At 45.6% G+C, this 144,179-nt stretch overlaps 1 protein-coding gene across 3 annotated transcripts; it reads left to right on the top strand.

Moving 5' to 3' along the window:
• Positions 1–37,145: 37,145 nt before the first annotated feature.
• On the top strand, positions 37,146–121,000 carry LOC137518872 (ankyrin repeat domain-containing protein 29-like). 3 transcript variants are annotated; one of them, XM_068237265.1, is made up of 10 exons: positions 37,146–37,285; positions 51,715–51,825; positions 55,792–55,890; positions 62,144–62,242; positions 71,520–71,618; positions 83,606–83,704; positions 95,002–95,100; positions 97,540–97,635; positions 113,816–113,914; positions 115,238–121,000. In XM_068237265.1, the coding sequence occupies exons 1-10, from the start codon at positions 37,265–37,267 to the stop codon at positions 115,322–115,324; spliced, it is 909 nt and encodes a 302-aa protein (XP_068093366.1). In that variant the 5' UTR covers positions 37,146–37,264; the 3' UTR covers positions 115,325–121,000. The 3 variants fall into 3 exon arrangements, with proteins under 3 accessions (XP_068093366.1, XP_068093365.1, XP_068093367.1); XM_068237264.1 differs by lacking the exons at positions 37,146–37,285; positions 51,715–51,825 and having other exon boundaries at positions 55,606–55,890; XM_068237266.1 differs by lacking the exons at positions 37,146–37,285; positions 51,715–51,825 and having other exon boundaries at positions 55,606–55,890; positions 97,540–97,624; positions 115,238–115,325.
• The last annotated feature ends 23,179 nt before the right edge of the window (positions 121,001–144,179 follow it).

Here is a 144,179-nt window from a genome sequence, read left to right as displayed (position 1 = left end):
CCACAGCAGTCTCATAAAGTTCAGTCCTTTCCTGCAGATGATACAGTCTGTAGTATAAGCCAGGTAGTTGTCAATTACTCATCAGGGCCCACACGTCATATGCAAAGAGAGAAAAAAAACACACATATAGTGTATATCTGCGATACAAAGTTACTCCAACACCACCTGTGACACTCGCCGTCACCTCACAGCAATAGCACCAGTGCCAGGGACACCCCCCTTTGTGCCCGCACTCACCCTAGAGGCCTCCCAAATATCCGGAGGTAGGAATGACAGCTTAGGGGGTTAGATAGCGCAAGCCACCGGCTGTTCCACTTACTCCAACGGACTCTAAAAGTTTTAAAAACGCCACAATAGTGTAAAACCAACGTTTTAATATACGACAGGGGGTTAAAGCACTTACAAGCGTAGAAGAATCACAAGCATATCAGTACAGATCAAGTCCCCGGGTGACTGCTCCGCAAGATGCCGTCTAGGATCCAATTCTTACGCTCGCGTCCCTCCTCACACTTCCTACTTCCTACTTCCTTGCCAGTCACGAGTGCCGTAGCTCCGCCCTATGCATTTCGTCATCTAGTGACTCATCAGGGGCTGACGGTACTCCGTAGACCGGCTGGTTAAATACAAAACTAACTCCTCCCCCCGTAGCGCACTGTATTTTCTTTATTAAAAGATGTATAAAAACCATAAAAAACTTTTAAAACCATAGCGGCATTCCTTCAAAGCCGTCGCCCTCACATACAAAGGCCTAAGCTAATACATCTCTTCACTCCTAACCTAGATCATATCGCTGAACCTACTCATATATATTCTCAATTACTGTAACAGCGCAATACAATCAAACGCATACCTACCCTAATATTCAGATCACTCGACTTATTATATAACCGTAATTATATATGGTTATACCTATCTCTACTACCCCATTTACTAAACCCACCACACAGAAAAAATTGGACCACCCCAAACGATTCCCCCATACACATACACAACTTATGCTGTATTAATGAAACAATTTATATCGAGATCCACATTTAATCCCTTTGGGGCCATCGTGTCTAGCTCGTATATCCACCGTGTCTCCTTTTTAGATATCTCGCGAACTTTATTACACCCCCTCCATGCTGGTGTCAGTTTATCCACACCGCAGAATGACATATGTACAGGGTTACATTGATGTACTTTTTTAAAATGTAAGGACACACTATGCTGCTCAAAACCTTTCCGTATGTTCGTGATATGCTCACCAATCCTGTCCTTCAGTGGCCTGGTGGTGCGGCCCACATATTGTAGGCCACAAGTACACCAGACCACATAAACGACATAGGAGGTAGAGCAAGTAATAAAATTCCTTAATTTAAACGGCCGTCCATTCACATTAGAAATTATTTCTTTTAATTTAATCCCCTTTGCCTCTCTGCAACATCTACACCCCTTACATGGGAAAAAACCTTCCGATTGCCAACCTGTAAAGCGTGATTGTATAGGAGGTGAAATACAACTTGGAGCCAACTGATTGTGAGGGTGACGGCTTTGAAGGAATGCCGCTATGGTTTTAAAAGTTTTTTATGGTTTTTATACATTTTTTAATAAAGAAAATACAGTGCGCTACGGGGGGAGGAGTTAGTTTTGTATTTAACCAGCCGGTCTACGGAGTACCGTCAGCCCCTGATGAGTCACTAGATGACGAAATGCATACGGCGGAGCTACGGCACTCGTGACTGGCAAGGAAGTAGGAAGTAGGAAGTGTGAGGAGGGACGCGAGCGTAAGAATTGGATCCTAGACGGCATCTTGCGGAGCAGTCACCCGGGGACTTGATCTGTACTGATATGCTTGTGATTCTTCTACGCTTGTAAGTGCTTTAACCCCCTGTCGTATATTAAAACGTTGGTTTTACACTATTGTGGCGTTTTTAAAACTTTTAGAGTCCGTTGGAGTAAGTGGAACAGCCGGTGGCTTGCGCTATCTAACCCCCTAAGCTGTCATTCCTACCTCCGGATATTTGGGAGGCCTCTAGGGTGAGTGCGGGCACAAAGGGGGGTGTCCCTGGCACTGGTGCTATTGCTGTGAGGTGACGGCGAGTGTCACAGGTGGTGTTGGAGTAACTTTGTATCGCAGATATACACTATATGTGTGTTTTTTTCTCTCTTTGCATATGACGTGTGGGCCCTGATGAGTAATTGACAACTACCTGGCTTATACTACAGACTGTATCATCTGCAGGAAAGGACTGAACTTTATGAGACTGCTGTGGTAAACTGCATGTATAGTGTCATTACGTCTTGGCTTCTGAGCGCATTCTCTTCCACAGGATTCCATTATTGTTTACACTACAATCTGGGAAAGCGATCCACGTTAGCAATTTTTGAGTATCCTGAGCGCAATTTTATTGTTATATTTATATTTGTGTTAGTGTTTTAATTTTGCAGCTATGGATCTTTTTGATAATTCTAGGCGGAGAGCCATTAATCTGGATGAGATTTTTAAAGAAACAGCACCTGGGTCAGTCGATATAGAAAGTGATTTTAGGTTATTACACACCACATTAGGTAGAGAGCAGCAGACCTGGTGGGACATAGCGGCTCTAAAGAAATACCTTAAAGAGGGCATTGTGCCTAAAAAACTGAGATGGGACCTTACACCAGATGATGGCGAGGATACTGAGGAGAACAATGAGGAATGGGAATCATATTTTACAAAGAGTGGGTTGGGATTAATGGAAATATTGATTAAACGGAAAACAGCCAGATTGGAGAGATTAGGGGGTGAGATAGACTTAATGAAAACAAAGTTAGAACCACATAAAAATACAGAGCACTATATAGCTAGGAGTAAGAAAATACAAGAACAATTAGCTGTGAGTGAGAAAAATATTATTATTGATAAACAGAGGAAATTTGCAAGGGATTTTGATGCCCATAAACGAAAAATAGCTGATAAGTGGCAACCAATTGTGGAGAAACGGATTAAGGATAAAAAGGAGAAATTGCAAGGTACTCAGGGTAACGCTGGGGTTGAAAGTCAAATTGTAACACAGGGGGCTCTACCCCCACCTCCCCCACCTCCCCCTTCAATGATGTCTCAGAATCAACCTGATAACCATGGACCAAGGTCTTTTGGTCCAGGTGAGTATGGGAGAGGTAGAGGGAATAGCAGGGGTGGAAATAGAGGGCATTTACAATGGAACAGTAATAGAAGGAATGATCAATTTCAATATAATCAGCCAATTCAAACATATAACCGGTTTCAGCCATTAAGAGATGGTGAATATGAGCAACCGGCTTTTTTGGCCCCACGCCCGAGATATTGGAAGGAGGAATGGAGAGGAGGGGAGTATGGGGAAGATCAATATCCAAGCCCAAGGAAAAGAGGGGTAGAAGGGGTTGTAGAGCTGGGAGGAGGGAACAAGCGAAGAAAGCAGTGGTAGGGGCTGGTATTTTCAATCTGAGTGGGGTAGAATTGGATAGAAAAGAATTGAAATTGCTTGATCACGGTTTAAAATTTGCTCCAAAGAGAAGTTTGAATAAATTTGATGTTTTTATTGATGTGCAGAAATATACCAGACAACTTAATGTGAAGAAATACTTTTTACAAAAAGAGGGACCAACTACTAGATTGAATAGGGGTGGAGTAGTAACTAAGTTTAAAAATGCATCTACATTTAACCCTCCAGATCTGTCCAATCGAAATACGGTGGAAATTTTTAAGGATAAAGTTCTGAATGATGTAAGAAAACTAAGATTGGGAACTTATGATAATATTCATGAGACTGTGGAGGGATTGTTACAGGGAAAGGATTTAGTAGTGAGGTCTGCGGATAAGGGGGGAGGGGTAGTAATTTTGAGAAAGGATCAGTACTTTCAGGAACTTGACAAATTGGTTTATGATGAGTTAACATACGAGAAGCTCCCTGGTAACCCCACAGTGCAATACAAAAGAGAGCTGGCGCTCCTGTTGGATGAGGGCATGATGGCGGGCCTCTTGGAGAAGAGGGAATGCGATTTTTTGGTCCCTTCGGCTCCAAGGGTGCCCGTCATCTATCAGTTGCCTAAAGTCCATAAGGACCCGGTTAATCCCCCTGGCCGTCCCATCTTGAGTGGGGTGGGGTCCCTGACCCACAGATTGGGACAATTTATAGACAGTTACTTACAGCCAATAGTCCAGGCCCTACCTAGGGTATTGAGAGATACGAAGCATGTTCTGCAAACCTTGGACTCCTTGTGTATAGAGGGTGAGATATTGATGGCCACTGCGGATGTTGGCTCATTATATACCAACATTCCGCATGAAGGAGGGGTTGAAGCAGTGAGAGATCTCTTATCACAGGGGAGTGACATCTCTACCACTCAGATTAATTTCATCATTGAACTTCTGGACTTTGCCCTGAAGAAGAACTTCTTTTGGCATAAGGGAGATTTCTTTAGACAGGTGTATGGATGCGCCATGGGGGCATCGTTTGCCCCCTCCCTGGCAAATCTATACATGGCTCTTTGGGAGGAGGAGGCCATTAGACTGGGAGGGGATCAGATTTTATTATGGAAAAGGTACATAGACGACCTCCTCATCTTCTGGAGAGGGGATGAGGAGGGTTTTTTACAGTTTATGGCGGATGTGAATGGGCTGAGGCCCAATATCCAACTTACCTCTGAGCACAGTAAGGTGAGTATCCATTTTTTAGATTTGGAAATTTTTAGAGTGGGAACTGGATTCAACACTAAATGTCATTTTAAACCAACAGACAGGAATGGTTATATTGAGACAACCAGTTGTCACCATCCAAGTTGGCTACGGGGGGTCCCTAAGGGTCAGTTCACCCGCGTTAGGAGGAACTGCACAGAGGTGGGAGATTATTTTTTGCAGTCAAATATTCTAAAGGAGAGGTTTATTGAAAAGGGTTATAACGATGAGTGGTTAGGAGAAATACAACAGGAAGTTGCTAATATAGATCGAAGGGAATTAATATACTCACAAAGAGAGGTGAGTATGAACGAGTTGGATCGTTTCCCATTTTTTTCTAATTTTTCTTCACAACATAGACAGGTGGAATCTATTTTTAAGAAACATTGGGGCATATTACAGGGGGACCATGTCCTTAGGGAGGTGTTAACTTCTAAACCCTCGTTTATTTATAGAAGGGCCCCTAATTTAAAAAATCAGTTGGCTCCAAGTTGTATTTCACCTCCTATACAATCACGCTTTACAGGTTGGCAATCGGAAGGTTTTTTCCCATGTAAGGGGTGTAGATGTTGCAGAGAGGCAAAGGGGATTAAATTAAAAGAAATAATTTCTAATGTGAATGGACGGCCCTTTAAATTAAGGAATTGTATTACTTGCTCTACCTCCTATGTCGTTTATGTGGTCTGGTGTACTTGTGGCCTACAATATGTGGGCCGCACCACCAGGCCACTGAAGGACAGGATTGGTGAGCATATCACGAACATACGGAAAGGTTTTGAGCAGCATAGTGTGTCCTTACATTTTAAAAAAGTACATCAATGTAACCCTGTACATATGTCATTCTGCGGTGTGGATAAACTGACACCAGCATGGAGGGGGTGTAATAAAGTTCGCGAGATATCTAAAAAGGAGACACGGTGGATATACGAGCTAGACACGATGGCCCCAAAGGGATTAAATGTGGATCTCGATATAAATTGTTTCATTAATACAGCATAAGTTGTGTATGTGTATGGGGGAATCGTTTGAGTGGTCCAATTTTTTCTGTGTGGCGGGTTTAGTAAATGGGGTAGTAGAGATAGGTATAACCATATATAATTACGGTTATATAATAAGTCGAGTGATCTGAATATTAGGGTAGGTATGCGTTTGATTGTATTGCGCTGTTACAGTAATTGAGAATATATATGAGTAGGTTCAGCGATATGATCTAGGTTAGGAGTGAAGAGATGTATTAGCTTAGGCCTTTGTATGTGAGGGTGACGGCTTTGAAGGAATGCCGCTATGGTTTTAAAAGTTTTTTATGGTTTTTATACATTTTTTAATAAAGAAAATACAGTGCGCTACGGGGGGAGGAGTTAGTTTTGTATTTAACCAGCCGGTCTACGGAGTACCGTCAGCCCCTGATGAGTCACTAGATGACGAAATGCATAGGGCGGAGCTACGGCACTCGTGACTGGCAAGGAAGTAGGAAGTAGGAAGTGTGAGGAGGGACACGAGCGTAAGAATTGGATCCTAGACGGCATCTTGCGGAGCAGTCACCCGGGGACTTGATCTGTACTGATATGCTTGTGATTCTTCTACGCTTGTAAGTGCTTTAACCCCCTGTCGTATATTAAAACGTTGGTTTTACACTATTGTGGCGTTTTTAAAACTTTTAGAGTCCGTTGGAGTAAGTGGAACAGCCGGTGGCTTGCGCTATCTAACCCCCTAAGCTGTCATTCCTACCTCCGGATATTTGGGAGGCCTCTAGGGTGAGTGCGGGCACAAAGGGGGGTGTCCCTGGCACTGGTGCTATTGCTGTGAGGTGACGGCGAGTGTCACAGGTGGTGTTGGAGTAACTTTGTATCGCAGATATACACTATATGTGTGTTTTTTTCTCTCTTTGCATATGACGTGTGGGCCCTGATGAGTAATTGACAACTACCTGGCTTATACTAAAGACTGTATCATCTGCAGGAAAGGACTGAACTTTATGAGACTGCTGTGGTAAACTGCATGTATAGTGTCATTACGTCTTGGCTTCTGAGCGCATTCTCTTCCACAGCTTTTCATTCTAACTCTATGCGCACTTGGATAGTGGACATTGCACACCAGGACCCTCGCCTGCTCGCTGAGCTTCAGGCTGGGAACTTGGGTAGCTCTGCTAAGGGCAGCAGAGTTTTATAAAGGGATATAGTCTCAAAGCAGCGAGTACTCACTGTGCATGCGCAGGACTAGAGGGAAACATATTTTCTATGGTAGCGGAAAATCCATATAACCTGTGGTATGTGAATTCAGCTACCTATAGGTTTTTTGCTACCTATGAAAAACACATATACACTCATCTATTGAAAAACTGCTACCTACGCATTTGTAGTACCTGGAATCGATGTCCCCTAGCCTGCTCACTTTCAGCCGCAAGTACTCACTGCGCATGCCCAGAACTACAGAGAAGCAATTTTTTTATGATAGCTGAAAATCTTATTCTATGTAAATTCAGCTACCTAAAGATTTTTTGCTACTTATTTAAAATATATATATACTTATCTATTGAAAAACTGCTACCTATAATTTTTTGTACAGTTGGATTAATATGGCTCTGTACAAGCTGATACATCATTGCATTCCAGCAATTCTGGAGGTGTATTTTACTTTCTGGGACAACAAAGGGATGATTTGTATATTCAGCAGTGATGCATTTCGGGAGACCTCATATGCTCACTCCAACCTGAATACTGGCAAATACCTCCTGTTTTAAGAAGGCAAACCTCTGTGGTGCATAGTGTTTTAGTTAGGGTCTGACACAGTTGTGTCCGCTTCTGTCTGCTTTTCAGCATCTGTAACATTGATGTGTAACTGAAAAGCGGACACAACTGCGTCGGTGGGCTCAGGCCCTCAGCAGGCTTTTAGGATCTTTTTAGCTCCTTACACACTCCAACGAGTTCTGGTTTACCATGAGCTTGCTGTGCAATCTGTAAATGCAATTATAGTGATGTCATACTTACTTTTTGAAGATATCTGTAAGAACATCAGACATTTGTGGTACTGTGTGTTATTGCACTTCTGTTCATATTTTTGTCCACTGCCCCTTGAGTCGATTAAATGAGGTCAGCGATATGACAGAGCAGTGCAGGTGGTGTGCATTCAGTGCTAGACACTGCGACATGCAATGAGTATTGCAAATGTTGCCTTTTGTTTCTTTCACATTAGGCAAATTGTGTTTTGATGCAATGCTATGTAATTACTATGCGACGTAGCTGAAAAGTCACATCACACAGGATGACCATACAGTGAGGCATACAGTACAATTAAAGTATGCCTAAATCAGAGAAAATGGGGGGGGGGGGGGGGAGTGAGAGAAAGTAAAAGTGTGTGAAAGACTGAAGGTGAAAGAGGGGGAGAGAAAAGAGTGAGCATAACAAGAGAAAGGGCTCATTCACACTGGATGCATTGCCAAGTGGAATGCTGCCTCTGGCCATATGTCCAATATGCTGCTGCCAGCTCCAAAAGTAAGAGGGAGGGAAAGGGGGCAGCAAGAAGGAGAGAGAAATTGAGGTGAGACCGTAGAGAAGGAGGGGATGGTGAAGGAAAGACAGTGAGCAGGGAACACAGAGGACAGAGAGAAGAGGAGAAGCGGATCAATACAAAGTTATGGTGTGTACACACGTGAAAGATTAAAGATCTTAGACCAATTTTACCCCCTTCCATGTAGTATGAGAGCCATATTCAACACAGACTATTCTATTGAGCTGAACTCCCCATCAGATAAAAATCTTTGCAAGACGCTGCACACAAAGATGCTGCACACACAGATGCTGTACACATTCAAAAGATCAGTATCTGCAAAAGATCTGTGCCTGTAAAAGATCCTTTCCTGCAAAATGCATTTATAGTCTATGATATCTGCAGATCCTCATGCACACCTTGTTTAACACCTTTGCGCCAAATCCAGATTTTTCCCCGGGACTTTTGGCGTCTATCCCACTCATCCATGCCCCCCTTTAGGTGTTAGACCCCTTGTAACTTCTTTTCCATCACTTTTGTGGCCAGCATAAATGTTTCTAGTTTTCAAACTTCACATCCCCATTGAAGTCTATTGCGGTTTGCGAAAGTTCGCGCAAACCGAACCTTTTACGGAAGTTCGCGAACCGAAAATCTGAGGTTCGGGCCATCTCTACTGTAATGTGAACAAGGCCTCATAGCAGTATTGTGCCAGTAGCCCAATTGTGGTTTCAGTCATCTCACGTGTCCTGCTCAGCACTCTCTCCACAACACCCTGTGTACTTGGCCCACAGCAAGAAATTACACTTGGACTACACTTGTCCATGCAAAAAATGTGCATGTTTTCCTGCACTAAAGTTTTTGCACAGGTTGTGTGTTTCTGTGCATTTACAGGCGTTTTTCCCCAGCAGCTGAATATTTGTGTAATATTTTGAAACAAAAAGCCAGTTGAAATTGCATTCAACTTGAAACATCCCATTAAAAATGGGATTTTGTATGCAAAAAAAGCACACTTTGATAAAGCTTTGCTAAAGCACACATGCAATAATCGCCATCTGAAACGGCTGATAACAACCATTTCAGCTGACGATCATAATGCATGTACAGCAGCCGCTGATCGATATTGCTCGGGCATTGTTAAAGATCCGTCTTGTCGGATTCCTAATGATGGCTAAGCATGACCGCTCACAATGCTTATTACAAGCCCTGCCGACCGATTGATTCCGCTCCGTTGTCCGCTGATCATCATCCCTCCAACCCCTTCCACAGCAATAGAACACATTGCTAGCCACAAGGCTAGGGATGTGTCTGTACAATATCATTCTGCGAATTGTTGTCTGAGGGATTGTTGCTTGATCCCTAATGGGTGAAATTTCCTGCACGTGTGTACTTAGCTTAAAGTGGCACTTAAGTCAAATAAAAAAAATGAGTTTTACTCACCTGGGGCAAGGAAGGCCGCAATAGCAGTATAGGGGGTGCTATTGTGGCTGGGAACGTGAAGAATCACTTGCGTTCCCAGCCTGTCGGCGGCTGACGGCGGAACCTGAAGTGGCCGCCGGCGGGTCCAGGAGGATCGGAGCGACTCTACGCGGGCAACGATCAGCTACAGGAGGCTGAGGGAAGCCCCAGGTGAGTAAAATTCATTTTTTTTATTTGATTTAAGTGCCACTTTAAGTGTGGTCCCAGCCTTAAAAGACAACTGAAGCAAGAGGGATATGGAAGCTGCCATCCAATACCAGTTGCTTGGCTATCCTGCTGATCCTCTGCCTCTAATACCTTCAGGCTGGGTGCACACTTAGCAGAAACGCAAGCGTTGCATAAAACACTGCGCTTTTGCCGCTAATGGAAGTCTATGGGCCCCAGGAAAATATGAAGATCAAAAACGCATATGCGTTTTGATGCGTGCATTTTCAAAAACGCTGGTTTTGTTGCATAATCTTCAAAAACGCTGCAAAATCGCACATAATGGAAGTCAATGGAAACGCAATGGTATGCCTTTTACATGCGTTTTCCATGTGTTTCTATGTGTTTTTTGTTAAAAATTGTTTTCTGATGTATTTCCGCTTCCTGTTGTTTCCTAGTGATGTGCATTAAATGCAAAGGAAAAACGCATGAAATACGCATATAAAACGCATATGCCTTTTGTGTATGCGAACCGCAAACGCATTCAAATGCACGTAAAACGCTTGAAAAGCACATCTGTGGTAAAAAAAAACGCTAATGCAAACGTACCAAAAATGCAGCAAAAATGCACAAAAAACGCACATAAAATGAAACATGACATAAAACGCAGTATTTCATGTTATGTTATGTGTGCACCCAGCCTTAGCTATAGACCCTGAACATGCATGCAACAGATCAGCCGTTTCTGACATAATTGTCGGATCTGACAAGATTAGCTGTATGCTTGTTTCTGGTGTCTGATTCAGACACTACTGCAGCCAAATAGATCAGCATGGCTGACAGGCAACTGGCATTTTTTTAAAGGAAATAAACATGGCAGCCTCCATATTCTTCTCACTTCAGTTGTACTCTATGGTGCCTACACACATCCAGTTTTGATTGGCCTATTACTGACCAATTGTACCACCTCCATTTAGTAGGAGAGCCAACAGACTGAATAATATTTGCAGATTATTTGGTAAGCTCTCAAACGACATGGAAGTGGAAAAATTGGATGTGCGTTCCAGGCTTTATTTTTCCTTCTCTCACAGAGTTTCATAGTGTACTGGTAATAGCCCTTATTGGTTGTATGCAGTGTGCATGTATGTATTGGTTGTGTGTTTGTGAATGTATTTAAGTAGCATGTTACGCTGTGTACTATGAAGAAAGGTTGGTGCTCACTGATGGGCTCCATAGAGGCATAATCATACATGACTACGTTTCATTCATCAAACAGAGAGGCTTTTTGCTTTTAGAAACATAAAACAAACTGTACCCAGTGGAGGAGGATGGGGATGAGGGTGGCAGTCACTGATTAACTGAACAAGACTGTTTTATTTTAGCCAAGGAAAATAGGAGATAACATGCCTCAGCCCACATTCCCTGCGCTGCCTTGGCTTCAGAGCAGATCCGGTGACAGGATGATCCCATCTCTTGCCAGGCAGCTTCCCTTTATCTCCATCAGCTCTTTCCTGTTATAGGATCAGAAATGTCATTAGAACTGCTTCATTGCCCTATCAAGGTCTACAAAGAAGTTTATAGAAATGGTGGAATTCTGGGTATAAAGGTTACTATGCTTGCTCCGGGATCCAGCTGTAAAAATAAATAAATAAATAGAAAAGTAGAACTGTTGATGAATCCATTTCTCTAGCAATACTTTTCTTGTTCATTGAATTATATACCGTACATGTTCTTTTAGCTTTATATATTCCTTAATAAAAAGGGAAATACGGTTGTAAGTCAGGTTATGTAAAATATTGCTTATATATAGTTCCTATTTACCAGTTGGAGGCAGCAGGTTGCTCACTCCAGACAACATAGTCTGTACCATGTGAGCCCATGCAACTGTTGCTGCACACAAAAGCTAGATGTTCATTGCTAGAGCTACAGGCCAATTGGACTTTATCCCATCCATGAAAGCAGGGCCGGTTTAAGCAACAATGGGGCCCCAGGGCAAAATAAACCTGGGGGGCCCCCCCAACATATACCCCGGAACAAAAATCGGCATTAGGGGACCTTTTTTGCAGCTGGTATAACAGGGTGTGTGTAACGCTCGGTGAAGCACAGAGAGATCTGATTACCGGTGACCTGCAGCGTCACGGGGAATACAGACGTATACCAGATTATATGTGATCTGCAGTATCACCGATAATCCAATATACCAGCTAACCTCTGTTCACCGGAGTAGAGTGTAGTGTTTAGGTGTAACAGTAACACTTAGAGGACTAGGCCTCAGTACAGTAAGACGTACTGTACAGATTACTTCCGCAACCCTGAGCTCTCCAAGACGGGAGGAGTCAGACTGCAAGCAGGAAGTATCTTCTGAAAGTCACCCTCAGGCGGAAGGGTTACCAACAGAACGAAGAACCTCCTCCAATGATGAGGTCGGTTCTCGAGGTCGGACAAGCCAGGTCGTACACACACAGACAGATAAAGTACAAGATCGAGAGGCAGAGGCGGAGTCAAAGTACAGGCAGGGTTCGGCAACGGGGTATCAGATATATCGGGGTACAGAATCAGGAGGCAGAAACAGAGTCTAGGAGCGAGCCGGGGTTCGGCAACGGTGTATCAGAAATAACGAGGTACAAGATCAAAGTTCAGAAGAGTAGTCAAGGCAGGCAAGAAGTCATAACAAATAATCACAATCAAACTAGTACTTTAAGCTATCAACAAATCTAGCTTTAGTGTAGGATTACAGCTCCAGCTGGTCCCGGCACACTAACGGATCTGACTAACGGATCTGGGTGCTCCCACGTATGTGAACGCAACGCCAGACACCAGAGAAGTGAACTGCCGGCAGTATATATACTCAATCGTGACCCCCAGCACCTCCCTGATTGCTGGACCAATGGGGAGCGGAATCAGGGTCAGCTGACCAGCCTGGTCAGCTGACTCCCCTCAGACTATCATAAATCTTCCTTGAGTGCGCGCGCGCGCGTCACTCTAAACACTGAGGGACTACGAGTCCCAGCCCTGCTCTGTGGTGCAGCGGAGAGATGTGCACCAGCCGCCGCGTCTAACGCGGCGGCTTCTTCGCGTTCCGTCCGCCTCTCCACGGGGACAGCCGCCTCACGCTGGGAGGAGGCGGCTGCCTCCCCGTGTGAGCGGGCACTGCACGCGGGAAGAGCCGCCGACCGCTGGCTCATGGCGGCGGCTCTTCCACGCTTCCTCACAGTACCCCCCCCCCAAGGAGTGGACTCCGGACAGCTCCCACCAGGTTTCTCGGGATGTAAGGCATGAAACTCCCTCCTTAACTCGTCCGCATGCATGCGGTTCCCAGGTACCCATTGCCTCTCCTCAATGCCATACCCTTTCCAGTGTACGAGATACTGTACCGAGTTCTGTACAGTACGTGAATCAATTATCTTCTCCACCTCGTATTCAGGTTGGGCATCTACCAACACAGGAGGGGGAGGAGTGGGACCCACCTGGACCGCTGGTTTAAGAAGGGAAACATGGAAAGACCTTACCCCCCGCATGCTAGTGGGAAGTTCGACAGTATAAGTGACATTGTTGATCTTTTTGGTTATTGGGAATGGACCCACAAACCTGGGACCAAGCTTACTAGAAGGTTGTTTTAGGGCCAAGTGACGTGTGGACACCCAGACCGGGTCTCCTGGTCGGAATCTCCACTCCACCGACCGTCTCTTGTCGGCTTGACCCTTCTGACTCAAAAAAGCCTTCTCCAGGTTATTTCTTACTGTCCCCCACAGGTCCTTGAATGACCTTTGCCAGACCTCCAGGGCTGGGAATGGAGTGGAAGCTATAGGCAATGGGGAAAATTTGGGTGATCTTCCCGTCACTACTTGAAAAGGAGAAAAACCGGAGGACGAGTTTTTTAAATTATTTTGGGCAAATTCTGCAAACGGCAGAAATCTGACCCAATCGTCCTGTGCTTCAGCTACATAACACCTTAAGAACTGTTCTAACGATTGATTTATTCTCTCAGTCTGGCCGTTGGTCTGTGGGTGATAGCCAGACGAGAAAGACAATTTTATGTCCATGAGCTGGCAAAAAGCTTTCCAAAAACGTGAGACGAATTGGACTCCCCTGTCTGAGACTATGTCTTCGGGAATACCGTGCAAACGAAAAACATGCGTGATAAACAACTCGGCCAGTTCTCGAGCGGAGGGGAGTCCTTTCAAAGGTACAAAATGGGCCATCTTGCTAAATCGGTCGACCACGACCCAAATGACCGTCATCCCCTCAGATCTGGGAAGCTCGCCCACAAAATCCATGGACAGGTGGGTCCACGGTTCAGTCGGGGTGGGCAATGACTGCAAGGTACCGACAGGTGCCAGTCGGGAGGGTTTACTCCTGGCACATGTCACACACTCCTTCACATATTCCTTGCAATCTGCTGCCAAGGAAGGCCACCAGGCGCATCTGGCTACTAAATCCTGTGTTCTGGATGCCCCAGGATGTCCCGCATTCTTATGTGTATGGAACATCTCTAGAACCTGAAGGCGAAACGGCAGAGGAACGAACAGAACCCCTGCGGGCTTCCCTTCCGGGATGTCCTGTTGAAAGGGAATCAGCGTCTCCGCCCAATCCTCCCAGGTTCCAGTGGCTGCCAGTATCAACCTCTGAGGAATAATGGTCTCTGGAACGGAGGGCTGTGCTGTCTCTGACTCAAAGCATCTGGACAAGGCATCTGCCTTAACATTCTTGCTTCCCGGGGTGTATGTAATGATAAACGTGAACCTGGAGAAGAATAGCGACCATCGAGCCTGACGAGGGCTCAATCTCTTAGCCCCCTCGATGTATTCTAAGTTCTTATGATCGGTGTAAACCGTGATGGTATGCTCAGCTCCTTCTAACCAGTGTCGCCATTCCTCGAAAGCTAATTTGATGGCTAGGAGCTCCCTATTACCAATATCATAATTCCTCTCTGCAGGGGAAAACCTGCGAGAGAAGTAAGCGCATGGGTGCATTCTACCCTGCAAGCCTGACCGCTGAGACAGCACAGCCCCCACCCCTACCTCCGAAGCATCCACCTCCACAATGAACGGGAAGGATGTATCCACATGTCTGAGGATGGGTGCTGAACAGAATAGGCCCTTCAGAGTGGAAAAAGCATGTAAAGCCTCAGGAGACCAGTGAGTTGTATCTGCCCCTTTCTTGGTGAGACTCGTAAGGGGAGAAATGACCGTGGAGTACCCCTTTATAAATCGTCTATAATAATTGGCAAAGCCAAGAAAGCGCTGAAGAGATTTCAACCCCACCGGCTGTGGCCACTCCAGCACAGCCGAGACCTTGGCAGGATCCATCGACAGGCCTGTGGTGGAAATTATATACCCCAAGAAGGCGACAGATGTTACTTCAAAGATGCATTTTTCAAGTTTTGCATATAAAGAGTTCTGCCTTAACAGATTCAAAACAAACCTCACATGGTCTCTATGTTCAGAGAGGTTGTTGGAGAAGATGAGAATATCATCAAGATAGACCAAAACAAACTTCCCCAACACCTCTCTGAATACCTCGTTAATGAGTTCCTGAAAGACGGCCGGGGCATTACACAGCCCGAAGGGCATCACCAGGTACTCATAATGCCCGTCTGGTGTATTAAAGGCCGTCTTCCACTCATCGCCCTTTCTTATGCGTATCAGGTTATACGCGCCCCGCAAATCTAATTTAGAAAAGATTTTAGCGTCTGTAATTTGTGTGAATAAATCGTCTATCAGTGGCAAGGGATAGCGATTTTTGACTGTAATCTTGTTAAGGCCGCGATAATCGATGCAGGGTCGCAGGCCTCCGTCTTTTTTCTTAACAAAAAAGAAACCAGCTCCAGCAGGTGACCGGGACGGCCGAATGAAACCTTTGGCCAAGTTTTCACGGATATAATCCTGCATGGCTACCTTTTCGGGTCCCGACAGATTGTACAAATGACCCCGGGGAGGTACACATCCCGAACGGAGGTCAATGGGACAATCGAAAGGGCGATGTGGGGGCAACTTGTCTGCTGCTTTGGGACAGAACACGTCGGAATACTCGGAGTACTGGTCGGGTACCCCTTCTACCTGAACTTTGGTTTGTCCCAGGGTCAATTTTCCCAAACACTGTTGAAAACAACGAGGTGACCAAGTGGTTAGCTGACCTGTGGCCCAGTCTATTTGAGGTGAGTGGAGTTGCAACCATGGCATGCCTAGGATGATAGTGGAGGTTGACATGTGCAATACAAAAAATGATAATTGTTCCCCATGTAGTACCCCGATGGTGACCTTCACCTCCGGAGTCTGAGACAGTGCATGATTCCGTTGTAGCGGGGAATCGTCTACTGCCGTGACCTGAATGGGGGGACTCACAGGAGTGAGGGGAATACCCAACTCTTGTGCGAACTCAAAATTCATAAAATTGGCCGCTGAGCCTGAGTCAATAAATGCCTCAGTGGCCATAGACTTATTTTCCCATGTAACCGTACAAGGGAGCAAAAATTTCTTTTCCTTAAGGGGTGCAATTTGTGTACCTAGGGTGTCACCCCCCACTACTCCTAGGCAAACTCGTTTCCCGACCTGTTAGGGCAGTTTCGTACCCTATGCCCTGCTGCTGCACAGTACAGGCACAGCTGTTCTGTCATTCTCCGCCTTCGCTCCACCTGGGTCAGTCTCGACCGACCAATCTGCATTGGTTCGGGCGGCGGTAAAGCCGGGGAGGGTGAGACAGGCGGAGAAGGTGTTACTAGAGGTGTAGCGGACGGTGCCGCGTACGATGTCACCCTGACACGGTGACTGCCTCTAGCCTGCCTCTGATGGCGCAACCTGCGGTCCACTCGAATGGCCGATGATATGGCCTCATCAACTGTCTTGGGCTCGGGTACCGTCAACATTAGATCGGAAACCTCTTCCGACAACCCAGACAGGAAGTAGTCCATGAGGGCAAAATTATCAAATCTTGAGGTGACTGACCACCTACGGAACTCTGCCGCATAATCCTCGACTGACCCTCTGCCTTGCCGTAAGAGTTTGAGCTTCCGCTCTGAGGATGCGGCAAGGTCAGGGTCGTCGTAGATTATGGCCATGGCCTTAAAAAATTCCTCCACTGAGGTCAAAGCAATATCGGTAGTGGGCAGGTTGTAAGCCCACGACTGGGAGTCTCCAGTCAACAAAGTTTTAATGAAAATGACCCGTTGGGTCTCAGTCCCCGAGGATCGGGGCCTTAATTCAAAATATGACAACACTCTACTCCTGAAATTCCGGAAGTCAGACTTGTGGCCGGAAAATTTATCAGGGACAGGCATGCGGATGTCGTCACTAGGAGGGGATCGCACTGAATCAACTGATGTCTGGAGGGTTCTCACAGAGCCTGATAAAGCATCAATTAAGGCTTTGTGCTGGCCTAATGCTTGATGAATGCTATCCACCGAAGTGGCAAGCACAGTCAGAGGATCAGTGCGTTCCATCAGTATTTTTGGTCTGGCGTTCTGTAACGCTCGGTGAAGCACAGAGAGATCTGATTACCGGTGACCTGCAGCGTCACGGGGAATACAGACGTATACCAGATTATATGTGATCTGCAGTATCACCGATAATCCAATATACCAGCTAACCTCTGTTCACCGGAGTAGAGTGTAGTGTTTAGGTGTAACAGTAACACTTAGAGGACTAGGCCTCAGTACAGTAAGACGTACTGTACAGATTACTTCCGCAACCCTGAGCTCTCCAAGACGGGAGGAGTCAGACTGCAAGCAGGAAGTATCTTCTGAAAGTCACCCTCAGGCGGAAGGGTTACCAACAGAACGAAGAACCTCCTCCAATGATGAGGTCGGTTCTCGAGGTCGGACAAGCCAGGTCGTACACACACAGACAGATAAAGTACAAGATCGAGAGGCAGAGGCGGAGTCAAAGTACAGGCAGGGTTCGGCAACGGGGTATCAGATATATCGGGGTACAGAATCAGGAGGCAGAAACAGAGTCTAGGAGCGAGCCGGGGTTCGGCAACGGTGTATCAGAAATAACGAGGTACAAGATCAAAGTTCAGAAGAGTAGTCAAGGCAGGCAAGAAGTCATAACAAATAATCACAATCAAACTAGTACTTTAAGCTATCAACAAATCTAGCTTTAGTGTAGGATTACAGCTCCAGCTGGTCCCGGCACACTAACGGATCTGACTAACGGATCTGGGTGCTCCCACGTATGTGAACGCAACGCCAGACACCAGAGAAGTGAACTGCCGGCAGTATATATACTCAATCGTGACCCCCAGCACCTCCCTGATTGCTGGACCAATGGGGAGCGGAATCAGGGTCAGCTGACCAGCCTGGTCAGCTGACTCCCCTCAGACTATCATAAATCTTCCTTGAGTGCGCGCGCGCGCGTCACTCTAAACACTGAGGGACTACGAGTCCCAGCCCTGCTCTGTGGTGCAGCGGAGAGATGTGCACCAGCCGCCGCGTCTAACGCGGCGGCTTCTTCGCGTTCCGTCCGCCTCTCCACGGGGACAGCCGCCTCACGCTGGGAGGAGGCGGCTGCCTCCCCGTGTGAGCGGGCACTGCACGCGGGAAGAGCCGCCGACCGCTGGCTCATGGCGGCGGCTCTTCCACGCTTCCTCACAGTGTGAAGTCCCAATCGGTCGGAGCTCCACATTCTGGCTATCCCAGCCTCCATGGGGGACAAGGGGTTAAAAAGTTTCAGGAGGGGGGACCCCACATAATTTTTTTACAAAAAAAATTCCCACACTCTAAACATAAAAATTTTTTGGGGGGAAAATAGGAAAAAATGCCAGGGATCTTCATACAGCCATATTGCGGCTGTATAGCGATCCCTGGCCAAAGGGCTGCGGCTGCGTATAGACCCCCTGGAAACCCCGTCAGGAAATTTATTGCGCTTTCGTTTGATGCATGTAAAATTACACTACCATTAGGTTTGCTACTAAAAGTGACATTTACCGCATTTAAAAGTATACTTTTTTCCTTCGAAACTTTAAAATCGATTTTCTCAAAAACTATAATGTCTTTTTGAAAAATTGTTTTTTCGTCTTATTCCTAATGATCTCCTTAACATATCCTGCAAATTTAGGGTTTCTAGCATTTAAGGTGGATTTGCTATTAACCATTAAAGTCGGCAGCTTTTTAAATGTGTATTTTTTTTTCCTTTGAAACTTTAAAATCGATTTTCTCAAAAACTATAAGGCCGATTTGAAAAAAATTTTTTTCCTCTTGTAGCCACTGGGGGCCCCTACAAGCTCTGGGGCCCTGGGGCAGCTGCCTTCTTTGCCTTAATGGTAGCGCCGGCCCTGCATGAAAGTCATTTGCTGTCTGCATGCCTGTCCATCATGCTCTGAGCCTGGAAACCTTCAAACGTAGTTTCTAAACACACCTGTTCAGACAAACCTATAATTTGCTAAAGGTGGTATTGGAGGTTCACTGTCTTATCCATTAACCCCTATGTCTCTTTCTCGAATGTCTCCAACCCACCACCCTCAAGATCAGAGGAGGGCAATCTTTTCTTGGACCAGGCCTCTAGAATGCAGCCCGCAGCTTCAGTGTCTCCCTCCCTCCCTCTCTTCGGAAAATGAGCACACGGTGAAAGATTGGGTGGTAACTCACCCAATCGCATTTTCCAGCAGCGAACTCCATTGCGACGGCGTTGTTATGTGACACACTGGTACTTACTGACGGTAGGTCACATGAAGCCGCCATTGCCTTGAAGACCCGCGTTGGAGAGTGTGATTGGGTAAGTTGCTCCTCTTGTATGTGGGCTGCACGTGTTTTTGAAAGGACAGTGGGAGGGAGAAGGGGAGGGGAGCAGAATCCCCCCCCCCCCCCCCCCCCAATTGCCAGGCCAGCTTCAGAGCAGCCCGATACGCTTGTAAGGACAGGGATTTCCTTTTAGGGTTTCCTATTCTGCTATATTATATGTATATGTGTCATGTATATATAAAGTACTGTATATGAACATGTATCAGTACTGGTGATGTCTAACACCACACATCTATGTATGCACTGTATTTATATTTGTATTGCTGGATGTCTTGATTGTACAGAGTTTTGAATGTCTCATGTATTTATGCTCCCCACTATTTTGTACTATGTTCAATGCTACAGAAGATGTTGGTGCTATATACCATATTTTTCAGATTATAAGATGCTCCTGACCATAAGACGCACCTAGGTTTAGAGACAAAGATCAGGGGAAAAAATATATATGCCAAACCTGGTGCATCCATGGTGAAGGGGCATCTTGTGGATTATGCCCGTCCTGTACCTCATGCCTCCTTGTACCTCTTGTGTCCTCCTGTGTCCCCCATACGTCCACTTCTGTCCTCCTTGTGTCCTCCGCTCTGCCCCTTTGTGTCCCCCTGTGTCCTCCAGTTGTCCCCCTGTGTCCTCCTTGGCATGGGAACAGTACAGGGAGTCCCAGACATTGCGGCAGTTTGGAGGTTTATATTGGCAGGCATTCACAAGTCATGAACTCCCTGCATTTGGACTATAAGACGCAGTGACTTTTTTACCCAGTTTTGTCGTAGAAAAAGTGAGTCTTATAGTCCAAAAATACAGTAATAAAAATAATAATACCTCTACTTCCACATTACTATTGATTTATAAAGGACCAACACATTAGACAGCCTTGAACAATAACTAGGGGATACAGATGGCAAACCTGCATACATGACATGTTAGAATGACAGAGCCCTGCCCAATAGGCCTCACAATGTGCATGGGGACATAGCAAACAATGCATTGGAGAAATGGTATTCTATTAAGACACAATAGAAGACAGGTAAGTTTGAAGAGGCTGGATTTGAGAGATTCTTTTAAATGAGTTAAACGTAGGAACAAGCCTAATGGGCTCATGAAAGAAGGGAATCCATGATTTTGGGGACAGCTCTAGAGAAGACTTGGAACCATGCATGGTAAGAGGTTATTCGTTAGGAAATCATCAGAAGGTCACTGAAGGGTGGAGATGATGGTTAGGTGAAATCCTTCATCATTTCTGTAAGTGAATCTGGATCACCTTTCTGTTTCAGTGCCTAAATCAGGACTAAATCTTCACTTTGTGATCTCCTCTAATTAAAGTTATATACTTGTTTTTGACAGACAATCATATTCTCATTTTTGCCTGCTAAATGTAAGAGGATCCTCCCAATAGGAAATAACTATCTTAAAAAGCTTCACCTTAGTTCACCTGCGATAGTTGCTCTCCCAACCAACACATACAGACATGCTCTCATTTATGGTAATTAGTGCTGTAGAGTAAATTGACATATAAAACAGTCCTCCTGTATCTACACTTCTGAACCTCTGCTATAAAATATTTCTGTTTCTGGACACATTCCTGTCATACAATGGAACCCAAAACGACATATTCCTTACTAGCTGATACAAAAATGGGAAAGATCCACATTTATAACAAGTTATCTGAACCTGTCTATTATTAACTGTCTATTATTAACTACCGACCACCACTGACCACCACCGCCGATAGGCGGTTGCAGAGTGGCTCCCCCAGGACCGCCTAATGCCGATTGGCGTCAAGAGCGGTGGGCGGAGATTAGTTCCGTAAACAGCCTGCCAACCGCAATTGGAGCTGGCAGGCTGTTAGGGGGGGAAAAAGTTTTTTTTCCATTTGTACAGCACTGCGATCTAGCGCAGAGCTGTACAGAGGACAGCTTTGTCACTTAGATGTCCACTGGAGTGGCTCAAAATCTGATCCCTCTCCTAGGCTGATAGAGGTGATCATAATGGTGGATCTCGGGGGAAGGAAGGAAGGTGGTAGGGCTAAAATAAAAAAAATTAGCAATTTTTATTTACAAAGAAAAAAAAAACACAGCAGCAATCAGATCATACCAACAGAAATCTCTGCTGGTGGGCAGAAAAGCAAGTAAAATAAATCTGGCTGCTAAGTTGTATGGCTGAGTAATAAGCTGTTAAAGGTGCAGAGTGCAGAACTGTAAAAAATGGCCTGGTCACTAGGGGGGTGTAAACCTGTGGTACTCAAGAGGTTAAACTGCCTCTCCTAAATGTGTAGATGGGATAATTTGACGTTGCACTGCCTGCATTGTGAATATTATGCTTGGAGGGTATACTTTCTGAGTCAGCGTGTATGCTCAAGACTATGTAGCTGGGTAATGGAAGAAGCTACACAGGTGGCCAAAGGAGTAATGAACAAGGGAGCAAGATTGCCCAAAGCAACTGCAGCTCTGGGCTTCCGATACCGCTATCACGCTAGATGCCATGTGATATAATACACAACAGACGTAGTCGGTAACAGGCTAGGGTCATACACGTTAGATCAGATGGCTGCGGTACAAAGGACTAAGCGAGAGAATGGTCAGTAAAGCTAAGGTCGTATCTTAGTCAGTCTGGCAGTCGCATTGAAATACATTAATTTGAATAATGAAAGTCGCATTAAGATACAATGGCTGCTTAGTGCGACACCGCACTAATCCTCAGGCTGAGTAACAAGACAAGCAACAGTCAGACAGATGGAATGCTTTGACAATCTAGTCGCTGTCCCAGCAATGGCAAACATTTACACTGACATAGACAAGACAAACAGGTAGAAGCGTAACTAATGGCAACTGCTGCTTTAGTTACGTCCTCAGGAACAAGGCAAGAAGGATAACTACCAGTCACAAGTGTGGTGAAGGCAGTCTCCAATTAGGATAGTGGACTTCACTGAACCCCAGTGAAGTCAGCAAACATCCAGCATGCATGGAAATACAAAGCAAGGCAATACACAATAGTACTTTCACAGCATGGACCCAGCAACAACTCAGGGAGCTGTACACTATGTCGGGCTGAGTCTAAAATGGGAGGCAGACTTTTATGTTGCCATCAGCCAATGGATGCAGGCATGCAAATTGCCACACACAGCTGAGTGGTAATTACTCAATCCTGAGCTGGCTTGATTACAAGCTGATAGCTGACTGTGAAAAAGGACTTTCATAACAAATACATGCAATATTATGCAACAACATACATGTAGGAAATCCAGGGCTATCTGGCTGCAGTTCGACTGCAGCAAGCAATAGGAGGAATCATGACAGCATCCTGAGCTGCTCTGAACTGCAGAGTGATTGCAAACGACAATGAGACTTATTGCGAATGCGCAACCGAATGCAAGCAGATAAGTCAGAACTGCCCGGTTGCAGTTCCACTGCAACCAACAGAACATGCTACAGGAGAGATCCTGACAATTATATTTACACTCTGTTTAGCAGTTAGTATTGTACAGTATTGAAAAGATAGTGAGAGATGGACCTCAATGACAATGTCATTCATATATGGCAATCTTTTCTCAATGAATTTGATTCTAGCAAAGCCTATAAAAATCCTACATCAACACATTTGTGCAGTTGATGACTTCCTCCAGGTAATCTAGTTTCCATCGACATTACAAACTGGTACTGCGAGATGAGATGGTGAGTGGCATCCAATCTGCTAATCAATTTACCTCATCAAAGTTCAACAAATTCAATCTCACTTGTCATGACAGACATGGCACAGATTGGCTCCAGACAGACCTTACCTAGTTTTTGCCTCCCTGCAGGTCCCAGGGATGTAACTAGAGGGGAGCAGCTGCTGTTTTGAGGCCCCAACTACTAACCTTTCATTCCCCCGATACAGGGGACTCTCCTTCAGATCAGGTGTTTTTGTGGCCACACATGATATGGGTGTGAAAATCATGATGGCCACACTTGTTTTATGACTCTATGGCTATCATTCATGAACAGGCTGTCGGTAAGGGGAACCCGTGCGGGAGAATACCGCCGTCGGTAGTTGTGCCTTCTGGGTGGTCATTCATAAACTTTGTGCCTGGGGCGGTAGCAGTGCGGAGGTTTTCTGAAGAATGGTGTCGGCAGGCGGGCGGTAGGCATGCGGAAACAGAAAAGCTGGCCGAGTCCCTCCATGCGGTGTTCTCTCTGCTGCTGTGTGGGAGGTCCGTCCCATTCACTTACAAGGACTCCGCAAGCTTCCCGCTACAGCCAGGGGATCGGTAATCCCCTTCCGCATACCGCTATGCGGAAATGTTTATGAATGAGCATTTTGCAACTTTTTCTGGATACCTGCGTATCCACACTGCACAAGGCGGTACATTGTCACTCTGCACGGGAATGTCAGCTCCGCATACGGAAAGAGGCTTTATGAATACACAACTTGCTCGGTGGTCGGTAAAGTCAGCGGTATTACGCATTTCCGCATGCGGGAATGCTTTATGAATGATAGCCTATGTGAGATGGGCCCCAAGGCTGTGAAGTACACTGGAGGGGGAGGCAAATGAAGGCAAGGGAAGGGGTGTGAACAAGGAGGGGTCAGGTCCTCTTGTCTCATAACAGTTTTCTTACCGGGATATGCCATGGGTGATCTGGCTTTGGCTCATGGTGACTGTCTCAGTTTCATGCTCTGGTAGACACCTGCGGGATCTGCATCTATGCTTTTACTGCAATAAAACACAACAGGTTCAAATAGAGAATAACAGATCCCATCATGCAGGCATTAAAATCCTGCTGTATCGACAAAAAATATACAAAATGTAGATTTCACAAGAGTAAGCACCCAAAAGGCATTAACAATGTAAAGGTAAATAAGAATTCAGTTAAACATCGTCTTCCATTGAGAATCACGAGAAACATATCAGAAATATTTCCATTCCAAGCCAGTGTATCCAGCTCGCGCTGTAGTGAACATTTGTCTATTGGACCAGTCTTCCTAGTCTGTATGAAATGTAATCGTAGTATTTTGTACAGTGCGGTGAAGAAAATCCATTCAACTCTATTTAAAACTTGGTCAAAAGAGATGTTAGCTGATTTCCAGTTCCTGGCAATAGCCTATAAAATAGAACATACAAAAACATAATGTACTCTTTTCCGTTTCTTGGGAACATTGGGATTAGGCATTAATACTAAAGCTTGTGGGGCATTCATTTCTATGCGTAGGTATTATTATGTTGCCGGTGAGCTGGGCGCAGGGTGAGCCGAATGACAGTTCACCCTACTGCCACTCTAATTCCCAGTGTCGTTAAATACTATCCCCCCCTGAGATGTAGCAACTCAGAGGGAGAAGAAATTTAGGGTCTGGCAATTGCCGGATCCCCAAATTACCTTTATGTGAGGCGCACACTATAGCGTTAGTGCTATAGCGGCGCCCAGGTTCGGCGCGGAAATGACCTGGCATGCAGTACATCACAAGAGGGTATTGCTTTACTACTGCAGTAAACAACTCTGACAGCACAAAATGATCCTCCTCCCTCATGGTACTCTTGGAAGCTATTTTAGGTATTTTCATTTGTAATATTTAATATTTTACTGGATACCTATAATAATACTTTCCGAGCCATACATTTTAGTAACATAATAAATAAATAATATTTTTTTTTTTATTATTATTAGCTTTTACCCATGTTCAAAATGGAATAGTGATTTAGCTTTCAGCATGATAATCAGATGCGCTTTTTAATGGCTTCTTTATTTACCATCAGCTAAAATTAGCATCTGGGGAAGCAAAAATAATTGAAGGGCTTAATGGGTCCATCAGGCGTTTTACTGACATGTGCCTAAATCTGATCCAAATGCTCCTCCCTATACATAGTAACAACAGACTGACAAGAAAACAAGAATACTGCATCACCTGCAGGGGATCCTTGTATTTGGGAGAGGGATATGCTGTCCACACTTTTTTTTGGGGGGGGGGGATGGGTATGCTGGTTACACTTATTATGGGGAAGAGGGGAGGGATGTGCTCGTCATACATGATATAGTGAGGGTTTATATGCTGGCCATGCTTATTATCTGGAGGCAGGGGAGATATGCTGGCTACACTTGTTACGGGGAAGAGGGGAAGGATATGCTGGTCACACATGTTACAGGGAGGGGACATACACTGGCCATGCTTAGGTAGGCAGGGGGGAGATAAGCTGGCTACACTGGTTATGGGAGTAGGGGGAGAGAAATGCTGTCCACACTTGTTATAAGGGTGAGTTAATGGTGGCTTCACATGTTATTGGGCATGGGTGGTGGCTACACTTGACATGGGTAAAAAATGAGTTTCATGTGGCCACGCTTGTTGTTTTGTGGGGGAAGGGTTTTTACGGTGGCTCCACTTATCATGGGAGGGGGGTGCAGTTATGCTGCCCACACTTATGATGTGGGGGGATATACAGTGGGTTGCAAAAGTATTCGGCCCCCTTGAAGTTTTCCACATTTTGTCATATTACTGCCACAAACATGAATCAATTTTATTGGAATTCCACATGAAAGACCAACACAAAGTGGTGTACACATGAGAAGTGGAACGAAAATCATACATGATTCCAAACATTTTTCACAAATAAATAACTGCAAAGTAGGGTGTGCATAATTATTCGGCCCCCTTTGATCTGAGTGCAGTCAGTTGCCTATAGACATTGCCTGATGAGTGCTAATGACTAAATAGAGTGCACCTGTGTGTAATTTAATGTCAGTACAAATACAGCTGCTCTGCGAGGGCCTCAGAGGTTGTCTAAGAGAATATTGGGAGCAACAACACCGTGAAGTCCAAAGAACACACAAGACAGGTCAGGGATCAAGTTATTGAGAAATTTAAAGCAGGCTTAGGCTACAAAAAGATTTCCAAAGCCTTGAACATCCCATGGAGCACTGTTCAAGCAATCATTCAGCAATGGAAGAAGTATGGCACAACTGTAAACCTACCAAGACAAGGCCATCCACCTAAACTCACAGGCCGAACAAGGAGAGCGCTGATCAGAAATGCAGTCAAGAGGCCCATGGTGACTCTGGACAAGCTGCAGAGATCTACAGCTCAGGTGGGAGACTCTGTCCATAGGACAACTATTAGTCATGCACTGTACAAAGTTGGCCTTTATGGAAGAGTGGAAGAAGAAAGGCATTGTTAACAGAAAACCTAAGAAGTCCCTTTTGCAGTTTGCCACAAGCCATGTGGGGGGACAGCAACCACGTGGAAGAAGGTGCTCTGGTCAGATGAGACCAAAATGGAACTTTTTGGCCAAAATGCAAAACGCTATGTGTGGCGGAAAACTAACACTGCACATCACTCTGAACACACCATCCCCACTGTCAAATATGGTGGTGGCAGCATCATGCTCGGGGAGTGCATCTCTTCAGCAGGGACAGGGAAGCTGGTCAGAGTTGATGGGAAGATGGATGGAGCCAAATACAGGGCAATCTTGGAAGAAAACCTGTTGGAGACTGCAAAAGACTTGAGACTGCGGCGGAGGTTTACCTTCCAGCAGGACAATGACCCTAAACATAAAGCCAGGGCAACAATGGAATGGTTTAAAACAAAACATATCTATGTGTAAGAATGGCCCAGTCAAAGCACAGATCTAAATCCAATCGAGAATCTGTGGCAAGATCTGAAAACTGCTGTTCACAAACGCTGTCCATCTAATCTGACTGAGCTGGACCTGTTTTGCAAAGAAGAATGGGCAAGGATTTCAGTCTCTGGATGTGCAAAGCTGGTAGAGACATACCCTAAAAGACTGGCAGCTGTAATTGCAGCAAAAGGTGGTTCTACAAAGTATTGACTCAGAGGGCCGAATAATTACGCACACCCCACTTAGCGGTTATTTATTTGTAAAAAATGTTTGGAATGATGTATGATTTTCGATCCACTTCTCACATGTACACCACTTTGTATTGGTCTTTCACATGGAATTCCAATAAAAGTGATGCATGTTTGTGGCAGTAATGTGGCAAAATGTGGAAAACTTCAAGGGGGCCGAATACTTTTGCAACCCACTGTACTGGCCAAATGTGTTTGGGGGAAAAACATATGCCGGCCATATATGTTATGAGGGGAGATATGCTTGCCACAGTTGGTATGAGGGTAGGGTAGAAGTATCTCCACTATTTATGGGAGGGGTATAGTGAAGGCTGCAGTTGTTAAAGGTAGGAATCTCAACAAGGGTTCCATAGAATCCCAGGGTTCCTTGGCAGGGCCAGATTTACCATTAGGCACTGTAGGCACGTGCCTACAGGCGCCTAGTACTTACATAGGCGGCCCTGCGCATACTTAATGTCATCATGAGTCAGTCACCCATGACAGCGCTGCCGCTGATGTAGCTGACTGCCGCCTGCGGTGCGTCCCGCCCCCCCACCGCTTCTTCACTGCAGGCTCATACATGCATAAGTGATACTTCATGTCATGAGTCACTGACCACGAACAGCGCTGCCGCTGATTTTGGTGACTGCCACCTGCAGAGCGTCAAAGTTTTCAGCTCTGCGGGTGGCCACTTTAATTTGAAGTCCCGCCCCCGTTCCCCGTCACTGCCCGCGACGCTGGCATTGTAGGCAGAGTGCACGGCATGCTGAACTTTATGCAGCCAGATGCTTCCCTACTGATTGGCTGCGTGCCCACTCCCGACCTGAGACTGCAGCAGTGACATCTAACGCAAGCGAGGGACAGACAACGCTGCACTGAAATGACGGATGCCCACTGTCCAGCCCCAGAGATGGAGTCACCGCTAAGGTTGGATCTGGCTACGGAGAGAGAGGGGGGCCGATGAGTGTGTGTGCCTGTGTTGGTTGTATATATGTGTGAACTGCATGCAGTGTGTGTGTGTGTGTGTGTGTGTGTGTGTGTGTGTGTGTGTGTGTGTGTGTGTGTGTGTGTGTGTGTTGTACTGTATCTAGTACTGTATGTAGTGTGTGTGTGTGTGTGTTGCTTGCATGTGTGCACTGTATGTAGTGCGTGTGTGTCTGTGTGTGTGTTGCTTGTATGTATGTGTGTACTGTATGTAGTGTGTGTGTGTGTTGCTTGTATGTGTGTACTGTATGTAGTGCGTGTATGCGTGTTTGTGTTGCTTGTAGTGTGTGTGTCTCTTTGTGTTGGTTGAATGCATGTAGTGTATGTTTGTGTTTTTATGTTGGTTGAATGTATGTAGTGTGTGTGTGTGTGTGTGTGTGTGTGTGTGTGTGTGTGTGTGTGTGTGTGTGTGTGTGTGTGTGTGTGTGTGTGTTGGTTGTATATATGTATGTGTGTTGGTTGTATGTATGTAGTGTATGTGTGTGTTGGTTGTATGTAGTTTATGTGTGTTTTAAAAGAAAATTTAACCCTCGACGTATTCTTGATTAAAGTTGGTTGAGGCGGCCGGAGAACATCCGCCTCAGCCAATAAACAAGCATGTGTAGTGAGGCTCACAACCCACACCACACCAGTGATCCGCCCTGTGGTTCACCTCACCCCCAGCAACGGGCAATCCTTTTGTCCACGCCGCTCCTCTGGCCACCACCTGATGTGACACACACGCTGCTCCTCTGTCCCTTCACGTAGAAGTAGAACACGTTGTCAGCTGCACAGCTGACTCGCGTCTGTGCAGGCCAGCCCAGCGATGTCACCCAAGGGGATCGGGTCCCGATCCCCGACGGGCGGCACTCATCAAAGGTGTGTATAAATGTGATTTTATTAGCATATGTGTTATTAGAATTAAAACAGGTGATGTGGCCTGGGGGTGTGGTCTGTGCTGAGGGGCGGAGCTTAGGGCGCTACAGCTTCTGTGCCTATAGGCTCCTGAGCTGTAAATCCGGCCCTGTTCCTTGGCATTGAGAGGACTCAGGAGGTGGTATTGGCTCAGTTGGCGGTTGATAAAGTTTCATATTTACCTCCTTGGCTACTCTGTGTCCTCTTTACATGTTGTTTGCCCATCCTGAGTTCCACTCCCTTTACTTGCTCACCACTGGCACAATGGTCATTTTCCTGTTTTTTTACATGACACATATCCATCATGCAGCAACGAGAACAAAAAGATAAGAGTCCGAGGTACGTGTAGAGTGGATGAAAAGGAAATTAATGAGCGGCATTAAAATTATGAACACTATGTACGCAGATGACATGGTACTATATTTGGAAAATCCAAATGATTCCACTAAAGGGGCACTTGAAATATTTAATTCTTTCTTTAATTCTTTCTCCCATTTAAGCTTCCAATCCCCGGCGTCTTTTTAGCACCTTCAACTCCCTGCTTAAACCCACCCCCCCACCTTCTGTTTCCTCCCTCTCTGCCACAGATTTAGCCACCCACTTCACCAACAAAATAGTCTCCATCCGTCAGGAAATATCCAATCTTCAATCCAGGGGCGTAACTAGGCCCCACCGGGCCCCCCTGCAGATTTTCTGAGCGGGCCCCCCCCCCCCCCCCGGGCCTGCTCGCGGCCGTTTTGTGGGTGCTGGAGGGGTGGCAGCATGAGGGGAAAGCCTTGCCCACAGTCGGCGGGGAGAGGGGTAGTTCCCCCCTCTCCCTCACCTCGGGGCTCTCCCCTCTGCGCTCCCCTCCAGCTCGTAAGTGTCTGTGGGGCTGTGGTGGGCAGCGAGCGGCGGGCAGATACATACCTGCTTCCGTGCGTTCCATCGGAGACTTCTCCCTCTAGCGGCTGACGTCACTTCCGGAAGTGACGTCAGCCGCTAGAGGGAGAAGTCTCCGATGGAACGCACGGAAGCAGGTATGTATCTGCCCGCCGCTCGCTGCCCACCACAGCCCCACAGACACTTACGAGCTGGAGGGGAGCGCAGAGGGGAGAGCCCCGAGGTGAGGGAGAGGGGGGAACTACCCCTCTCCCCGCCGACTGTGGGCAAGGCTTTCCCCTCATGCTGCCACCCCTCCAGCACCCACAAAACGGCCCCGAGCGGGCCCCAGGGGGGGGGCTGGGCCCCCCCGCGGGCGCAGGGGCTGCAGGGCCTATTCCTACGCCCCTGCTTCAATCTTCACCTCCCACCTGCTCACAACCTACTCCTTCTCCACCCTATCCTCCCCTCACCTCCTTCACTCCTACTACCACTGAGGAGGTCAACCACCTACTGCAGACTTCCCATACCACTACCTCCCCCCTTGACCCTATCCCTTCTGATCTACTTCAGCCTCACTTCACGGATCTGGCCCCAGTCCTCACTACCATGTTTAACCTCTCCCTATCCACAGGCACCTTCCCCTCAGACTTCAAGCAGGCCACTGTACTGCCTCTGCTCAAGAAACCCTCCCTCGACCCCTCGCTACCCTCCAACTACCGCCCGATCTCCCTCCTCCCCTTCGCCTCAAAACTCCTTGAGCGTCTGGTTCACAAACGCCTGACCCAGTACCTCAATGCCAACTCACTACTAGACCCACTGCAATCTGGATTTCGGCCTGCCCACTCAACCGAAACGGCTCTCACCAAAGTGGTCAATGACCTTGCCTTAGCTAAAGCTGAAGGTAAATACACCATTCTCCTCCTCCTTGACCTTTCAGCAGCTTTTGATACAGTAGATCATCCCCTACTCCTCCAGTCCCTCCAATCCATGGGCATTCACGATCTCGCCCTGACCTGGCTTTCATCCTACCTCTCCAACCGCTCCTTCACGACCTCCTTCAATGAGTCCTCGTCCACCCCCAACCACCTCTCAGTGGGAGTCCCCCAAGGCTCGGTCCTTGGCCCCCTACTGTTCTCCCTATACACATCCTCCATTGGCAAGGTTATCTCCTCCATGGGTTTTAACTATCATCTGTATGCAGATGACACCCAAATCTATCTCCACACCCCTGACATATCCACCACTACCATGGACAAGGTCTCCTCCTGCCTATCTGCCATCTCCTCCTGGATGTCCGCTAGGTTCCTAAAACTAAATCTAGACAAAACGGAATTTATGATCTTCCCACCCCGGTCATCCCTGGACCTCCCAGATGTGCAGGTCACTGTTAACCACACTACTATTCACCCTACCTCTCAAGCCCGCTGTCTGGGTGTCACCCTGGACTCCGCACTCTCCTTCACTCCCCACATCCAAAACCTCACAAAGTCCTGCAACTTCCACCTTCGTAACATCTGTAAGATTCGCCCTTTCCTGACCCCTGCCACCACCAAACTCCTCATCCATGCCCTCATAATTTCCCGCCTCGACTACTGCAATGCCCTTCTGTCTGGACTCCCTAAGACCCGAATAGCCCCACTGCAGTCCATCATGAATGCGGCTGCCAGAATTATCCACTCTTCCCATCGCTCCACCAGGGCGGCTCCCCTCCGTGAATCCCTCCACTGGCTTCCTATCCAGTCCAGAATCAGATTCAAGATATTGTGTCTGACCTACAAATCCATCCACAAAACCTGTCCAACCTACATTTCTGATCTTACTCAGAGATACACACCAAGCCGCTCACTCCGCTCCTCCAATGAACTTTGCCTGACCGTCCCCCGCATCACCCAGTCCCATGCACGCCTCCAAGACTTCTCAAGAGCCGCTCCGACACTATGGAACTCCCTACCTCCACCCATTAGGGCAGCCTCCTCCTTCAACACCTTCAAGAAGGCCCTCAAAACTCACCTTTTCACTCTTGCCTACCACCCCTCACAATTGCTCTAAACCTACAGCCGAACTCTGGTCCCCTACCTCTCGTGTCCCTACCTCTCCCTCTAGATTGTAAGCCTTTGGGCAGGGTCCTCACTCCTTTTGTGTCCTACCTGATCATGCACCTCTATTACTGTGCACCCATGCTATGCATTTGAGTGAACCTAACTTGCCTAACTCCATGCTCCCATCCAGTGACTGACTAAGCATTACCTTGTACTCATACTGTGCTGTGTGATCTGGTTTTTCTTGTATTCCTGTATTGTCATATTGCTGTATGTCACCCTTAATATTGTCTGTAACCTAAATTAATGTCCAGCGCTGCGTAATATGTTGGCGCTTTATAAATACAACAAATAAATAAAAATAAATAATCAGGACTTTCTGTTAATTGGGGTAAATCAAAGTTGCTTCCCCTCAATCATAATAACTCAATTCACTACTACTAGACTCGGTTGGTAAAGTCAAATATCTAGGGGTTTGGATATCCCACCACACTATCAATTTCTACCAAGACAACCTCCTCCCTCTGCTCCAAGAAACTAAGTGCAAATTAACTAGTTGGAAATGTCTTCCATTATCCCTCATAGGCAGGATCAATTTAATCAAAATGAAAATATTACCAAAGTATACATACCTATTCAGGAACTCCCCCTTGAGGCTCAATAAAAGCTTTTTCGCACAGGTAAATTCAATAATGACCAGCTTTATTTGGGACAATAAAACTCCTCGTATCAGCCTTAGAAAGCTACAGAGGCCATGTACAGAAGGGGGACTCGCATTCCCCAACTTTTACAAATACTATTTAGCTAGTCAGTTGGTGACCGCTCACTGGTGGCTCGTTCAAGATCAGTCTAATTCGTCCACGGTATTAGATGCAGCGAGACTTGGGTCGTTCGAGGCTTTATCCCAGGTTTTATATAGAGGAATGAAAGCACCTTATCCACTTACCGCAAACATGAAAGTTGTATTGGAGGCCTGTAATGTGGTACACTCCTGGTATAGAACCCCACCAAATAGATTATCCCCCAATACCCCAATCTGGAACAACCCAGAATTGGAACAATTTTACACTATCCCAGATCCGATTGTCTGGCTAAAAAAAGGCATCTCAAAGCTGACACACATCATCTCCAGTGGTACTTTAAACCTCCTGGCGGTTTGCTAAAAATCCGCCAGGGGGCAGCAAATGCGTTTTTTTAAAAAAAAAATTCCTTTTTCATGTAGCGAGACAAAGTTTCGCTACATGATAGCCGCTGCCCAGCGGCATCCCTCCAGCCCCTCCGATCGTGGAGGGCCATGGCGACGGGGCGGGATGACGTCACCGACGTCATCGACGTCGTGACGTCAAGGGGGACTCCGATCCACCCCACAGCGCTGCCTGGCACTGATTGGCCAGGCAGCGCACGGGGTCTGGGGGGGGGGCGGCGCGACGGATAGCGGCGGATCGGCGGGTAGCGGCGGCGATCGGGCACTGCACGCAGCTAGCAAAGTGCTAGCTGCGTGCAGCAAAAAAAAATTTTGCAAATCGGCCCAGCGAGGCCTGAGCGGTGCCTCCCGGCGGCATAGCCCGTGCTCAGCACGGGCTTACCGCCAGGGAGGTTAATATGCTTTGACACTCTTAAGGAAACTTTTTCGCTATCAAACATATATTTCTTTCGTTACTTGCAACTGAGACATTCATTTCATACGCAATTCAACGAAGGTCGAGTTAGTATACAAAGTTCTGAATTAGAGGACGCTCTTCGTAGGAATGGCCTTAAAAAAGCTCTCTCTGCTTTATATCAGCATATAATATTACTCACAGAACCCCACTCTACGGTCTATAAACAACCATGGTCTGCCATAGTTCCTACCATTGATGATGAAGACTGGGAAAACGTTCTCATAAAGCCGTTTGAATATCTAATTGCCTCAGAAGACAAGTTAATTCAATTTAAAATAATCCACAGGGCTTATATGACACCCACTAAACTCGCAAAATTTCAGCCCTCGGACCCTGCCAAGTGTTGGAGATGTGGTGAGGAATCTGCAAATTTTGATCACATTTTTTGGCTGTGTCCTAGGATTGCATCACAATGGGAGGAAGTATGTGCATACATTTCTAGATTAACTAAAATAAGAGTCCCTCCCGAACCATTCTACTGTCTTCTCGGGGAAGTGTCGGCCTTAGCTCCAACTAGAGCACAGAGAGCGTTACTAGGGTTATTATTATTTTATTACAGGAAATGCATTTTATTGCAATGGAAATAACAAGATCCCCCAACAATCACATACTGGAAAAATCGAATTAATTCCTCGTTACATTTATATAAAGCGGCATATATAGCCAGGGGATGTGCTGCTAAATTTCAGAAGGTTTGGGGTATATGGACTAAAAACCATGATACATTGTCTTCAGAGTGAATGATAACTTAAGGCTAACATGGTTTACCAAGTTCTCTCTACATGGATACAACACTAAGTAATATGCATAGTTTCCACTAAAGAAGTGCATCCAAAATTAAATAATTATAGGGGGCTTTTATGAGCCTAGTGGGTTTTACTTCATAAACAGCACACAGGGGGAGGAGGAGGTAGGGAAAAGACGAGGGATGTACAATTATTTGTATGATTTTGAGTAATAAGAGGGAATCACTACATGCACTGCGTGGTGCGCCACCAGTAAGATGGAAAAATACTATCATATAGATGCTGAGTATATTCTATGCATTGCAGAGGACGTAAATGATATGCACATTGTAAGCTTCTTCTGAATGTTTTTCTGTTTGTTTGTTTTTCTGGTTATCCCCGACTGTTCTTGGGGACTGTTATGAACACTATAATTAGAGGGCACGATAATAAGTAGCTTTAAAAAGGGGAAGGGAAAGGGTATAATATTATATTAACATTATATTGAAGGGATAATATAACAAGTAGCACTAAATGGGGTGTCATGTTCAGAGGCGTAGCTATGGCTTTCAGCGCCCAGGGACAGTTTTTGCACACCCCCATGGACAAAACGGGTGTGGCAACGCATCAGAATGTGGTCGTGGTCATGGGTGGAGTCAAATGTGCAAATGCTATTTATATATCCAAATCTGCCCCCTTCCCCCGATATGTCCCCCCATTTAGATGGGCCCCCTTCCTCTGTTCAGATAGCCAAATGTGCCCCCCTTTTAGACTGCCAGATGTGCCCCCTTTTAGACAGCCAGATGTGCCTCACTTTTTGTGCTGCTGTTAACGCTTCTACGCTCTTCTGCAGTGGGAGGGTGAGAAGCAGGGACACTTCAGGCAGCCAGAGAGTCGCCTCTCATGCATGTGAGGGTACTGCGGCTATGCTGATCATCCTTACAATGTTGCGCCCAGAGACATATGTTCCTCATTGCCCCCCCCCCCCCCCCCCCCAGATACGCCTCTGGTCATGTTTATTGAATAACGAGGACAGTTATAAAAAGCACTATGATACAGAGGCAGTATATAAAGGGGACTGTAATAGGAGGCAGTATAATAAGGAGCACTATTATTGAGGGAGCTATAATAGGAAACACTATAATGTGGGCCAGTATATTTAGAAGTACCATAATGGAGGGCATTGAATGAGTGTGTGCACTGTAAAAGATAAATATGGAATAAAAGCTTAACAAGGCAACAGTTAATATAGAAAAAACACATAACTACAGCTTTGTTTAAAAGTCCCTTTGCTTCCACTAATGTATAACTTTTATGCAAGGGTCCCCCTGAGATCCAAAAAATATTTGAAAGGTTCCTCCTGGAAAAAAAGGTTGAGAAAGACACTATTAAGGAGACTGATACAGAATCCTCTATGACTGGTACATTACTCCTTCTTAATCATTTAAAAGGGGACACTTTAAAAGGTGTGAGGCAATAGCAAACCGCGTTCACAGCAGTGGTTCTGCCATTGTATGAAAATTCTGGGTGGACTGTTTTGGCGTAGCCTGGGAGGTGCTGGAGACATGAGTGTCACATGACCCATGGGTAGCTTTATTTCATATAGGGGCCCCTTCCCTTACTAAGAACCAGAACACCCTGTTGTTACAATTTTGTTGGTACAATTTTGCAGTACAGCTAAAGCAATCATTGTTAGAGAATGCACATCCCCCACTATTAGTTTTCCAACTTTGTCTTGCAATCTTCATGTTACCTATATGCTGGAAAAGATCACTTTCTCACTGGCTAATCGAGATGAGCATTTCGGGAAAGCGTAGTATCCATGGTCTTCAAGGTATTCCCTTACAGGGCCAACTTACTCGTAGACGTGGTATATGGCTGGCTTCTACCAGAGTTTGAACGTGCGTATCTCTATTTCTTCATTGAATGCCACTCTTGCTAATGTTCCTTGTGTCTTAGTGTTTCTATCTCATAAATAGGTATATGTAACCATTATATTATCGTTTCTTTTATTCCCATCTTTGGGATATATATATTGTATCCTGTATTGTTTGCTTTTTTCAAAAACATTGAAAACAAATAGGCGACAAAGGGAGATTCAGGGAGGCCACATTTAATGTTGAGCATCCAGCAAAGCTTGAGGCAGGGGTGGGGGAGAGTGAATGGTTTGTAGTTAAGCCACTGCTAAAGCATACATTAAAGGTAATGCAACAGGTATGGGAGTGCCTAAGGTGTGAAAGTAACTTCAGCATCCTCTTTTGCTATGTCACTATTTAGGGGACCACTATGGCCCGTTCTCCCCTCTCTATGATGTCAAAAAAGGCATGGAAGCAGAAGGAGCAGAGGTACACTTACATTATGCCCTGTCATTATCTCAATTAGATGTTGGATATGAAAAGGATTCATATTCCGTACCATCTAATATTTAAAACCAAAGAGCCTGACTTATTATTAATTTAGAAATGTAATTTCTACACAAATATATTTGATTAATCAAATCTACTAATGCTACATGTATCAGTGCTTGAATTGCTCTGGTATCTCTACACTTCATCCTCCTTTAGAGCTTTGGCAGTGAAGGAGTCAATATACTGCTGGCTACAACTCTGCAGCGTCCAGGCTTGGAGCTTTTCTTTTCTCACTATCTGCTGATGGAAGAGCAAGCTGATGCTCAGGATACTGCTAGCAGCCAAGAAGCAGCTGCTCTGAAGCGCTGATATATTTCAGGATTACCCTCTCGTCTTGCAAGGAAAGAACCCTAAGCTGCTGCTGAGATGTGCATGATGTCCTTTAAGGTAAGAAATCTTTATTTTACACAGATGTGTGAGCAGACAGACAGCTGCGGTACACACAGTGTGTTGCCTCAGCTCCCAGCATCCAGGCCTAGTTCTCAACTAGTACAGTGCACAATGTGCTCTCCCAGGCCTGAGTCACTTTACATACTGCAGAAATGACCCAGCAGTTACTGGGATTCTGAAGAGAAAAAAAAGTGTGACACTGGAAGAATGAAAATGTAAATTACAGACGAAAATAAGTGTTGATAAATAACTTGTGCTGTGGTTGGTTGTATATGTTTGCGTTCACAATGGAACCAGGCAGCCTTTTTCAATATTTTTGTTTTATTATCACAGTATACTAATTACCTCATAATAATCCAACTATTTTAGTAATACAGGAAAGGGTTTTAAGACACTTTTATTGCAAAAAAACAAAACAAAAAATGTTCCTATGCTAGTACTGTTTTTACTTTTTGTCCTAGAAACATTGCCTATACAAAGAGAACTTCGATATTGCAAGTTATTGCTGTACCTGATTGTTTGTAATGTAATCTCAGACTTCTCCAAAAGGTGGCAGTGTAGATGAAATCTGAAAGTGATTGTTTCTAGGTACCTAAGGTGCTACAGGTAGTATTGATAGGTTGGCGATCACTGTGTCTTTAAGTGCCTATTAACAATACAGTGTTTTACTCTGATGTGATGATTTAATTAGTAGATTTGCAGGATCTAAAGTAATCGGAAGGTAATTATCAATTGTTTGCAGAAGCCAGATGATTAGGTAACTTTCTTCAGATGCAATCGCAAATTCCAACAATTCGGTTGTCAAAATTTTCTGTTCCATTTGACCATAGAATCAGTTTACATTGATTTTTCCCCCACATACTGTGCTGTTTTCTGTACAATTGTATTGAAGTGAAAAAGATTGCATCTGAGGAAAATACTGTACTGATATTAGCACCTTTAGATATCAAAAAGAGAAAAATACAGACATTTTTAAATGGCAATGAGGTAACAGATTTTTCCAAGGTATGTGCAGAATTGTAAGAGAAAAAGAATTGTATTCCTGCTGTGTTTTAATGCCTAATACCTTTCTTTCATGGCCCTGAATCCATGGCCATGGAAGGAATCAGATTGGTGGAAAATAACCCAAGCAGATGGGAGGCTGAACTGGTCGACCAACAAGCAGTTCAGCCATAAATGGAAAAGGGGCCTGAGTTTGAAGTTAAAGGAGCACTATCGATTAACGTGTTTTTTTCAACTGAGATAGGAAATATTTGGGAACTGCTGCTAAGTACTGGTGTATACATTTGAATCCTTATCTCTTTGTATTATTGTTATCTAATTCCTTTCACACTTTTCTGAAGGCAGTCTGCTCTAATCTGACGGCAGAATGAGCCATGAGGGGAGGGGGAATTCCCTCATAGTGCATCTGCTAATCCTGTGTGTGCAGAGAGCTCAGTCAGAGACAGGCAGAGCTTTCTTTCACAGAGAACAGAGGAAATGTATCTTATGTGCAACATAAACATTTGTAATTGTGTGTGTGAAACCTGATACCTGGCAGGCTTTTGTTTTCATATTACTCTGCTTCAATATTACACTGTTCTTAACATGTCAGACTGCAGAGATTCACCTATGCACATGAGGCTTTCCAAATATAGCTAAAATCTACACACAATGATTTCTTTTCCATCTGATATTTAACATGAAAAGTAGGAACATGTTTACACAGCTACTTAGACATTATTTGTACATTTGTACATTGTCATTTCAGAACTTTTGGGTATTAATAGTGTTCCTTTAACCACTTCGGTCTATCTGGACGGATATAATCGTCCAGATAGACTGCACAGCTGCTGCGGGGCCGCGTGCACTCCCGCCGCCTTTCGCTGCCCCTGAGTTCAATGAGTGGGAATACAGATCCCATTCATTGATCTATGTCCCCCTAAGAAACACTGACGGCTTTATTAAAATCAAAAACTCACTGTGGCCATCTTGTGGCCAAATAGTAAAACTACATCTACATAATTTTTTTTTAAATATACACAATAAATTTCATTTAAAATCCCCTGTTTACCTCCACACCCCGAAAAACCCCAAATAAAATTTTTAATAAAAAAAAAATAAAGTAGAATAAAAATAAAAAACAACAAATAGTTACCTAAGGATCTGAACTTTTTTAATATGCAAGTCAAGCGAGTGTATTACTATATTTTTTAAATTATAAGCTTGTAAATAGTGATGGATGCAAATTGACAAAAATCACCTTTATTTCCAAATAAAACATTGGCGCCATACATAGTGATAGGGACATAATTAAAATGGTGTAATAACTGGGACAAATGGGCAAATGAAGTATGTGGGTTTTATTTATGGTAGCGTGTAGTATTTTAAAGCTATAATGGCTGAAACCTGAGAAATAATAATTTTTTTTACATTTTTTTCTTAATATTCCCGTTAAAAAAAATAATTCTTAGCAAAATGTACCACCCAAAGAAAGCCTAATTGGTGGCGTAAAAAACAAGATATAGATCAATTAATTGTGATAAGTATTGGCGAATGAATGGGAGGTGAACATTGCTCGGATGCATAAGGTAGGCTGAAGTGGTTAAGATAGCCCTACTACAGTGAAATTAAGCTATATACTTGAAGCCCTAGTACAGCTTTGCATTGCACTTCTTTCCTTTTTGCAGTCAGTACACTGAAACTACCTCCCTCACTAGATTCTGTAGTTATTTTCTTCTGCTGAGCTGACATTGCAGTCTATTTAACAGACCAGGTTTATGGTTACTGTCCTTCTGCTATGCCATCACATGATGTAATCAGGGATAAGCTGAGAGGGAGCAATAGTAAGTCTCCTTTTGAGCACAGATCATCTGACTCCACCTTCTGACCCCCCTATGTTCTTTGTGGCCAGCACTACAACTCAGCATAGTCATAACTCCCTTCCCTGCTTAGTGTGCAATAAAGGAGTTACTCTTCCCACGCCTACCCAAAAGTATTAAAAAAGCAATTAAATAAAAGGGGAGGCAGGGCAAGGTGATAAGATGTACACAAGACTTTTGTAAGCACAAAGTGTGTGTGTGTGTGTGGGGGGGGGGAGTGAAGGGTTAGATATTTTACTACACACTGAGCAGGGAGGTATTCAAATAATTAATCTGTGAACAGCAGGGGCTGATGAAGTGGGTGGGGTCAGGACATTGGTTATGTTATAGGAAAGGAACTCCCACTCTCCTGACAGCTGCATGTTTTCTTAACAAATCTGAAACATGAGCCTAGGTTCTCTAAAAGGAAATTTATCTGGCATGGCCATACTGAAAATGTGGGTAATGGTATAGTCCTCCATTCACACCTACTAGAAGTAGTGATGCTCAAATACCCCTTTTTAAAATTCGAGTTTGGTCGAATTCGAATAGTAAATTATTCGAGGTCAGTCGAATATTCGAGTCGAATAATTTTTACTATTCGATTCGACCTCGGACTTCGAGCTCACTATTTGAGTCGGTATTCGAGCTAACTATTCGAGCTGACTATTCGAATTGGCCTTAAATAGCTTCCCAACACTTGTTTTGAGGGTTAATGATGCAAGAAACATATTTTTTTCCAAGTGACAACAGCAAGTGATTATGTGGGGATGTTCCTTTAAAAAAAAAAAAAGGTGAAAAGAGAAGTTGTGTCCAGAATTTTGTTCAGTACTGTATATACTTCTTCTTCTTCTTCTTCTTTATCTTCTATATCTTCTTCTTCTTCTTCTATATCTTCTTCTTCTTCTTCATCTTCTTCTTCTTCTTCTTCATCTTCTTCATCTTCATCTTCTTCATCTTCATCTTCTTCATCTTCTTCATCTTCATCTTCTTCATCTTCTTCTTCATCTTCTTCATCTTCTTCATCTTCATCTTCTTCATCTTCTTCTTCATCTTCTTCATCTTCATCTTCTTCATCTTCTTCTTCTTCTTCTTCTTCATCTTCTTCTTCATCTTCTTCATCTTCTTCTTCATCTTCTTCATCTTCATCTTCTTCATCTTCTTCTTCATCTTCTTCATCTTCTTCATCTTCATCTTCTTCATCTTCTTCTTCATCTTCTTCATCTTCATCTTCTTCATCTTCTTCTTCTTCTTCTTCTTCTTCTTCTTCATCTTCTTCTTCATCTTCTTCATCTTCTTCTTCATCTTCTTCATCTTCATCTTCTTCATCTTCTTCATCTTCATCTTCTTCATCTTCTTCTTCATCTTCTTCATCTTCTTCATATTCATCTTCTTCATCTTCTTCTTCATCTTCTTCATCTTCATCTTCTTCATCTTCTTCTTCTTCTTCTTCATCTTCTTCTTCATCTTCTTCATCTTCTTCTTCATCTTCTTCATCTTCATCTTCTTCATCTTCATCTTCATCTTCATCTTCTTCATCTTCTTCTTCATCTTCTTCTTCTTCTTCTTCTTCTTCTTCTTCATCTTCTTCTTCATCTTCTTCATCTTCTTCTTCATCTTCTTCATCTTCATCTTCATCTTCTTCATCTTCTTCTTCATCTTCTTCATCTTCTTCATCTTCATCTTCTTCATCTTCTTCTTCATCTTCTTCATCTTCATCTTCTTCTTCTTCTTCTTCTTCTTCTTCTTCTTCATCTTCTTCTTCATCTTCTTCATCTTCTTCTTCATCTTCTTCTTCATCTTCTTCATCTTCTTCTTCATCTTCTTCATCTTCTTCTTCATCTTCTTCATCTTCTTCTTCTTCTTCATCTTCTTCTATATCGTCTTCTTCGTCACTTATTTCTCTTTTCATTTTTTTTTTTTTAAAGAAATGCAGCTATTTTTGAGCGTAACAACAAATAGCTGGTGGCGCACGCATGTTGGAAGCGCCATTGTATGTGCTCCCTGGCAGTGGAAACACACAGACAGCAGGAGGTAAATTTAGCAGCAGGAGGAGGAGGATGAGTGTGTGGCAGCATGCAGTCAATGAGGCAGGCAGCGTGACATAATAGCCCTGGTACCTAGCGGTGATACCATGGCTGTAAATAAACACAACAGGAGGTCCCAGACAGCGGTCGTGCAGCCCACATTGTGTCCAATACACAACTGGGACAACACAGTTTTCAACCCGGGCACCTCAGAAAAATTAAACCTTTTTTTGTAATGGTTTTGTAGTTTTGGTTTTACAACCAATTACACAGATATATAGCTATTTTTTGACGTAATAGCTGGTGGCAGAGTGGCAGCAGAAGGTAAATCTGTGTACCCTGGCGGTGGGAAACACAGACAGACAGCAGCAGCAGCAGGAGGAGGAATGGAGGAGAGTAATTATGTGAGCAGCTATTGTTTGACGTAATAGCTGGTGGCAGTGTGGCAGCAGAAGGTAATTCTGTGTACCCTGGCAGTGGGAAACACAGACAGACAGCAGCAGCAGGAGGAATGGAGGAGTAGTGTGAGTGTGGCAGCAGGTAGGCAGCGTGACATAATAGCCCTGGTACCTAGCGGTGATACCAGGGCCGTAAATAAACACAACAGGAGGTCCCAGACAGCGGTCGTGCAGCCCACATTGTGTCCAATACACAACTGGGACAACACAGTTTTCAACCCGGGCACCTCAGAAAAATTAAACATTTTTTTTTTTTTTAATGGTTTTTTGGTTTTTGGTTTTACAACCAATTTAGCTATTTTTGGACGTAATAGCTGGTGGCAGAGTGGCAGCAGAAGAAGGTAATTCTGTGTACCCTGGCAGTGGGAAACACAGACAGACAGCAGCAGCAGGAGGAGGAATGGAGGAGTAGGCGAGCAGCTATTGTTTGACGTAATAGCTGGTGGCAGAGTGGCAGCAGAAGGTAAATCATCTGTGTACCCTGGCAGTGGGAAACACAGACAGACAGCAGCAGCAGCAGCAGGAGGAGGTATGGAGGAGCAGTGTGAGTGTGGCAGCAGGTAGGCAGCGTGACATAATAGCCCTGGTACCTAGCGGTGATACCAGGGCCGTAAATAAACACAACAGGAGGTCCCAGACAGCGGTCGTGCAGCCCACATTGTGTCCAATACACAACTGGAACAACACAGTTTTCAACCCGGGCACCTCAGAAAAATTAAACCTTTTTTTTTTTTAATGGTTTGTTTGGTTTCGGTTTTGCAACCAATATAGCTATTGTTTGACGTAATAGCTGGTGGCAGAGTGGCAGCAGAAGAAGGTCATTCTGTGTACCCTGGCAGTGGGAAACACAGACAGACAGCAGAAGGGCAGTACACAGCAGCCCACTGTAGGTGTAAAATGTGTGGCTGCAGGCGACGTAATAGTCAAAGTGAACCAGGCTGGCTTAGTGAGCAGGAGCCAGGAGGTGGTAAAGGGTGGTAAGGCACATTAACGATGGTTCCGGCAGCCAGTTCATGTCCCCCTCTCGCCGACAACAGGGGCCAGGAACTCGCCTTCCACCCACGCCTGGTTCATCTTGAGAAACGTCAGTCTGTCCACAGACTTGTGAGACAGACGTGAGCGTTTCTCGGTGACCACGCCACCAGCTGCACTGAAGCAGCGCTCGGACAGCACGCTGGAAGGGGGGCAGGACAGCACTTCCAGGGCGTACTGCGCTAGCTCGCTCCAGATCTCCATGCGCTTGACCCAATACTCCATGGGATCAACAGGGGCATCGCTGTCAAGCCCGCTGTACGACCCCATGTAGTCAGCCACCATGCGGGTCAGGCGCTGGCTGTGACCGGAGGAGGATGCTGCTGCATGCATCTCCTCTCTAGTCACTGCTGCCGGAGCCTCTACAGTCCTGTAGAGCTCGTGGCTGAGAGACAGCAGGTCTGTGGGGCGCTTGCTGCTGCTGGATGCAGGCACCTGCTGCTGCCTCTGTGCTGGCTGCTGGACAGTGGGGGTGGAAGGCTGGGGGAAGGCTTCCTCCAAGCGCTCAACAAGGGCCTGCTGCAAGCTCCTTATTTGTTGCGCTGGGTCTCCTCCTGCAGGCGGCAGGAACTGGCTCAACTTCCCCTTGAGGCGTGGGTCCAACATCATGCTGATCCAGATGTCCTCCCTCTGCTTCATCTGGATCACCCTGGGGTCCCTGCGCAGGCACGCCAGCATGTGCGCTGCCATTGGGAAGAGGCGGGCCACGTCTGCTGGCACATCGACGTCAGTGCTGTCCTCATCCTCCTCCTCTGCCGCCTCATCCTCTCTCCACCCCCGCACCAACTCAGCTGCGCTGTGCTGATCCCCCTCATCAGCAGCCAGGTCAGGGACCTCCACCAAGTCCTCCTCCTCCTCCCCCTCAGAGGTGGACTGCGCAGCTGGTTGCCGCTCCTGCTGGTCCAAGGCTGCCGCTCCCTGTTCCAGCAAACCATCGAGGGCCCTGTTCAGCAGAGAAACCAGGGGCACCCACTCGCAGACCATAGCATGGTCCCTGCTCACCATGTTTGTGGCCTGCAGGAAGGGAGCCAGCACAAAGCACACCTGCTGCATGTGCCTCCAGTCATCATCGGGGACGATGGACGGGATGTTGCTGGTCTTGTCCCTTCTCCGAGCTGCGGAAACAGTGGCCAGGGCAAGGTACTGGTTGACAGCGTGCCTCTGTTCAACCATACGCTCCAACATCGCCAGGGTGGAGTTCCAGCGAGTCGGAACGTCAATGATCAGCCGATGGCGTGGCAGATCCAGCTCCTTTTGCACGTCTTCCAGGCTCGCACAGGCTGCAGCCGAGCGCCGGAAGTGACGCACAACATTCCTTGCCGTTTCCAGCAGTTCGCCCATCCCCTGGTAGGTGCGCAGGAACTTCTGCACCACCAGGTTCAGCACGTGGGCAAGACAGGGGATGTGGGTCAGGTTTCCCCTGTCTATGGCAGCAACCAGATTGGCCCCATTGTCGGACACCACCTCTCCGACTCTGAGGCCTCTGGGGGTCAGCCAAATCCTCTCCTGCTCCTGGAGTTTGGCCAACACGTGGGCTGCCGTCAGCTTGGTCTTGCCAAGGCTGACCAAGTGCAGCAGCGCTTGGCAGTGGCGGGCCTTCACGCTGCTGCTGAGGCGGGGGGTTTGGCCAGGTGTGGCGGAGGATGGCAGAGGATCGGAGGAACCCGCTGCAGTTCCCCTGACCCTGCGGGGTGGCACCACCCACTGTGTTGCTGCTGCTGCTGCTGCTGTGCCCGCTGCTGCTCTCCCATCCTCACCCCCTTCCACCAAGCTGACCCAGTGGACAGTGAAGGACAGGTAGCGGCCTGTCCCGAAGCGGCTGCTCCAGGAGTCCATGGTGACGTGGACCCTTTCACCAACCGCGTGCTCCAGCCCTCGCTCCACATTGGCCATCACAAAGCGGTGCAGTGCTGGAATGGCCTTGCGGGAGAAAAAGTGTCTGCTGGGGAGCTGCCAGTCTGGGGCTGCACAAGCAAGCAGCGCCCGCATGTCGCTCCCCTCCTGCACGAGCGTGTACGGCAGGAGTTGGGAGCACATGGCCCGTGCCAGCAAGCCGTTCAGCTGCCGCACGCGACGGCTGCTGGGAGGCAGAGCCCTAACCACCCCCTGGAAGGACTCGCTCAAAAGGCTCTGGCGTGGCCTTTTGCTGACACGGGAATCACCAGACACAGCGGAGGAGGCCACTGAGGACTGGCTGCCAGAACAGGCCTCAGTGTCGGCGGCAGGAGTTGCAGAGGGGGGAGGAGCAGTGCGTTTCCGCACTCCTGCTGGTGCTGCTGGAGGAGCAGGAGGGCGGGTGGCTGCTGTTGCTGCTGCTGAAGGCTGTGCAGTGATGGGTGTGGTGCCACTGCCAGCACCAGATGCCTTCAGCCTCTGGAACTCCTCATGCTGGTGGAAATGTTTAGCCGCAAGGTGGTTGATCAGCGAGCTGGTGCTGAACTTTAAGGGGTCTGCACCTCTGCTCAACTTCCGCTGACAGTGGTTGCAAGTGGCGTACTTGCTGTACACAGTGGGCATGGTGAAAAAGCGCCAGATTGGTGACAGAAACATCCCCCTACGGCATGGAAGCGCTGCTGCCTGTCTCCCTGTGGTGGTTGGGGGGGGGGCTTGGGTGCGGCTGGTGGTGGTACTGGCTGATGCTGCTGCTGCTGCTGCTGAGCCTGAGACACCAGCAGGCTGTGGGTCGCTGCCAATGCTTGCAATGATGCGCCTCCTTGCAAGGCCCACAAGCGCATCCTCCTCCTCCTCCGAGCTGCTGAGGACGACATCCCCTGGAGGTGGTGGCACCCAGTCTCTGTCTGTCACCGGGTCATCAACATCATCCTCCCCCTCCTCAAACATGTCCTGCTGGGATGATGACCCCCCAAACTCCTCTCCTGATGCATGGATGGGCTGCTTGACTGTCGCCACAGTCTTGCTGTCCAATCCCTCATCCCCCAAAGTGCCCATCAGCATCTCCTCCTCAAAATCGCCAACAACAGCAGACAATTGACTCATCATGCCTGGGGTCAAAAGAGTGCTGAATGAGAGGTCGGCGACTGACGGTGAACTGGCCTCCTCCCCAGACCCTGCTGGGCGGCTGCTGCGAACAGGGGTGGTGGTGGTGGTGGTGGTGAGGGTGGAGGCCTCGGATGCAGAGCTGATGGCGGGCTGCTCATCCTCCGTCATGAGTTGCACCACAGTGTCTGCATCCTTTTCCTCAATGGGACGTTTCCGACCCGGCTGGAGGAAAATCGGAGCAGGTGCTACACGCTGCTGCTGCTGTGTCTCTGCAGCGTGAGTTGCAGATGCTCCTGCTGGGCGGCGCCCAAGGCGTCCACGGCCAGTGGCTATGGGAGGAATGTTAGCCACTGACGCTGCTGCTGCTGCTGCGGAACTGTGCATGGTGGCGCGCCCGCGGCCGCGGCTTGCCACAATGCTGCTCCCTCTCCTCCTGATTCCCTTGCTGCCCTTCCCCTTGCCCAAACCGCGCTGGCTGCCACTTCCAGACATCTTAAATGTTTTGGGCGTATAGACAAAAGTTTTGTAAAAGGGCGGGTGAAAAGTGGGGTACTTTAATGGAGTGGGTTGGTTGGTGAGGTGACTGAGTGAGTGTCCCCTAGTACAGTAAGTAAGTAGTAACAGTCAGGAAGTACAACTAGCAGTTACAATAATCAGTAGTAATCACAAGTAAATTTAGTGTGTGTACACTCAGACAGTGAGTGCACGCACGCAGGAGCTAGTAGCCTATGAACACAGTGACTGAGTGTCCTAGACTCCTAGTACAGTAAGAGTAAGTAGTAACAGTAAGTAGAACTAACTAATTACAATAATCAATCAGCGATCAGAAGGAAATGGAGTGTGGGTGGTGTGTGTACACTCAGACAGTGAGTGACCGCACGCAGGAGCTAGTAGCCTATGAACACAGTGACTGAGTGTCCTAGACTCCTAGTACAGTAAGAGTAAGTAGTAACAGTAAGTACAACTAACTAATTACAATAATCAATCAGCGATCAGAAGGAAATGGAGTGTGGGTGGTGTGTGTACACTCAGACAGTGAGTGACCGCACGCAGGAGCTAGTAGCCTATGAACACAGTGACTGAGTGTCCTAGACTCCTAGTACAGTAAGAGTAAGTAGTAACAGTAAGTAGAACTAACTAATTACAATAATCAATCAGCGATCAGAAGGAAATGGAGTGTGGGTGGTGTGTGTACACTCAGACAGTGAGTGACCGCACGCAGGAGCTAGTAGCCTATGAACACAGTGACTGAGTGTCCTAGACTCCTAGTACAGTAAGAGTAAGTAGTAACAGTAAGTAGAACTAACTAATTACAATAATCAATCAGCGATCAGAAGGAAATGGAGTGTGGGTGGTGTGTGTACACTCAGACAGTGAGTGACCGCACGCAGGAGCTAGTAGCCTATGAACACAGTGACTGAGTGTCCTAGACTCCTAGTACAGTAAGAGTAAGTAGTAACAGTAAGTAGAACTAACTAATTACAATAATCAATCAGCGATCAGAAGGAAATGGAGTGTGGGTGGTGTGTGTACACTCAGACAGTGAGTGACCGCACGCAGGAGCTAGTAGCCTATGAACACAGTGACTGAGTGTCCTAGACTCCTAGTACAGTAAGAGTAAGTAGTAACAGTAAGTAGAACTAACTAATTACAATAATCAATCAGCGATCAGAAGGAAATGGAGTGTGGGTGGTGTGTGTACACTCAGACAGTGAGTGACCGCACGCAGGAGCTAGTAGCCTATGAACACAGTGACTGAGTGTCCTAGACTCCTAGTACAGTAAGAGTAAGTAGTAACAGTAAGTAGAACTAACTAATTACAATAATCAATCAGCGATCAGAAGGAAATGGAGTGTGGGTGGTGTGTGTACACTCAGACAGTGAGTGACCGCACGCAGGAGCTAGTAGCCTATGAACACAGTGACTGAGTGTCCTAGACTCCTAGTACAGTAAGAGTAAGTAGTAACAGTAAGTAGAACTAACTAATTACAATAATCAATCAGCGATCAGAAGGAAATGGAGTGTGGGTGGTGTGTGTACACTCAGACAGTGAGTGACCGCACGCAGGAGCTAGTAGCCTATGAACACAGTGACTGTCTGACTGAGTGTCCTAGACTCCTAGTACAGTAAGAGTAAGTAGTAACAGTAAGTACAACTAACTAACAATAATCTATCAGTAATCAGAAGGAAATAGAGTGTGTGTACACACAGACAGTGAGTGAGTGCACACACGCAGGAGCTAGCTAGTAGCCTATAAACAGTGACAGTCAGTGAGTGTCCTACTCCTAGTACAGTATAACTACAATACTATTAGTAAAGGACAGCAGAAATACTGGTATAGATGAGAGAAATAAACAGAGGACAGCTGCCCACAGAGGCAAGGCCCCCCTGAGGCCTAAACCTGTAAGCTTGCAGCAGCTGCCTGTCTCTAATGTAACACACAAGCTACTAACTAAAATACAATGTCTATCTAACTAACAACAATATAGGTGTATATGGCAGGTGTAGGTGAGCAAAAACGCTAGGTAAATGATCACAATAGAGCACTTGCTAAGCCAAAGCACAAAGGAGCAACTCTCTCTCTGTACAAGTCTCAGGCAAGCATGGAGAAACGTAACATGGCGGCCGCTATTTATAGGGTAGGGGCTGGCCAGGGTCCCCCTCTGTGATTGGCTGCCGTCAGAGGGCCTGGGAGCCCTCTGATTGGCTCTAAGGACATCAATCTGGGCTATGACGCTATTCGAGCTCGGTACCGAGCTCGAATAGCGCCGAGTTGCTCGAATAGCTCGAATAGTGAATGGGCTATTCGAGTGTACTCGGATAGCCCATTCGAATAGCTCCAGCTATTCGGAGCTCGAATACCGAGCTCGAATAGCTGAAAAAGAGCTCGAATATTCGAGCTACTCGAATATTCGAGCTCTGCTGAGCACCACTGACTAGAAGTGAAAAAGAGGGAAACTAAGGAACATGACATAGTTTTTGGATGCACCAAAGACTCTGGATGTAGCAAATGATGATGAAAGAAAACCACTACCCAAACAAAGGTTTTTATTTAACCCGGTCTCGCAACGCAGCAGATTGTCCAAACATTTTATCAAATCCAGAGAATGCATAGGTCTGTGATCTCCTAATACATCCCGTCATTTTACGTTCCCACACTTACTTCAAGCATGAACTTAAAGTGCACCTGAGACAAGAGGAACCACAGGATTTTTACTTAACTAGAGCTTCCTGCAGCCCCCGATAGTCTGGCAGCTCTTTTGATGTCTCTCCAGTGCTCCACACTGTGCTGCTGTCTGCCCCAGTAAAGTCCGCCACTCAGCACAGCCAGAGACTACTGCACATGCACGGCCCTGGCTGCGTGCCTCCTTGATCACACTCCCGTGACCAGAAGCATTTGGCCCCAGCACCTTTGCAACCCTAATCAATTGCACACGTGCAGAATGCTCTTTTATTGAGATGGTTGGCGGCCCAGAAAAGTGCAAGCACTGTAGCCCTTGGGATTGCGAACATTATATTGGCTGCTGCAGCTCATCAGATTGGACCAAGATAACACAGCGGGAGTTGACAGACTAAAGTGTGCTGGATGAAGCTTCAGGTAAATAAAAATCCTTGGGATCCTCTCGTCTTAGATTTATTATCACACCTGAGGGATATGGAGGCTGACACATGTATTTCCTTTTAAACAATGCAAATTGTCTGGTTGTCCTGCTGATCTTCTGCCTCTAATATTTTAGCTATAAAGCCTTGTGAAACTCTGACATAACATTTAATAAAATGTGGTTTTCTACTTTTTATTACCCATTCAGTTACCATATTTGCTTTTGTGCACAAGTAATATTGTTTGTTTACAAATCACAAGTTGCTATTGCATTTTATTCATAGCTGCTTTTATTATATTTTAAAATCTTCTAGTGGTTATTTCTCCACTGTGTGCACACTAGAAGCAGAGACAGCTCCTATTTAGCACAGCTAGGAATGTAACAGAGGAATGTAAACAAAAGACAATGTTATCTCGTTTTCTGATGCAGATCTTAAGGGCTTGTTTCCATTGTACGCGGTGCGATGCAGCAGACTGTACACACGCCGGACTGTCGCAGGAACGCCCACCCAGTGGGAGGTGACGACGGATCCGTCGTTGCCTCCAGTCCGGCGTGTGTACGGACCTTAAGGCCCATACACACGTCCGTTTTTTGCAAACGACGGGTCGTTTGAAGACCTGTCGTTCAGTCGTTCGCCCGCTAAATCGGGCGTGTGTACAGACTGTCGTTCGCGTGATAAGAGTGAGTTTGAGCGATCCGCCGGGCGTTCGCAAAAAACGGACGTGTGTATGAGCCTATAGACGCATTACTTCATGGCTGCACTGTAACCAATGCACGGCAATGGAACAGTTTCCATTGCATGCTGGTTTTGTGGAGCGGTGCGGAGCAACCCGACAATCTGCAGCATGCTGCAGATTCTCGCACGGCCGCATTTGTATGCTGTCTCTCCAATACACTTCCGCATGGGGACGTGAATGGGAGCGAAAGTGATTTCACATATTTAGTTCCCTTTAAGGGGTCAGCAGTGGTGGGCTACAGCATTTCAGAGAGAAGCAGTAGCAAAACAGGCAAATAGTTGCTGTACAAAATTGGACCTTCAAAGCAATCTGGTGCATTTGTAGAACTGAAATTGCTGCCGCATTATATCCAGTTTCAGAAGCACAATCAGCACTGCAATATGTATTTCCTAGGCACTTTATTAGGAACACCCATACACCTGCTTATTCATGCAGTCATCTTATTAGCCAATCATGCAGGAAAAGAGCAATGCACAAAATCATGCAGTGTGCCTTTACTAAAAAATGAGAAGGTTGAACAAGGACTTGTTCAACAACAAGGAAAAAGTAATTTTTCTCAAGTCTCAAAAATATTTTGTTTGAAGGCAATGTCTTTTACATGAACAAGACCCAAAACCTACACATAGCAGGCCAAAATACATTCTGCATTGTTATAAATCTATTGAAGCTTTTGCTGTATCTCTGAAATCAGGATGCCATGAAACTAATCTGACACTGTTATTTTACGCAGAAGGAAACGCCTCTTGCCAATGCTGCTTTCTGGGCTGCTCGGAAAGGAAACCTGGCCCTTCTCCAGCTGTTGTTGAACAGCGGCCGTGTGGATGTGGACTGCAGAGACAGTGTATGCCCTTCACTTGTGTATGCCAAGAATTCCAGATCCCTATCTGCTTCATCAATATGGCCAGACAACAAGTCTGTTCTTATTCTTCCATCATCTTTTGGAATGGTTAACAGGGCACTGTAATGCTGTAATGGATTTGCGGTTTATGTGTTAAAAAGCAAGCAGCCATCGAAAAACCAAGCTAAAGCAAAAAAATAATAATAAAAAAATAACTAGAGAGCACATTTTATACTGGCTTATAGAAGAGGGAATATGTAGACGTATTTAACGTGTCTGTCAGTTTCATAGTTTATAGCTTTTCCAGGAAATAGAATGAAGAATGACAAAATTCCTCACTAACTTGGCTGGCAACACAGCTCTGCCCAGCTATGGATACACAATACAGCCATAAATATACAGGAAAAGGCAGAACTCTTGGACCGGGCAGGTACAGGATACTAGATGTTTACAAGGTCCTGAACCAATCAGATCCTTCCTGCTAGCAACATGCACAAGATGTGTCAGAGTACAAGCTAGTAAAAGCCATCCCAATTGCATCACTTTGGCATAATTAAGGCAACATCTATGTGGAAGTGTACTCTTTCTGCTCTCCACCCTTGTTTTGTGTTTTAATTTTTTTAAGCTTATTTCATTTTCAATGAAACAATGAAGCAGTATAGTTGGCACCACACTAGCAGTAAAAATACTCTTTTTTTAGGAGTTGTCACTGTTATTGGCTGTTTTGTTTTAATAAAAGAGCATCTTTACTGCGTATATACATCAAAAGGCACCTGGAAAAAAAGGGCACAGTGGATTGCCACTGGTAAAATATTGGTAAGTTTACCGATAGTCTACTACTTTATTCTGATAGTAAAATATTGGTTATGTTTACCAATATTTCAATGACCTACGCTAACCCTACTCTCACACAGAACATAAATAATAAATCTGAACCCTCCCTCCTCTACCAATGTCTAACCCTAATACCACCCCCCTGATGGTGCCTAACCCTAATTTCCCCCCTAGTGGTGCCAAACCCATAATACCTCCCTGGTGGTACCTAAACCTAAAAACCTCCTAAACCTTAACCTTCCAACTTCCCCAAAACCCCTTCACTCCCACTAATTACAGCTGCAATTTTTTCATCTATAGCTACTAATCCCCACTCCATTAGGCTGCAATGATAAAAGCAACGAATAACGGCAATAGAGGGAAATTTGGGTGCGTGGAGGCGCCCAATAAAATTAGGCAATAGATGGAATTTGGGCACCTTTGTTGCATTTTATCGAGTGCCTCCGTGCACCCAAATTTCCCTCTATTACCGCTAATTGTGGATTTTATCATTGCAGCCTATGGTCGCCCTTTTTTCCACTTTGTACTGTTCCTGATTTGGTTTCCGACTACCCTTCTGCATATGCAGCCTATGGTGGCGCCCTTCTTTCCACTTTGCACTGTTCCTGATTTGGTTTCCGACTACCCTTCTGCATATACATAGTCAGTGCCGCTGAAGTGCCCATAGTAGGATGTTCTACATCTTTAAAGTGAACCGAACAGCATTTTTAGCCCTCAGGGCATCTCAATAGTGCATTAGAAATGCATGGTAACAATGTGACTCATTACTAAAAAAAATCAATTTTACCTCTTCTTTTTACATTTTAAAAGTTTGTTAGAGGCTTTTATAATATTGCCCTACTTCTGCGGTCTGCCGTCCGCAGAAAGAGCAGGCAGATAAGGACTGATGTAATTAGCAGTAGCAATGAGAAAACAAAACTGAACAAAGGCTTTCACCAGCAGGGGGGAAGGGATACAGGACACTACTTCAAACAGTTTAGAGAAGTCACACTTGCTTACATTTACTCCTTCCCCTTGATAAATAAGGGCAGAGGGAAAGGGGGGGGGGGTGGCAGCTCCTTCAGTAGTTGGAAACCAGGACAATTTGCAAAAAAAAAACAAGAAAAAACAAACAAAAAAACATGCTTGTATCCCTTAAACCAAGCCAGCAGTGTGCACTGATCTAATTAAGAGTAACAGAGTTCACAGTGCCCTAGCATTTTCCTAGAGCTGTAAAGTGCTATTAAATGCCAGTAATCACTTGCAGTGAGAACACGCTGTATGGGAGACTGCGCTGGCAATGCAGTCAGCAGTCAGATTCCAGAAGTTACTGTTTTCTCTGGAAGGGTAAGGATGGATATCCTTACCCTTCCAGAGAAAACAGTAACTTCTGGAATCTGACTGCTTTGCATATATATATATACACACAAAAAACTTCTCCAGACATGTTTTGCATAGTGAAATTGCAGAAAAACTCAAACAACCCATGAATTCATAGCTACCTTCATTCACAATTTAAGTGCCAATATTTTAAATATAAACCTTAAAGCTGCCAGATTTCTGCTAAAGAACAGTGGTATCATTGTCTAGAATTCACTTATTTCAGGTATGTTATTTGTAATAAAGGTAGGGGTCCAGGTGCCATATTACACCAATACCAGGGCATACAGTTACTGTAGATATCTCAAAGATTATAATACCTAAAGAAATGTGGAAATACTTAAACTCATTTCTGCTGATATTATTAAAATAGCACAACCCTTGTAAGCTAAAGGAATTACTGTGTGGCTGGCGCTGATCTTATTCTCATTATAAAATCTCTGTTCCAGCAGCATCCCTGTTTTCCAGACTCTCAGCAGCCGGGGTAATTGCAGGGAATGCAGGGAGGCTGGCATGCTCTTGCAAACACCTTTCTGGAAAGGAAAGAGAGGGAAGACAAATGTCTGGCCTGGAATGTTTTATGTGACTCACAAAAAAGTCTGCCCTGGAAACTTTCTCCACCCATCCTATCTCAAAGTCTCCTGTTATCATCTCATATGTGAGCAAGCCTTGCCAGCGGCTTACACATCCTACAGGAAGAGAATGACAGTGATGTGGCTTCTGCATGATCTCTGCGAGCAGCACCGGCGCTATCCACATTCAGCTGTCTGCCCACGTGGGCACTTTGCACAAAATGCACGTGGGGGTGCAGCGGCGGTGCTGTGCGCCCTCACAGTGCTGTGCCCCGGGACAGATGTTCCCCCTTGCCCCCCATAGCTACGCCTCTGACTACACTTCACTATACTTAGCTTCATCTGGAATTCTCCAAACATTTAATGCGTGCTTTCTACGCCTTTATTTCCACCAAACTGATTTTGTTTTGATAGTTTGTGGACAGTTTGTGTGGTTTTATATACATCACCAGCACACATTAGATAGCCCTCATTTGCTGAAATAAACATTACCCATGTACCTTTTTGCAGTCTCCTCACATTCCCACTCCTACTTCAACTGCCCCCCCCCCCCCCCCCCCATTTCCCGTCCCTGCCCCAATTAGTCAGAATTAGAATTTGGTTCCCTTAAAGGACAGCTATCATAAAAACAGTAATTATAATTGTAAAATGTAAAATATTTATATAAAAAATGTACATTTTTCTAAGAGTAACATGCACTATAAATAACGTTTTCCTATGTTGCTGTCAGCTGCTCAGTTCAACTGCCAAAATAGTGTGCACGCAGGTAGGGAGGCTGGCTGGCATCTTTGAATATATCCTTTCCAGGGGGTGCTTTTTGCAAAAAATAAAGGTAATACAGGGACTCTCCCATGAGGATATGGACCAGTCCAATATCTGGCAGATCTGTCTGATTTTTACTACCTATTGTAAGTGACAGCAACATAGGAAGAAAGTAATTTACAGTGCAATTTATTCCTGGAGAAATGTTACTTTTTTTTTTTTTTGCGATAGTGGTCCTCTAAGTCTATTGGGGTACTTGGCAAGCACATGATGTTGTAAGCAGTTATATACCAAAAGAATGTTGAAACAGAGTTTAGAGAACTGGATTTATATTTTAAATAATAAAAAAGCCTGCATTCTAGCATGTGGCATTGGAACAGTGGAACTGCATTACCTTTTATTACTGGCAGCATTTTCACATCTGAAATTCCTGTTTTGGCAGACTGGAACCACAGCGTTGATGGTGGCATCCTATGCAGGACATACACAGTGTGTACGGGAGCTAGTATTACACGGGGCAGATATCAACCTACACAGAGATGTATGTATGGTTTATGCTTCATGACTCCTTATGTCATTCAAATTTAATATGTATCTAAATTTAACTCCACTTTCCTTAGGCAGGGTTCACATTTGTGTGGGAAGAAATTAGGAAACTTGCTTGACACATATTTACTTCTGTTTGATTTGTTTGTTTTAATAAAATTAATTTACAGAAAAAAATGTATCTTTTGTATGAAACACTAAACATTCTGGAAAGATTAATGTGCTACACTTGCTAATTTTCTCAGAATTCAACTTTAACGTGAGTTTCGGAGTGTTCACAACATTTGCAAACTATGACATCTGCTTGTACAACATATTTGCATGTATCTTTAATAAACACTAAATCCTTTACTTTAGGCCAGACAGTCCCTTTAAGGGCACAGCGTCTGACACAGGAGACCTGGGTTTGAATCTCAGCTCTTCCTGTTCAGTAAGCCAGCACCTATTCAGTAAGGAGTCCTTGAGCAAGACTCCCTAACGCTGTTACTGCCTACTGGCCGCGCCCTAGTGGCTGCAGCTCTGGTGCTTTGAGTCCGCCAGGAGAAAAGCACAATATAAATGTTATTTGTCTTGTCGAATGTCAGGTGCTAAAAAGAAACTCTGATCTGATTTCTCTGACCTAAAGCTCTTCTTCTCATCTAAAAATCCATGGAAAAGTATTTGACGCTTCCAGCAATGGTATATTTGTTTACATGAGAAGGCTGGGAAAGAGTCGGGCAGAGCATCAAGTCAAAGTGTACAACACAGCAAACAGAAAATATGTAAGACCAGCACACCAGATGTACATGTTAGTGCCAGCACTATATTGGGCATGGCATAAACATTCCAATAATGTTTCATGGCCACACATGGCTTTTTTTTCTGAAGAGTCTGTATCATCAGAAAAAAAAAGCATTTGCTGAACCACACCTTTGTGAACAGCTACTTGTTTGTCTTCAACATGTCAGCTGAACAATTGTAAGACTATTATCACATCAAAAAAAAAAAAAAAAAACAACACACACAGAGCTCAGTGGTAATAAATAATTATCATTATCCCTTTAAGAGGTTGTAACAACCATAATTTTCCAAGACAAGGTTCCCTTATAAGAGACTATATGTAATATATATAACACCAAAAATCCACTATTAATGAGAATAATTAATCATTTTATTAAAGGGACTCCGAGCAGTGCGGAAAATATGGAAAGATGCATATTATTTTAAAGCTCTCTTTCTCCTCTTTCTAATGATATATAAACCGCCGCCCTACGCCTTTTAGTTTTCTCTATTTTCGCGATTGAAATTGCCGCGGCCGCGATTTCAATCGCGAAAATAGAGAAAACTAAAAGGCGTAGAGCGACGATTTGGGTGTCGCCAGAAAGAGGAGAAAGAGAGCTTTAAAATGATATCCATCTTTCCATAGTTACTTGTACTACACAGGACGACACTTTCCCCAGTGTCAGCAGCTCCATTCAGCAGAAAAAGTCACCCTGTGTAATACAATGTAACTATGGAAAGATGGATATCATTTTAAAGCTCTCTTTCTCCTCTTTCTGGTGACACCCAAATCGTCGCCCTACGCCTTTTAGTTTTCTCTATTTTCACGAATGAAATCACGGCTGCAGCAATTTCAATCGCGAAAATAGCGAAAACTAAAAGGCGTAGGGCGGCGGTTTATATATCATTGGAAAGAGGAGAAAGAGAGCTTTAAAATGATATGTATCTTTCCATAGTTTCTGCACTGCTCGGAGTCCCTTTAAAGCGGATCTGAAATGAAAAACTAACTATAACAAGTAACTTGTCTATATATCTTATCTAAAGTTTAGATAGTTTACACAGCATATCTAGCTGCAAACAGCTTCAAAAGTTTATGAATATTTATTCCTGTGATAAGAGGGCAGCCATGTTCTGTTTGTCACATTGTCACAGGCTATGGGCTAGAGATGCTATCAGCTTGCCTGTGTGTAAATTCAGTCCCCTCTCCTCCTCCCTCTTCCCCTCTGCCTCTGAAATCAATGGCTTGTAACCTCCTCCTCCTCCTGCCCAGACTGAGCTCCCATAAGCCCTTGCTACAGTGCCAAGGAACAAAAGGAGCTGTGGGCGAGGCTTGTTTAGTTTACAGGGAATTAGAGTATTAAAACAAAACAAAAAAAGTATTTGGCTTGAGGAATGCCCTATAAACTTTATGAAAGGAACACAATTATGCAATGAGTAAAAGTTTATCTCCGATCCACTTTAAGACTTATCTATCATACATTTTTTTTTAAAACAATTAAAATCCCGCTCCATCTGAATGTAATCAGAACTCCAGAACTCCCCCCCCCCCCCCCCCCAGTGCTGATATAAAGTGCAAGTGTTGAATACGCTAAGCAGCAAATTAACTGATATAAAGGGTGATCGTATCCAATACAACCAATCAAATAGACATAGATGGCTGCAAAAAAGTGCTACGTGCGTACTGAAATGAAAAGAATTGCCAATATAAAACGTTATACTAGAAAACACCCATGAATCTCAAAAATTGTGTACAAAACTGTGCCAATAAAGTGCAATGTCTGCAGATAAAAAGGACTGTACAATGGGTTGCAAAAGTATTTGACCCCCTTGAAGTTTTCCACATTTTGTCACATTATTGCCACAAACATGCATCAAATTTATTGGAATTCCACGTGAAAGACCAATACAAAGTGGTGTACATGTGAGAAGTGGATCGGAAATCATACATGATTCCAAACATTTTTTACAAATAAATAACTGCAAAGTGGGGTGTGCGTAATTATTCGGCCCCCTGAGTCAATACTTTGTAGAACCACCTTTTGCAGCAATTACAGCTGCCAGTCTTTTAGGGAATGTCTCTACCAGCTTTGCACATCTAAAGACTGAAATCCTTGCCCATTCTTCTTTGCAAAACAGCTCCAGCTCAGTCAGATTAGATGGACAGCGTTTGTGAACAGCAGTTTTCAGATCTTGCCACAGATTCTCGATTGGATTTAGATCTGGACTTTGACTGGGCCATTCTAACACAGATATGTTTTGTTTTAAACCAATCCATTGTTGCCCTGGCTTTATATTTAGGGTCATTGTCCTGCTGGAAGGTGAACCTCCACCCCAGTCTCAAGTCTTTTGCAGTCTCCAAGAGGTTTTCTTCCAAGATTGCCCTGTATTTGGCTCCATCCATCTTCCCATCAACTCTGACCAGCTTCCCTGTCCCTGCTGAAGAGATGCACCCCTGGAGCATGATGCTGCCACCACCATATTTGACAGTGGGGATGGTGTGTTCAGAGTGATGTGCAGTGTTAGTTTTCTGCCACACATAGCGTTTTGCATTTTGGCCAAAAAGTTCAATTTTGGTCTCATCTGACCAGAGCACCTTCTTCCACATGGTTGCTGTGTCCCCCACATGGCTTGTGGCAAACTGCAAACAGGACTTCTTATGCTTTTTGTTAACAATGCCTTTCTTCTTGCCACTCTTCCATAAAGGCCAACATTGTACAGTGCATGACTAATAGTTGTCCTATGGACAGAGTCTCCCACCTGAGCTGTAGATCTCTGCAGTTTGTCCAGAGTCACCATGGGCCTCTTGACTGCATTTCTGATCAGCGCTCTCCTTGTTCGGCCTGTGAGTTTAGGTGGATGGCCTTGTCTTGGTAGGTTTACAGTTGTGCCATACTCCTTCCATTTCTGAATGATCGCTTGAACAGTGCTCCTTGGGATGTTCAAGGCTTTGGAAATCTTTTTGTAGCCTAAGCCTGCTTTAAATTTCTCAATAACTTGATCCCTGATCTGTCTTGGACCTGTCTTGTGTGTTCTTTGGACTTCACGGTGTTGTTGCTCCCAATATTCTCTTAGACAACCTCTGAGGCCCTCACAGAGCAGCTGTATTTGTACTGACATTAGATTATACACAGGTGCACTCTATTTAGTCATTAGCACTCATCAGGCAATGTCTATAGGCAACTGACTGCACTCAGATCAAAGGGGGCCGAATAATTATGCACACACCACTTTGCAGTTATTTGTTTGTAAAAAATGTTTGGAATCATGTATGATTTTCGTTCCACTTCTCATGTGTACACTACTTTGTGTTGGTCTTTCATGTGGAATTCCAATAAAATTCATTCATGTTTGTGGCAGTAATATGACAAAATGTGGAAAACTTCAAGGGGGCCGAATACTTTTGCAACCCACTGTATATACTCACGTATAAGCCTAATTTTTGGGCCCAAAAAAGTGGTCCAAAAGTGGGGGTCTGGGCTTATACTTGAGTCCCTTCACTACTCTTTGCAGGCATACTGGACTGTGTCTACTGAGTGGTGAGAATCCTTGCTTTTCTATATTAAGTTTTCGATACATGACTATGTGGCTCTGCATTCCTTGCTTTATCTTTATGCCAGCTTAAAGGACACCTGAAGCGAAAATAAACAAATGAAATAAACGATTGTATCTATCGTCCTTCTCCAAAAAATGACTTTAAGATATTCCTCAGTTTTATTTTATGTTTAAATCTACTTTTTAAGTTGTAACTGTTTTATTGTTTTTGCTCAATAACACATTCATTGAAGTATGCCAGAGCTAAAATCTATGAACTATAGACTCTTTTTATCTCTTTCCTGCTCTCAGAAGCCATTTTCTGCTAGGAAAGTGTTTTACAGTTGGAATTTCTTATCAGTGAGGGTCACACTGTAGTCACTTCCTGTCTGAGTCAGGACTGAGTTACATACCTGATATGTAACTCTTTCAGGCAGAGAAAGAAAAAAAAGAACACAGCATAGTTATTAGTGTGCTTGGCACTGTACATACCCATGTCTATTTCATTATGTCATACGTCACTTCGGGTATCCTTTAAACTTTGCAACAGGAGTTCTTTGTGTATCCATCTCCATTGTAGGACTATGTTCTGGCTTTTTATTGTAATCTGCTAAATTTATGCTGCTTTTCTAATATATGGTTGTAGCCAGCCATGGCTGTGCGTGGTGTTGTTGTTGTGGCTTTTGCCACCACTGGCTTATACTTGTGTCAAAACTTTTTTCCAGGTTTTTAAAGAGTAACTGTCAGGCTGCAGAAGCTAATTTAAACCTCTATTCTCCTGTGTTAAACAGTTTAGAAGGAAGCTCAAAAGCCATTAGTGAAGATAAACATTTCAGTTACCTTTGATGTGTGCTTATCTTAATGTCTGTTATAGACCCATAAAGACGCAAGCCGCAGCTAAACTGCAAAGCATTCTGGGGCCCTCCCCTCGGCTGCTAATGAGACGGTACAGCAGCTTGTGTAATCAGTCCAGAGCGTAGCACTGATAAATCTCCGGGCAGACTACACTGCAGGAGTCAGCTATTGTTCCTAGCCACATGGCTCATTAATATTCACTGCACACCGTGTTGTTCAAGAACCAGCTTATCTGTGATCAGAAGCAGGCAGGACATGACGACACATTTGGCTTCACAAACATGGAGCCTGCCATGAGCTGTCAGGAGCATCTATCTCTGCATATACTATATACAAATTCTGTGAAATCCAAACGTGGACAGTGAAATGCATATGTAATGTAAGTACAGCCAATCTTTAGCTACTGATATATGTGTTTATTTTCTCTGAGACCCTATACCTAACAGCTCCTCTTTAAGGTAAAAGTTGGGGGTCGGCTTATACTCGAGTATATACGGTATTAGATCAAGATCAAAGAAAGTGCAATTGTGCTTACCCCAATAGAATCACCGGCGTGGAGGAGACGGGGGAATAGCCTATGAGGTTTTGTTTTGCCAATTCTCTGCATTTCAGCATGTAGCACATTTTTTTGCAGCCATCTATGTCTATTTAACTACATTCAGACGGAGGGGGGATTTTAATTGGTTTTACATTTTTATTGCTGGATACGTCCTTAATAAAATGATTGATAGTTCTCATTCATTAATAGTGTTTTCTTGGTGTTATATACTGTATTGCATATAATCTCTTATAAGGGCACCTAGTCTTGGAAAAAAATAGTGGAACATATGTGATGATCTATGCAGTTAAGGATAAAGTGGTTTCACAAATGGAAGTGCAGTTGGTGTGATAACCTTCCCAATATACTTTGTGCATGCTTTTAATGTTGCCTTCCCAGAAAAGAATTTGAATTATAGCAAAAGTATTGGCATGCTCCTTCTAGAACAAAGAGCACCGAGATGTCAGGGTTTAGGCTCCAAACCATGTCTTGCTGTCCACAGCTATACAAAATATACCATACTTCTCAATCCTACTTCATATATTGTCTTGATTTTCTCTTCCAGAGTGGTGCTACTGCTCTTTTCTTTGCTGCACAGCAAGGTCACAATGATATAGTCAAGTTCCTGTTTGAATATGGAGCATCTACTGAATTTACAACCAGAGTAAGGAACTTTTTCAGTTAGAGTAAATGTGTCACTGTAAAGTTTTAACGTTTCACCACATGGCTTGAGGAAAACAATCAATTATAAACTGAAGCATAGGAAAGCTAAAGGGACCACAATTGATGCAGTCTGCAAATTGCCAATAATAGAATACAGGTACATTTACCAATATTCTACTATTTACAGTGATAATTTTAAAGAACCACTGTCGCAAAAATCTTACATTTTAAAATATATGTAAACACATACAAATAAGAAGTATGTTTCTTCCTGAGTAAAATGAGCCATAAATCACTTTTCTCCTATGTTGCTATCACTTACAGTAGGTAGCAGAAATCTGGCATTACCAACAGGCTTTGGGCTAGATCATCTCTCCATAGGGGATTCTCAACATGGACTTTATTCTTTATAAAGACATTCCCCGAAAAAGATTTAAACAAAGATGCTGGCCAGCCTCCCTGCTCATCGTACACTTTCTTGGCAGTTGGATGGAACAGCTGCCATTCACTAAGTGTTTTGACAATAAAGAAAACCCTGAGAACCCCCATAAGAAGATGGGCTAGTCCAAAACCTGTCGATTCTGTCAGTTTTCTACTACTTTACTTTCTACTACTGTAAGTGACAGCAACATTCTTCTTATATGTATATGTTTATATACATTATACATTTTATAATTTGATACCCCCTTTCCCATGAGAAAGCTTTTCATTTTCACGAACAGATATGAGAAATCTTTTCCTTTTCACAAACAGATCATCAGGGGGCTCTGTTTGGCTGATATTGTGGTGAAACCCCTCCCACAGTTTGATGTCAGGACGATGGTTCTGACATCACACTGTGGGAGCCTTGTTGCATTGTGGGAACTAATAACTGTTTACAGCTGTTTCCAACTGCCAAAATAGCAAGCAGCATCTCCTTCCACTGACATCACCTGCCAGCAGTAAAAATGTCACCATGTGATAAATGTCGGAATGTAAATCAGGGAGAGGAAAGATTTTAAAATGGCCAAACACTGAATAAATCATTTATACGTAATTATTGTAAAAATGAAACACTTTTTTTTTATTACATTATCTTCACTGAAGTGGTAAATAATTAGTAAATGTTAACAGTATTTTACTATAGTTAAACCTAACCCTGTTCTAACACAGAATCATCCCATCTGACACCTACCTTAACTGTCCCCCCTTCCCCGCACAACCCCCTTCCTGAAGCCTAAGCTTAACTGCCTCCCCTGCGCAATCCCATTTCCTGATGCCTAATGTTAACCATCCCCCCCTGCACAAATCCCCTTTCTGACACCCAACCTTAACGTCCCCCTCCCCACAAAAAAAACCTTTCTGAACCTAACCTTAGCCCCCCCCTCACACACACACAAACCCCCTTCCTGACACCTAAACGTAACCATCCAAAAACAGGGGGTGCTCGAGCCCAACTCAAAACTGCCACAAAAAAAAGATAAAAAAAAACAGAAAAAAACACCTATAAATATCATGCGCTGCAGGGCACCTGAATTTACTCTTTGGCCCCAGCTTGCCGCTCTAATTTCTATGAAAGTGAATAGTGGCACCTGATTTTGTGCAGGAGCCACATACCATTGATTTCATTGATATCCCTGACAGGACTAAAGATGTCGCCGCCTGTGATAAATTTCATAATGTAAATAGGCAAATACTGACTAATTAACTTATAAATGAGTATTGTAAAAAAATAAGCAATTTTATTCAATAAACTAGTAGACCTAAGTCTGTTAATATAACAGCCCCTTGGCCCCATCCTCCTCCTGTCCCAACGGCTGTCTGTGCTGCACATGCGCAGTAGTGCAAACGCACGGACACAGGGACAAAGGGGGACGCAGAGACACTTGGTAATTATTATATAGCATTATTTTCTCTACAGATGGAATGTATTGCAAAGTTGGATCTACAGTAAATGTTTTTGTTTTGCTGTGAAATTCTGGATGTGTGTATAAAAACATAATTTCAGCAAAACCTCATATTTCACTTTTGCTACACCATTCTATTTTAACATTTTTACAATGTTTATGTACTTGTAGTCCTGCTTAAATAAGATACTTTTTGTGGGGAGATGCTACAAAAAGCCTACCTAAAAAGAGGAAGCAACAACAGACTGCCTTGTTCTGGGAGTTAGTAAGATGTCAGTGTGTGAAGTGTTGTGAAAGGGAATGGAATCCATTAGGTGCTGAATCCGTGCTCAGTGAGTGCCTGGCACCCATTCAGTAAAGTGCTGACTTGGCTCATTGGCATGTTACGGTTTACTGCTCGCGTTTGTTTCCGGACAGTGAAAGGGCATCTGAGGATGGATAACAGGTACCAGCTTGTATTTATTTACATGCCCAATGTTTCTCATCACAGACCAACTAAATCCTGCTATGTTTATATCTGCAAGAAACTAAACAGAGATTCAGAAGGAAACTGTTGTCAGAGTAGCTGCTTTATTTTCATTTGTTATTATGTGTGCAGCAATATTAGCAGTCTCTACAGTCAATATTAGCATAACTACAGGGGAGCACCCTCTGCTACTGCAGGAAGGCTTGGAGCTGTGAGGGGCCCCCAACTACTGACCTCCAGTAAAGAGCTCCATCCTTCAGATCAGGCGTTTTTGTTTTATGACCCTTGCAAGACAGGCCCCTAGGCTGTGAGGGTCAGCAAATAGGAGGCAAGGGAAGGGGTGTGAAAATTGTGGGGCCCCAATAAAGTTTTGCTGGAGGGGCCTGTAAACAGGGCCATGCAGAGGGTCCTTAAGTGGGGGGTGCTCAAATTTAAAAAAGCGGCCTGGCAATGCCTTCCCCCGCATGCCCCCCCCCCCCCTCCTCGTTTCTGGCTAGGGGGGTATTGATTGTCATGCTGCTGAATGCAGATGATGGGAGCCATGTGGGTTCTGGGTGCTGGCACAGGGTGTAATGTGGATTCTGGCAGTATGGGTGTGTATCAACCATCATGTAGGTGTTGACTGCAGGTACTCAGTCCCTTGTGAGTTATGGGTGCATGTACTGGATGTCATATGTGAGTGCTTGGTGTGGGTGCTGGGCATCAAGTGGAGGCTTAGTGCAACTGGAACTACTGCAGATGAAACATGTTGGTGTTGGGTGCAGGCACTGGGTATCACATAGGTGCAAATACTTGGTGCCATGCCTGCACTGGGTGCTAGCTTTGGGTGGGTGTTGTGTGTCACGTGGGTTCTGAGTGCAGGTACTTCGGGTGCTAGTACTGGTTATGTGAGTGGGTGCCATGTGGAGGCTGTGTGCAGGTGTGAGTAGTGAGTGACATGTCATAGCTGGGTGCAAGTACTGTGCCATGTAGGTGTGAGTACTGGGTGCCAGCTATAGGGTGAAGGGGTGCAGGTATTGGGTGTCATGTGGCTGTTTGATGCAAGTACTAAGTGCCATATTGAGGCCGGATGTAAGTATTGGGTGCAGGGTGTTTGGTACAAGTACTGGGTGCTTGCTATAGTTGGGGTTACTGGTTGAGTGTAATGTAGGTGCTGCATATTGGTGGGATTGCTGTGGGTGCAGGGGGTAGGAGGCCACTGTGGGTACTACTATGAATGGCATAGTTGCTGCTAGGGGAGGTCGAGGTCAGTGTGGTTGATGGGGGAAGGGTAGGTCACTGTGGGTGCTGGGGGGAGAAGTAACTGTGGGTGCTGTGGAAAGCAGAGGTCAGTATGGGTGCTGGAGGAAAGGGAGGTCACTGTGGGTCCTTTGGGTGAGATCACTGTGGGTCTCGGGAGGTAGAGGTCATTGTGGGTGCAGGGGGTGGGAGGTCACTATGGGTGCTGCTATGAATGAAATAGTTGCTGCTAAGGGAGGTAGAGGTCAGTGTGGGTGCTGGGGGAAGGGTAGGCCACTGTGGGTGCTGGGAGAAGTCTGTGTGGTTACTGGAGGAGGGAGTGGATGCTGGGTGTTGGGAGAAGCCACTGTGTGCCCTGGCAATGGGAGAGGTCACTGTAGGTGCTGCTTTTGGGATGGGAGAACCCTGTGGGTGCTGCAGGGGACAGGAGGGTAGCCACTGGGGGAGGGAAAAATCACTGTGGGTGCTGGGGGAGGGATAGGTCAGTGTGGGTGCTATGGTCGGCAGGATCACTGCTAGAGCTGGGGAGGGAGAGGTCACTGTGGGTGCTAGATAGAGGGAGAGGTCATTGTAGGTGCTGATGGAGGGAGAGGTTACTATGGGTCCTAGGTGGAGGGAGAGATCACTGTGGGTGCTATGTGGAGGGAGAGGTCACTGTGGGTGCTGGGGGAGGGAGAGGTCACTGTGGGTGCTGGGGAAGGGAGAGGTCACTGTGGGTGCTGGGGAAGGAGAGGTCACTATGGGTCCCAGGTGGAGGGAGAGGTCACTGTGGGTGCTAGGTGGAGGGAGAGGTCACTGTGGGTGCTTGATGGAGGGAGAGGTCACTGTGGGTGCTGGGTAAGAGAGAGGTCACTGTGGGTGCTAGGTGGAGGGAGAGGTCACTGTGGGTGCTAGTTGGAGGGAGAGGTCACTGTGGGTGCTAGGTGGAGGGAGAGGTCACTGTGGGTGCTGGGGAGGGAGAGGTCACTATGGGTCCCAGGTGGAGGGAGAGATCACTGTGGGTGCTAGGTGGACGGAGAGGTCACTGTGGGTGCTGGGTAAGAGAGAGATCACTGTGGGTGCTAGGTGGAGGGAGAGGTCACTGTGGGTGCTGGGGGAGGGAGAGGTCACTGTGGGTGCTGGGTAAGAGAGAGATCACTGTGGGTGCTAGGTGGAGGGAGAGGTCACTGTGTGTGCTAGGTGAAGGGAGAGGTCACTGTGGGTACTGGGTAGGGAGAGGTCAGTATGGGTCTTAGGTGGAGGGAGAGGTCACTGTGGGTGCTAGGGGAGGGAGTGGTCACTGGTACTAGGTGGAGGGAGAGGTCACTATGGGTGCTGGGGGAGGTAGAGGTCAGTATGGGTCCTAGGTGGAGGGAGAGGTCAGTATGCCACACTAGAATTCCTGTCTGGGCCTCTTCACTTGAAAGTGTCCCAGGAGGGGGCGGAGCTCCCCGCGGGTGGGCGGGGCTTATCGCGGCCAGGGGCGGAGCTTATTTTGTGAGAGGGGCCTTTTTTGAAGATTTTAAAAAGGGGGGTGTCTGGGCACCCAGAGCACCCCCCTGTGCACGTGCCTGCCTGTAAATGTGTAGGTACGCCCCTGTTTGCACTGCTTCTTTCTTTATACGATACACTGATAGTCTTATGGCTAAAGCAGGCTAATGAGGGGCTCTTCCTGACCCTTTCACTGAGGTGGAACTCCAAACAAAAGTTTCCTCCAGAAAAAGATTTCCCAAAACATTTTGTCAAACACATTTTAAGAGTGTGGAGACAAGCTATAGCTATTACTGTCTAGCTGTCTATCTGTCTAGGGTCCAGTTTTGTGAGTTTTGTCTCACAGAGTCACTAAACAGAAAAGTTGAAGAAAAATATCTTTATCAAACAGAAAAATAAAACACACACACATATTAGTAGTAGTAGTTACAAAGCATTAGAAAGTTCTTACTTATGTCTGTATGCTTTCTAAGCAAAGTATGGTCCAGTGTTAGTCATGGAGTTGATTCCAGTAATACCTTTAATGACTAACAATACATAGTTTATTGCATGCTTCCAAAACTTTAACTTTTTAAGAACTTTAAAGAGACTCTGTAACAAATTTTTGAGCCTTATTTCTTCTATCCTATAAGTTCCTATACCTGTTCTTGTGTGTTCTGGCATACTGCAGCCTTTTCTAGTTGCACTGTCTCTGTAATAAATCTTATCTTCTTTCCTCTGTCGGCTCTGTCGGGCTCAGGCTGGAATGTGTGGAATGTGCAGCACTGCTTGTGATAGGCAGAATCTTTACACACCCTCTCCAAGCTCTCCTCTCAGCCTATCACACTCTGGTTAGCAGCCATGTCTTTTGTTTGTAAACACTGCCTAAAAATGGCAATTACAAGCCAGGATTGCAGCAAGGAGTGGCAGAAACAGCACAGAGGGGCCCAGGAGAACATAATGAATAGAATGGTAGGCTTTTTACTGTAAGAATTTTAGAGTACAGATTCTCTTTAAGTTCTTCAGGACCGACACAGTTGTACGGTTCTGATCCAGTTCTGTATCATGCCTGTATTCAGGTTGATAACAACCCCCACCCCAACTGCACTGCCTCAGATATATACAACTTTTAAAGGAAAATTCTACTTTTATGTGGGAAAACTCAATATTTTCAGTTTGGCTTTCAGTTCAGCTCTAAATATTGCAAGGAATTATAGCAAAAAATGTAATATCAAACTCATTTTGACTACTTTACGTGCTCTGGACTTCAAAGATATTTCCTTTATAAGGTATGAAAATATTTTCTGTCAGAAAACTCAAGAGAAAGGTTAATTAAATAATAATCAGGTCCAAGGAGAATTAAATCATAAGTAAAATCAATCCCTTAAAGGGACTCCGAGCAGTGCAGAAACTATGGAAAGATGCATATCATTTTAAAGCGCTCTTTCTCCTCTTTCCAATGATATATAAACCACCACCCTACCTCTTTTAGTTTTCGCTATTTTCGCGATTGAAATTGCCGCGACCGCGATTTCGATCGCGAAAATAGAGAAAACTAAAAGGTGTAGGGCAACGATTTAGGTGTCGTCAGAAAGAGGAGAAAGAGAGCTTTAAAATGATATCCATCAAGCCATAGTTATATTGTATTACACAGGACGACACTTTCCCCAGTGTCAGCAGCTCCATTTTGCTGAATGCAGCTGCTGACTTTGACAAAAAGTCGCCCTGTGTAATACAATATAAATATGGCTTGATGGATATCATTTTAAAGCTCTCTTTCTCCTCTTTCTGACGACACCTAAATCATTGCCCCACGCCTTTTAGTTTTCTCTATTTTTGCGATCGAAATCGCGGCCGCGGCAATTTCAATCGCGAAAATAGCGAAAACTAAAAGGCGTAGGGTGGCGGTTTATAGATCATTGGAAAGAGGAGAAAGAGAGCTTTAAAATGATGTGCATCTTTCCATAGTTTCTGCACTGCTCGGAGTCCCTTTAACCAATCACAGTGGGAAGTTTTTGAAAAGTCCAGAGGCTTCCAATATCATTCCACAGTTGAGGTGATAAATATGTAAGGTGTGAAAATCCATGAGATATGTTTTGTGAATCAGCCTCATAGTGTACAAGACAACAAAAGGGGGAAATGGATATACTGTATACGGTAGGCTTGGAAAGAGCTATAGGACAGCAAAAGTGACAAACATTGCTGAATGCTGAATTTCTAAGCAACAAATCTAGGGTCAGACAGATATTGGCGTTATGGATACATTATTTTGTAACCTAAATAGTGTTGCATAATAGCCTTGGCCGTAGGACACACCACAGACTTGCTGCAATCTTGAATGTTGAGGAATGCTGGAGAATTTTGTCTTTATTTTTTAACTAAAGTATAATTAAAGAAAAAACATTTGCAAAGGTTCGTACAGCACCAATTTATGTTTGTAGAAAAATGTTCATGAAAGCAGAAATTCCCTTTGAAGATATTTTACTTACCCGGGGCTTCCTCCAGCCCTATAAGCACAGATGCGTCCCTCACCATCCTCCCGCGTGCCTCCGTTAAGTGGCAATCAGCTCCGGTATTCGGCTCAGTGATGTCAGCATTGGGCCTTCTGCGCATGCGTGGACCTTCTGCACAAGCCCCGAAGACCCCGGCTGTCATGAGTCAGACTGCGCCCGACTGAGACGGATACCGGAACTGATTGCCGCTTAACGGAGGCACGCGGGAGGACGGCGAGGGACACATCCATGCTTATGGGGCTGGAGGAAGCACCAGGTAAGTAAAAAATCTTTAATAGCGGACATCTCTGGGTCTCTTTAGTCATTTCAGCCCACAGGTATTTTTCACCTTATGGACGAGAGGACTTTTCACATTTCAGTGCTCCTCCTTTTCATTCCCCAATAACTTTATCACTACTTATCACAACAAAATGATTTATACTTTTTTTTCACCACCAATTAGGCTTTCTTTGGGTGGTACATTATGCTAAGAAGTATTTTATTCTAAATGCATTTTAATGGGAATAATAAGAAAAAAATAGGAGCAATTAATTATTTTTCAGTTTTGGGCCATTATAGTTTTCAAATAATACATGCTACCGAAATTAAAATCCACACATTTTATTTGCCCATTTGTCCTGGTTATTGCAACATGAAAATGATGTCCCTAGTATAATGTATGGTGACAATATTTTATTTTGAAATAAAGGTGCATCCATCACTAATTTTTAGCCCATTTTAATAATGATATTCCCTCTTGACATACATATTTAAAACATTTTATTCCCTAATCTCAGTAGGTGCAAGTTCACTATTTGGCATCAAGATGTCCTCACCCAGTACTTCCTATTCTCGTACGCTATAGGAAGTAATGTGTTGCTAGGGAAGTGACGCAGGCATCAATGGATGCCTTGTGATTACGGTGACCTAGAGGGGAGATTAATGAATGTGAACTTTGTTCCCAATTATAAATCTAACAATCGGCGGCGGTAAGCGGCGGAAATCGGCAAGCGGGAGGAAGCGCAGCGGCTCTATTTAAGAATAAACACTGTTTTTGAACAAAAACAGTGATTATTCTCGGAGGATGAGAACGGATTGGTTCAGGGGACTTTTCTCCCCTGCAGCCAATCCCCCCTGTTATCGGAAACATTGTGATCGCGGGCTTCTGCCTGCACGAATCGGCACAGCCCCCCAAGCTGCAGGGACGTGATTCGCTGATTCTGTAGCAGAGGCCGCTGCGGACGTGAGGCACACGTCCTAGCGGCAGAAATGGTTAATGGACAACTGTAGTGAGAGGGATATGGAGGCTGCCATATTTGTATCCTTTTAAACAATACCAGTTGCCTAGCAGCCCTGCTGATCTATTTGGCTGCAGTCGTGTCTGAATCACACACCTGAAACAAGCATGCAGCTAATCTTGTTAGATCTTACAATAATGTCAGAAACACCTGATTGATCTGTTGCATGCTTGTTCAGGGTCTATGGCTAAAGGTATTAGAGGGAGAGGATCAGCAGGACAGCAGGCAACTGGTATTGCTTAAAAGGAAATAAATATGGCAGCCTCTATATCCCTCTTGCTTCAGTGGTGCCAGATTAGCACCACTGCAAGTGATGTCACTGCCATGGAGACAGAATGCAGTGTAGAACTTGGAGAATGATGATAAACTTTGAAATGATTCTGCCGAGACACAACTCATTGCTTTGGAGCGATTGCCCTTTCATAGACCAATGTTAATTTGTCTACAGGATGGAGGAACTGCAATGCTAACCGCCTGTCAACACGGACACTGCAAAGTGGTGGAAACGCTTCTGAAGAACGGAGCGAATATTAATGACCAGCTTTGTGTAAGTGAACATCTATCATATATCTTTCTGTATGCTGCGTGACTACGGGCTCATTCACACTTATTTGCTGTGCTGGCCATCATGACGCACCACACATAGTGTCCGCAACGCAGGTAGCATGGAAGTCCGTAGACTTTCATGTTACCATTCAAATCCTAATGCACGACACACATTTTCATGCATTTTTTCAATGGAATGGAAGCCATTGACGTATGCAATTTAGCGCATTGCGACGCGCACGTCCATACTTTGCAATGCATGCACAAAAATTGCACTTGTGCATACGTTTCCCAGCGTGAATGTGCCTGTAATGAGTCATATTTCACTGACCTTATAATATCTTGGCTCTCCATGGCTAGACAATAGTGGGGACCTTACATGATCTAAGCTACTTGACCAGGATTTTATTTTTAGCGATTGTTTGCCATTAAGTAGCACAAACTCCTAACTCTTAAGTTCATAGCAAGATTACTAAAAGTTAGTGAAATTGTGATTTTGTGATTGCAGTTGCATATGGTAAACCATCCATGACAACCTCAATTTATTTAAAACCTAAGTTCTCACTGTAGGTTTGTACATACAATTCTGCTGGATATTCTACTCTATGGGCTGGTGCACACCAGAGCGGTTCTGGAGCATTTTTTAAAACGCTTGCAGGGGGAAAACCACTTGGCTAATGAAAGTGAATAGGATGGTGCACACCAGAGCGGGTTGTGTTTTCCACAAACGCAAACTCGGGGGCTACAGCATTTTTTAGATTCCTGGGACGTTTCTGCGTCAATGTTAAAGTATAGGAAAGTGGAAAATCGCTCTGAAAAACGCTAGATCAGAGCGGTTTTCCAGGCGTTTTTGTTACAGAAGCTGTTTAGTAACAGCTTTAGGCCTCGTTCACATTACAAACGCGGACGGGCACGCACGCGAAACGCAACGCGTACGAACGCACGCCATCCGCGTTTGTATGCGTTGCGTGGCTGATCCCATCACTGAAAAGTGAATGGGACAGCCACGCGTTTTTGCAAAAAATGCGTGCAGCATGCGTTCCCGGACCGCACAGGTCCAGAACGCATGCAGTGTGAACATCAGACATTGCACTCTATGCAATGTCTGATGTCGTGCGTGTCGGCCACCTGCACGCGTTTCCAAAACGCGGCTGGAAACGCATGCAGTGTGAACGGGGCCTTACTGTAACAATATTTCACATGTGCTACACAAAATCGCTCCAAAAAAACGCTAGGCATGTTTAGAAAACATGCCTAGAATCGCTCTGAAATCTGCTTCAAAAACCTCTAGCATTTTGCAGATCTGCTAGATTGTCATACAAATAAATGCATAGCAAACTATGGGGTTTAAAGTGGACCAGAACTCAAAACTTCCTCCCTGCTCTAAAAGATACTCAACCTCATAATAACCTTTAAAGAAAAATATTTCTTTGTTACAGCTGATACAAATACTGCAATAAATCTGCAGTGTGTTTACTTCCTGCTTTCATGGAAGCAGACATATTGTTAACATCCTGTGTTTTTACCAATTAGCTGCTCTGCTATGGCAGCCAGCTGACACAGTTGAGAGATCAAATTGCACTGGTGATTAGTCACAGATGAGGGGAAATTAGAGAGGCTAAATACATACAGGGTGTATTTCTCGATGTTTTCCTTCTGTCTTGTGCAAGAGTTCAGCTCCACTTTAATTATCAGTCAGCTTACCGGTTACGACAGAAAAATACGACTTTTCACCAGTGGACAAATCTTGCCAGTCAAACCAAAAAGCTGAGCTCCAAAATAAAAAAAATGATACTGTACATTCACATTAAGTTAGACTCTCCATAGTTTGTTTTTTTATTGCACGCATATGTATAATTAAATACTGTACACAACGTATCATTTAGATTTCTCCCGATAAATAAAGCTATTGCCTTGGGGAGAATCCAGTGACCTTATTTAACCGGCACGCTTACTGTTTGCAGTATTCACATCTGCCCATAATGGAAAACTTGGGTGAGGTAGAATGAGCTTGCCAACACAACTAAGATTCACGTACACTTGCTGATATCTCTATTTATAACTTGTGAACACCTATATTACTTGTACCAACAAGAAAATACAGTTACTTGCTTGCTGTAGCTGAGTTTAAAGAAATGTCTGATTAATAAGTAATGTCTTACTTTTAAAGCGTTATTTGGAGTCAAGTCAGTACAGTGAAATGGAGCATACACCACTCAGTGAAAATGTAAACCCATGCTGAAATTGGCTAATGTGACATTTTTGTATGGCCCAAGTCTTTGAACCCTATAGATGTTAGAAACGGTGGCCACAAATTATACAATCTGGATTGTACAATTTTACTAAATGTATGTAGTGTTGGGCGAACATCTAGATGTTCGGGTTCGGGCCGAACAGGCCGAACATGGCCGCGATGTTCGGGTGTTCGACCCGAACTCCGAACATAATGGAAGTCAATGGGGACCCGAACTTTTGTGGTTTGTAAAGCCTCCTTACATGCTACATACCCCAAATTTACAGGGTATGTGCACCTTGGGAGTGGGTACAAGAGGAAAAAAAAATTTAGCAAAAAGAGCTTATAGTTTTTGAGAAAATCGATTTTAAAGTTTCAAAGGGAAAACTGTCTTTTAAATGCGGGAAATGTCTGTTTTCTTTGCACAGGTAACATGCTTTTTGTCGGCATGCAGTCATAAATGTAATACATATAAGAGGTTCCAGGAAAAGGGACCGGTAATGCTAACCCAGCAGCAGCACACGTGATGGAACAGGAGGAGGGTGGCGCAGGAGGAGAAGGCCACGCTTTGAGACACAACAACCCAGGCCTTGCATGAGGACAAGAAGCGTGCGGATAGCATGCTTTGTACCACCATGCAGTCATAAATGTAATAAAGATAAGTGGTTCAATAAACAGGGACCACGCGGCAACGCTAACCCAGCAGCAGCACACGTGATGGAACAGGAGGAGGCGCAGGAGGAGAAGGCCACGCTTTGTGAGACACAACAACCCAGGCCTTGCATGAGGACAAAAAGCGTGCGGATAGCATGCTTTGTACCGCCATGTAGTCATAAATGTAATAAAGATAAGAGGTTCAATAAACAGGGACCACGCGGCAACGCTAACCCAGCAGCAGCAGCAGCAGCAGCACACGTGATGGAACAGGAGGAGGCGCAGGAGGAGAAGGCCACGCTTTGTGAGACACAACAACCCAGGCCTTGCATGAGGACAAAAAGCGTGCGGATAGCATGCTTTGTACCGCCATGTAGTCATAAATGTAATAAAGATAAGAGGTTCCATAAACAGGGACCGGCAACGGTAACCCAGCAGCAGCAGCAGCAGCACACGTGATGGAACAGGAGGAGGCGCAGGAGGAGAAGGCCACGCTTTGTGAGACACAACAACCCAGGCCTTGCATGAGGACAAAAAGCGTGCGGATATAGCAGCAATGCTTTTTGCCGCCATGCAGTCATAAATGTAATACAGATGAGAGGTTCAATAAACAGGGACCGGAAACGCTAAACCATCCCAGATGTTCATCGGTCATGTTACTTGGTTGGGGTCCAGGAGTGTTGCGTAGTCGTTTCCAATCCAGGATTGATTCATTTTAATTTGAGTCAGACGGTCTGCATTTTCTGTGGAGAGGCGGATACGCCGATCTGTGATGATGCCTCCGGCAGCACTGAAACAGCGTTCCGACATAACGCTGGCTGCCGGGCAAGCCAGCACCTCTATTGCGTACATTGCCAGTTCGTGCCAGGTGTCTAGCTTCATGCCCGGTTTCAGGTCCAGCGGTGCCAGCCACAAATCCGTCTGTTCCTTTATTCCCCTCCAAATTTCCTCCCCTGTGTGCTGCTTATCCCCAAGGCAGATCAGCTTCAGCAACGCTTGCTGACGCATGCCAACAGCTGTGCTGCACTGCTTCCACGATCCTACTGCTGCTGGTGCTGGGTTAGCATTTCCGGATGAGGTACAGCTTTGAGATGCGTTGGAGGAGAAGGAGTCAGAGAGGTAGGTGCTGCTGTTGTTATCCAGCTGTTTGCGGCGTGGGCAACACCCGCGCCGTAGCAGGTGAGGAATCGCTGCCAGGCTCCACAAGGTTCACCCAGTGCGCGGTAAGGGAGATGTATCGACCCTGGCCGAACGCACTCGTCCAGGTGTCAGTGGTGAGGTGAACCTTGCAGGCAACGGCATTCTTCAAGCTTCGGGTTATTTAGCTGACCACGTGCTCATGCAACTCAGGCACTGCAGAGCGCGCAAAGTGGTAGCGGCTGGGAACCACGTAACGTGGGATGGCCACTGACATCATGCCCTTGAAGCTGTTTGTCTCCACCACTCGATATGGCAGCATTTCGCAGGCCAGAAGCTTGGCTATGCTGGCTGGCTGTTACTGCCACGGCCCGGGGGTCATTTGCTGGCAATTTCCTCTTGTGCTCAAACATCTCAGAGACAGACAACTCAACCGTAGCGCTGCACACCGAAGGGCTGTTGGTTGTTGTGTTTGATGAACACTGGGAGACCTCAAGAGCACTAGTCCGGAAAGTGACAGTGTCAGCATCGTCTGATGTTTGTGAATGTTGTGAACCACGCAATGGCTGGGCTACTGCTGCTGCTGAGGCGGGTCTGGTGGTGAGTCTGGTGAACCCAAGGGAGGCAGTGTTGCTGGTGGTACCCTGTCCTGCCGCGTTTGCCCACAGAGTGGGATGTTTGGATAGAATGTGGCGGCTCATGCTGGTGGTGGAGAGGTTGTTAATACTTTTCCCCCTGCTCAGGCGGGTCTTGCACACCTTGCAAATCGCCATGGTAACATCCTCAGTGCAGTCTTCAAAGAAAGCCCAGACTTTAACTGGCTGAGGACTCGGACCTCGTGCGTGATGTGCTGGTGCTGCTTAACCCACTGCTGGACGCTTGAGAGGTCATCCAAGTAATTATCTGGTCCTGTTCTTTTGGATCTGTGAGGGTTGTTGTCCTGGACAACATGGGCAGTATTGAGTGGGTTTTCTTGGGTGCTCCCCTGTGGCCTGTACGTGAACCGTCAGGGGAAACACCTCTTCCCTTGCCCCTCCCTCTTTCACCGGATTTCTTCCTCATTTCACTTATCCTTAAAGTACACGCTGACTGGCAGCAGTACAGTGGCAGTACAGAAATGCTATACAGTGGTGGGTGAGCGGTGTACCACTATTGTCAGCAGTGACACAGAGCACAATGCTATACAGTGGCGGGTGAGCGGTGTACTACTGTTCCCAGCAGACACAGAGTGGAAGTAAACACAATGCTATATAGTGTGGCTGAGCCGTGTACACAGAGTGGCATTAAACACAATGCTATATAGTCTGCTATATAGTCACCCCGAACAGGGTGATGTTCTGCAGAACCCGAACAGTGGCAAACACTGTTCGCCCAACACTACTGGGAGGGAACGCAGATTTTAGTACCTAAACACACGATACAACATGTTTTCCGGGGTCGGACTCTGAGGCACATACAGATGGTCCCGATCATCATCCTCATCATACAACTCTTCTCCTGAGTCTGACCCACCCACCACCTCTGCCACCCCAACATCCCCAGACACAGACCCCTCATCGTCCTCAACATTAACTTGGGATGCTGGCCTGAGCCAGACCTCCTCCTCCACATCAGGCCCCATCATCTCCTCAATGGCAGCCCTCATTAATCGCTCTGGCGACGGACTGATGGACACAACGTTCTCCTCCGGGGAGGGCTGCTGCTGACCACTGGCTGCTGGGGTGGATGTTATAGCTTGCGTGGGGCGTTGGCTGTTGCTGTTGTTGGGAGTGCTGCTCACAGCGGAGGTCTCTGGGGAACTCATGTTGAGCTCATATAGTGGTTGACGGTGAGTGGAGTATTACTGATCCCAGCAATATACACACTGACTGGCAGAGTACGCAATGCTATATAGTGTGGCTGAGCGGTGTACACAGAGTGGCAGTAAACACAATGCTATATAGTCTGGCTGAGCGAGCGGTGTACTACTGTTCCCAGCAGAATCAGAGTGGCAGTAAACAATGGTATATAGTCTGGCTGAGCGGTGTACACAGAGTGTCAGTAAACAATGGTATATAGTCTGGCTGAGCGAGCGGTGTACTACTGTTCCCAGCAGAATCAGAGTGGCAGTAAACAATGGTATATAGTCTGGCTGAGCGGTGTACACAGAGTGTCAGTAAACAATGGTATATAGTCTGGCTGAGCGGTGTACACACAATGCTATATAGTCTGCTATATAGTGTCAGTAAACAATGGTATATAGTCTGGCTGAGCGAGCGGTGTACTACTGTTCCCAGCAGAATCAGAGTGGCAGTAAACAATGGTATATAGTCTGGCTGAGCGGTGTACACAGAGTTTCAGTAAACAATGGTATATAGTCTGGCTGAGCGGTGTACACAGAGTGTCAGTAAACAATGGTATATAGTCTGGCTGAGCGGTGTACACAGAGTGGCAGTAAACACAATGCTATATAGTCTGGCTGAGCGAGCGGTGTACTACTGTTCCCAGCAGAATCAGAGTGGCAGTAAACAATGGTATATAGTCTGGCTGAGCGGTGTACACAGAGTGTCAGTAAACAATGGTATATAGTCTGGCTGAGCGGTGTACACAGAGTGTCAGTAAACAATGGTATATAGTCTGGCTGAGCGGAGTACACAGAGTGGCAGTAAACACAATGCTATATACTCTGGCTGAGCGAGCGGTGTACTACTGTTCCCAGCAGACACAGAACAGTAAACAGAATGCTATATAGTGTGGCTGAGCGAGCGGTGTACCACTATTCCCAGCAGACACAGAACAGTAAACAGAATGCTATATAGTGTGGCTGAGCGAGCGGTGTACCACTATTCCCAGCAGACACAGAACAGTAAACAGAATGCTATATAGTGTGGCTGAGCGAGCGGTGTACCACTATTCCCAGCAGACACAGAACAGTGAACAGAATGCTATATAGTGTGGCTGAGCGAGCGGTGTACCACTATTCCCAGCAGACACAGAACAGTGAACAGAATGCTATATAGTGTGGCTGAGCGAGCGGTGTACCACTATTCCCAGCAGACACAGAACAGTGAACAGAATGCTATATAGTGTGGATGAGCGAGCGGTGTACCACTATTCCCAGCAGACACAGAACAGTAAACAGAATGCTATATAGTGTGGCTGAGCGAGCGGTGTACCACTATTCCCAGCAGACACAGAACAGTGAACAGAATGCTATATAGTGTGGCTGAGCGAGCGGTGTACCACTATTCCCAGCAGACACAGAACAATGAACAGAATGCTATATAGTGTGGCTGAGCGAGCGGTGTACCACTATTCCCAGCAGACACAGAACAGTAAACAGAATGCTATATAGTGTGGCTGAGCGAGCGGTGTACCACTATTCCCAGCAGACACAGAACAGTAAACAGAATGCTATATAGTGTGGCTGAGCGAGCGGTGTACCACTATTCCAAGCAGACACAGAACAGTGAACAGAATGCTATATAGTGTGGCTGAGCGAGCGGTGTACCACTATTCCCAGCAGACACAGAGTGGCAGTAAACAGAATGCTATATAGTGTGGCTGAGCGAGGTACACAGAGTGGCAGTAAACAGAATGCTATATAGTGTGGCTGAGCAAGCGGTGTACTACTATTCCCAGCAGACACAGAGTGGCAGTAAACAGAATGCTATATAGTGTGGCTGAGCGAGGTACACAGAGTGGCAGTAAACAGAATGCTATATAGTGTGGCTGAGCAAGCGGTGTACTACTGTTCCCAGCAGTGACACAATGACAGGGGGGACCCTGGCTAGCGTGGCTGGAGCGCGAACTACCCTGCCTGCCTACCCAAAGCTAAACCCACAGACAAATGGCGGAGATATGACGTGGTTCGGGTATTTATTTACCCGAACCACGTGACCGTTCGGCCAATCAGAGCGCGTTCGGGTCCGAACCACGTGACCCGTTCGGCCAATCACAGCGCTAGCCGAACGTTCGGGGAACGTTCGGCCATGCGCTCTTAGTTCGGCCATATGGCCGAACGGTTTGGCCGAGCACCGTCAGGTGTTCGGCCGAACTCGAACATCACCCGAACAGGGTGATGTTCTGCAGAACCCGAACAGTGGCGAACACTGTTCGCCCAACACTAAATGTATGTAGTAGAAAAGTAAACTGAGTGACTATACTTTCAATGGATACTTTATATAGTCCCTCATATTACATAGAAGTAGTAAGATTGTACAATTAAGATTATATCATTAACCACTTCACCCCAAAGGGGTTTTTACCCTAAGGGACAAGGGCGATTTTCACCTTTCAGTGCTCATTCCTTTGATTTGCCAATGGATTAATCAGTACTAATCACAATGAAATGATTTTTTCCACCACCAATTGGGCTCTTTGGGGTTGATATTTGTTTTCAGTAATTACTTTATTTTCTAGGCATTTTAAAGGGATAAACAAGGAAAAATGGAAAAATACACTATTTCTCCAATTTCATCCCCTATAGTTTTAATATAAACACTGCTACTGTACATAAAACCCACACATTGTATCTGCCTATTTGTTCTGGTTGTCACAAGATTTTAATTATGTCCCTAGTGCAAAGTATGGGGACAATATAGTATTTGGAAATAAAGGTGTATTTTTTCTTTGATGTTTTTTTTCCCCAGTATTTTCACGTGCACGCGCACAGTGGCAGCAGCACCGTCTGACTTATAAAAACGTCCTGGAGCCATTAATCTCCCTAGCGTTATGATTATTTCCAGATTTATTTATTTATTGTATTTATAAAGCACCAACATATTACGCAGCACTAAACATAAGTTTAGATTATAGACAATCAAAAAAAAAAGGAGAGATAGAAAAGGGTGGGTATGACTCGACTGAGCACAAATCACATACAATTAGTTACTGTAATAACCTATTTAACTTTATTAATCCAAATCTATAGAACAATAAAACACATCAATTAAAAATGTGCCCACCCCGCACCCCCAAGCCAGCCTCCCACCCCGACCTCGAACCCCTGCCGCTACCCCACAGATCCCCCAAAGAGATGGTGTAACCACTAACTATAAACTGTATTATCATGTGGGTTTATGTCATTGAAAAGTATAAATAAATAAATAAATAAATTTACTCTGGACGTCCAGTTAACCCAAAAATATATGTAGGTATAAACCACAGCCGGTGCAAAAATTGGTTAGTGGCATGCAGCCAGTCTTGAAGTGAGGAACCGGCAAATTACTGCAGCCAGCACACAAATTGGTTAGTTGCATACAGCCAGTCTTTAGAGTGGATAATAAGCAGATAAGTGCAAGCAAGGGGATTTTCCAGCCGGGAAAAAGCAAGACAGTCACATAAAATTAATTCAATCTCAGAACATAATCTCCAGAGATGTCAGGCATTGGATAAACAAGCTGAGGCACATTGAGGCACATTGAGGCAAGCAGGTTGGTACCACACTGAGGCACATGCAGGGTTCAGGCCAAGTGATATAGCTGTCACAAATCAAGCTGCAGATTCACCAAGAGGCTCAGTGTCATCAGTTAATCGCCACTCACTTGTCTTGTCTAGATTATAGACAATATTTAGGGGTGACATACAGCAATATGACAATACAGGAATACAAGAAAAAACAGATCACGCAGCACAGTATGAATACCAGGTAATGCTTAGTCAGTCACTGGATGGAGCATGGAGATTAGGCAAGTTAGGTTCACTCAAATGCATAGCATGGGTTGACAGTAATGGAAGTGCATGATCAGGTTGGACACAAAAGAAGGAGGAGCCTGCCCAAAGGCTTACAATCTAGAGGGTGAGGTAGAGACACGAAAGGTAGGGAACCAGAGTTCAGCTGTGGGTTTAGAGCACTTGCGAGGGGTAGTAGGCCAGAGTGAAAAGGTGAGTTTTGAGGGCCTTCTTGAAGATGTTGAAGGAGGGGGCTGCCCTAATGGGTGGAGGTAGGGAAATCCATAGTGTTGGAGCAGCTTTTAAGAAGTCCTGAATGTGTGCATGGGACTGTGTGATTTAGGGTTTAAAAGCTGTGAATTATTTTCACAAGCTTTTAGACCCTAAAAACAAGAAAAAAACCATATTGCAGAGAGATCTGCAACAGATCCTACATATAACTCACTCAGAAATAGGATTATGGCTCTGAGCTGCGGATTTCTGTCCCGGGCCTGACTCGGGATTACCGCTAAGGAGGTTAAGAAGCTCTAGCAGGACATTTTTATACGTCAGTATGTCATTAAAGGATACCACAACTGACATGTGGCATAATGAGATAGACATGGGTATGTACAGTGCCTAGCACACAAATAACTATGCTCTGTTCCTTTTTTTCTTTCTCTGCCTGAAAGAGGTAAATATCAGGTATGTAAGTGGCTGACTCAGTCCTGCCTCAGACAGGAAGTGACTACAGTGTGACCCTCACTGATAAGAATTTCCCCCTTTTTTATTTCTTTCTTACTCTCAGAAGCCATTTTGTTCTAGGAAAGTGTTTTATAGTTGGAATTTCTTATCAGTGAAGGTCACACTGTAGTCACTTCCTGTCTGAGTCAGGACTGAGTCAGCCACTTACATACCTGATATTTACCTCTTTCAGGCAGAGAAAGAAGAAAAGGAACACAGCATAGTTATTTGTGTGGTAGGCACTGTACATACCCATGTCTATCTCATTATGCCACATGTCAGTTGTGGTATCCTTTAAGTGGTTAATGGGCCCCTTAAAGGGTTTTTTAAGCGAAAACAAAAAATCAGTTTAACTTACCTGGGGCTTCTTGCAGCCCCCTGGAGCTATCCTGTGCCCGTTGCCATCCTTCCGAGACCCTCCAGCAAGAAGTGGCGCCCCCGCAAAGCTGTCCGGTTGTGGCCTGTCAGAGGCTACTGCCCATGCGCAGGCCTCAAGCCATGTGCACCCTGATCATGCTCCCGTTACCAGGAGCATTCTGCGCATGCACAATAGTGATGTTCCTGTTCTGCACATGCACAATAGAGATTTTTACATTCTGCGCATGCGCAGAACACTGTCGTGCATGGGGATGTGGTGAGGAGGCGCATCATCGCTGCTGTCCAGAGGGGCTCAGAAGGACGGCATAGGCACAGGATGACTCCAGGGAGCTGCAAGGTAAGTTAATCTGTTTTTTTTTTTCCCCTCTCTGTAGATTTCCTTTAGGGAATGTGTAGATATAATTACATATAAAGTTGATTACATTGAAGTTTATGCACATGCTTTAATGCCTGATTTTGTGCACATGTTACCAAGCCAACTTCAACACCTTATTCCTGTGGCATTGCTGTTTAATAATAGTTATAACACTAAATGTACCAAGTATAAATGTAATGCAAAATACCCATGCCAGAAGTACATATTTTTACATGAATGCAAAATTATGTTCATTTGTAACTGGGACAATAAAGCATTTATTATCCATCCCTGCTGTTACCCCTGAAAAGATCTAAGAACTTACCTGAGCACCTATTATTTACAATCATTCTCCCTTCCCTCAACAGATCTCAGCAGATTGCAAATGTGTATAGCATTTGTGGGGGGGGGGATCTGGGGCTGATTTGGAATGTTTAAAGAGGAACTGTGGCCAAGGATTTAACTTCATCCAAATCAGTAGCTGATACCCCTTTTCCCATGAGAAAGCTTTACCTGTCGTGAAATACCTTTTGCATTGTAGGGGGTGTGGTTATAGATTATGGCAGATGATGCTGTCTGTTTTTTTTTATGCCTGCCAGCAGTAAAGCTGATTATGTGCAAGCTGATTGTGGATCAAACAATATGAACAAATTACATGGCAAATATCAATCATTTCTTGATATCTCTTCTATTTTTTAACTTCTCACTTTGCAATGAATTGATTTATTTTTCCCCTTATTCGCTAGAAGTTCTTCTGTAAGTGATAAATAATACCTTACACATTAGATTTATACATTATAGTTCTATAGATTATATGTAAAGTGGATTTTGATGTATGCATTCGCTATCATTTCAGGATGGGGCAACTCCACTCTTTCTGGCGGCACAAGGAGGCTTCATAGATGTTGTCAGATTACTGCTCACATATGGGGCAAAGGCCAATCAGCCTCGGCAGGTAACAGTATAACTCACCTGCAGAGCGCTTTGTTCTGCTGCGTAGCCTGTATAACCTGTCTGCACTGACTATTTTTCCAGCTCTACTTTAACTCAGCTTTTATTATAAGTTTAATATTTTACAAAGAAAAGAACATCACTTTCAAGTCATGGGTAGGGCAGCAATACACAAACAATGTATTCAATAAACTTACCAAAGGGAGAAGCTACAGTAGAGGAGAGGAATGTGGGAACAGACATCTTTATTCCCTTTTAAAGAGTACCGTTTACCTGACTGTAATGCTAATGTGCCCTCAGTAGCATCTCAACCACACACCTGCAACAAGAACACAGCCATGGAATTACAGTGAAGTCAGGACACTGATCTGTATAATCGTTTTTAGTCAATGATGTAATAAGTATAAGAGACTTTCCACAGTATGATGTGTTCCTTAGTTTACAACACCCCACTTCAGCCACTGATGCAAACTGAGTATAAAATCAGGTGTCATTATTAAAGTCAGATTAGCTGCATACTTGTTTCAGATGTGCAATTCAGACACTGGTGCAGAAAAATGCATGCAACCCTAAGTTGTGGTACTACAATCAATTGCAACACATAAGTGAAAATATCAGTCAGTCGATGCACTTATGATGTCCTTGTGTATCACACACTCTGTTCATTGCTGAAAACATGCACAGCAACGCACATGTGGGGACGAGGCCTTAAAGAGACTCCGTAACAAAAATTGCATCCTGTTTTTTATCATCCTACAAGTTCCAAAAGCTATTCTAATGTATTCTGGCTTACTGCAGCACTTTCTACTATCACAGTCTCTGTAATAAATCAATGTATCTTTCCCCTGTCAGACTTGTCGGCCTGTGTCTGGAAGGCAGCCAAGTTCTTCAGTGTTGTGGTTCTGCTATGAACTCCCCCTTCCAGGCCCCTCTATGCACACTGCCGGTGTATTATTTAGATTAGGGCAGCTTCTCTCTTCTCTCTTATCTTTTACAAGCTGGATAAATCGTCCTCTGAGCTGGCTGGGCTTTCACCTACTGAGGAATTACAGACAAAGGCAAAGCTGTTTACAGGAAGAAACGAGCAGCCTGAAACTTCAGTGCATTAGAACTGCAGGGGGAAAGAAACACACAAATGATCTCTTGAGATTCAAAAGGAAGGGTGTATACAGCCTGCTTGTGTATGGATGTCTTTTCTATGTGCGGACATACTGTACATCAACCTACTTCCTGTTTTGGTGGCCATTTTGTTTGTTTATAAACAAACTTTTAAAAACTGTTTTTAACCACTTTTAATGCGGCGAGGAGCGGCGAAACTGTGACAGAGGGTAATAGGAGATGTCCCCTAACGCACTGGTATGTTTACTTTTGTGCGATTTTAACAATACAGATTCTCTTTAAGGCTCATACACACATCAGACCATAGTCTTTTGAAAATGAAAGCTCACAGACCAATTTTACCCCCTTCCATGTAGTATGAGAGACATATCTACAGAGTCTATTCTATGGAGCTGAACTTCCCATCAGACAGAAATCTTTGCAAGATGCTGCACACAAAGATGCTGTAGACATTCAAATGATCAGTATCTGCAAAAGATCTGTTCCTGCAAAAGATCAGTTCCTGCAAAATGCATTCATAGTCTATGATATCTGCAGATCATCATACACACCTTATTTAACAGACATTCATCTGCAAATCAGATCCACCAGGATGGATTTTCAGATCTGCAGATGATTGTCTGATCTGCAGATGAATGTCAGTTAAATAAGGTGTGTATGATGATCTGCAGATCTCATAGACTATGAATGCAATTTGCAGGAACGGATCTTTGGCAGGAACAGATCTTTTGCAGATACTGATCTTTTGTGTCTGTACAGCATCTGTGTGTGCAGCATCTTGCAAAGATTTTTTTCTGATGGGGAGTTCAGCTCCATAGAAAAGACTGTGTAGAGTAGGGCTCTCATACTACATGAAGGGTGGTAAGATTGGTCTGTGATCTTTCATTTTCAAAAGACTATGGTCCGATGTGTGTATGTGGCCTTAGGCTCTGCTTACAATTGAGCGGAGGCAGAACAAAAACGGAACGCGCATCTGCAAGGTGGATTCCGGTCGTTCTGCATCCACACATCGAATACATGTGCCCTTACGCATCGCCATTGATTTGTCCTGCCACCACCGCCTGGTCCCTTCCACAGCCTGGAGGCAAGCAGATGCACGCGGATTTCCATAGGCAGCAGCAAGCCAATTCTGCCTAGCAACAGGGAGAATTTGCATTGGTGCAACATGAACAAATGAGAATTCTCCCTGTTGCTGAGGATTTCCATTAGTCTTTTGCAGCCCAATGGAGATCCCCATGCTAATACTGGCCTCCGGCCTCCGGTGCAGAAGGGACTGAGCGGCGGCGATGGGATGCGGGAGAAACGGGCGACGCGGATGCAGCAACTAGTCTGTTCTCATAGGCTTTCATTGGACATGTTCTCCTGTCCAGTCGGGGGAAAAGTGCCAAATCCAGACTCTGTGTTACGTCTCGCATTCCGTGGCACACGGATCATACACGGATCTCTGGTTTTAACAAGTGGAAGCGGATCCTATTTTCAACATAGGATCCGCTTCCTGCGTTTTCGTGGAGCTTTAAAAACGTAACTCACGGATCCGTTTTTAATGCAAGTGTGAACCGACCCTTATGCTGGGCATACACGGCTCGATTTTGCCGCTCGATCGATTCCCTGCTCGATTACGCAGGCGATTCTCTTATCTTCCGTTCGTTTTTATCTTTCGCTTGTTTTTCTTATCTTTTTCCATTGTGTTCAATCGAGCAAACAAAATGATCTGGCCGGAGATCGGACATGTTGGAAATTATCTATCGAGCCATCTAAATGGCTCAAAAATGAACTGTGTATTCCCAGCATTAGTGGCTGCAGGTCTTTAGAGATCAACAGGAGAAATGTCTCTGTATATGAAGGATTTCATTTTAAAGTGCATTACACCCCCTAGTGGAAATCTAAATTATCACTATTAACTCAAAGGTAAAACAGCTGTGAGCGATTCAAGTGAATTGAAATTGATTTCCTTTCATTTCCCTATGCAGCCTGAAATATACTATAGACAGTGGGCTTGATTCACAAAGCCGTGCTAACTGTTAGCACGCTGGTGAAAAGCGCATTATCAGTTTAGGCGTGATAAAATAAACTTGAGTGCAGTTTTGCGCGTAAAGTCTTACACGCGTAAACTGTTACGCGCGCAAAGTTTAACGCGTGCAACACCATTAAACCCTATGCGACGTTTCACGCGCAAAACTTTGCGCGCAAGTTTTTCCCTCAAAGCGGTGCTAACCTACTTAGTGCAAGTTATCACGCCCAAAAGTCTTTAAGCGTGCTAACTAGGTTAGCACCGATTTGTGAATCAAGCCCAGTATATATTATATATAGTGTAACATTTTTCCTCTACGCATCTGTCACTCAGTATTATTGCTTGTAGCAGAGTTCGCAGATAACAATCATACAGACAGTATATATTTGCCTTCTTAAAACAGAGGGTATCATTTGGCAGAAATTAGGAGAGGGCACTTATCCATATTACTATTTAAAAGTAAACCTGAAAGGAAACAAGCGCCCAAAATGTGTACTTACCTCAGTAGAAAGAAAAGTCTGGATAAGAGGATTCCCCTCCCTTGCCTCCACCGATGCAGCACTGGGAGCACCCGAACCTCTTTAAAGGGAAGGTTCAGGGACGAGTAAAAAATAAATAAAAATCTGCATCCACTTACCTGGGGCTTCCTCCAGCCCGTGGCAGGCAGGAGGTGCCCTCGGCGCCGCTCCGCAGGCTCCCGGTGCTCTCCAGTGGCCGACCCGACCTGGCCAGGCTGGCGGCCAGGTCGGGCTTCTTCTGCGCTCCAAAATGCGCCTCACGGCGGTCCGATGACGTCAGCGCGCCGTCGTGAGGCGCATTTTGGAGCGCAGAAGAAGCCCGACCTGGCCAACGGCCTGGCCAGGTCGGGTCGGCCACTGGGAGCCTGCGGAGCAGCGCCGAGGGCACCTCCTGCCTGCCACGGGCTGGTGGAAGCCCCAGGTAAGTGGATGCGGGTTTTTATTTTTTTTTTACTCGTCCCTGAACCTTCCCTTTAATAAGTATCTTATGGAGGAGTGCGCACAAATTACAGCCATAAAAGTTGGCAGAATACAACTTCTGAGAGCAGAGGGAGATAGAAAAAGTTCAATAGTTCATGTATTTTCATTTAGGGTCACTTAATAGACTGCCACTGAGCAGAGACAACAAAATATTGAATCTATTTTGTAAACTTTTGAATATAAAATAAAACCACGGGATGTCTATAAAAAAAACATTTTTAGGAGTAGGAGGATAAATACAATTGTTTATCTCATCAGTTTATTTTCACCTCCATTTCATGTTAAAGTACCCCTGACTTGGTCATATGTACTTTAAATTGTTTTATTGCTGGTGCTGTGACTTTGTCACATTCCCCCTCCAATGCCCCCTGTGGCCCTGTTCTGCCAATAATTATGAGCGGGGAGGAAGTGACAGTTCTTCCTCCCGCTGTGCGTCCATAACTCCGCCCCCTCCACCTGCTGCTTTAGTTCCCTATCTGATTCATTGAACACAGCGCGCAGGGTAGCTGCACTGTGTGCGGGCTTGTAGTAATTAAGGTTGGAAGGATATCCGACCTCAATTATCACAAGTCCACATACAGCGCAGCTACCCTGTGCGCTGTGAGCAATGAATCAGATAGAGCAGGGGTCCCCAACCTTTTTGAGCCTGGGGCCCACTATCCCGACCAAAATTTTCTCCGGGGCCCCCCTGGGGGCGGGGGGGGGGGGGGGGGGTGTGAGTGGGCGTGGCTAGTGTGACGGCGGCAGCAGCCCCCCCCCCCCCTTTTTCCCCAGATTCCACAGTATAGCAAGTACAGTTTCCACAGTATAGCAAGTACAGTTAGCCCAGTATAGCAAGTGCAGTTACCACACTATAGCAAGTACAGTTAGCCTAGTATAGCAAGTATAGTTACCACAGTATAGCAAGTACAGTTACCACAGTATAGCAAGTACAGTTAGCCTAGTATAGCAAGTACAGTTACCACAGTATAGCAAGTATACCTACCCCAGTATAGCCAGTAGTTACCCCAGTATAGCAAGTACAGTTAGCCTAGTATAGCAAGTATAGTTACCCCAGTATAGCAAGTACAGTTAGCCTAGTATAGCAAGTATAGCTACCCCAGTATAGCCAGTAGTTACCCCAGTATAGCAAGTACAGTTAGACTAGTATAGCAAGTATAGCTACCCCAGTATAGCAAGTACAGTTACCACAGTATAGCAAGTACAGTTAGCCTAGTATAGCAAGTATAGTTACCCCAGTATAGCTAGTACAGTTACCACAGTATAGCAAGTACAGTTAGCCTAGTATAGCAAGTATATTTACCCCAGTATAGCTAGTACAGTTACCACAGTCAGGGGCGTAGCAATAGGGGGTGCAGAGGTAGCGACCGCATCGGGGCCCTTGGGCCAGAGGGGCCCCGTGGGGCCCACCCTCAACCACTAAATTAGCTCTCTATTGGTCCAATGCAGGTAATAATCACTTCTATAGGTGCCTTTATTGGTAGTAATCATTAACAAACTGTTCCCCATCCCCTCCTAGCACTTCTGACACTGTATTTGCCATTGGCAGGTTTTGGTGCGCTGTATCAATTGTTATGTATAGAGTGCTTGGGGGGCCCCATTGTAAAACTTGCATCGGGGCCCACAGCTCCTTAGCTACGCCACTGACCACAGTATAGCAAGTATAGTTAGCCCAGAATAGCAAGTATAAATTAGCCCAGAATAGCAAGTATAGTTAGCCCAGTATAGCCAGTATAGTTAGCCCAGTATGGCAAGTATAGTTATCCCAGTATAGCAAGTATAGTTAGCCCAGAATAGCAAGTATAGTTAGCTCAGAATAGCAAGTATAGTTAGCTCAGAATAGCAAGTATAGTTAGCCCAGAATAGCAAGTATAGTTAGCCCAGTATGGCAAGTATAGTTAGCCCAGAATAGCAAGTATAGTTAGCCCAGTATCGCTGCCCCAGTGTCGCCAGTACAGTTAGCCCAGTGTAGCCTCTCCTCTCCCCCGCACAGCCCCCATGTGGCCGCCGCTCCTGTTACCTTACGAGCGGGCGGTCGCTTCCTTGTATTCCCCATAGCTCCTCTCCTCTTGCAGCACCTTGTATCACAGCAGCGCTTCCCGCGCGGCTGCTGTAAGGAAGGGTAGGAAATAGGGCAGCGGCTTCCTGTAGCGGCAATCGCCGTTACCATGGGAACACTGCCCGCCTCCTTCCCTCCTTACAGCATGCGCACAGCAAGCGCTGCTGTAATACGAGATGCTTCAAAGAGGAGAGGGGCTATGGGGAATATAAGGAAAAAAGCGGCCGCCCGCTCATAAGGTATCAGGAACGGCGGCCGCTGGGGGGAGAGGGAGAAAGGCCAGATCCGCCGCGGCTACCCAGAAATCTGCCCACGGACCCCCAGGGGGCCGCGGCCCCCAGGTTGGGGACCTCTGAGATAGAGAACTAAAGCGGCAGGTGGAGGTGGCGGAGTTATGGACGCACAGCGGGGAGGAAGAACTGTGACTTTCTCCCCACTCATGATCGACTTTCTGCCTCAGTCAAAGACCATGACTGGGCAGAACAGGGTTTACAGGGGGCACAGGAGGGGGGAGGATGGTGCTGTGTGCTAGTCGCAGCATCAGTGATAAAGAAGGAACAAAAGATGAGGCCGGCACCATCCGTAGTTATAGCATGCTCTTGTCACACTGTTGTGTGACAGTTTGTTTTTATGGAACTTCAATAAAAGAGCATGATATAACTACGGATGGTGCCAGCCTCATCTTCTGTTCCAGTTACATCCAGGTGGTTTCCGGGCGGCTTTGGCAAATCCCTTTAATACTGTAAGCATATTTCTATTGCAACTATGAAACTATGATCTGTAATGGAAACTACTCTTGATCAATAGATATAGGATATATTCTAAAATTGAAATAAAATATGTTTAAAAAATAAAAATAAAAAGGGACATGCTCAATGTTAAAAAAAAAAAAAAGGGACATGTTCAAATGTAGCATGATGATGTACAGTGGGTTGCAAAAGTATTCGGCCCCCTTGAAGTTTTCCACGTTTTGTCACATTAGGCCCGGTTCACATTAGCGGTCGCCGTCCGGAATCGCCGTGCCGGAGCCAGACCGCATGCGGAACGGACGGAACGGACGCACGGCATAGCAATGAAAGTCTATGCGTCCGTTCACATGCGTCCGTTTCGTCCGGACCGGATCCGGACTCCGGCATAAGATCCAACATGCGCTATTTTTTGGTCCGGCTCCTCCGGCAGACGTATCCGGAGCGGAGCCTGACTGTTGCATCCGGCCAATACAAACCAATGAGAAACGGAGAGCGCATAACACACTGGCTATAAAAACCGGACGTTCTACCCCACTTCCTATGCTTTTTCTATGGTCTCGGTAGAGGGCCTGGAACTCTCCCTTCCTCTGCCTCCTGGCTAGTAGAGGGTGCACCCACCATCTCCTGCGAGGAGCACGCCTTCTCCCCACATAGTAGTAGGTGAACAACAGGAAGGAGAGAATTCCCAGGTGATACGAGTAAAAAATGACTGGATCCATGGTCCCAACTGCAGTCTCTGTATCCACGGATGGTCTCCACACGTCCACCTGTCTCCAACAATGACCCCAGAGCTTCTGCTGACCTCCCAGACCCCAGGTATTTATACAGGTTGTTATCTCTTTAAGAAACCGGATCCGGACCGCAACCGTGTTCATACCGCACGGAAAACGGATGCAAACGGACCGGATCCGGATAGGAACCGTACGGATCAGGTCCGGTCCGGATCCGGTGCGGTCCGGACATCCGTTCCGGTTTTTACAAAACCGCAAGTGTGAACGGGGCCTTACTGCCACAAGCATGCATCAATTTTATTGGAATTCCACATGAAAGACCAATACAAAGTGGTGTACATGTGAGAAGTTGATCGAAAATCATACATCATTCCATAGTTACATAGTTATTTTGGCTGAAAAAAGACATACGTCCATCGAGTTCAACCAGTACAAAGTACAACTCCAGCCCGTCCCCCACATACCCCTGTTGATCCAGAGGAAGGCGAAAAAAACCCTACCAGGCATGGTCCAATTAGCCCCAAATGGGAAAAATTCCTTCCTGACTCCAGATGGCAATCAGATAAAATCCCTGGATCAACATCATTAGGCATAACCTAGCAATTGTAGCCATGGATGTCTTTCAACGCAAGGAAAGCATCTAAGCCCCCTTTAAATGCAGGTATAGAGTTTGCCATAACGACTTCCTGTGGCAATGCATTCCACATCTTAACCACTCTTACTGTAAAGAACCCTTTCCTAAATAAATGGCTAAAACGTTTTTCCTCCATGCGCAGCTCATGTCCTCTAGTCCTTTGAGAAGGCCTAGGGACAAAAAGCTCATCCGCCAAGCTATTATATTGCCCTCTAATGTATTTATACATGTTAATTAGATCTCCTCTAAGGCGTCTTTTCTCTAGACTAAATAAACCCAGTTTATCTAACCTTTCTTGGTAAGCGAGACCTTCCATCCCACGTATCAATTTTGTAACAATTTTGTAACAATTCCAAACATTTTTTACAAATAAATAACTGCAAAGTGGGGTGTGCGTAATTATTCGGCCCCCTGAGTCAATACTTTGTAGAACCACCTTTTGCTGCAATTACAGCAGCCAGTCTTTTAGGGTATGTCTCTACCAGCTTTGCACGTCTAGAGACTGAAATCCTTGCCCATTCTTCTTTGCAAAACAGCTCCAGCTCAGTCAGATTAGATGGACAGCGTTTGTGAACAGCAGTTTCCAGATCTTGCCACAGATTCTCAATTGGATTTAGATCTGGACTTTGAATGGGCCATTCTAACACATAGATATGTTTTGTTGTAAACCATTCCAATGTTGCCCTGGCTTTATGTTTAGGGTCGTTGTCTTGCTGAAAGGTGAACCTCCACCCCAGTCTCAAGTCTTTTGCAGACTCCAACAGGTTTTCTTCCAAGATTGCCCTGTATTTGGCTCCATTCATCTTCCCATCAACTCTGACCAGCTTCCCTGTACCTGCTGAAGAGATGCACCCCCGGAGCATGATGCTGCCACTACCATATTTGACAGTGGGGATGGAGTGTTCAGAGTGATGTACAGTGTTAGTTTTCCTGCCACACATAGCGTTTTGCATTTTGGCCAAAAAGTTCCATTTTGGTCTCATCTGACCAGAGCACCTTTTTCCACATGGTTGCTGTGTCCCCCACATGGCTTGTGGCAAACTGCAAACAGGACTTCTTATGCTTTCTGTTAACAATGCCTTTTTTCTTGCCATTCTTCCATAAAGGACAATTTTGTACAGTGCATGACTAATAGTTGTCCTATGGACAGAGTCTCCCACCTGAGCTGTAGATCTCTGCAGCTCGTCCAGAGTCACCATGGGCCTCTTGACTGCATTTCTGATCAGCGCTCTGCTTGTTCGGCCTGTGAGTTTAGGTGGATGGCCTTGTCTTGGTAGGTTTACAGTTGTGCCATACTCCTTCCATTTCTGAATGATCGCTTGAACAGTGCTCCGTGGGATGTTCAAGGCTTTGGAAATCTTTTTGTAGCCTAAGCCTGCTTTAAATTTCTAAATAACTTGATTCCTGACCTGTCTTGTGTGTTCTTTGGACTTCATGGTGTTGTTGCTCCCAATATTCTCTTAGGCTTAGTGCACACCAGAGCGGTTCTGCTGCGGTTTGCGATCCGCTTGCAGGTGCGGATCCACTAGGGTAATGTATTTCAATGGGCTGGTGCACACCAGAGCGGGAGGCGTTTTGCAGAAACGCATACTCCCAGGCTGCTACAGATTTTGGATTGCGGATGCGTTTCTGCCTCAATGTTAAGTATAGGAAAAACGCAAACCGCTCTGAAAAACGGCACTTCAGAGCGGTTTGCCAGGCGATTTTTGCTACAGTAGCTGTTCAGTAACAGCTTTACTGTAACAATACATGAAATCTACTACACCAAAAACGCTTCACAAAACCGCAAAACGCTAGCTGAAACGCTACAGAAAAAGAAGAAAAGGCGTTTCAAAATCTGCTAGCATTTTGCGGATCTGCTAGCGGTTTTTGGTGTGCACCAGGCCTTAGACAACCTCTGAGGCCGTCACAGAGCAGCTGTATTTGTACTGACATTAGATTACACACAGGTGCACTCTATTTAGTCATTAGCACTCATCAGGCAATGTCTATAGGCAACTGACTGCACTCAGATCAAAGGGGGCCGAATAATTATGCACACACCACTTTGCAGTTATTGATTTGTAAAGAATGTTTGGAATCATGTATGATTTTCGTTCCACTTCTCACGTGTACACCACTTTGTATTGGTCTTTCACGTGGGATTCCAATAAAATTGATTCATATTTGTGGCAGTAATGTGACAAAATGTGGAAAACTTCAAGGGGGCCGAATACTTTTGCAACCCACTGTATATCTGTCTATATATAGTACCCATCTTACTCAAAACTTGTCTGTGTTGCTTTTAATTTTAAGTAAGGCGTAAGGACTCGTTCACATTGCGTTCCGATCGCGTTAGCGCTGGACATTTTTTGAAGCAATCTTTTTTCCCTTCTCGGCGATTTCTGTTCGTTGGACATTTTTGGTAAGCGTTTTTGTAGGCGTTTTTGCAGAGCGATTCCTTTTTTTCACTTTCTGACGCAAGTCATTGCATCAGGAAGTGAACTCTTTGATTCGAAAAATAAATACAGTGCATTTATTCTAAAAACGTGAACGCAATTGCTGCACAAAGCAATTTTGTGAGCGTTTGCGTTTTGCCTATACCTTCTATTGTAGCTACCCCCCCTGTTCACATCGCTGTAGCTGTCTCAGTATGCCATCGGTATGACAGCAGAGCTCCCTGAGCAGGTCAGCAGTTGATTTAATTGGCTCCTGACCAAGTGATCAATGTGAGCTGTTAATCTTCAATCCTAAAACATAAACACGAATATGAGATTTCAAGAAAGTCCAATTAAGGATGATATCCATGCATACAATTGTTTAACTCATGAAACTATTTTTATTCAAGTTTACTTTAACCTGTAATATCCTGTTGTTAATACATACATTGTAAAGCTTGTTAGAAAAACTGAAAAAAAAAATAAATAAGCATGCATTGTATATACCATTCTATGCAAAGTCTGTTCAAATGCATATAAATGCCAATTGCCATTCTCAGTAAAGCCATGCTTTCTGTCTCAGGATGGGACCACAGCTCTCTGGATAGCTGCACAGCTGGGGTACAGTGAAGTGGTCAGAGTGCTGCTGCTGAGAGGAGCAGATCGAGATACTGCAAGAATGGTAAAGTTCTGCAATTAATCTAATCAGTATACTTCAAAAGGAGCGTTTCACAAAATAAAAGGCTATTTGGAATCATCTTTTTGAAATAAACTGTATCTGTAGCTATGCAAAATTTAAAGAACATCAGGCTAATAATATATTTAAAGCAGGGCCGGATTTGTGTCTCAGGGGCCTACAGGCATAGAAGTTCTGGTGCCCTAGATTTTGATCCCCACCGAACTGTGAATCCCTACACATCCATGGAAGATATGGGGGATGACTCCTGGTGGTTGTAGTTCCAAGGTTCTGTAATGAGAGGGACCAGGAGCCCAATGTTGCAGTATTGTTAGGTAAAATGGGTAAGAGTAGAGTGGTAGAATATACTCACAAAGGTGGGTTGCACTCCAACAACCATCGACAGAGCTTTCAGGAAATTCACTGTTCCCTTTCGGTATCCCAGATCCGCTAGGCAGGTGCTGGTTGGCGTCTCTCTTTAGGTATTTGGACACGTGGCGTACTAAACACTTCCCCTAAGGGTTAGAAAAAAACTAGAAAAACTTGTAGGAGGCAGCCAAAATATATCTTCTCTTAAAATCATATAATACAGGAGTAATTAGATCTTACCTCCACCAATGAACAAACCACCATGGGTAAAAATAATTTTAATGATGCACAAAAAGACAACGCATTTCACTGGTACTGGCCAGCTTTCTCAGGTCAATAAAAAGTGCCTAAGCCAGAAGCAGTCGTGGGTGTGGTTCCTAGTTTTACACAAGCAAGGGTTCAACCGTTGAGCAGCAGAACTGGCTGCCCCCTTTCCCTGCAGGGTGTGGCCATGCACAGCATCTTGGAGATATGCTGATGCCACTGAACCCAAAGCATAGACAGCTGAATCCATGCTCTCTTCCACACTGCCCTTTAAGCTCTCTATGCTGGCACTTTTAGACTCATGGGACCATATGCAATTCACTTTTTCTCCTGAGTTTTCTCCTAGAAGATAACTTTTTTATCTTTGATTTAAGATACATTTTTAACACTTCGCAATGGAAAAAGTATTAAAACATAGGTGAAATATCACCTAGGAGAAAACTCAAGTGAAAAAGTGAATTGCATATGGCCCATGGTCTGCAGAGGTAATGATACACAATAAAAGTCCCACGATATATGGCACATCAATATTAGCCCATAAATGGTTCTGTATCTTCCATAGATGTCCACATTTACAATGTCAGTTCCCAGGGACTGCAGCAAAAGCCTTTCCACGGTTTCAAATGGCACCAGGAGTAGATTTATTTCAGGATAGGAAAGCCACCATCACGTCACACACGCAGCCACGTATACACCGACAACCACGTAGGCCGCATGAATGTGGATTGCGGATGGCGACCAGAGCCAGTGGAGGACAGGGACAGGTAAAGTATACTGCACTGTGCACTGGGGGCACATTTTACATGGGGGGGAGGGTACAGTGCGCGGGGGGGGGGGGGCGAATGCAGCGTCACAAGGCTGATTCCGAGAGGTTTCATGCTGAAAGCAATTGGGAATCAGCATGAGGTGTACAGGCAGGAAACAGATCTCTCTACGGTGAGATTCAATCAGAAAGAGATCTGTCTCTTGGACGATTTGCCCAAGTGCCGTACATCGTCTGATGTGTGGGCACCTTTAAAGCCAAACAAATAAAAGGTTTGGGTTAGCCAACAGATGGCAATGATTCTGTTAGATACGGTGAAAGTCTTTCTTCACAATAAAACAAATAAACGTTTTCTTGCTCAAAAATATGATTAATCACACCTCCCAGGTACTAGCACTGGTAAAAAAACATACTACAAAGAAAATGAACCACAACACCAGTATTGCTGCACTTAAGAAGAAAACAATTGAATGCACTATAATATGCTTAAATGTATGATTAAATAGAGCAAAAAAACCCAAAACCAATTAAGGGTAAAATTGCATGAGTGCAGCTATACTGGTGTTGGGGTTCATTTTCTTCACAATAACCCTCATCCTTTTGTCTCCTTCACACCAGCCATATTATTTTCAAAAGAAAAAAAGTGCAGGTTACTGTAATTTATTTTACTGTATGAATTTTTACTTTGTACAGTACAGTACTTTGTATTAAATCTTTTTCTATAAATGTTTTTGGATTTTGGAACGAATCATCTGAGTTTTCTTTTGAGGAAATTCCCTTTGGTATGATTTACAAGCATGTTTCCAGAATGAATTAGGCTCAAAGACCAAGGTTCCGCTGTGTTTATACAATGCAATGCAGAGGACACTTGTGTGGCATACATTTTTCTTGTCTGAAATATGTCCTGGCCTTGCGCTTGCTGTGTGCGCCCCACTTGGTCTCTTTTTTGTTTAGCTTCAGAATAAATGGAAAATCAGAATAAAATAGCTGTGGATGTAGTGCCAGTATATGCCAGTGTCACATCTAACAATTCATTACCTGCCCCCCAGGATGGCACCTCACCTCTGTTTAAAGCTGCTGCTAAAGGATTCAGTGATGTTATAGAAGAATTGCTGAAGTTTTCTCCTGCATTAGGTATGCTAAAGGTAGGTGATGACTGTACATAACCCTATCAGCACTTACCGTAGCCATTATTTGTGGTTATAATCTTTATATCCAATATTTTACAATATACATAGACAACAATGTAACAATGGTAAATTTAGTTATATACAATAAAAAGTTATATTTTAAAAGAGGGCGTCCAAATTTCCGCTTTGGTGCGTGGTACACGATATTTAACATTGCAGTAAATAGAGATAAATACATTGAAAATATAGGTATATGTGAAAAAACTATATTTTCCAATATTTACCATTAAAATCAATACTGGAGCCCTAAACGTCCATTTGCCGCATCCGCCCACATTTTCTGCATCCCATTTGGGGGCCATTAGACTGGGTTTAAGTGGAATTGACTTCCTCCCGGCACTAGTGGACTTCCTCCCAGCTCTCTTTATAAATGTAGTATTTCTTATGCATATAATTAATCTTTCAGCAACACAGGGAGGAGCTGGAGAGACAGAGTGGCTCCTTAGCTTGGAACACCCACTCACTTCTCAGCTTGCTGGAGGGATCCCTGGTCACTCTACTGGAATTTCCAAAGATTACTTTCTCTAAAAGAGCAGCATCAGACATGAACATTTTGTAAACAATAGCATAGTTCACCTTTATTACCTTTACTATGTAAAAAATTTGTGAGACTGAACTGGAGTTTTAAATTAACTTAAAGTGAACCTCAAGACTAAAAATCTATTCAGCAGAACTGAAAAGGCTTGGTGTTTCTTTAACAGTTTCACAGCATCAGAACTTTTTTTTTTCTTACCAAAGCATCATTTTTAGCTGCATTTTTAGCTAAGCTCCACCCATCAAAGAAATCTGCCCGGGCTTTTTTTCCCTGATGCTGTTCAAAGTATGATGGGATTTCCTATGTTGTTATTCACGTTGCCTAGCAACTGGGAGGGGTGATCAGCACCCAGGACAGTTGGAACTGTGTCTCATGCTTCTTTTCACAGTTGGAACTGTGTCTTATGCTCCTTTTCACCTCCTTTCAACCAAAAAGATGGCTGCCCTCAGGGCCAGCCTTAGGTTTCACAGCGCCCTGAGCGAAACCTGATTTTTGTGCCCCCTCATCCTCTTACCACGCACATATACACACACACAGGCCCATATGCAATTCCCCTTTTTTCCTGAGATATCTCCTAGAACAGTGGTTCCCAACCTTTTTGACGTAATAACCACGAATGGATGGAAAGAGTGCATTATCCTGAATACACTTAAAAATGAAGGCTAGAACCTTTCAGGAATATTAATAACAGTTAGCCGCCCTTCTACCCCATTTAGAATGATAGCACAGCACTGACAATTTGCACCACACGTTACAGACGCAGTGCGCCCCCCCCCCCCAAAACGCCCTCAGACTCAGTATAGGTAGGTAGCCAGGTATAGGTGCCCCCAGTATAGGATCTCATGTGTAGGTGCCCTCAATATAGGTGTAAGGAAACGCGGAAAAGCCGCCGTCTCTCGAGGTGAGGCGGCTGTTTCCGCGTCCAGCATGGCGTCACAACGCAGAAAAAACGCTGCATGCCGCATGGGCAGTGCGGCGGAATCCGCATTGGTAACGGCGGAATCCACATCAGAGGCGACCCCCGCATTAGATACATTGCAAAACAGTACTGGTGTGGCTGGGACTGATAGTCCACCAAGATTCAGACTTACACGCGCGCGAGCACAGAGGCAGAGTTTAAATAGCAGTTAGAAGGGTGTCGGCTGACCAGCTGGGTCAGCTGACAAATTCCACTGCTCTCATTGGACCAGCAATTAGGGAGGTCCTGGAAAGGTCCTAGAGTATATATACTGCTGGTTGTTCACTTGCTCTTTGTCTGGCGTGCGATCACATATGTGGGAGCACCCAGATCCGTAGTCAGATCCGTTAGTGTGCCGGGACCAGCTGGAGCTGTAATCCTACACTAAGATAGATTCTGTTGATAGCTAAAGTACTAGTTTGATTGTGATTATCTGTTATGACTTCCTGCCTGCCTTGACTATCCTCCTGAACTCTGATCTTGTACCTCGATATTTCTGATACTCTGTTGCCGAACCCCGGCTCGTTCCTTGACTCTGCTTCTGCCTCCTGATTTTGTACCCCGATATTTCTGATACCCCGTTGCTGAACCCTGCCTGTACTTTGACTCTGCCTTTGCCTCCTGATCCTGTACTTTATCTGTCCGTGTGTGTACGACCTGGCTTGTCCGACCTCGAGAACCGACCTTACCGTTAGAGGCAGTTCCTCGCTCTGTTAGCGATCCTTCCTCCTGAGGGTCACTTTCAGATATCCCTTCCTACTGTCAGTCTGACTCCTCCCGTCTTGGAGAGCTCAAGTCTGCGGAAGGAATCTGTGCAGTACTCCTTACTGCATTGAGGCCTTGTCCTCTTAGTGTTACAGTTACACCAAACACTACACTCTACTCGGGTGATCAGAGGTTAGTTTGTATATCGGATTATCGGTGAGACTGCAGTTCACTTATAATCTGGTATATATCTGTATTTTCGGTGATACTGCAGATCACCGGTAATCAGATACTCTCTGCGCCCACCGATCGTTACAGAACGCCAGACCCAAAAAATGCAAATGGACGCACACACTGACCGTCTGGGCGCACTTGCCACTTCGGTGGAAAACATCAACCAAGTGCTGGGTAGCCACAAGACTATGATTGATGTCCTATCAGGCTCTGTGCGAACCCTCCAGACGTCAGTTGATTCAGTGCGATCCCCTCCTAGTGCTGACATACGTATGCCCGTACCAGATAAATTTTCCGGCCACAAGTCTGACTTCCGGAATTTTCAGAGTAGAGTGTTATCGTACTTCGAGTTGAGACCCCGATCCTCGGGGACTGAGACCCAACGGGTCACCTTTATTAAAACTTTGCTGACTGGTGACTCCCAGTCATGGGCATACAACCTGCCTCCTACCGATACTGCTCTGACCTCGGTAGAGGAATTCTTTAAGGCCATGGCCGTAATTTACGACGACCCTGACCTTGCGGCAACCTCTGAGCGGAAGCTCAAACTTTTGCGGCAAGACAGGGGTTCAGTCGAGGATTACGCGGCAGAATTTCGCAGATGGTCAGTCACGGCCAGATTTGATAATTTTGCCCTCATGGATTACTTCTTGTCTGGGTTGTCGGAGGAGGTCTCCGATTTAATGCTAACCTTGCCCGAGCCCAGGACAGTCGATGAGGCCATCACATCGGCCATTCGAGTCGACCGTCGATTACGCCATCAGAGGCAGATTCGGGGCAGTCACCGTGCCAGGGTAACATCATATGTGGCACCCTCCGCTGCACCCTTAGTAACGCCATCTCCATCTGTCTCATCTCCTCCGGCCTTGCCTCCACCCGAACCAATGCAGATTGGTTGTTCGAAATTGACCCAGGTGGAGCGAAGGCGGAGAATGATGGATCAACTGCCCGAACAAGTCGGGAAACGAATTTGCCTAGGAGTAGTGGGGGGTGACACCCTAGGCACGCCACTTGCACCCCTTAAAGAAAAGAAATTGCTTCTCCCTTGTACAGTTACATGGGAGAAGAAATCTGTGGCCACTGAGGCTTTCATTGACTCAGGCTCAGCGGCCAATTTTATGAACTTTAAGTTTGCTCAGGAGTTGGGTATTCCGCTCACTCCTGTGACACCCCCCATTCAGGTCACGGCAGTAGACGATTCCCCTCTACAACGGAATCGTGCTCTGTCGCAGACCCCGGAGGTGAAGGTCACCATAGGGGTACTGCATGGGGAACAATTATCGTTTTTTGTACTGCACATGTCTACCTCAACTATTATCCTAGGCATGCCGTGGTTGCAACTTCATTCACCTCAAATAGACTGGGCCACGGGTCAGTTAACCACTTGGTCACCTCGTTGTTTTCAGCGGTGTTTGGGGAAGTTGACCTTGGGGCAAACCAGATTTCAGGTGGAAGGGGTACCAGATCAGTATTCTGAATTTTCCGATGTGTTCTGTCCCAAGGCAGCTGATAAATTGCCCCCACATCGTCCTTTCGATTGTCCCATTGATCTCCGTTCAGGTTGTGTTCCCCCCCGGGGTCACTTGTACAATCTATCAGGGCCCGAAAAATTGGCCATGCAGGAGTACATCCGTGAAAATTTGGCCAAGGGTTTCATTCGCCCGTCCCGGTCACCTGCTGGAGCAGGGTTCTTTTTTGTCAAAAAGAAAGACGGAGGCCTGCGACCCTGCATCGATTATCGCGGTCTCAACAAGATTACTATAAAGAATCGCTATCCGTTGCCACTGATAGATGATTTGTTCACTCAGGTTACTGACGCTAAGATTTTTTCTAAGCTAGATTTGCGGGGCGCGTACAATCTGATACGTATAAGAAGGGGCGATGAGTGGAAGACGGCCTTTAATACACCAGACGGGCATTATGAGTACCTGGTGATACCCTTCGGGTTATGTAATGCTCCGGCCGTTTTTCAGGAACTCATTAACGAGGTATTCCGGGAGGTGTTGGGGAAATTTGTACTAGTTTATCTTGATGATATTCTTATCTTCTCCAACAACCTCACTGAACATAGAAACCATGTGAAGTTTGTGTTAAATCAGTTAAGGCAGAACTCGTTATACGCAAAGCTTGAGAAGTGCATCTTCGAAGTAACATCTGTTGCGTTCTTGGGGTACATAATTTCCACCACAGGCCTGTCTATGGATCCTGCCAAGGTCTCCGCTGTTCTGGAGTGGCCACAGCCGGTTGGGTTGAAATCCCTTCAGCGCTTTCTTGGCTTCGCCAACTACTATAGACGGTTTATAAAGGGGTACTCCACTGTCATTGCTCCCCTTACCTGCCTCACTAAGAAGGGGGCAGATACCACTCACTGGTCTCCTGAGGCTTTACATGCTTTTGCCACCCTGAAAGGCCTATTCTGTTCAGCACCCATCCTCAGACATGTGGATGCCTCTTTCCCGTTCATTGTGGAGGTGGATGCCTCGGAGGTTGGGGTGGGGGCTGTGCTGTCACAGCGGTCAGGCTTGCAGGGTAAAATGCACCCGTGTGCGTATTTCTCTCGCAGGTTCTCCCCTGCAGAGAGGAATTACGATATTGGCAACAGGGAGCTCTTGGCCATCAAATTGGCTTTCGAGGAATGGCGACACTGGTTAGAGGGAGCTGAGCATACCATCACGGTTTACACCGATCACAAAAACCTAGAGTACATCGAGGGGGCTAAGAGGTTGAGCCCTCGCCAGGCTCGATGGTCGTTGTTCTTCTCCAGGTTTAGTTTCATTATTACGTACACCCCAGGGAGCAAGAATGTTAAGGCGGATGCTCTATCCAGATGTTTTGAGTCAGAGACAGCACAGCCCTCCATTCCAGAGACCATTATTCCCCAGAAATTAATACTGGCAGCCACTGAAACTTGGGAGGATTGGAGGGAGACATTGGCTCCCTTTCAGCAAGACATTCCGGAAGGGAAGCCCGCAGGGGTCCTGTTCGTTCCTCTGCCTTTTCGCCTGCAGGTTCTTGAGATGTTTCATGCACATAAGAACGCAGGGCATCCTGGGGCATCCAGAACACAGGATCTGATAGCCAGATGCGCCTGGTGGCCTTCCTTGGCAGCGGATTGTAAGGAATACGTAAAAGAGTGTTTGATATGTGCCAAGAGTAAACCCTCCCGGCTGGCACCTGTCTGTACGTTGCAGCCTTTGCCCACCCCGAATGAGCCGTGGACCCACCTGTCCATCGATTTTGTGGGCGAGCTTCCCAGGTCTGAAGGTATGGCGGTCATTTGGGTGATAGTCGACCGCTTTAGTAAGATGGCCCACTTTGTGCCTTTGAAAGGACTCCCCTCGGCTCAGGAATTGGCCGAGTTGTTTATCACTCATGTCTTCCGTTTACATGGCATTCCCGAAGACATAGTTTCAGACAGGGGAGTCCAATTCGTCTCACGGTTTTGGAAAGCTTTTTGCCACCTCATGGGCATAAAGCTGTCTTTTTCATCGGGCTATCACCCACAGACCAACGGCCAGACTGAGAGAATAAATCAGTCTTTAGAGCAATTTTTAAGGTGTTATGTGGCAGAGGCGCAGGACGATTGGGTCAGATTTCTGCCCTTCGCAGAATTTGCCCAGAATAATTTAAAAAACTCGTCCTCCGGGGGGGCGTGGCTAGCAGCCGAGGAAGATGGCCGCTATCTAACTCCACTCTGCACCCTCCGGCCGCTTTAGCCGAGATCCCTCTCGCCGCAGTGCAATAACCCTCACCAGACGAGCCTCACTGGAGCTCCGATACACCCCCGAGCCTGTATGGGAGGTCGCAGAGGGCGAACTTCCAACCGAACACACGCCACACTTTCCTCTTCTTACCGCCGCGGAGAACCCAAGATGGCGCCGGGTGAAAAACAGCGTGAGGCCTCACCAGCTCCGGCCTCTGACGACAGCAGCGCTTCTTCTCTCCGCCCGACGGCTAAAGGAAAACGCAGGCAGACAGCTTCCAATAAAGGTACGGCTGACCCAGACTCCCGAGACCAGGCCTTACTGGGCAAAATAGAGCAACTCCTCCACCGCAAGCTGGATGAGGCCTCTACCAGAATAACTACCCAGCTCAAAAAAGAGATCCGTGAGCTAGGCTCTCGGATAACAGACCTTGAGCAATGCATGGACACAACGGGTGTAGCGCTGGAAGCACACGACCAGGACTTTGAGACAATGCAAATAAAACTAGAAGACTTTGAAAATAGGGCACGCCGTGGCAATCTTAGGATCAGGGGTATCCCTGAGTCAGTTACTGACCTCACATCCACAATAACGGCTCTATTTCAGGAGTTAGACCCGGCAATCCCTATTGAAAGGCTTGAATTTGATCGCATTCACAGAGCACTCACCTCAGTCAAAGCTGAAGGCCCTCCCCGGGACATTATCGTGAAACTGACCTTTTACAATACTAAGGAAGCTCTCCTACGGGCAGCAAGAGATAAACCAGATCTTACCTTTCAAAACTACCAATACCAGATCTTTACTGACTTAGCTCCGGCCACGGTACAACGCCGTCGAGCTATGAAGCCCTTTCTTCAAATTTTAATGGCGCACAACATCAAATATAAGTGGGGCTTCCCCTTTAAGCTGCTATTTACTCACAACTCAAGGCAAATAGTCATTGCTACCCCGGAGGAAGCCCAAAAGAAATTTGAATTATTGAATCTGGCCCTGCCAGCAGGATCCCCAGCAAGTTCTCCTGCCCATAGTCAGCACTCCACACGTTCGGCGCCAATATGGGAAACTGTAAAGGCGCGCCGTACAACATCTAGACGGCGAAGAAGCTCTCCTTCTCCTTCCAGAATGTCCGACCCAGGGTGATATTCAGGACTATCCTTTGTTGTCTGCAACGGGCCCATGCTGTTGGGTCCCACTCTAGAACCTTGGCTCAACTGCTGTTCTTGCTCTTGTTAAATACTTTTTCTTATTATTTTTTATCACGTTTTTCTTGCTTACAGTGCAGCTAAGGTCTAACAAACTATGGTCTAAGTTCCTGACGGACCCTTTATATTTTAAGATAGTGAAGTGTTGCCTCTTATGGCTGTGGTTGAAACGAGTTTATAAACACTCCCCGGACTGTTACTTATAGCTCCACTAACCTTTTTTTTCCTACAGGCGATTAGAAAAATACCGAATAATTACGGACTTTCTTATACTGGAGTTCATATTGCTTAACAATGATTATAGGTTATGTTTTCACTTTAATATTTTACACAGTACAGAAATTTGGGCCTAACAGAAGACTGAAGTTTATTCCAACTACTAAAGGAGAGAACCTCCCATTGTGTTGTAACTATGTGGGTTTAAAACTGTGACGAGAAATTAGTTTTTTTAGAAGCTTAGACGGTAAACTAAGCGGCCGGAGGGGGCCGCTGACCCCCCCTGCCACTTTTTGATGGCCTGGCACCTGACTTTGTCAGCTGCGCTTTCGGCGGTTTGTGTTCATCGAACACAGGCCCGACCGAGACAAGATCCAACATTGTCTCCCCCTGTTTGGTCTCCGTCCAGGGGGACACAACCTCTAATGCTCTTCTTGCATTCTTGGCTCTTACTTTCTATTCTTCTCTTCCTTCTTCCTATCTCTTTCACTTGTTCTGTCCTTAGACTGATCTACCCAAGGAAGCAATGGTCTGTATTCCTGGTACGCATCTCAAGATACCCCATCATTAACCATTGCCATGGCCTTGACAACTAACGCAGAAAATCTAATAATTATTTCCCACAACGTCCAAGGCTTCAACTCCCCTCAGAAAAGAGCTAAGGCCTTCAAATACTATAAATCCTGTAAAGCAGATGTAGTCTGCCTTCAGGAGACCAGGTTCTCGGTTTCCTCCCGCCCTTCCTACCTCAGCTTCCATTACCCGCTGGTTTTTAACTCCTGCGCTAGAGAAAAGGTTAGAGGGGTCACAATAGCCTTTCGTAGGGGGTTGCCCTTTAAATGCATAAAGCAAATAGCCGACCCAACTGGAAGATATGTACTGTTAGTAGGGACACTGCACGACGTTAAGGTGACTATAGCCTCTTATTATGCCCCAAACACTTTCCAAGAAAGGTTCCTTTCCCATCTCATGCAGGTTATAGGACATCACCGTGAGGGAATGTTGATTTTATGTGGAGATACTAATGCAGTTCTGAATGACCTCCTCGACAGATCCAAACCACACGAACGTCTTACCCCCACACAACAGCCAGGGATCCCCAACCCTTCCGCAATTAACACTCTTTTTCGTTCGGAAAATCTCTTTGATGTATGGAGAGAGCTAAACCCCACAACACGAGACTATACTTTTTTTTCAAACCCTCATGGCAGTTTTTGTAGAATAGACCATTTTTTTCTTCAGCAACATTATCTATCTAATGTGTCTAAAGCAAGGATCTTAACAGTACCCTGGTCTGACCATAACCCAGTCTCAATACATCTATCGTCCCTAGTGCCAAAGAGAGCCAGTTATAAGTGGCGTATGAATGACTCCCTTCTCTCAGATAAAGACATACTTGAGAAACTGCACACTTATATCCAGGAATACATAGACGACAACCAGGACTCGGTTACATCCCCCATTTCTTTATGGGAAGCATTGAAAGTAACAATCAGAGGACGGGTTATTGGTCTAGCTTCACATAAAAAGCGACAACGCCAAAAAGACATCCTAGAACTAACCAGTAAATTAGAAATGACTGAGTCTGACTGGAAAGCCAACCCGACCTCAGCATTAAAACTAGAAAGAGACCAACTTAGAACCCAATTAGACCTGAAACTAACTGACGCAGCCGAAAAACAATTACGCTGGCAACGGCACAGATACTATCGCTGGGCTAATAAATCGCACACCCTGCTGGCTAATAAGCTTAAAAACAAAATATACAAACCTCCTACATTGTCAGTTCGTCTACCTAATGGACAGATCTCCTCAGACCCTTCCAAAATAGTGACAGGCTTTCATGACTTCTTGAAAGGACTATATGGTACCCAAGGAGACCCCAATATAGATGAAACCGATACATTTTTAAATGGAATTTCTCTTCCGCGTATCTCTTCAGATTTGGCAGAAATGCTAGGTAGAGATATCTCCTTGGAGGAAGTGCAGACAGCCATAAAATCTATAAAACCTTCAAAGACACCAGGCCCTGATGGGTTCTCGGGATTGTTTTACAAAAAATTCTCGGCTGCCCTGAGCCCTTTATTGGTCTCTCTTTTTAATGCATACAAAAGAGGCCTAATACCAAACACATACTCCCTCCAAGCAGATATTTCAATGATACCCAAATCAGACGCTGACGGGCTGGAGATCCAACAATTTAGGCCGATATCCCTCCTTAACATTGATAATAAGCTTCTTGGGAAAATATTAGTTACCAGAATTAATGGGTTTTTAGGTGATATTATACATAACGACCAAGTTGGCTTTGTACCAGGACGACAGGCCACGGACGCCACACTTAGAGCGGTTGAGGTAATTGAGCTACTACAAAGGAGAAAAATTCCAGGCCTGTGTCTATCCTTAGATATATATAAAGCATTCGACACAGTGTCCTGGAATTACCTGTTCAAAGTACTTGAAAGATGGGGGCTAGGTGACCCTTTCATAACTTGGATAAAAGTTCTATATTCAGAGCCGAAGGCAACTGTACAGTATGCAGGATACTCCTCTCCTATTTTTAATATAACAAGAGGAACCCGTCAAGGGTGCCCACTATCACCTGTATTATTTATCTTGGCGATAGAACCCCTGGCAATAGCCATACGGCAGAACCAGGACATTCAAGGGGTGGAGATGGCGGGAGTCAAGCATAAACTAAACTTATTTGCTGATGATCTCCTTTTGTTTATCACGGAACCCACCACCTCCATCCCAGAATTGCTTTCAGTACTGTCCAAATTCTCCCAAATCTCAGGCCTGAAGGTGAACTCTCAAAAGTCACAACTCCTCAATATTACATTGAGCCTTGACACTTGTCAACACATTAAAGCTAAGTTCCAATTCACATGGTCCAATACCTCAATGGAATATTTAGGAATAAACCTGACGGCCAATTATGAAACATTATTTCAGCATAATTATTACCCCCTTGCCAAACGAATTTCGCAATACCTGGCACAGTGGTCTTCTTACAATCTCTCGTGGCTGGGCCGGATAAATGCTATTAAAATGACCCTACTTCCAAAGATCTTATATTACTTTAGAATGTTACCAGTCCGTGTCCCCCCCCACTTTATACGTATGTTACAGTCAAAGCTATTTAAATTCATATGGAATAACTCCCACTCCAGGATTTCCAAGTCTACTATGTATATTCACAGGACCAAGGGAGGTCTAGGAGTTCCCAACTTAAGCAGTTACTATCAAGCAGCTCAACTAACTCACCTAATTGACCTTTACAAAGGCCCTAAAATGCCAGCTTGGATACTACTCGAAATCCCGGCAGCATCTCCACAATCAATCCAAACCCCTTTATGGCTGCCTAAGCAATCTAGACCTAAATCTCTTGGAATAGTCTTACAACACTATCTTTCAATATGGGATTCTATACGTTTTTCAAAAGGCCTGGTGTCACCTTCTCGGCCCCTGATGTCATTCATAAACAATCCCTTGTTCACTCCTGGTTATGAAGATCCATATGGCTTTAAATGGTGGAGGGAACACGGACTGGAACAGGTTAGGTCACTACTAGGAGGCTCAGGAATTCTCTCTTGGGGAGATCTACAGGAGAGATACCAGATCCCTCCTGTAGAAAAATTTCGCTACATACAACTCAGACATTGGCTTTCCTCCCTTCTTCCATCTCAGACTCAATTTCCTGTAACATTAACCAGGTTCGAGAACTTCTGTATGCACAATCCCTTTATGAAAGGGATTTTATCGGATCTTTATTCAATTTTAACAGACCCACCACCATCCTTCCGCCATGGTTATATGAATAAATGGGAATCGGACCTGAAGGGAGAAAGGTCAAAAGAAGAGTGGGAGGGGGCATGGAATACAATCCCCAAGCTATCACTCAATTTAGCAATAATAGAATCATCTTATAAAGTCCTTCTAAGGTGGTACTGGGTACCAGCAAGACTGGCCCATCTGCCTGGAACAAATGGAGGCTCATGCTTCCGAGGATGTGGAAATAAGGGTGATATGTTACATATGTTCTGGTCATGTACCATGCTCTCGAGGCTATGGTCAAGGGTCTTTAGAATGCTTCAGACCTTGTTCCATAAAACAATCCCTAGAGACCCTTGGATAGCCTTATTGCACGGTAAAATAGACTCCCTCCGAAAACCACAGAGGGTATTGACCCATTTTATCTTTGTGGCCGTGACTCAGACAATAGCACGAGCATGGAAAACTCAATTAGTGCCATTTGGAGAAATCAAGCAAAGAGTGACAACTTTCATGATACAAGAACACCTGGCAGCTATATTAGATGATAAGATGGACAAATATCAGGAAACATGGAATCCTTGGAGAAGGTACATGGAATTAAACTAAGGTGTTGTACCGTATCATTTAGAATAGACCTTGGTAAACTCAGTCTCTCTGTCTTCTCTTCTTCTTCTCCCTTTTCTTCCTTCTTTTCTCTTCCTGGTCCCGCCCCTTTTTTTTCTCTTGTTCACCCTAGTCTACTCTTGGGAACCCAGGATCCCGCTGTCTGATATTAGCCTACAGTAGGTGCATCCCCTCGAGTATAGAATCACTAAAAATTTAAACTTTTTACATATTTGATGTGTGGCCACTGGCAAATCTCAAGTGATTTCATACTCACTATACAATTCTGTTATTGGCACCTACATTGATGAAGATTCTGTTTGACTGTACAATTTGACATGTATACCTCTGTATATACTTTTGTCTCTCTCCAAAATTTTGAAATAATAAAAAATTTTGAAACAGAAAAAACTCGTCCTCCGGATTCTCTCCCTTTCAGGTGGTGACGGGGAGATCACCCAAATTTTCCCCATTACCTATAGCCTCCACTCCTTTCCCAGCCCTGGAGGCCTGGCAAAAGTAATTGAAGGACCTTTGGGGGACGGTTAGAAGTAACCTGGAGAAGGCCTTTTTGAGTCAGAAGGGTCAAGCTGACAAAAGACGGTCGCTGGAGTGGAAGTTCCGACCAGGAGACTTGGTCTGGGTGTCCACACGTCACTTGACCCTAAGACAACCTTCGAATAAGCTTGGTCCCAGGTTTGTGGGTCCATTCCCGGTTGTCAGGAAAGTCAATGATGTTACTTACACCGTTGATCTTCCCTCTAGCATGCGGGGGGTGAGGTCTTTCCACGTGTCCCTTCTTAAGCCAGCAGTCCAGGTGGGTCCCACTCCTCCTCCTCCTGTCTTGGTAGATGCCCAACACGAATATGAGGTGGAGAAGATTCTAGATTCACGCTCTGTACAAAACTCGGTACAATACCTCGTGCACTGGAAAGGGTACGGCATTGAGGAGAGGCAATGGGTACCGGGGACGCGCATGCATGCAGACGAATTAAAAAGGGAGTTTCATGCCTTACACCCCGAGAAACCTGGTGGGAGTTGTCCGGAGTCCACTCCTCGGGGGGGGGGGGGGGGGGGGTACTGTAAGGAAACGCGGAAAAGCCGCCGTCTCTCGAGGTGAGGCGGCTGTTTCCGCGTCCAGCATGGCGTCACAACGCAGAAAAAACGCCGCATGCCGCATGGGCAGTGCGGCGGAATCCGCATTGGTAACGGCGGAATCCACATCAGAGGCGACCCCCGCATTAGATACATTGCAAAACAGTACTGGTGTGGCTGGGACTGATAGTCCACCAAGATTCAGACTTACACGCGCGCGAGCACAGAGGCAGAGTTTAAATAGCAGTTAGAAGGGTGTCGGCTGACCAGCTGGGTCAGCTGACAAATTCCACTGCTCTCATTGGACCAGCAATTAGGGAGGTCCTGGAAAGGTCCTAGAGTATATATACTGCTGGTTGTTCACTTGCTCTTTGTCTGGCGTGCGATCACATATGTGGGAGCACCCAGATCCGTAGTCAGATCCGTTAGTGTGCCGGGACCAGCTGGAGCTGTAATCCTACACTAAGATAGATTCTGTTGATAGCTAAAGTACTAGTTTGATTGTGATTATCTGTTATGACTTCCTGCCTGCCTTGACTATCCTCCTGAACTCTGATCTTGTACCTCGATATTTCTGATACTCTGTTGCCGAACCCCGGCTCGTTCCTTGACTCTGCTTCTGCCTCCTGATTTTGTACCCCGATATTTCTGATACCCCGTTGCTGAACCCTGCCTGTACTTTGACTCTGCCTTTGCCTCCTGATCATGTACTTTATCTGTCCGTGTGTGTACGACCTGGCTTGTCCGACCTCGAGAACCGACCTTACCGTTAGAGGCGGTTCCTCGCTCTGTTAGCGATCCTTCCTCCTGAGGGTCACTTTCAGATATCCCTTCCTACTGTCAGTCTGACTCCTCCCGTCTTGGAGAGCTCAAGTCTGCGGAAGGAATCTGTGCAGTACTCCTTACTGCATTGAGGCCTTGTCCTCTTAGTGTTACAGTTACACCAAACACTACACTCTACTCGGGTGATCAGAGGTTAGTTTGTATATCGGATTATCGGTGAGACTGCAGTTCACTTATAATCTGGTATATATCTGTATTTTCGGTGATACTGCAGATCACCGGTAATCAGATACTCTCTGCGCCCACCGATCGTTACAATAGGTTGCCAAGCATAGGTGCCCCCAGTTTAGGAAGTCAGTTGAAGGTCTCCATCCCCCCAATAGGTAGCCAGGCGTAGGTGCCTCCAGTATAAGTAGCCAGGCGTAGGTGCCTCCAGTATAGGTTACATAGTTACATAGTTACATAGTTATTTTGGTTGAAAAAAGACATACGTCCATCGAGTTCAACCAGTACAAAGTACAACTCCAGCCCGTCCCCCACATACCCCTGTTGATCCAGAGGAAGGCGAAAAAAACCCCACCAGGCATGGTCCAATTAGCCCCAAATGGGAAAAATTCCTTCCTGACTCCAGATGGCAATCAGATAAAAAAAGTCAGGTGTTGGAGCCCTAAGTAAAGGTAGCCAGCTATAGGTGCCCTCAGTATAGGAAATCAGGTGTAGATGCCCTCTGTATAGGCAACCAGCTATAGGCGCCCCCTTGGAAGCTGGCGCCCTGAGCGACCGCTCCGGTCGCTCATATCAAAGGCCGGCTTGCCCTCATGAAATCAAACATTTGCCTGTTCTTTTAAAACAGGGTGGGCAAGAGATTATATTACCTATCTATTTTAATTAACTAATGTAACTTAATGACAGTATGTTTGTTTAGGCTGAAGTTCCTCTTTAAGACCTGTTTCCACTACTGCAAATCTTCAGCGTTTCCCTGCATGCAAATTTGTACGGCGGAAAAACGCAGCCTATTGACATAAGTATTCCTTTTTCAAAAATGCTGCGCTCCCATGTATCCCAGATTTTCTTGTGATGAATTGCTCAAAAGAAATAGAGAACAAAACAAAACATAGTGTGATACTGCTTCAAACAATTTCCTTTTCACACCACCCAGTGTTGTGACCAATATCCCATACACGTACACCACGGCTCATAGGGTTATACAGGTCCTCACCATGTGTAATGGCTGTCAAATCACAGACAGCAAACCAGCACCATATCTAATCTCCCAGGGCATGCAGATATCCACCGAGTCATGTGTGGCCTCTCACCTCACTCTCCGCTGTCCAGATTATAAGACAGCAACAGCGCTCAGTGTCTCAACCGGAATATTCCAAGCAGCTCCCCCAAACGATACCACTCCTCTATAGCAGATTCCTCATATCAGCCTAATAACTGAAGGACTTGACATAGCGTAAAACCATTAACATTTATTAAGAAGATAAAAGTAGTGCACTCACATGTAACCAATAAAATCAAGCATGTATCAAACAGAGCTCTTTCTCGCCAGCCTCGTACGCCTGTAGCTCCGCCCTACGCGTTTCGTGCATGCGCACTCATCAGGGGCTGATTTCATCTATTGACATAAGTAGACTGCCATCCAATTTGCATGTGGGGAAAAAAAATCAGATGGCATGCAGCATTTAAATACATTGTGTATTCTAATTCCTATAGCTATGCATGGCACAGCTGGAGGGATTTGGATGCCTCTCACATCACAACTATGCTGGCATCGCATCCCGCAAGACACATATGCTGTGCACAGTGGAAACGGGTCCTAAGCCTAAGGCCTCGTTCACATTAGGGACATTTCAGTGAACTTTTCACAGCACATTGCCCTGTGCGTTCTGGAAGGTATTGATTTTCCTATGTAATTAAATGTACCTCATTCAAATCTATGCACTGCACTGAGCTGCGTTACAAAAACGGAGTGTCGCATGCATTTCTGTGCATTTAGCTGTAAAGCGCACATCAATGCAAGTGAATGGGTGTGCTTTTTTAGTGCATACAAGTGCATAAAAGCGCATGCGTTTTTTACCCCTAATTGAAAAAAATAAATACATTTTCATATCAAAACAAAGCTTTATTGACAACTGCTACAATAAGCAAAACTTGCTTAAAAAAAGTGCACAGCAACGCACTGAAACGCGCAGTAAAGTGTGCACGCGCTTTTAAACGTTTCTCAACACACCCAATGTGAATGAGACCTAAAACTAACTTTATTCACCTTGAACTAATACTAACACTTAACATTCCTTTCACTATTCCTTCAACCCAGAATGGATCTACAGCGCTCCATGCTGCAGTGCTTGGTGGGAGCATCAGATCAGTGGCTCTTCTCCTGGAAGCAGGCGCCATTCCCACTATTAGAAATAAGGTTAGTTAGCACATCTTAACATTTGTAAAGGATCCGTTCACCCAGAAGTAATACTGTATTTTAGTTATAATTACTGTCATTTGCTGGCTTCAAATGAACTCCAAGAGGAAGAAAGTCCCTCTACTCTCTACTCCCTAATTGTGTCTGTTTCTTAAAGAGGAGCTGTTAGGTATAGGGTCTCAGAGAAAAAAAACACATATATCAGTAGCTAAATATTGGCTGTACTTACATTACATATGCATTTCACTGTCCACGTTTGGATTTCACAGAATTTTTATATAGTATTTGCAGAGAATGATGCTCCTGACAGCTCATGGCAGGTTCCATGTTTGTCTGTCTCCTATGAAGCCAATTGTGATGTAATATCCTCCCTGCTTCCTGATGATTCGACTCACAAAAAAGATCAGGATCAAAGATTCTAATGGTTCATGATCCAAACAACACTACTGTGCAGTGAATATTAATTAGCCATGTGGCTAGGAACAATAGCGGACTCATGCAGTATACTCTAACTGAACATGTGCCCTGTGATTTTTCAGTGCTCTGAGTTTTAGGCTGCTGTTACAAGCTGCTGTAACATGAGCCTGTAACTTCCCACTGTGAAAGCAACCTTAGGGCGGGATAGGGAAATTAAGGGGAGGACCCAAGATAGTGCAGTGGGGAGAAGCAGCCCCAGAATGCTTTGCAGTATCTGTTATGCGTCCTGCCGGCCTCCTTAGGAGCTTGGGAATAACGAGCCTTACTGTTCAGCAAACATCAAAATAAGAGATATTTTTAACTTCAGTATTGCCTTTTTGGCTACCTTCAAAACTGTTTAACACAGGAGAATAGAGGTTTAAATTAGCTTTTGCAGCCTGAAAGTTACTCTTTAAAGCTACTTGCCAAAAGTCCACTTTTCTAGTCATGTGATATATTGGTGACAAAATTAGTGGGCTACGGTAAAACTACAAAGCAAGCCTTCATTTGTTGGAAGTATTTGTGCTTGTTGCCTTCCTTGCCACAATAGCAGTATAGGGGGCGGGCGATATTGTGGCTGGGAATGCGAAGAATCACTCGCATTCCCAGCCTGTCGGGTCCTGACAGCGAAACCGGAAGTAGCCGCCGGCTGGGAAGTGAGGATCGGAGAGACACGGCGAGGGCACCGATCAGCTACAAGGGGCTGAGGGAAGCCTCAGGTGAGTAAAACACTTTTTTTTAGTTAGGTGACTTAAGTGCCTCTTTAATGAGCGTACTCTGATAATATAGACATTCAGATAAGTATTTAGGGAGCAGCTTAGGAAGATTGTATTTAGAAATAACATTCCATTTTTTTTTTCTTTTTAGGCCAATGAATTACCAGCAGACCTTACCAAAAATGAACGAATACTACGCCTGTTGAAGTCAAAAGAAACAAAGAGCATTCAACCTTAAATTAGCACTTATTTATATTTATTTCTTCTCAGAAATGTGTGCAGCCCTGTAATACTGCTGCAAGACTGATACCCAGCTGGTTGTATACCTAGTGCTAATTTATTCTTTGTGAAGGCTTGCATCTATCCAGGCCATAGTACAATATTTCAAAAACAAAGGTAGTTTCAGCTGGGCATTTTCTTTTTGTGTTCTCAAATATATTAATTTTACAAGTTCCTTCGCTGAGGCTTTGTATTGTCCTTCAAATCGAGGCTGCGCTTCTCTTCTGTGTCAAGCTGAAGCTCGGCTTCAAATATAAAACTTATCTAAGCCATTGGATCCTAAGAGATCCCTCTGTGTCCTCCACTGCTCACCGGGAACCTCCAGCTGATTGGGGCCCCTCCTATGCTGACACGAGCGTGGCCATGATGCAGCCGTACGAGCATGGCCATGTCTGCGCAGTAGCACTAAGTGGCTCCGGCTGCTGTACATGCGCAGCAGGTAATCTTCGGATGGTTTGAACACGGCAACAGAAGACCGGAGGACGCAGAGGGAAGCCTCAATAGGATCCAGAGGCTTCCCTCTCAAGTATTTGTTTTTATACCTGAGCTTTGGCTCGGGTACACTTGAAGTGTCTAGGTTTTTCCATCACTTTTATTAGAACTGAAAAAGTTGCTCAGAGATGAAACGTCTTACAGAACACAGATATTGTGTCCAGATGAAGCTGCCTTGTTATGTTTTCCTTGGATGAGTTGTATTATTTAAAGCACCACTCCAGGAACAAATGTTTTCCTACATCTATTTAGGTTTTAGGTGGTCATTTGCAGAGCTTCTTCTGTGTAGAAGCAGGTGTCAAATCAATTTTAAAGTATGTGGTTGGGAGTCCAGAAACTGGCTGCTTCCTGCACCACAGACTGTCATTGTTATAGACAGAAATCTTCTCAGAGAATCAGTCCGTGCCTTTCCCCTTGCGGTCCGAATAGCCGGATGGTGCAATCCAGCAGCAGCCCATCCCAATCACTCCATTCTGTTGCTTCTGGTCATGTGATAAAAATTATAAGATCTGTGCCAGTGGACAGCCTATAAAGAACATCTGATTCTAGCTAAGTAAACTATATGTAAGCTTGCATCATGTGCATCCTTACAAACTTGCCAGCTTTACTGATTCTCTAAAACAGCTTTTCAATAAGACCTAGTGGTCCTTCAAAAAGCAGACAGTTCTTACTACTTGACATGTTGCATGACTCCCAATTTCATGTGACAATGGGGGTTATGCACTAAACGGCGTTAAGCAGAATAACGTGCACAAAGTACAGATATACAGACATAATTTTGCTTATCGCAGATTAGTGCATACATCCCTGTGCATGTGTCCTGCATTTGTGCAGAATCTGGGGTATGATAATGCCAGGAGGCTTGTCTACATGTTTGCTAACTGGAAGTACCTAAAGAGTGCGTCTCCACTAGGGACTTCTTGGATCCTAATTTTATAGTTATATAGCAATTTAAGAGGGGTACCCAGTCAGTTAAAAAGGAACTGTAGAGAAAATAAAGTAATAAAGTTGCTTAATTTTTTACAACATTATTTTATAGATTATTTATTCAGTATTTGCCCATTGTAAAATCTTTCCTCACTCTAATTTACATTCTGAAATGTATCACAGGTGCCGACAACTTTAGTCCTGCGAGGCCATCTCTGTGGAATGTTCGCTTACTGAGAGTTCTTTGCGCACAGGGAGATACTGTTTGCTTGGCAGTTGGACACAGTCATTATTTCCCGCAATTCAGCAAGGTTTGCAGACAGGAAGCTGTCATGGCTATTGTCCTGACATCACAATGTGGGAGGGGTTTCATCACAATATTAGCCATACAAATGTCCCTGATGATCTATTGGAGAAAAGGTAAATGATTTATTGTGGGAAAGTGGGTATCATCTACTGATTGGGATGAAATTCAATTCTAGGTTAAAGCTCCTCTTTAAGTTATAGAGAACCAAAAGCACCAATACTTTTTTTGTAAGAGGGCTAAAGGAACCCAAAAGCCCTCTCTGAAAAGCACTGTAAAGTACAGTAGTATACTTAAAACCCATCCAAAAGGACAAATTGAGAAACATACAACACTGCCTGTATAACTTGTTAGGAGTGCTCTTTTTCATAGTGCAGTGGGAGAAGGGCCGTCGCTGCCTTTAAGGCAAAGGGGTCAATTGCCCCAGGGCCCCCAAACACAAGCAGATGTGTAAACAGATCCTATGTTAGGATCTGTTTGCATCTGCCACTTAAAAAGGAGCAGGAATAAACAGGAGTGGACTACACTGCACTGCACATTCCCAACCAGCACAATTTTTCTGGAGATCGCAGACACTGCAGATGCTTGTGTTATCTACGCAAGCCTATGAGAAAGGACAGTGTCCCCCCTCCGTTCTAGATCTTCTCACCTGTCAGTTGGATAGCGTACTGGAAAGACTGCTGCCTTTGATGTGGGACAGCTCCCTAATGATCCTGGTTTATCTGTGGAGTGCGCCCTAAGTGGCTGCAGCTCTGCCTGTCAGGAGAAAAGCGCAATTTAATGTTGTGTCTGCCTGTCTGTCTGTGTCTTCCATCGCCATTTGGATCTTGCACCACTGCTAGGCACGGGGGGCAGGCACTGGTATACATCTATCTAAATCCTGGCAGAAACATAGGGCTCTCATTGGATTGCAAAAGACAAACAGGAATCCTACTTAGCACCAGGAAGAATTCACTCTTGGCACCAATGAGAATCCACGCTGTTAGAATCCTACCTAAGGGTAAACCTGGACATTAATATTCAGGCAATTGCTGTAGAGGTGGGTTCATATAGAAAATTGTTTACATTAAGGCCCAATTTACAATTAATCAGTTGCTCTCAGTTATAACTGAAAGGAAAAACTGATTTTCAAAGTAATGCCCATGTTTCCCAATGGCTCCGTTCACACTATACTCTGAAAGATTTTTCATAATGCACTACTGTGGAGAAGAAAAATAAAGTGGAAAAGTGATAAAACCAGAGCCGGATCATCCACAATGCAATTCTAGGCAGTTGCCTAGGGCCTGAACAGAATCTAGGGGGCTGGTGGATGCAAGCCCCACCAAATCTTACTAAGAAAGCCAGGTGATCATCAGCAGTGGGCAAAAATTGGTATCTTGCCTAACCTGTCTGATAGTTGTGTACAGTTTTACAACAGGTGTGCAAACTATTTGTTTTTTTTTTCCAGAATAGGAAAGAATTAGAACTGTCAGGTTTAAATTGCTATTCCTCTCATATTGTCCTGAGGGAAAGAGGCAATGTGACCCAGTAACAGTCTGTGGAATTCTATAATTTCACTAATCACCTACTGTGCAACTATGCTATAGCTATGATTATCTAGCCAGGTTAGAATAGAGTTTTATGATTTTTCCTTTGATGTGTTTTCATTCTGCTAGGCATGCATGAACCTTACCTGTGCATGCTCGGTACACTGAAGGAACCCATTCCACCTGCTGGGTCACATATGTATAGAGAGACCCAGCGATGGAACAGTGGGGTATAAGAATATCCAAGAAGCCTCTAGACTATCCAGAGGCTTTCCACTACTGAGGAAAGTATCTATCTTTTTTAATTTAAATTTGCTTCAGGATTGCTCTATAGTAAATGATGCAGGAATTAATGTTACACCGTTATGGACTGAGCACACAAAGATACTACCTACAGTTCTGGTGATTGAAGGGGGGCTCCAGCCATCCATAAGGTTCCAGATCAGTTAGGTATAGGTTCCAGATCAGAGTATGCATCTGTTTTCAAATAATAGTGCAAGTGTTAGGATTCCCCACTATGTTGACTCCCACACTGGTGGTAGGCATGGGCTCTCCCAGGGCACACAGTCTAAGTAGCTACGGTTCTTCACCAGAGCACCTCGCAAGTCGCAAGGGATGATGGGCTGCCACCCCTAATGGGCAATGGACACTTTGCTGCCTAATAGCCCCCAGGTCACAGCACCCAGGATTGCTCCACCAGTGAAGGAGAGAATGAAGTGCAAAAGGTGGAACAGGTATAGGCTGATGTCTTGGAGGAGGATGCTAACATAAGTAACAAGCTCAGTCTGGGACAGGCAGCAGACAATTGTAAACGTAGACAAGCCGAGCAGTCAGGGCAGGTGGAGTTCAACTGAGGTCAGAATTGGAGAAGTCAGAAGAGCAAAACAACAAGCTGGGTCAATATAAAGAATAGCCACTACATGGCAGCAAAACTCCACTCAAAGCTGCAAAGGATACAGCAGTGTGATGCAGCCTGTGACCTGTTTAAAGTGATCTTACCTAGGGGGTCAGGGCATACAGAAATGATTGATGCCATACAGCCTGCTCTCCTGGAGAGATGCATTACTGGTTTTGGATGTGTATTGGAAATGATAACTTGCAATATGCTTTAAGAAGTAAGTTTTGTAACATGTAGGAGGATAGACATGTTCTTCCTCAGAATTGAGGTTGATAGTTTTGCAGCAACTGTAATAATAGTTTATCTGAGGACCTAACACACTCCTATTCAACTTCATATGCATGTATTTCAGTATAACAAATCTAGTTTACATCTATGCAATGCAGAGTGCTTCTATGGCTTTAACACAAGGCGGTATTGTACAGGGATAACAGATTCAAGTCTTTAAAGCTGAACTAAAGTCATGAAAGATATATATGGAAAGTAACATACATATATCTTTCCACAATCAGCTGCTCCATTTACATGTCATGATGGTAAATTTGCACCACGATATGGCCACTCAGGACAATAGGCACACATAAAGGACTCTCTAATTCTATACTAGCTGTATCTCAGGCAGAAGACATTGAACCACCCTTCCATACACTTCAACTCTTGCTGTCTTGCAGACTCCCACCCCTGCCTTGTTAAGGCCTACCTCCCAAAGGCAGCAAGCAATATAGTAAGGCTAGCTTTAGCGATAGTAATTACACTGCTAAAATGTCTGGTTCTGCAGATAAAACTCTGTTTCTTGGGCTACTTTAGTTCCCCTTTAAAGAGACACTGAAGCAAAAAATCAATTATGATATAATACATTGGTGGTGTAGTACGGATAATTACTAGAACATTAGTAGCAAAAAAGTCATATTTTTATTTTAAGTTATACAGCTTTTTTTTTTTTTTTATAACATTACATCTTTCTCTAATATTTGCAGTTTACACACTACTCAGCATTCTAAATGTTTTTTACAGAACAGGCAGTGAACTTTTGACCTGTCCTGAACTGTTCTCTGCAAAAAAAAAAAAAACAGTTAAGATAACAGCCTTCAGAGGAGCTCTCTGCAACTTTGAAAGTGGTGGAGCGCAATGGCAATTTGCATAGATAACAACTGGAGTTTCTTAACTCTTCCTGTACTGGAAACAACATTAGACGTATGTCTCTGCTCCTAATACTTTATTTCTTAGCTGTACTACACATACAAATCATTATATCATACATTTTTTTTTCCTTCAGTGTCTCTTTAAAACTACAATGGCTAGCTATGTGTGTTTGCCAAAATAAAGATATGGGTGCTGTCCTCACGTCAGTTTACAAATATACCTGTACCTTAATAATAATTACTTGAATATGTGTTCCCAGGTAGTGTTTATAGAATTGCATAAATCAGCATTATATAAAGCTTTTTCTGGGAAGGATTTTTTTTTAAAATGTTAGTCTGATTTCTTATGGATACATGTCAAAGTTGTCTCTAGTTAAATAAAATATGTGAAAATGCAAACTTTTTAATTCAGAAGAGTTCTCTCTTTTTTGTTACACACTGTGGCACTGATCTGTACAATCAATTCTGTAAATAATTTTGTTTATTATACTTGTCCTTAAAGGGATACTGTAGGGGGGTCAGGGGAAAATGAGTTGAACTTACCCGGAGCATCTAACGGTCCCCCGCAGACATCCTGTGTTGGCGCAGCCACTCACCGATGCTCCGGCCCCGCCTCCGGTTCACTTCTGGAATTTCAGACTTTAAAGTCTGAAAACCACTGCGCCTGCGTTGCCGTGTCCTCGATCCCGCTGATGTCATCAAGAGCGCACAGCGCAGGCCCAGTATGGTCTGTGTCTGCGCAGTACACTCCTGGTGACATCAGCGGGAGGGAGGACACGGGCGTGCAGGCGCAGTGGTTTTCTGACTTTAAAGTCAGAAATTCCAGAAGTGAACTGGAGGCGGGGCCGGAGCATCGGTGAGTGGCTGCGCCAACACAGGATGTCTGTGGGGGACCATTAGAAGCCCCGGGTAAGTTCAGCTAATTTTCCTCCGACCCCCCTACAGTATCCCTTTAAGGCTGGTTTTACATTGACCATTGCGTTGGAGTGTGATGTTCTGCCCCATCACATCTCACCGAACCATATAACCCTGCGGCAGAATGCGCAAAAAGGGTCATGTGCATAGCGCCGCCCCCCCCCCCCCCCCTCCCCTTCCACACAACCGTTGCCGCCCGACACCCAGTGACGTACTTCCAGCTGGACAGGAGGTATGTCACTGGGATTCCTGGGTTTCCCTGTCACATTCATGTTGTTCCGCGCATGCCCCACAATTTTCTGCCTCGCAAATTGACTTTTATTACTTCTGCCGCTGCTGCCTCGCTGTGGAAGTCCGACAGTAACATGCTGTTTACTTTGCGGCAGCTCGGTGACCGATAGGGAACTTCTGGCGTGACGCAGTAAGTTGCATTGCATTGCCTTGACGTTGTGTTACCTTGTGGTAAAAGGGGGAACACAATGCACACTTGCAAGGCAAATCTAAAAGGGGCCTGAAGGAAACCTGAATAGAAAATGGAAATGACTTAAAAATACTACTGACCTGGCCATAGCGCTAACTCTGCCTCCAATCTCCTCTCCGTCACTGGGGCAGATTTATAAAGGTCTAGAATTTTTTTTGTCAGCTATTAGTTTGCTGGGGGGCCGGGTGCACTGATGTTATGTCCCTGAATGTGCACCTTCATTGACTGACATTATGTGCATCAAAATATGAGATTATAGCAATCCGATGTATTATCTGCGTTATAACAATGGAATCTGCTGCATTGTATTACAACCGACATAGTGTGAGCTGTCCATAGGAATATAAAGAATAGTAGAAGGATATCATGTTGACAGATAATAAAAGTTTATTAAGTAGAAAACGCACACATCCTATATTACAGCATCCAGGGGAGTAACTATTGCCCCCACGATTGTGTGTGTGTGTAATGGGGGGGGGGGGGGGGCGCTCACAGTGTTGAGGTAGGGAAACAAGTGAATCATTGAATCATAACAGGAGGTGTATGCCATAGGGGAGGGAAAGAGGGAAGTATGCCCTGTTAGTAGGAAAAGGGAGGGGGTGATGGCAGTAGAAATTAGCGCCAACTGCATTCTGGCATCCACTTCAATATGGCACCCACTGCAACTTGACACTTTGTGCTGTTTAGCACACACTAGAACTTGGGGCACACTGCAATTTGGCTTTCAGTGATGCTTAGCACCCACTGCACCATGTGGCACCCATTGCTATTTAGCACCCATAGTTGCTTGGCACCCACTGGAACTTGGCGCACACTCTAATTTAGCACCCACTGCTGCATAGAACCCACTGTAACTTGGCACCCACTGCTGTTATAGCACCAACTACAACTTAGCACCACTGTTGCTTGGCTCCTACTACTTTTTTGTTACCCCCTACTTGGAACTTACTACTTATTACTTAGCAGCCCAGTATCTATCAGTGCTACTGCCACGCGAATCTACTGGTCACTAACTGCCTACCAGTAGAATCTAACCATCACTTTCAGCCTGCCACTAGAATCTGAATATTAATTACAACCTGGCAATATAACCTACCAACCACTACCTACCCACCACAAGTATCTGAATATCACTACCACCCTACCACTAGAGTCCACCAGTCCATGACTGGAATCAGAATATTACTAAAACTCTGCCACTAGAAACTAGAATTTATCAATCACCACTAGTCTGCCAGTTACCTACCAGTCGCTACTAATTTGCCTGTAGTGTGTACTGATTGGTACTGGCCTGTGCCTAGAATGCTACCAGCCTGCTACTACAATCAGCCGATCAATTCCAGCCTGCCAATACAATCTATTTGTCACTAACAACTTGGGGGAACCTTGGGGGGGGGGGGGGGGGGGCAGACACTAGATCACTAGTGAATACTGTGAGAGGGATGCAGGGACCACTAGGCCAAAAGGGATTACCTGTGAGTGGGATAGGAGGACAAATAGATCATCAGGGCTTACAGTAACACTAAGTAGGAGGGGGGTACTACTAGACCATCAAGGAAAGCTATATGGGGGATCATTAGACCACCAGGAAATACTATGAGGGGGATGGAGGGACCACTAGATCACCAGGGTAGATTGTAAGGGGGAGGGGGCCCATTCAAAGTCTTGCGGGGGCAGCAATTTCTAATTACAGCCATGAATTAAATTAATTTTTTTATTTAATTGATCTAATTGTAATTGGGAAGAGCGTTTTCACTTGAAAAAATGTTTTTTCAAGGCAATCCTTGAATATCAAAAAAGGCAAGGAATAGGGAGCTCAGAGCTGGTATGAAAGTATAAATTTAATTATAATTAGCAACACCTAGTTACAAGACCACTAGACAGACAACAGATGAACTACATATACCCCCCCCCCTCCCCCCTTAAAAACACTGCTGGGGCTAGCTGACATCTGGGACTGAAAACATGGTTCCACTGGAGTGCACTCCTATATAAACAAAACGCATGCATGCATTAATTCTTCTGCCTTCAGCTGCCCATCTGAAAGAGGCCTAAGGTAAGTATCTAACTTTTCTTCTCAAGTTACAGGTTCGCTTTAAGTTACTACGCTTAAAAATGGCAGTGACAGCTTCTCGGGAGTGTAATCCAGGACGCACATGGATGGGACAGATCATGCGCCCAAGCTGTGCCCCAGTCGCGCCGGAGCTTTTAAAGAAGGGCCACAACAGCACTATTGAAAAAAAGAACTAAGGGGCCACTTGGATTATGAGGAGCTGGTAAAAGCCCCAGGTATGGTGAAATCTTGTTTTATGAGTTCAGGTGTTCATTGAAGCACATTTCTATTATTTTATTCCCCCAGTATATTTGTGTGCCATGGTCATTGTCACATACAGTAGGAGTAGCTTGAAGAACTAAATAAAAATTCTATCATACTCAGATTTCTGCAAAGGCCCCAGCCAACAGAGGCGGAGGCAGGTAATTTAGGCACTGCATGGTGCCTGGTAATTTAGGCGCCGCCATAGACCCCAATGCTAATTGGACAAATTACACACTGGGTGTCAGCATTAGAGTCCAATATAAATTAAATACACATAGAGAAAAAACAGAGATGTGTGCTCTATCCAGGTTCATCTGACTATATACTGGCTGCCTAATTGTCTATCGACTAACTAAAATGGCATAGCATTTGCAAATAGCATCTGCTTGCCAGAATTTGCAGGGTCTAAAGCTGGGAACACACTAGGCAGAATCGCATATGCATTTTCCATAGCACATGGTGGAAAACATATATGCGATTCTGCCTAGTGTATTCCTACCCTAAAACTAATGTTTTGTGTGAGTTAGTTTTAGACCCTGCACATTCTGGCAAGCAGATGCTAGTTTTTAACTAGTCAGTAGACAATTTTAACTAGTGCCATTTTAACTAGTCAGTAGACAATTAGGCAGCCACTATATAGTCAGGAGAACCTGGACAGAGCACATATTACTTTGTTTTTTTCTCTCCATGTGCAGTTGCAATCCTTTCCCTTTCTGGGGGCAGGGGTGTGGGGGGAGGTACGGATGGTGCCCATAGTGGTGGCAGCACTTGGGGGGGGGAGGGGGGGGGGGCTGCGGTCTGCGCCTCCCCCCCCCCCCCGCCTCACATTTTGGTGTGGTCGCTCCCAGGACATGCACTATCTTGCAACCAAGGGTAATATGCGACTGGTAAGTAGTCTTTCCTGTGGGGGGCAGGCTGCGCAGGTGGTCCCCCCCTAGGCTCTGGCCAGGCCTGGGCTGTTTGCATCTCTCCCTCCTCCCCCCCCTGCGGCATTCCTGGGCAGTGGATGTTTGTTGGGTTGTCGCTGCTGCCCGCCATTTCCTGGGGTCATAGAAGGCCTACACGCGGCGCCCATGTTGAGATGCAATGGATTTTGCGTAGGCCAACTCCTACAGGGAAGGTGGTGAGTTAGTTTTAGACCCTACACATTCTGGCAAGCAGATACTATTTGCATATTCTATTTCATTTTAATTAGTCAATAGACAATTAGGCAGCCAGTATATAGTCAGATGAAACTGGACAGAGCACACATCTTTTGTTTTTTCTCCATGTCCAAAATAAATTAAAAAGGGACAGTTAGTGTTTTAGCTAGGGGTAGAATTAGTGTGGGTGAAAGCCTTAAAGTGAACCTCTAGACTAAAAATCTACTCATCAGCACTGAAAAGGCTTGGTGCTTCTTTAAGGCCTCTTTCACACCAAGACGTTGCGTTTTAGGGGACGTTAAGGTCGCATAACGTGCCCCTAACGCAACGCATGGTGGTGTTGAAGTTGGACGTCAGATTGAGCCACGTTATGCAGCTCTTGGTGCGCTGTTTTTGTTCTATCTATACTGATAGAACAGCTGCTCCAGGATAGTGATGGGAAGTCCGGATCTTTTCAAGGTTTCGGATGATTAGAATCGGATCATTGAAAAGATCCAGATCTTTGAACCGAATCATTTGAACCATTTTACCAGGGAAGCAGACTGGGGGTGAAATGACTAGCAGGACACTACTTTCCCTGCACTGTACATTCTGTATGTTCTTGTTTCTTCCAGACAGACATCCACTGTGAACCAAATCGTTCATTGTGATGATCTGGATGATTCGACTCACAAAAAAGATCCGGATCAAATGAACGATTCATTCATGATCCGGACAACACTACGAGTCTAGGTTACGTCACCACAGTGCAGTGAATATTAATTGGCTAGTCACTGAGCATGTACAAGCAGTCTAACTCAGCTAAAGCCCAGTATAACGCACAGCATGCTGCACTTTCATTCAACGTGTAGCGTTACAATGTAACGCAACGTGGGCACTGTGAACAACACATTGATCTTTCATTACTGTGAGTTGGGCTGCGTTACAGCCTGCTGGAATGTGGGACTTTAACATCCCACTGTGAAAGCAGCCTAACAGTTTCACAGCATCGGAACTTTGTTTTTCTTATCCAAGCCTTATTTCTAGCTGCACAGAAGAAAACTGCCCAGGCATTTTTCCCCAGATGCTGTGCAAAGCATGATGGGATTTCTGATGTTGTTGTTCTGAGATTTGAAGTCTAGCGCGCAGCTGGGAGGGGTGATCAGGACACAGGACAGTTGGAACTGTGTCTCATGCTCCGTCACCTCCTTTTAACCAAAAAGATGGCTGCCCCCATAAAATCACAAACATTTGCCTGTTCTTTTAAAACAGGGTGGGTAAGAGATTGTATTACCTATCTATTTTAATTAACATAACTAAAGTAACTTAATGACAGTATATTTGTTTAGGCTGAAGTTTCCCGTTAAGGAGCCTATTAATGGTACACACCACAGTGATCGGAAACAAATGCTTGTACCCATTTACAGCTGAATTCCTGCTAACCAATCCAATCGGATCGATTTGAAAAAAATGATCCTTTCCATTAATCTGATCAAATTTGCGTCGATCAGAAATGATCGATTGGCTGCTGGATTGTACCATTAATAAGCACCTTAAGGGCCCATTTCTACTGCATGCGAATTCGCATTGTGGAAATCCAGATGAGAAATGTGTGCAATGTAGCTCTATGGAACAGTTTCCATTCGCTGCATTTTTTTCATGCAGATCCATTAAGGAGAAAAAAAAAAAATAGGACAGCCTGCTGCAGTTTTTCACACCATACATTGTTCCACATGTAATATGCATGTCTGGTATTTGGCCATGCGGAAGAGCTTTGGTTTGAAGGCCGACTATGGTGGTATCGTCAGCGAATTTGATTACTTTGACAGAGTTTGCCGTGGATCTGCAGTTGTTTGTATATAGGGAGAATAGGAACAGTGACAGGACACAGTCTTGAGGGGCCCCTGTGTTTGTGGTCCTAGGTTGTGAGAGGATAGTTTTCATGATTACGGACGTAAGAGCCACAGGCCTGAAGTAGTTGAGGTTGGAGACTCCCTGTTTTTTGAGGACAGGCATTATGGTGGACCTCCTGAAGCAAGTGATGACCTTGTCTTCCTGAAGGGATTTGGGAGAGGTGGAGAAGAGAGTTGGAGCGAGCTGTGCACACGTTTTTAGGCAGGTTGGTGATACTCCATCTGGGACTGAGGCTTTTCTTGTATTTAGCTTTGACAGGTGCCACAGAACATCCACTTCGTTCAGGGGGTAGGTTTGGATGCAGGTCAGCTAAGGCAGAAAAAAGTGCAGGATGGAAATGGAAAGAGGACTACCATACATGGAAAGGGGAGTCCTGTATACTGTCATTGGCACATGCCCCTTGCATTGAGACATCTCCCAACCACCTTGTAAGATTTTTTAATCTTTGTTTGAACCCAGGGGAGTGGCACCCCAATATCTTCCAGCCAAAGAAATGCCATCTCTCCACACGTCCAAACTCCACATCTGCCTGCCTGGCATACAACAGAAGCAGTGTGTTGTTGCTGCTCCAAGATCTTACTTAACCTCCCTGGCGGTTTATTTATTTTGCCAGGGAGGCTGCGGGAGGGTTTTTTTTAAATTAAAAAAAAAATATTTCATGCAGCCAACTGAAAGTTGGCTGCATGAAAGCCCACTAGAGGGCGCTCCGGAAGCGTACTTTCGATCGCCTCCGGCAATCGAAAGTAACAAGATAGGCCGCAATGAGCGGCCTATCTTGTTTCGCTTTCCTCGTCGCCATGGCGACGAGCGGAGTGACGTCATGGACGTCAGTCGACGTCCTGACGTCAGAGCCGCCCGATCCAGCCCCTAGCGCCGGCCGGAACTGTTTGTTCCGGCTGCGCTGGGCTCGGGCGGCTGGGGGGACCCTCTTTCGCCGCTGCACGCGGTGGATCGCCGCGGAGCGGCGGCGATCGGGCAGCACACGCGGCTGGCAAAGTGCCGGCTGCGTGTGCTGCTTTTTTCAGATTGCAAATCGGCCCAGCAGGGCCTGAGCGGCGACCTCCGGCGGCATACCCCGAGCTCAGCTCGGGATTACCGCCAAGGAGGTTAAAAGCGTCTCTGAATCAGGGGAAAAAACATTGACTGGGGCTCATGGTGGGCCAGATTACATCATCCTTAAGCCTAATACACACATCCAAAATTTGATTGGTCAATTTTACCACTTCCATGTACTATAAGAACTTACCTACATAATCTGGTCATAATATTCAAAGTCTGTTGGCACTCATACTGCATGGAGGTGGTAAATTTGTCAGTGATGGGCCAATCAAATTTGCATGTGTGTATGCACCTTTAGGCCTAGCACACACTTATGCTAAGTACACACTTTCAATTATATTTGACCAATCACTGACCAATTTTACCGCCTCCATGTAGTATAAGAGTCAACAGATAATGAATAGTATAAGCAGATTGCATAGGTAAACCCTCATACTATATGAAGGTGTAAAATTGGTCATAGATTCAATCATAATTAAAATAGTTTACCAGGCTTAGGGTGCATACACATCCAATTTTGATTGACCAATTCCTGACCAATTTTACCACCTCATGTAGTATGATGAGAGCCAACAGAACAGATTGTATAGGTAAATCCCCAAACTACATTAAAGTGGTAAAATTGGCCAATCAAACTTATATGTGTTCCAGGCTCAAAGCCTGGTACACACCTTCAATTATGATTGGCCAAGTTTACCACCTCCACCTAGTTATACATCAAGGTGGTCAAATTGTTTAGTGATTGGCCAATCCAAATTCAAAGTGTGTACTAGGCTTTAGCCTCGTAAAGCCCCCATTCCCCACCCCCAGCCCTCTTTGCATTCGATGGGATCCCTCCATCTAATATCTTCTTGGAAGTTTCTCTCAACAGCACCGATTGATTGAGAACTGTGCAGGCGTGAGCCCCCTACGCTCCACTGAGGGTGGGGTCTGGGGGCGCTCCACTGGGGGTGGGGTCTGGGGACGCTCCACTGGGGGTGTTGGTCTGGGGACGCTCCACTGGGGGTGGGGTCTGGGGACGCTCCACTGGGGGTGTTGGTCTGGGGACGAGAGTTTCTTACCCAGGCTTCCGTCTTCCTGTTGCACCCCACGTGACCCCAAGTGACTACCACGCTTCCTCCTTCCAGGTAGGAGGAAGAAGTGTGGTGGTCATGTGACACAACCTGGGACGCAATTGCAGGAAGATGGTAGCCTGTGAGATAAGAAAGAGGAACACTTAAGCCACACCCCTGCTGCACCCCTAATCACACCCCCACCACACCCATACCATGATGATTTCATAAGAAAAATATGTTGTTTATTAATTCAAACCACACTGGTCCTTTCTATCCTTGTTCATTTTCCTTTATATTAAAATAAGATATATATCAATTTAAAGGATATGAATAAAGTTTAATGTCAATTAAACACATTTTTCTGTAGAAACATACATATATTTACATAGATTTGTACATCATGTAACGAACGGTGGAGCACAGAGAGGATCTGATTACCGGCGATCTGCAGTATCACTGGGAATACAGATGTATACCAGATTATAAGTGATCTGCAGTATCACCGATAATCCGATATACCAGCTAACCTCTGTACTAGAGTAGAGTGTAGTGTTTGGTGTAACAGTGACACTAAGAGGACTGAGCCTCAGTGCAGTGGGGAGTACTGCACGGCTTCCTTCCGAAGACCTGAACTCTCCAAGGCGGGAGGAGTCAGGCTGCGAGTAGGAAGGTAAGTCTGAGAGTGACACTCAGGAGAAAGTGTCACTAACAGGACGGGGAACCGCCTCCAATAGTGAGGTTGGTTCTCGAGGTCAGACAAGCCAGATCGTAACACACGGACAGATAAAGTACAAATTCAGAAGGCAGAGGCGGAGTCTAGGTACAGGCAGAGTTCGGCAACAGGGTATCAGAAATATCGAGGTACAAGATCAAGAGGCAGAAGCAGAGTCTAAGGACGAGCCGGGGTTCGGCAACAGAGTATCAGAATAGCAAGGTACAAGATCAGAATACAAGAGGATGGTAAGGCAGGCAGAAGGTCATAACAGATAATCACAATCAAACTAGTACTTTAAGCTATCAACAGAATCTAGCTAAGTGTAGGATTACAGCTCCAGCTGGTCCCGGCACACTTGCAGATCTGACTACGGGTCTGAATGCTCCCACGTATGTGTTCGCAACGCCAGACAAAGAGCAAGTGAACAGCCAGCAGTATATATACACAAGGACCTCTCCAGGACCTCCCTAATTGCTGGACCAATAAGAGTAGTGAAAAATGTCAGCTGACCCGCCTGGTCAGCTGACTCCCTTCTGGCTGTTATTTAAGCTCTGCCTCTGTGCGCGCGCGCGTGTCACTCTGAATCTAGGTGGACTATCAGTCCCAGCCACACCAGTACTGTTTTGCAATGTATCCAGTGAACCGAGTGCGGGAGCCGCCTCCAATGCGGCTTCCGCTGTTACCAATGCGGATTCCGCCGTTACCAATGCGGATTCCGCCGCTCTGCCTATGCGGCATGCAGCGTTTTTTCCGCGTTGTGACACCATGCTGGACGTGGAAACAGCCGCCTCACCTTGAGAGGCAGCGGCTTTTCCGCGTTTCATCACACATCAGTCCTGAAAGAGGGACAAATGAGGGAAAAAGAGAGATGGAGGGATTTAGTTCCCAAAGAGGGACTGTCCATCCAACAGAGGAACAGTTCGGAGTTATGTTACGTAATAGCTCCTATGTAACACAGCTTTCACACTGCAATGATACCCCCATGTGAGGTTCACAGTGTGGCAGGTGCATTGCAGTATAAGGGCATGCGGTATACCAGTGCACTGCATTACCACAAAACTGTGTTAACAGTGATGTATACTTCTCATGACTGTATGTTTCACTGTATGAGACGCAATGTGCGCTGTCACAGGGAATGCAACGCAACTCCCACTGTGAACCTATCCTTATACATAGTTTCATTCAATATTAGATTAGTGCTCACCTAATAACCCCATTGAAAGATAAACAAATGTGTCATAGTAGCCACCATAAAGTGAATGACACTGACTATTAGGCAGAGACGTCATATCACACCACTGAGAGTGGAAACAGAGCAAACAAAACTGTGTGTACTCATTTAGTGGGAGGTTTTATTATCACTGCAGAAGGCATGGCTCACATTATATTACAGGTGGTGTGATTCCCCTCGCCTCCCCAGACTCCTCCCACACAGTAAGGCAGTTTTCCCTCTGAGGTAACAACTATGTGTAATCATACTACGTAGTGCCATGACACCGTCTTTCCGCATAACTGCTCGATAACTCAGCAAAAAATGTTCTTGTATTTATCCATTTCATGACCACGACTATTCCACACCTTGGTGAAAGGAGAAACTTTTCTCCTCTGGTTCATATTGCTAGAGCATTTTAAAGGACACGTGAGAAGAATATGGAGGCTGTCATATTTATTTCCTTTTAAAAAATACCTTTTGCCTGGCAGCCCTGCTGAGCTATTTGGCAGCAGTAGTGTCTGAATAAAACCAGAAACAAGCATGCAGCTAATTTTGTCAGGTCTGACAATAATGTCAGAAAAACCTGATCTGCTGCATGCTTGTTCAGGGTCTATGGCTAAAAGTATTAGAGGCAGAGGATCAGCAGGATAGCCAGGCAACTGGTATTGCTTAAAGGGGAACTGAAGTAAGAGGTATACGGAGGCTGACATATTTATTTCTTTTTAATCAATACCAGTTGCCTGGCAGCCCCGCTGATCCTCTGCCTCTAATACTATTAGCCATAGCCCCTGAACAAGCATGCAGCAGATCAAGTGTTTCAGACTTTAAAATCAGATCTGACAAGACTAGCTGCATGCTTGTTTCTGGTATTATTCAGATACTACTGCAGAGAAATAGACCAGCAGGGCTGCCAGGCAACTGGTATTGATTTAAAGGAAATAAATATGGCAGCCTCCATATACCTCTAGCTTCAGTTGTCCTTTAAGCACTAGTGATTTGAAAAACTCTTGCTAATGAAATTCTATGGGATATTTGTTTTTAACAAAATCACCTCTCTCCAGTGATAACACACATAGGATTACATTAACAAGAGCTTTTAAAAACACAAGTGCTTAGAAAAGTGCTTGCAGTGTTAACCAGCTCTGAGAGCTGGTGCACACCAAGGGCCTGATTCACAAAGCGGTGATAACTCAGTTATTACGCCTAAAAGACTTTAGGCGTGATAACCTTTGCACTAGCAAAGTTATCACCGCTTTGTGCTCTTACCCACGCGCAAAGTTTTGCGTACGCGCGCGCGCAAAGTCCCATAGGGCTTAATGGGCACTTCGCGCGAAGCGCAAAACTTTGCACGCGGGAGTTCGCGCAAATTCCTTCAGATCACGCCTAAACTAAGTTTAGGCGTGATAAAGGGCTTTTCACAGGCGTGCAAAGTGTTTGCACCGCTTTGTGAATCAGGCCCCAAGAGTGCTTCTGAGCGCTTTTAAAAAACGCTAGTGCTGTGAAAAGCGTTTGGCTAATGTACTTGTATAGGATGGATCACACCAGAGCGATGTGATTTTTAACTCAACCCCGGGTCCTGCAGCATTTTGGAGGCGATTACACCTCAATGTTAAGTATAGGAAAAGTGGAAAATAGCTCTAAAAAATGCTGTAAGGGCTGGTGCACATTAGGGCTCATTCACACTAGAGGCGTTTTCAGCCTTTTGTCAAGCACAGGCGATTTTTAAAATCGCCCCCAAAACGCTTGTGCAATGAATGTCTATGAGAAGGTTCATATCAGCGCGGTTTGTGTGCCGTGCGTTCAGCAAAGCGGTGCCTGGACCATTTTTGGGACACTTTTGCTATAATGGAAGGTATAGGAAAAACGCAAAACGCTTACAAAATTGCTTTGTGCCGCGATTGCGTTGGCGTTTTTAAAAATAAATACATTGTATTTATTCTTTATCGGGTCAAAGAGTTCACTTCCTGACTTGCATCAGAGAGTGCAGGGAGTGATTAAAAAAAACGCTCTGAAAAAGCGCTTTTCACAAAAACGCAACGCCCACCCAAGCACCGGGAATAGAAAAAAAAATTAGTAAAAAAAAAGCTGAACCCTAACGCAATGTGAACAAGCCCTCACAGAGAGATTTTCCTAGCGTTTTTATTTCAAAAGCTGATCTTTCAAAGTCAAAGTGTAGAAGAAGTATAAATTCACTACATAAAAATGCTTCAAACATTGGTAAGCATAAATAGAGAATTGTTGGTACGTGCCTGGAATCGCTTTTAAAAATTGCTTCAAAAAAACACTAGGCGTTTGAGATTACGCTAGCGATTTTTAGTGTGCACTAGCCCTTACATACAAGTGTTTAGGATGTTAACATAAAGAAGGCTTTTTTCTACTACAGAAATTCAGACAAAATTCAAGTGTTTTGACCAGACACAAATCTAAACATATTGACCTGATGCCTTTTATATCAAATGTACACCTAAAATATTAATTAACTTTCCACAGGTAAACACATTTTGGTGTCCCGTGATGTATATGTTACGGCCAGAACCCGAAGTTTGGCCACTTTGCGTTCTGGCCGGCCACTTCGGGTTCTGGCTGGTCAATGTGCGAAGTGGCCGCGGCGGTGCGGCCAATGTTAGAAATGAAATGATTCCAGTAAGATTAATGTATGTTCCGGCCGTCTTGCTGCGGCCAAATGTTTTAAAAGTGAGTTCATTTAATGAAATGAAGCCGGCGGCAATGTAGCAGATGAAGCCGCTGGCTTCAGCTTTCTCTCCTCCCTCTGCCTCTCTCTCTCCTATACAATACTGGGCACCGGCGGGGACATGCGTGAATCCTGCTGTTCGTTCCTGCAGAGCGGGTGCTGGCAGAAGCAATGTCCGCAGCCTCCCCACTCTGCTGCCCTGGCGCGACGAACGACTCTCAGGGACACGCGTGTCCCCTGGCTGCCCGGTGTTTTATACGAGAGAGAGAGAGAAGCAGGGGGAGGAGAGAAAGCTGAAGCCGGCGGCTTCATTTGTTACATTGCCGCCGGCTTCATTTCATTAAATGAACTCACTTTTGAAACATTTAGCCGCAGCGAGACAGCCGGAACATACATTAATCTTACTGGAATAATTTCATTTCTAACATTGGCCGCACCGCCGCGGCCACTTCGCACATTGACCGGCCAGAACCCGAAGTCGCCGGCCAGAATGCAAAGTGGCCAAACTTCGGGTTCTGGCCGTAACATATATAAAATACCTGCATTAGTCTGCTAACTATAACTGTAGGAAAGGATTCTTACTTACATTTACTTCCTCCAGCCCGCTGTAGTCCGCCTGCTCCCTCGCCATACTCCCCATCCCCTCCATTGTGCTTCTGACAGCCACGTAAAGTCCATGTCTCAGCTGAGTCTTATTTGGCAGACTACTGTACACTCGTGGTCCCTGCTGTGTCCGATTGTGCTGCCCGGAAGCTGCTTTCTGCAGTAGGTTATGCGCATGCGCAGTGGGAAATTTTAACAAATTACATAAAATATCTCCTCAGCTACAGTCCCCAAATTTTGAGGGTATGGAGGGGACCCCGCAAACTACCTCTGTGCCAAATTGCAGCCCCCAAGCCCCCTGGTTTCCAAGATAGGTTTGTTTGATCTATCTCGGGACCTGGCAGATTTTGGCACAAAGGTAGTTTGAGGGGGGGAGGGTTCCCCCAATACTCTCAAAATTTGGGGAGTGTAGGAGGTGTGGCTGCGAGGATATAGCCGCAGCATAAAATAATAGGAAATCTGCACATGCGGCAGCTCAAATATACAGGCAGCGTGATCCGAGACAGCACCGGCTGTGCACACTACCTGATCACGCTCCCATAGCTGTTCTGTTCTGTGCAGTTTCTTTAGACTGTAACTACACTTGCGCTGAATGCTCCTAGCAACAACTGAGTGGTGGGTAGCAGATTCCACAGAAGCAGCACGGAGGGGACCAGGAGAACAGCAAGGTAGATGACCTATGTCTAGTCTCCATGCAGTTCACACTCATTATAACTGTGAATCCAGCCTTAGGCTTCTTGCACACAGGGACGTTACAGGCGCACGTTAGTGCAGCCTGTAACGCTCCCCCAACGCACAGCAATGTAACACAAGTGGGCTGTTCACACTGCCCACGTTGCGTTACATGGTAACGCAGCAAAGTGCTGCATGCTGTGCGTTCTCCGCGGCTAAGCCGCGTTAGACTGTTTGCACATGCTCAGTCATGTTGGGGAGGAGGGGAGAGCGGCCGGGCACATGGCTAATTAATATTCATTGCACTCAGTGACGTGCAGTGTTTACTTCCTGGAACGGCCGCTCTGTGCGGCGATTGGTCGGGCGGGACCACGTGATGCCGCATGCGTCCAAGAGTACGCATCATGGCATCACAGACGCCAGAGTGAGCTGCACAACGCGGCTCACTCCGACGTCCACACCAGAGAGCACCAGGTGTTGCGTTAGGGGCACGTTATGTGCCCTATAACGTCCCCTAAACGCAACGTCCTGGTGTATAACTAGCCTTAGGGCCCTTTTACACTTATTGCGTTGGTATGTGTTAATACGCATTGGTACACGGTTTTTCCATAGCAGTGCATTGTGGAAAAGCTTTCAGTTAAAACGTGCTTATTGTGAACTGTGCTTAGGAAAGCATGGGAATTACTTTGAAGATCAGTTATAACTGACAGTAACTGTTTAAAGGACCAGCTAAGGACTCTTTCGCATCAGACAACGCATGCAGGAGCCGTTTCCTGCACGCGTTGATAGCCTGCGGCATGTCGTCGGGTATCTGCGGTGCGACGCAATCAGCGGTGGTAGCTATTCATTGAACCCGACGGAAAATGCCGGCTTTCGGGTGCGTTGGACGAAAAACAGCTCCTGGGTGCGTCGTACCGCACCGCACAAAAATGCAGTGTCGGGTGTGAAAGGTAAAATGAAAGTCTATGGACTAACCTTGGTTAACGCAAACGTTAGTCGTTGAGTCAAAACGCAGAAAATCTGCGCAGATGTGAAAAAGCGCCAAAATCTGACAGAACCGAAAGGTTTTGGGCCAGTGCATCTCCTCATCAGGGATTCTCAGGGTTTTCTATGTTTTCAACAGCATTTTCTGAACAGCAGTTTAACTACCCAAATAGTAAGATCCCAGACAGCCTCCCTACTCGTCACTTACACACTATTTTGTCAGTTAGACTTTCCAACTGCTGTTCAGGAAATGCTGTTGAAAACAAAGAAAACCCTAGTCCCCTATGAAGAGAATGGACTGGCCCAAAACCTATCGGTTCTGTCTACTTTTAACTGCCTACTTTTTTCGCGATAGTGGTCCTATAAGTGAAAATGAGGCCTTAGGGTACTGTCAAATTATTATACAATACAATACAATAACATTTCTATAGCGCTTTTTCTCCCATTGGACTCAAAGCCATGGTTGCTCGGATACCTCATTATCCTATTCGAGTTTGGTCGAATTCGGATAGTAAACTATCCGAATTCACTCGAAGTCGGATATCCGATGTAATCGAATATCCGATTCGACCTCGGATATCCGACGTCACTATCCGAGTCTGTATTCGAGTAAAATATTCGAGCTGGCCTTAAATAGCTTGTAAAACTTGTATTGGAGGTCAATGATGCATGAAACCACCTTTTTTATGAAGAAAAACATCAAGTGATTATGTGGTGATTTAGAAGTTATAAAAAAGGTCTCAAAAAAAGTAAATTAACTTCATGAAAAGTGTTTGCATGAGAAGGTGTGTCCAAAATGTTTGTTGGAAGTCTTCATTTACGTTGTCTTCTTCTTCTTCTTCTATATCTTCTTCTTCTTCTTCTATATCTTCTTCAACTTCTTCTATATCTTCTTCTTCTATATCTTCTTCTTCTATAACTTCTTCTTCTGTATCTTCTTCTTCTTCTATATCTTCTTCTTCTTCTTCTATATCTTCTGTTTCTATATTTTCTTCTTCTATATCTTCTTCTTCTTCTTCTATATCTTCTTCTTCTTCTATATCTTCTTCTTCTTCTATATCTTCTTCATCTTCTTCTATATCTTCTTCTTCTTCATCTTCTTCTATATCTTCTTCTTCTATTTCTTCTTCTTCTTCTATATCTTCTTCTTCTATATCTTCTTCTTCTTCTTCTATATCTTCTTCATCTTCTTCTATATCTTCTTCTTCTTCCTCTTCTTCTCTATCATTATATTATGTGTCTTGGTTTTCCTTTCTTTTGTAATATTTTTTTTTACTTCATTTTTGGAAATATTTTATTGTAATAACACCATAGTTATATTTGTGTTGATGGCATAATAGGTAGGTAGTGGCACATTGCAAGCCACAGCGCCTTTTTCTGTGTACCCTGGCGGTGGTAAAACACAGACATCAGCAGGAGGAGGAAGTAGTAGTTGCAGGCTTACAGCTATTTGTAGTGTGGGGTAATAGTCGGTCGTACTCGGTAGGAGAGTGGGTGGGCAGGTGGCAGTAGAAAATAGTTCTTCTTCTGTTCTCCCTGGCAGTGGTAGCAGCACACAGACAGCAGAAGCTCAATGCAGCTACAGGAGGAGGAGTAATGTGTGTCAGGCAGTGTGATGTGACTGACATAATAGGCCCTGGTACCTAGCGGTGGTACCAGGGCCATAAATGAACATCATGAGGTTCCAGACAGCGGTCGTGAAGCCCACATTGTGTCCAATACACAATTGGGACAGCACAGTTTTCAACCCGGACACTTCTAAAATAATTACATTTTTTTTTTAATTTAAAATAATGCAGCTATTGTTGAGCGTAATAGCTGGTGGCGCTTGGGCAGCAGCACCTTGTAATGTGTTCCCTGGCAGTGGAGAGGAGACACAGACAGCAGGAGGAAATATAACAGCAGGCAGCGTGAGGAGGAAAAGTGTGTGTGGCAGACTGGCATTTGGCAGCAGGCAGGAGGGCAGGCAGCGAGACATAGTAGGCCCTGGGTCCTAGCGGTGGTCCCAGGGCCGTAAATGAACAGCATGAGGTTCCAGACAGCGGTCGTGAAGCCCACATTGTGTCCAATACACAATTGGGACAGCAGTGTTTTCAACCCGGACACCTCTAAAATAATTACAATTTTTTTTTTTTAATTCAAAATAATGCAGCTATTGTTGAGCGTAATAGCTGGTGGCGCTTGGGCAGCAGCACCTTGTAATGTGTTCCCTGGCAGTGGAGAGGAGACACAGACAGCAGGAGGAAATATAACAGCAGGCAGCGTGAGGAGGATAAGTGTGTGTGGCAGACTGGCATTTGGCAGCAGGTAGGAGGGCAGGCAGCGAGACATAGTAGGCCCTGGGTCCTAGCGGTGGTCCCAGGGCCGTAAATGAACAGCATGAGGTTCCAGACAGCAGTCGTGAAGCCCACATTGTGTCCAATACACAATTGGGACAGCACAGTTTTCAACCCGGACACCTCTAAAATAATTACAATTTTTTTTTTTAATTCAAAATAATGCAGCCATTGTTGAGCGTAATAGCTGGTGGTGCTTGGGCAGCAGCACCTTGTAATGTGTTCCCTGGCAGTGGAGAGGAGACACAGACAGCAGGAGGAAATATAACAGCAGGCAGCGTGAGCAGGATAAGTGTGTGTGGCAGACTGGCATTTGGCAGCAGGCAGGAGGGCAGGCAGCGAGACATAGTAGGCCCTGGGTCCTAGCGGTGGTCCCAGGGCCGTAAATGAACAGCATGAGGTTCCAGACAGCGGTCATGAAGCCCACATTGTGTCCAATACACAATTGGGACAGCACAGTTTTCAACCCGGACACCTCTAAAATAATTTAAAATTTTTTTTTTTAATTTAAAATAATGCAGCTATTGTTGAGCGTAATAGCTGGTGGCGCTTGGGCAGCAGCACCTTGTAATGTGTTCCCTGGCAGTGGAGAGGAGACACAGACAGCAGGAGGAAATATAACAGCAGGCAGCGTGAGGAGGATAAGTGTGTGTGGCAGACTGGCATTTGGCAGCAGGCAGGAGGGCAGGCAGCGAGACATAGTAGGCCCTGGGTCATAGCGGTGGTCCCAGGGCCGTAAATGAACAGCATGAGGTTCCAGACAGCGGTCGTGAAGCCCACATTGTGTCCAATACACAATTGGGACAGCACAGTTTTCAACCCGGACACCTCTAAAATAATTACAATTTTTTTTTTTAATTCAAAATAATGCAGCTATTGTTGAGCGTAATAGCTGGTGGCGCTTGGGCAGCAGCACCTTGTAATGTGTTCCCTGGCAGTGGAAACACACAGACAGCAGGATGAAATATAACAGCAGCAGCAGCAGCAGCAGCAGCAGCAGCAGCAGGTGTATGTGTGTGTGCCAGTCGTCACTTCATGTACCCCTCTCGCCGACAACAGGGGCCATGAATTCGCCTTCCACCCAAGCCTGGTTCATTTTGAGAAACGTCAGTCTGTCCACAGACTTGTGAGACAGACGAGATCGCTTCTCAGTGACGACTCCACCGGCTGCACTGAAGCAACGCTCTGACAGTATGCTGGAAGGGGGGCAGGAGAGCACTTCCAGGGCGTACTGCGCAAGCTCGCTCCAGATCAGCAGGTGCTTGACTCAATACTCCATGGGATCAACAGGGGCCATGCTGTCAAGGCCGCTGAAGGACCCCATGTAGTCAGCTACCATGCGGGTCAAGCGCTGCCTGTGACTGGAGAAGGATGCTGCTGCAGGCACCTCCTCTCTAGTCCTTGGCAGCTCTACACTCATGTAGAGCTCTTGGGTCAGAGACAGCAGGTCTGTGGTGCGCGAGCGCTTGCTGCTGGTGGATGCAGGCACCTGCTGCTGCCTCTGTGCTGGCTGGACAGTGGGGGTGGATGGCTCAGGGAAGGCTTCCTGCAAGCGCTCAACAAGGGACAGCTGCAAATCCCTCATTTGTTGCGCACGGTCTCCTCCTGCAGGCAGGAACTGGCTGAGCTTCCCCTTCAGACGTGGGTCCAGCATCATGCAGATCCAGATGTCCTCCCTCTGCTTCATATGGATCACCCTTGGGTCCTTGCGCAGGCACCTCAACATGTGCGCTGCCATTGGGAACAGTCTGGCCACGTCTGTTAGCACATCATCGGCAGCCCCAGAGCCGACATTACTGTCCTCCTCTGCCTCCTCCACCTCATCCTCTCTCCACCCCCGCACCAGTCCAGCTGCGCTCTGCTGCTCCCCCTCATCAGCAGCAAGGTCAGGGACCTCCACCAACTCCGAGCCCTCCTCCTCAGAGGTGGCCTGTGAAGCTGCCTGCAGCTCCTGCTGGTCCAAGGCTGCCGCTCCCTCTTCCACCAGTGCATACAGGACCCTGTCCAGCACACACACCAAGGGGACCCACTCGCACACCATTGCATGGTCTCTGCTCATCATGTTGGTGGCCTGCAGGAAGGGTGCCAGGACTGAGCACACCTGCTGCATGAGCCCCCAGTCCTCCGTGGAGATGATGGATGGGAGGTTGGTGGCGGCACGCCCAGTTGCAGTGAGGGAGGCAACTGTTGCTCGTGCAACGTACTGGCTGACAGCCTGCCTCTGTTCAACCAGACGCTCCAACATCGCCAGGGTGGAATTCCAGCGAGTTGGAACATCGAGCATGAGCTGGTGCTGTGGCAGGTGCAGCTCCTTCTGCACCTCGCTGCAGGCGAGTGCCGGAAGTGACGCACAACCTTCCTTGCCACCTCAAGGAGTCGGTCCATCCCCTGGTAGGTCCGCAGGAACTTTTGGACTACCAGGTTCAGGACGTGCGCCAGGCAGGGGATGTGGGTCAGGTCTCCCCTGCTGATGGCAGCGACCAGGTTTGCCCCATTGTCAGACACGACCTCTCCAACTCTGAGGCCTCTGGGGGTCAGCCAATTCCTCTCCTGCTCTCGGAGTTTGGCCAGGACGTGGTTCGCCGTCAGTTTGGTCTTCCCCAGGCTGACCAATTCCAGCAGCGCTTGGCAGTGGCGGGGCTTCACGCTGCTGCTGAGGCGGGGGGTTTGGGCTGGTGTGGCGGAGGATGGAAGTGGATCAGAGGAACCTGCTGCTGTTCTGCTGACCCTGCATGGTGGCACCACCCACTGCGTTGTTGGTGCTGCTGCTGCTCTGGCAGTGCCGGACGATGCTGCTCCCCCCTCCTCACCCCCTTCCACCAAGCTGACCCAATGCGCGGTGAAGGACAGATAGCGGCCTGTCCCAAACCGGCTGCTCCACGAGTCCATGGTGACGTGGACCCGTTGACCCACTGTGTGATCCAGCCCTCTCCCGACATTGGCCATAACAGAGTGGTGAAGTGCAGGGATGGCCGTGCGTGCAAAATAATGTCGGCTGGGGATTGGCCAATCGGGGCTGCACACATCAGGAGCGCACGCATGTCGCTCCCCTCCTGCACAAGGGAATAAGGCAGGAGTTGGGAGCACATGGCCCGTGCCAGCAAGCCGTTCAGCTGACGCACGCGACGGCTGCTGGGAGGCAGAACCCTGACCACCCCCTGGAAGGTGTCGCTGAGCAGGGTCCGGCGAGGTCTTTTGCTGGCACGGGAAGCAGTGGAGGGAGCAAAGGAGGCCACTGAGGACTGTCTGCCAGAACAGGCCTCAGTGTCGGCGGCAGAAGTTGCAGAGGGAGGAGGAGCAGTGCGTTGCTGACGCACTCCTGCTGCCGACGGCTTCGCAGTGGTGGCGGGTCTGCCACTGCCGCTGCCAGCCTCATTCTCGTGAAAGTGTTTCCCTGCAAGGTGGTTGACCAGAGAGGTGGTGCCAAATGCAGAGGGCTCCTTCCCTCTGCTGAGCTGCTTGCGGCACTGGTTGCAGGTGGCATACTTGCACTCCAAATATGGAAGGGTGAAAAAATTCCATATTGGGGAGGTGAAGTTGCCCCTTCGACTGGAAGGTGCTGCTGCCGCTGGTCTCCCTGTGGTGGTTGGGGGGGGGGGGTTCTTGGTGCGGCTGGTGGTGGCACTGGCAGAACTCGTCTCCTGATCAGCACGCTGTGTGGCCTGCATACCACGCCCACTTGTGATCCTGCCCATGCCTGCGATGCTGATCCTTCTAGCAAGGCCCGCAGACGCATCCTCCTCCTCCTCCTCAGAGCTGATGACATCCCCACTCCTAGGACCTGGTGGCAACCAGTTTTTGTCCTTCACAATGTCATCATCATCCTCCCCCTCCACAAACATGTCCTGCTGGGATCCCCCAAACTCCCCTTCTGCATGCATGGACGGATGGACAGTCACCACAGTCTGACTGTCCAAAGCATCATCCCCCAAAGTGTCCATGAGCATTCCTTCCTCTGCCAATTCTTCTGCAACAGCACTCCATACCTTCTCTGTTCCTGGGGTCCATAAGAAGGTGCTGAGTGACAGGGTGCTGGTGTCGCCCGCTGGGGCTGGAGAACTGCACTCCTCCTCCTGCTCCCCAGGCAGTTCTGGGCGGCTGCTGCTGCTCTTACGAACAGGAGTGGTGGCGGGGGTGGAGGACTCTATTCCAGAGCTAATGGTGGCCTGCTCATCCACCATCAGTTCCACCACAGCGTCTGCGTCCTTCTCCTCAATAGGACGGCTACGACCTGGCGGTGGGAGGAACATCTGGGCCACACGCTGCTGCTGCTGCTGCTGTGTCTCTGCAGCGTGACTCCCAGCTGTTGGGCAGCCAAGGCGTCCACGGCCAGTGGCTAATGGCGGAATAGCCACTGGTGCAGACGCAGAACTGCGCATGGTGGTGGTGGCGCGGCTGCCATGCCCACGACCTCCTCTCTTGGCGATGCCCTTGCTGCCCCTGCCCAGACCGCGGCTGCCAGTGCCAGACATTGTATATTTTTAATATTATACAAATGAAAAAAAAAAACGTATGTATGTAAAGGTGGGTGGGACAAGTGGGGTACTTTAATGGGGTGGGACTGGTGGTGGTGGGTGTGTGAGGTGACGGACAGGTGTACTCTACAGCAGAGATCGGTGTAGCGCTAACGAGAGAGTGCGCACTGCGCACACAAAGACCCTAGCTGACGCTGACTGACGGTGTCAGACTACAGTACAATTCAGCTAAGACATAATAGAAGTAGTATATATATAAACAATAGGAGGACGGATGTAGCACTAACTGGAGGGTGCTGACAGCGCAGATGTGCACTGCGCACACAAAGACCCTAGCTGACGCTGACTGATGGTGTCAGACTACAGTACAATTCAGCTAAGACACAATAAAAGTAGTGATATATAAACAATAGGGGGACGGGTGTAGCACTAACTGGAGGGTGCTGACAGCGCAGATGTGCACTGCGCACACAAAGACCCTAGCTGACGCTGACTGACGGTGTCAGACTACAGTACAATTCAGCTAAGACACAATAGAAGTAGTGATATATAAACAATAGGAGGACGGGTGTAGCACTAACTGGAGGGTGCTGACAGCGCAGATGTGCACTGCGCACACAAAGACCCTAGCTGACGCTGACTGACGGTGTAAGACTACAATACAATTCAGCTAAGACACAATAGAAGTAGTGATATATAAACAATAGGAGGACGGGTGTAGCACTAACTGGAGGGTGCTGACAGCGCAGATGTGCACTGCGCACACAAAGACCCTAGCTGACGCTGACTGACGGTGTCAGACTACAGTACAATTCAGCTAAGACACAATAGAAGTAGTGATATATAAACAATAGGAGGACAGGTGTAGCACTAACTGGAGGGTGCTGACACGCAGATGTGCACTGCGCACACAAAGACCCTAGCTGACGCTGACTGACGGTGTCAGACTACAGTACAATTCAGCTAAGACACA

The sequence above is a fragment of the Hyperolius riggenbachi genome, chromosome 5 (assembly GCF_040937935.1).
Source record: "Hyperolius riggenbachi isolate aHypRig1 chromosome 5, aHypRig1.pri, whole genome shotgun sequence".
Lineage (NCBI taxonomy): Eukaryota > Metazoa > Chordata > Amphibia > Anura > Hyperoliidae > Hyperolius > Hyperolius riggenbachi.
Note: the sequence above shows the minus strand (reverse complement) of the source record. Positions and strands in the feature narration are given on the sequence as shown.

Excerpts from the sequence above, each read along its gene's own strand:
- LOC137518872 (XM_068237264.1), top strand. The coding sequence starts at position 55,648 with ATGTTGAAACAGAGTTTAGAGAACTGGATTTATATTTTAAATAATAAA. Across the intron at positions 71,619-83,605 it reads ATATTAATGACCAGCTTTGT|GATGGGGCAACTCCACTCTT; the intron begins GTAAGTGAACAT and ends CTATCATTTCAG. Across the intron at positions 95,101-97,539 it reads ATCGAGATACTGCAAGAATG|GATGGCACCTCACCTCTGTT; the intron begins GTAAAGTTCTGC and ends CCTGCCCCCCAG.